We start from the raw sequence: 141,027 nt of genomic DNA, 5'->3' as shown, positions 1-141,027 counted from the left end.
GTTTAGGAGAGGGAATGTCAAATGAAAATGACTTGACTCTTTGATTTGGGCAAATCAAACATTGTCAGTTCATGTATGCCCTCAAACTTAAATGGACTTGAGTGTATTGTATTATATCTTTTCTTAATTATATGGTATTGGATTTGTGGCCATATCTAGGTAGATGTAAATTTAAATGAGCGGTCTCTCTCTCTCTCTCTCTCTCTCTCTCTCTCTCTCTCTCTGTGTGTGTAAATTTTAAAGAGTAAAAAGAGAGAAGCAACGCTTTGTAACAATTTCATCCTTGACTGAAGTTGTACTTTGAATACTTCACCTCCAATTAGTCATCTTTTCTTCTTCAAGTAAACAACGAGCTTTCTCTTCCTCCATGGACGGCAAACAACACAATGCTCTTCAACCATTTGATGAAGCATGGTTTGATGTAGCCAATTCATGTGGGAAGGAATTTGAACTTCCCAATATCTCTACTCCTATCAACCCACAATGGAGTGACAACGAAAACTTGGTTTTCCTGGAAGACCAACAGCCTGATATACTTGTAAACAATTATGAATTAGTGATGACCAGCTCCTCATGTTCTGGCAACGTAGTGGATTCTTTTCCACCTTTGAAAATGGTGCCTGCAATCACCAACTATGTTCCGACAGTCGATATGCAAAAAGGTATTTCTTTTGGTAACCATATGGTACACTTTCTCGAGGAAAAGCAACTTGTTTCTATGCCCACCCCTGCCATCAATTCCTCTCTGAGAAATCAAGAGTTTACTGTTAACTCTAAGCTCAGATAGTTCATCATATCTGGTGAACAATCCAACCCATGCTTCTAGATTCACTAATAATCCTTGATTTGGCTCAAATATCTACCCCCTACAATCTTTACTTCACCAAATGCAGGTCGGTGAGATTCAGATGGTTGCATCATCAATTATTATGTCTACTTTTCTAGCTCTGAGAGCTCGTATATTCTTTTGGATCAGGTAGCTATCCTCCTGTGAATGACGAGGAAATTAGATCTTTTATTACTGATTCACCAGCATTTCTCAGAAATGTCTCACTTGGTCGGTGGAATCAAGTGGCTTATGTTCTGGTTATGACTAACATATATCAGGGTAGTGATGGAGACATAAATCATTTTCCAAACCACCTTCAGAGTGTTAGGCATAGTACAGGAATTACCTCAAATGTGTACCAACCATGTAGGAAAATCAATTCATACTCCTGATAAGATAGTGAAAATGGATGTTTTCAATCACACAAGAGGTTAAGGGGGAGAACAAAGCCTCTCTACTATGCAATTCAGAATGGAGAACTGCCCACAATTCAGTCTCTCTATTCTTATTGGGGTGCTGTTGTATGTTAGCTTCTTTTATAATAAAAAATCTATTTTTCTTTGGTTTTTTGGTTTTCTGTTTTAGTTGGCAGTAGTTTAGGGAACACCTTGTCCCCTGTGTGGTAATTTTCTTTTCTATTTAATGAAAACCTTTTTTTATTTATTTATAAGAAGTCAATAACCAACGCAGTGAGCGGATTTTAATCTCATTTTGTTTTTTTATTTATAAGAAGTCAATAACCAATGCAGTGAGCGGATTTTAATCTCAGCAATCATTTTTCTTTTGTCTTTGGATTTATTTTAGAATGACATGATTTTAGTTCTGGACCTTAATGCTAAGTAACAATATTAAGACTGTGTCTCTGAAACTGCATACCATTGTCTGGGGAAGTAGTTTTTATTTTTACTCCAATTTGCATAAACAAATCATTGCATTTCCTTGAGATTCCATACATGTCTTATACTTTTTGAAGTTTTAAAACCATCTATAGTGTTTATGAGATTAGGTGACTGAAGTAACGCACTGATGTGGATTCATACATCTTTTTCAGAGAATTCACTCAATTGTGTATGTTTAAACACAAACATACGTCATCCATGTTGAAATATAAAGGTCGGAGCAAGCAGAAGCCAGCTTCCCAGTCTCAGATAGAAAGCTCAAATGCTCTTGAGAGAAGAGTGAATAGCCGGAAAAATGTTGAACCAGGTCACTAGCTTAGGTGAGTAGTGTTATTTAGCTCTCCCACTATTCTAGTGGTAAAGTTTTTTTCTTTATATCCAGAAAATGAGTAGACTTCTTTGACCTAAATGCTTGTTACCCCTATGTTATGTGCTCAGTGCCGTACTTGTGTTTTGTTGCATGTGGGATTACAAGTAACTAAAGCAGTGAGTTAGATTTGCCATGTAAATGTCAGCAATGACGGTATTATTCCTTTTAGTGTTGGAAAATGTTTCAAGTTTTTTATATATTATTCTTTTTTTAATCATCACTGGTCCTTAAACATTTAAAAGTTCTCATTTAGTCCTCAAATCCACCAATTTGGTCACATGACCACCTTTAAAAGGGTATTTACATCAAAGTATTCACCAGACCAAATAAAACTCATGTTTTTGGTCGACAAGGCCATCTGCTCTCCATTTAGTATTTCACATTTGGGTTCCATCAGAAAACCAGATGTTACCGTTTAATTCAGATCTTTTTTAGTGCAATTGGTCGGCCTAGGCCCAGATCAATGCATCGTAACTTTAAATTCTGGCCCAGCGAGGCCTGCCTGAAATCCATTTGAAATGCTTGGGTTCCCAAAAAAATGCACATCAAGCCACAAAATCAGATCAGAATTTCTTCTCTTGGAGCTGCTTCTAGGGTCGAGGGCAATTTCTTGTTCACTGGTCAGTATCTTTCTGTTTCTCCTTGCTTATTGCTTTACCGTGATGACTATGCTGCTATTTGACAGAGATTTGCATGAACCACACTGGGATGAACCATGTTTTGGCTGCTTACGATGTGGTGGGTTGGGGGGTGACTTTCTTGGATATGACCAAATACTATTTCTCTTTGTGTGTACCTGTGGAGGTTGCACAAAACAAAGATTATTTACTGCTGTAGAATGGGTTAATTGAGAAAAGTGGCATTTCCAATCAGTTGCTGGGTAAAACATGGTAAATGGAAACTCTCTGTACCAAATTTTGTATATTATTTATTTATTTATTATGCAACCTGAAAACCGTAATTATTTTCTTTATCAGGGAATGGAACAAAGTTAATTGGTATGTTATATTAGCATTTCAGGGTGTTGCATTAAGTGACAACTCTTATTTCCTGAGAGAATATTCTCTCCTTCACCAGCCCTCACATAATTAACCCCCAAGCCCTCTCTTTTTCATTCATATTTTTAGAAATTTTGACATTAGATTTTTCGGTGGTGGGACTGAACCTAGCTCCTTGTACTTTTTATCACATTAGTTGTTGTATTAAACCTAATTCCTAATTGAACATATTCTTTGTTTTGGGGACATTGAATACTGTTTCCTCATTTGCCCTTTTCAAGAGCTACTCAATCTTCATTTTGAAATAGATAGTTTTATGAATAATGTCCAGGTATGGTTCTGCTTGACGCTGAAGGGTACAACATAGAGGGTCCATAATAATCTACCAAATATTCAACTTTGGAAATTAATTCCTTTTGTTTTTCTTAAATGATCAAGGGACATAGAGGGCTTCAAAGAAGTTGTCCTCCCTCCAGGGCAAGGGGCACCATCGTTCCACAAGGTTGGTAAAGAGTAGATTTTCTCTTTTGTGGTATGCTTCTACTGTTAAAAATCTTCCTCCAGTTTTCAGTTTTAGTTAAATTCAATGTTATTTTTTCATTGGTGATATCGAGTTATGGCTTGTTTGATCTTCAAGACTTGAACCTTATTACCCATCACTTGTGGTTGAGCTCATATTTTCTAACTAACTCATGTATCCACCATGAAACATTAATTTTCACTTTTTAAATCTGTTCTGTTCTTTTGTATCAAATCTTGGAAATATATGTTCAGAATATAAAACCTGTGCATCCGTACAACTAACTGAAAATACTCATGTTTAATGAAAACTGAATTGAACATATACTAGTACATAAAGAATTTTAATGAACCAAAAGAAAAAAAAAATCCAGATGAGTAAGGGATGCATATTTTTATTTCTTATGAAACACAGAACACTAGAGGTTATATGGAATGCAAATGGGAAAATATGATAATTCCATGATAAGTTTTTTTCATTTTTTTTTTTTTTTGGTTACAAAGGGGGTCCAAGACCCAATAGTTCTATCATAAATTTGCAAAAATGAAGATATAAACTTCTCATGTAGTTCTTCCAGCTGGCTCTCTACCAAAAAGGTTGGAGTGATCTTAGCATTATTTGATAACACTCAAGCTACATAGACCAAAGAATATATTAGAACATAGCTGATGTAAATTTGAGTTTCATATGGATTACAAAAATGGGTTAGGGTCGTAGTAAGCATTACAAACGAGGATATGGCTAATCTTTACTTACTACTTGTGATTTTGTTGTCTCTGTTAAGTCCCACTTTGGCTTACTCTAAGCTAAATTTTAGTTTTATTATTTCCCATGGTACCTCTTTCTGTAATTAAATAAGAATTTCATCTTGGTGTGTTTGGATAGTATTTCAAGCATCTTCATATAATATGTGAATTGATTACATAATCTTAAAGGTTTCGGTCAAAAGGATCAAATATGTGTTTTCATTCTTTATGGCATTTATGCGGTAGGAGTTGAACAATTGCTTGTAATTAAAACTATTTGAAAGTCATCATATATTCATAATGTCTTTCTAGACAAAATAATCGCAGTTTAATGTAACCAAGATCTTTTGCTTCATTTTAATATTCAATGATTGGCTTACATAATTTATAAGCTTTCTTTTATTTTGGAGGATATAATCTTTCTATATCTTGCAATCATTTAGTGTAGACTGGAAATAGCCAGCAAACTTTCTGTTAAGTGAAGGGCTTTCGGTTGGGTTCTTCTTCTTACCCCAACTGGAAATCAATATTTTTAATTTATTTTCAATGTATTATTTAGTCATATTCTCACTGTGTCTGAGATATGGTTGGTTTCAAACATATATGGCAACTCTTTTTGCTAATTTTTTGTTTTGTTTGTCTTTTTTTGTTTTTTGTTTTTTGGTTTTTTGGTTTTTGTTCATCGTAAAGTGCCTCTCAAGTTTTCGCATGCTTTGTTTCCATCATTCTATTTATATTGTTCACTTGTCATGCCGCTTTTTTCCATTTATATTGTTGTCTTGTCTAGGTACACAATTTGGTTCTCCAGTACCCAAAGACTTCTGCCAAACTGCAAATTTGCCTTCGTTTGGTTTGCTTATTAGTTTTTTGCTTCAGTTTGGGTCTAAAGATTCTAGAACCAACCAATTAAATTCGATTCTTGGCTTAAGAGGTTGGGTACCCAACCCGACCTAACTCAAACAGAATTAGATATTTTATTAAGTAATTATACAGTTCGCTAAGTTATCTGTATTTTAGTTATTTATAAGATGCAAGTGTGACATGTTTTTTTTTTAGTTGTAAGATAAATAGTTGGCTTATTTTCCCTTGATTAAGACAATAGAAAAGAAAATTTAAAATAATTGTGGAACTCACTTGAGGCACCCATACGAATCCCATTTGGTTTAGTTTGTTGACAAGTTTATTGGCCTCTGATCTATGAAATGTTTATTGTATGATGGATTTATATGTCTGTATAGTCATATTACACTATATGTTGTTCCTTGAAGTTATAGATTTTGGTCATTGAAGTGAAACCTGAAGATAACTTAGACTTCTGTGTTTGAGAGAGAGAGAGAGAGAGAGAGATATATATATATATATATATATATATATACCTAGGAAAAAGAAAAGGGAAGGGTAAAATGAAATTTATAGTCATTGTATTTTCTCCAATTTTTCACCTTGGTCCGTGTAGTTCCAATATTTGCAATTAAGGGCCTCTGGTTTAATCAAGTTTGCAATCGACTCTAATTCGTTAAGTCTGTCAAACGAGTTGACCGAAAGATGACGTGTTTAGCAAAGTGTTTTCTGCCTGATCCAAATTGTCTATGTTATCCCTGCAAGTGCTAATGCATTGCTCTCGTTATCTTTTCATCCTTGACAAATTTAATGCATTGTTGTTGATTTCCATTTAAGTAAACTAATGTCTTTATTGCCAAAATTGAAACTACATGGAACAAAGTAGAAATCAAGAATACTATGAGAATTATGCATGTTATTTGGCCAAAAAGAAAAACCGGCAGTAACCGGCCATTACTGTCTCCAATGCATCTTTTACTTTGCCGTTTTTCATCAAAAATATTCTTCTGCTTAGTAACGTACATACTTTTGTCAAAGGTCCGCGACTTTGGTCGATACAGAATACTTTCCTAATTGACGTGTCAGAGTCTTATCTTTATAAGTCATAGCTAATTCATATTTGGTAATTGGGATTCTCTATTCATTAAAAGGCTATCTGGGCCTTGCCAAAATCTTTCTCATTTATTATTTTACCTATCCCAGTCCTCTCAACTGTGAACGAGTGCATTCAAGGCTAGAGATATTATGCATTTGTCAAGTTTTGTATGGTTCAGGATAGGGAATGTCAAATGAAAATGACTAGAGTCTTTGATTTGTCCAAATCAAGCATTGCTATTACAGGTACGCCCTTGAACTTACATGGACTGCGATGCATTGTATTGTACCTCTTCTTAATTATCGTATCTGGCATGCTTTGTGGCCATATCAAGTTAGATGTGAATTGTTAGAAGCGCTCTCTCTCTCTCTCTCTCTCTCTCTCTCTCTCTCTCTCGCTAAAGGTTAAAAGGATAGAAGTAAGGCTGTGTAAGATTTTATCCTTTATTCCAGTTCTTCTTCCGATACTTTACCTCCAATTCTCAAAGATAACCAAATAACTTTCTGTTCTTCTACGAGTGATCAGTGAGTTCTGTCTTCTCTATGGACGGCCAACAAGACAATGCTATTCAACCATTTGATGAAGCATGGTTTGATGTGGCTAATCCATGTGGGAAAGAATTTGAACTGCCAAATGCCTCTTCTCCTATCCACCCACGATGGAGTGACAAAAGCAACAACTTGGTTTTCTTGCAAGACCAACAGATTCATACTCCAGATATACTTGAAAATTCTTATGACCTGGAGACAATCCGACCTTGTGCTGGAAATCAAGTGGATTCTTGTCCAATCATGGAAATGGGGACTTCAATAGCCAACTTTGTTCCAATAGTCAATCCACAAGAAGGTACTTCCATAGGTAACCACAAGGTCCACTTTCCTAGATCAACTGGTGTACTTAAATCTGAATTTGAGGGTGCCTTTCCTGAGGTAAATCAACATGTTTATGCGCCCACCTCTGCTAGCTATTCTTGGAAGGGAGTAGATATTAATTTTCCTTTAAGAAATCAAGAGTCTCATGTTGTTAACTCTACCAATTCACCATCCATTAGTTCAACCAAGTCCTTGTGTTTGAAAAACAATCCAACCCATGCTCCCAGATTTCCTAATACATCTGGGTTTGGCCCAAGTGTCTACATCCCTCCTGGTAAACAATTAACTCACTTCTGTACTTCATCAAATGCATTTCGATTAAATTCAGATGATTACATCATCAAAGATCATGTCTGCTCGGGATTCCACTTTACTATCCTTGGTCTAATTTCTAGCTCTGGATCCTCATCTTCTTTAGGATCAAGTGGCTGTCGCCCTGTGAGAAACCAGGAAATCAGATCTTCTAGCTTCACTGATTCACCATCCTTACAAAATGGCTTGTCTGTTCGGTCGAATCAAGTGGCTTACAAATTTGGGGGTAGTGCAAATGGGGACATAAATCATGGTCTAAGCCACCTTCAGGCTGTTAGCCATGGTACAGGAATTACATCAAATGTGCCTGTCCCAGTGGAAAACCAAGTAGAAACATCAACCCGAGCTCCTCGGTCTAATTGTCACAGTTCAGAAAAGAACCAAACTTTTGGTCCTAGCTCATCCAAGAATGGCCGCTGTGATGTAAAATACACATGCAAGATCTGTAAGAGAGAATTCCCTAATTATAATTCCTTAGGAGGGCATATGAGTTTTCATGCAAAGATGAAAAAGGCGAAGAGAAAATTGGACAGCTAAAAAGATGCCTTGCATATACTCCTTTGGGTCAAGTAATGTATAAAGGGCCATGAAGATTAACATTCAGGAAAGTGACTCCTAAAATAAGGTGAAACAGGGGTTATTATTCCCCTCCAGAGAAGAATTTTAGAGGAACATTCTCCTTCTGTATGAGATTGTGAAAAATGGATGCTGTCAACCACACAAGAGATAAAGGGAAGAAATGTCCTCACCAAAGTATATTGTGGAGAGCCAAATCTCTCAACGATGCAAAATTTCAAAAGAAAGAATTGTCTTCGCCTAGGATTGAGCATAATGGAGGCCTGACAACATTTTATCCCTGCCAGCACAATCCTTCTATATGAATGTTGCGTTCAAGAGTGTTACTCTGCAGATCTTAATCTCAGTGGACATATTTTTCTTAGTTTTTTTTTTTTTTTTCTTGTCCTTAGATTTAATGTAGGACCTTGATGTGAAGTAACTTTAGCTCTTTCCTTAATTGAGCAATCATTTTTCGCTTTTCCCTTTTTGGTTTAAGTCCATCTCAATGTGGTTCGTGTGGATGTGAAGTTAAAAATCAAATTATTTGCAATTATTGAATGCTGGTTTTATTTACTATCCTTCGAAGATTTCAGATAATGTATGTATTCTTGACATTGATTGGTTTCAAAATTAAACCATCACCATGAAATCGTTCTAGATTCAGTTTCCAGTGCTTTGAACTTCATATCTGCATATATTATGAGAAAGTGCATACTTTGTTGTAGATTTGAGTTGAATTCATGGTAATCTCGACTACTTATGTAACGGCTTGATTGATTCAGGACCAAAGTAATAAACTATATAGCTGATATTGCTGTTGTTACTTTGTTACAATGTAATTCTGTACTGGTAGTAGGTGTGCATTCTGTTTAAAATTATGGATAATCTATCGTTATGTCACATTATGGAGCCCTGTTATTGACATAAAATGCATATTCCATGATAGTTGTAGTAGAATGTTGGTCATAAACTCATAATTAAGACAGGTTCTGTCATTGTATCTCTCTGGCAATTCATACATGTCTTATGTTTTCTAGTTTTAAAACTATTTATAGTGTTCACGAGATTATCTTTCGAGTGCTCTTATATTGTGGATTATGACATTTTTCTCAAAGAATTAATTAAATTCTGTGTGTGGTTCTGTGCAAACTTTAGGTCTCCAAAGATTCAGAAATAAAGATTGGTTCAAGCAGAAGCCATCTTCCCAGTAGTCATATAAAATGCTCAAAATGCTCACTGCTTACTGCTATTCCAGTTGTAAAGATTTTTCTTTTATGTCAGGAAAAGAAGTAGCCTTATTTTTTAACCACTCCTCTGTTACCATCTCTGTGTTTTGTTGTATGTGTTGTTTAAGCAATGGTGAGATACTTTTGTGAGCCACCATGTTTGAAATTGGTTTCCTTTTCTTCCCCTTAATGGACAAATAAGTATTTTACAAAAATTCAGAAGACATAATTTATTATATATATATATAAAATAAAAATGGGCTCAGATGAATATACAAGCAGGTGAACTAAGGCCCACTATGATCAGAAGGAAAACAAGGGATAATAAGAGTGATGAGATCAGACAGAGTCAGATAGCACTGGAAATAGAAGAAAATACCAGAACTTGCATGGCTCCCTCCCAGGTGTTGAACGGTGACCATAACAAGACAGAATGTTCACGAGAGACTTGAGGGATCTGTCCGCCCATGCTTACCCCGCACAGCATCATCACTCTAATAAACGTGATTCAACTTTGTAACCGATGACTGGTGTATCCATTCCATTTATAGCTCAATGCCGTCAACCCTCTGCTTTACCCTATAAAGAATTCTTGGGGAAGGATAGCATTCGACTACTCTACATATTAGTTGGCAATGGTTTAGTTTTTCACGGGGAATGGGAAATGAAATTTTTTTTTTTCTTGATACAATGTGACTAACTAGCTTAACCCACACGTCTGTAACTTCTTTTTCCATATTTGATAATACTGGGAAAGGAACTAGTAAAATGCATTTTATTCTATACCATGTTTGGTTTGTGCATGGAATGGAAACAAACTTTATTTAGTTTTATAATTAGACCCATAAATTAGAAATATGCATGCAAAAAAAAATGTAATGTGTCTGTATTTTTAATTGTTAATAAGGGCATATTGGTCATTAAAAAGTATAATTAATGTCTACCTTGGTTTTCCATGGGAAAGGAAAATGAAACCTGTTAAGCTCATAATTTCATATATATACATGCCCTATTTACTTACTCCTTTTATTTAGTTTCTTAGAATTCTAAGTCATTTGCCTCTCTTGTGTTTTGTAGGCCAATAGAGCAAGATAGCATAATTCATGCAATTCAAGCATGTTAAGGCCTCATTTGGATGAATGGAAGAAGAGCTTACAGACAAATCCATTTTTGGCTACACTCCTTTGTCAGTCGAGTTTCGTAGATCACACTGTAGGCCCATTTTCAGCAACCTACACAGCTCGGATGAGGCAACATCCTCCATGGAAGTTGTTCTAATGGGTGTCTATTATAACATATCCAAAATGCAGCCCCATTGGATAACTCTGGAGTTCGTCACCCATCAAACATAGAACCATGCTCAGGATGAAGTTTGTGTACGCTGCCAAATGAGTTAGCAATTTGTTTCGGCCTTAACTTCTTCCTCCGACCTTGGATTGGCCCAAATAACATGTGGTTGGAAAGCTGACATTCTGATCTTCAAGATGGAGGTCTCAAAGTCATCATTTGCTTAAGGGAATCCCAATTCATGAGCCCTTGAAGTTGCAGGTCATGCTGACCTAAGTATGAGCTAAGTGTGCTAGGTCATTATGACCTAAGCATGAGGTGTTATTGATTGTGGGGAAATTAGGTGAAGCAGATTCATTACTTTTAATCGGAGTGGAGTTTTACAGTAGCCAAAAGAAAGAAAAGAAGATGAAGTGGGAGCTGCAGCACTAAGTCTAAAGAGAAGAAGAATTGTTTTCAAATTCAATTGTGTGTTAGGTGAAGTGGGTGTAGTTGGTGAACTCAATTGTATAATCTGAAAAACCTAACCTCAGGCCTATAAATAGTGAGGTTCCCCAAGTCTTCAAACACATCTCTAGAGCTCCTCTCCCTTCTCCCTTCTCATTCTCTTCCTTCTCGTCATCTCCCTTCTTTTCTTCTCCCTTCTCTTTCTCAAACACTTTCTCCCCCTTCTCTTCTTCTAAATTCTTCAAACACCTCTCTTTCCTTCAAAAATTATCCATGTTCTCAAACACCTTTCCCTTCTCTCCTCAAATTCCCCAAGTTTTCAAACACCTTTCCCTTCTCTCTCTCAATTTCTTTAAGTTTTTCTTTAATGTTCTCAATTTTTGTACAAAACCCTTTTCTTTCTTAATTGTAATTTATTTTTCATTGTAATGTAAATTCTTTTCTTAAGTTTTCAAGTTTGATTAGGATTACAGATTCTGGTTCTTATTCATTATGCTTATAAGTTAATATGCTTGGTTGAATGATTGATCACCATTAAAACTTGTATGTTAGCTATCTTGGTTTGAATTAAGAGTAGACACCATGCTTTAATTTGAATTGAACTATGAATAGGAAGAGTATGTATGGACATTCGACAACAGAGATTAGATACATACTTGGTTGTTTAAAACATTCTTCTATGCTTAATGGATTTCTAATTCTTAATTTTAGGTTAGACAACATATGATCAAGTTAGGGAATTAGGAATATAAAGTTAGAACCATACACCATGGCTTAATCATACCTTAGCTAGAATTAATCCGTGAATCTAACTTGATCTTGGTAACTAATTTGCTTGATTTTGGTTTTTCTTACTTTCTTATTTTCTATTCTTTTCTTTCTTGTTTTCTGTTTTGTGTAGGGAAATTGAATTGGATCATTCAATCACCAATCCCTGTGGAATCGACTCGCACTTACATATGCTAAACTACCAATGGCTCGTGCACTTGCAAGTATCACAAGTTGAAGATGCAGCTGAATCTATTTTGGTGCAGCTAAACTCGATGCAACAAGTTTTTGTATTATGTTAAGCTCATAATTTCATACATATACATGCCCTATTTACTTACTCCTTTTACTTAGTTTCTTAGAATTCTGAGTCATTTGCATCTCTTTGTGTGTTTTGTAGTCCAATAGAGCAAGAGAGCATAATTCATGCAATTCAAGCTTGTTAAGCCCTCATTTGGATAGGTGAAAGAAGAGCTTAAAGACAAATCCATTTTTTTGCTGCACTCTTGTCAGTCCAGTTTCGTAGGTCACACTGCAAGCCCATTTTCAGCAACCTACACAGCTCGGATGAGGCAACATCTTTCATGGAATTTGTTCCAGTGGGTGTCTATTATAACATATCCAAATTCAGCCTCATTGGATAAATTTGGAGTTCGTCACCCATCAAACACAGAACCATGCTCACGATGAAGTTTATGTACGCTGCCAAATGAGTTAGCAATTTGTTTCGGCCTTAACTTCTTTCTCCGACCTTGGATTGGCCCAAATGACATATGGTTGGAAAGATAACATTCTGAACTGCAAGATGGAAGGCTCAAAGTTGTCATTTGCTTAAGGGAAGCCCAATTCGTGAGTCCTTGAAGTTGCAGGTCATGCTGACCTAAGGATGAGCTAAGTGTGCTTGATCATTCTGACCTAAGCATGAGGTGTTATTGATTGTGGGGAAGTTAGGTGAAGCCGATTCATTACTTATAATTGGAGTGGAGTTTTACAGCAGCCAAAAGAAAGAAAAGAAGATGAAGTGGGAGCTGCAGCACTAAGCCTAAAGAGAAGAGGAATTGTTTTCAAATTCAATTGTGTGTTAGGTGAAGTGGGTGTGGTTAGTGAACTCAATTATATAATTTGAAGAACCCAACCTCAGGCCTATAAATAGTGAGGTTCCCTAAGTCTTCAAACACACCCCAAGAAGGGGGGGGGGGGGGGAGCCCTCAAACACCTCTCTAGAGCTCATCTCCCTTCTCCCTTCTCATTCTCTTCCTTCTCCTCATCTCCCTTCTCTTCTTCTCCCTTCACTTTCTCAAGTTCACTATTTATAGGCCCGGAGTTAGATTTTTCATATTATACAATTGAGTTCATTAACCACACCCACTTCACCTAACACAATTGAATTTGAAAACAATTCCTCTTCTCTTTAGGCTTAGTGTTGCAGCTCCCATTTCATCTTCTTTCTTTCTTTTGGCTGCTGCAAAACTCCACTCCAATTATAAGTAATGAATATGCTTCACCTACCTTCCCCACAATCAATAACACCTCATGCTTAGGTCAGAATGACCAAGCACACTTAGCTCATCCTTAGGCCAGCATGACCTGCAACTTCAAGGGCTCACGAATTAGGCTTTCCTTAAGCAAATGACAACTTTGAGCCCTCCAACTTACAGTTCAGAATGTCATCTTTCCAACCACATGTCATTTGGGCCAATCCAAGGTCGGAGGAAGAAGTTAAGGCCGAAACAAATTGCTAACTCATTTGGCAGCGTACACAAACTTCATCCTGAGCATGGTTCTGTGTTTGATGGGTGACGAACTCCAGATTTATCCAATGAGGCTTAATTTTGGATATCTTATAATAGACACCCATTGAAACAAATTCCATGAAGGATATTGCCTCATTCGAGCTGTGTAGATTGCTGAAAATGGGCCTGAAGTGGGACCTACAAAACTGGACTGACAAGGGAGTGCAGCAAAAAATGGATTTGTCTTTAAGCTCTTCTTCCATTCATCCAAATGAGGCTTTAACAAGCTTGAATTGCATGAATTATGCTCTCTTGCTCTATTGGACTACAAAACACACAAAGAGAGATACAAATGACTCATAATTCTAAGAAACTAAGCAAAAGGAGTAAGTAAATAGGGCATGCATATGTATGAAATTTTGAGCTTAACGTAAACTTGTTGCATCGATTTAGCTGCACCAAAATGGATTCAGCTGCATCTTCAACTTGTGATACTCACAAGTGCACAAGCCATTGGTAGTTTAGCATATGTAAGTGCGTGGTCGATTCCACAGGGATTGGTGATTGAATGATCCAATTCAATTTCCCTACACAAAACAGAAAACAAGAAAGAAAAGAAAAGAAAATAAGAAAGAAAGAAAAACCAAACTCAAGAAAATTAGTTTCCATGATCAATTTAGATTCATGGATTGATTCTAGCTAAAGTATGATTAAGCCATGGTGTCTAGTTCTAACTTTGTATTCCTAATTCCATAATTTGATCATCTGTTGTCTAACCTAAAATTAAGCATTAGAAATCCATTAAGCATAGAAGAATGTTTTAAACAACCAAGTATGTATCTAATCTCTGTTGTCGAATGTCCATACATACTCTTCCTATTTATAGTTCAATTCGAATTAAAACATGGTGTCTACTCTTAATTCAAACCAAGATAGCTAACATACAAGTTTGAATGGTGATCAATCATTCAAACAAGCATATTAACTTATAAGCATAATGAATAAGAACCCGAATCCGTAATTGAAACTTGGAAACTAATCAAACTTGAAAACTTAATAAAAGAATTTACATTACAATGAAAAATAAATTACAACCAAGAAGCAAAAGGGTTTTGTACAACAATTGAACATTAAATAAAAGCTTAGAGAATTTGAGAGAGAGACAGAGAGAGAGAGAGAGAGAAGGGAAAGGTGTTTGAGAACTTGGATAATTTTAGGAGAGAAGGGAAAGGTGTTTGAGAATATGGAGAATTTTTGGAAGGGAAGACAGAGGTGTTTGAAGAATTTAGAAGAAGAGAAGGAGGAGAAAGTGTTTGAGAAAGAGAAAGGAGAAGAAGAGAAGGGAGAGGAGGAGAAGGAAGAGAATGAGAAGGGAGAAGGAGAGAAGCTCTAGAGAGGTGTTTGAGAGCTTCCCCCCTTGGGGTGTGTTTGAAGACTTGGGGAACCTCACTATTTATAGTCCTGGGGTTAGGTTTTTCAGATTATATAATTGAGTTCACTAACTACACCCACTTCACCTAACACACAATTGAATTTAAAATAATTCTTCTTCTCTTTAGGCTTAGTGTTGCAGCTCCCGCTTCATCTTCTTTTCTTTCCTTTGGCTGCTACAAAACTCCACTCTAATTATAAGTAATGAATCTGCTTTACCTAACTTCCCCACAATCAATAACACCTCATGTTTAGGTCAGAATGACCGAGCACACTTAGTTCATCCTTAGGTCAGCATGACCTGCAACTTCAAGGGCTCACAAATTGGGATTCCCTTAAGCAAATGACGACTTTGAACCTCCATCTTGAAGTTAAGAATGTCATATTTCCAATCATGGGCCAATCCAAGGCCGGAGGAAGAAGTTAAGGCCGAAATAAATTGCTAACTCATTTGGCAGCGTACACAAACTTCATCCTGAGCATGGTTCTGTATTTGATGGGTGACGAACTCCAGCTTTGTCCAATGGTTCTGTATTTTGGATATGTTATAATAGACACCCATTGAAACAACTTCCATGAAGGATGTTGCTTCATCCGAGGTGTGTAGGTTGTTGAAATAGGCCTGCATTATGACCTACGAAACTGGACTGACAAGGGAGTGCAGCCAAAAATGGATTCGTCTTTAAGCTCTTCTTCCATTCATCCAAATGAGGCCTTAACATGCTTGAATTGCATGAATTATGCTTTCTTACTCTATAAGCCTAAAAAACACACAAAGAAAGGCAAATGACTCAGAATTCTAAGAAACTAAGTAAAAGGAGTAAGTAAATAGGGCATGTATATGTATGAAATTATGAGCTTAACAAAACCCAACATGAATGGAGGGTTGCATTTCCCCATATTTTTGCAAGAGCCATGAAATCATTTCCCAAACGTGGACTCACCAAAGTCAACGGAGTCTAGTATAATGGGAAAGGGCCTTGACTTGCAGACCAGTAGTCTCAGGTTCAAACCATTATGACACCTTGATAATGTGTGAGAAACCTCATTTCCCCTTTTAGTTTACACTATCATTTGTATATAAATAAATAAAAACATGTACTTATCAAACATGGGAAAATAAATGATTTCCCATTCCCAATCCCCTTTTCCTGCCATCCAAATGAGTGGAAGTTTATGGTAAGGGTGTAATCGTAAGTCAAGCAAGTTTTTGTTTTTATTTTTTTTGCTAACATTGTCACATCAATAGGCTTGATTTTCCGACGGAATGGATCGGAATGAGGGGATTCCAATTCCCAAAATGATTTTTTTGAAAATATTCAGAAATTAGTTTATCCTTTAGGTTGTGTTTGGATGAGGGATTTTGAAGTGATGAGATTTTGAAGTAGGGGATTTCAAGATAAGAAGATTTTAAGGTGAGACACTTCAAAATGATTGGATTAATAAAGTTCTTTGTTTGGCTAATTATTTTATTGGTGGGATTTGATTGGGTAATTTCTTGTAAACATAAGATTTTTTATTTCCCCTTTTTCTTAGCTGTTCCTTCTTTTTTTATATACCTTTTTTTAGTTTTTTTTTTTTCTCATTCAAACACTACATATCATTTTACATAGAGTCATTTGAAATTTAAAAAGTATATAATTAATAATATATAATTGGAACTAAGCCTTTGCTTGAAATCCCTCCCATAATACCTCATCCAAACAGGGCATTATGGTGCGTTTGGATGAGGGAAATAAACTTGGAATTTTGACAAAAGTCAGAATTTCTAAATTGACATGAACCAATTCCCATGTTTGGATAAATAAAAAATAGAAATTTAGAAATTCCGCATGGGAAAAAACATGGAATTTGGATATCATAAATCCCAACTTTAAATCCTATCTAAAAGTCGTCATTTCTAAAATCCCAAGAGAAATTGAGTTTTTAAAAAAGATAGTTTTACAAATAAAGGTTAAATTTCGTGTTTTAAATCAGTCATCCAAACAAGAAACTTTACAAATTCTATAATATTAATTTCTGTCATTTATGAAATCCCTTGTACTTTGAAATTTCCTCATCCAAACGCACTGTTAAAGTACAACTTGTCTATATCTATCTGGTCATTAAATCATATTTAGTTCAACATGAAATTAGTCATTGCGCGTATTCCAACTTTGAAAGCCCAATATATTTCAGAATGTGGAATTTTTTGAAATCTTGAGATACATTCCAATTCCAATCCTTTTTTTTTTTTTTTTTGAAAACTTTCGGATGTTGGAATTGATTTAAACTTGCTAAAATTGGAAATTTTCGGATCGGAAGAGTTTGTAATCGGAATTTCCAATCCAACTTGCACCCCTCATGTATCATGGCGTACATTTATTGTGAGCTACCTTCAGTTTTCTTAAGGATTAGGGCCCCGCATTAACAAAAAAAAAAAAAAAAAAAACCATGTTTCGTAGATACTTTTTTTATTTTTAGTTTCTTTTAACAAAGTGAGGGTTTTTTTTTTTTTTTTTTTTTGCCAACGAAATTTAGCCTAGTGGAGAAGGGTCTTGACTAGTGGTCTCAAGTTAGAACCTACTATGACACCTTAATAGTGCATGTGAACAGCCCTCATCCCCCTTGTAATTTAGACTATTGACTGTATTAAAATAAAATAAAAAATCATGATATTTTCTGAAACTTCATGAGACCTAGGTTCGAATTGCGACTCAGACATGGGCCTAAACTCAAGTTCTACGACCTAAACATGGGACCTAAATGCAATAACCCAACATAGGATAAAGTAGAAGCCTAGTTTGAGAGAACCTAGTGTTTATTGAAGATAAAATCTTAGTGCCTTTTGATAACCATTTCAATTTTAATTTTTAGTTTTCAAGTTCCTTATTTTGTTCTAGAGTATAGAGGAAAAAAAAAAAGAGAATGGAAGTGAGAATGAGAATTGAGATTAGATTGAGAGGGAAGATTGGAGGGGAGGATTGGAGGAGTAACAAAAGTGAAAACAAAAACAGAAATCTAAAATTTATTTGAAATTGTTTTCACTTTCAAGTTTTTGTTTTCACCTTCATTTTCCTCTAAACTCTAGCACAAAAAATGAAAACAAATAATAAAAATTGAAATGGTTATCAAACGGACCTTTAGTTTTTGAATTTCTAGTTTTGAAGACATTAATATGTTGCCTCTTTTTATTTATCAACGTTCAAACCAGGCTATGATTCCAAGTTAGACAATATGAGGTAAATTTTCATATTGTACTCTTCTCCACAATGAAGGCAATTTATGGAGGTTACAAGAATGTTTTACAAGTAAGTCTTACTAGACAAGGAATCCTATTTACACCGTGAATAAAAAAGGAAACAAACTAAAAATAAAATCCCTAAAAATAAGTAACCTAAATTAATAAGGAACACGCAATACTCCCCCTCAAGTTGGAGCAAAGATGTCACGCATGCCGAACTTATCAAGCAACTTAAGAAAAACACTAGTATAGGCAGTTTTGATAAGAATACCTATCAACGGATCTTCTTATGTCATAAATGGAAAAACAATTATTCCAACATCCAATTTTTCTCTAATAAATTGTCGATCAATCTTCATATGCTTCGTACAATCATATTGCACAGGATTATGAGCAATCTCAGTAGTAGCCTAATATCACAATACAAAATCTTAGGTTTATCGGGTTCAAACCCAAGATCTCTCATCAATGTTTTCAACCAAAGCACTTCACATATCCGTTGTGACATGCCATGAAACTTGGCTTCCACACTTGACCTAGCCACACCACCTTTGTTTTTTTACTCCTCGTAGTAACAAGATAACAACCAACAAAGGTAAAATACCCAAAAGTAGAATGCATGCCAATAACTGAACCTGCCCAAAAGACATTTGTATACCCTTCCACATCCACATGACCATAGAATACTAAACCCTTGCAAGGAGTTACCTTCAAGTATCTCAAAATACGCATAAAAACAGTCATATGATCAAGACTTGGTGAATGTATAAATTGACTTACCACATTAATTGCATATGCTATATCAGGACGTGTATGAGCCAAATACATCAATTTCCCTACAAGCCTATGATAACACTCCTTATCAGCAGAAACTTGATTAGGATACAACCCATACTTATGATTCTGTTTACTAGGAGTGTCAATTGGTTTATAATCTAACATACCAATCTCTGCAAGAAAATCTAAAACATACTTTCTTTGGGATAGAAAAATACAATTTTTAGATCTAGCAACCTCAATCGCAAGATAGTACTTTAATTCACCCAATGATTTCATCTCAAATTCAGAAGTCAAATACTTTTGAAGGCACTGCATTTCTTCCTGATCATCTCAAGTTACTATCATATCATCAACATAAATAATTAAAGCTGCCAATTTTTTTCATAGATGTAGCAAACCTTCCAAACCATGCTCTCAAATACTGCTTCAAACCATATAAGGATTTTCACAGTTTGCATACGACACCCTCCTTGGAAGTCACATGAATACCAGGAGGAAGATTGTCACACTCCGATCAGGAAATAAAGAAAATTCCCGAATCATGGCGGGTGAATTGAATGAAATAAAATAAAAATAGTGAAAATTTGGTTAAAATACACAATCCAAATCATATCACATCATTACTTTATATATCTTGGTTATCCTTCACAAATTGTACTCAGCACGTGACCCCTATCGGCCTCATTGCCCTATGTCCCCGTCATTGAAGTTCTCATGTTCCATAATAGCATGTACATCACAAAAATTCCAATATATATTATATTGTGTGAAATATTGCACAAATTAGACATGTTTGACTTAAAAATAGAGAGAGATTTATAAATAAAAAAATCTATGATAATTTATTATTTTACATTTATCACAAAATAAAAACTTTTAGAACACATTACATAACTCACTCACTATGATAATGATAATTATAAAATCTTGTTCAATGCGTACTGCTAGAAATGGGTATTGCTATAAATTTCTATTTATTTTAACTTCAGATAAGTCCATTTCTGTGTTAATTGGCCGAGTCTGCTTTTGTTTGTCTAGCTGAAGTGAAGAGGCTTCCGGAGCCAAGAGTTTTCAGAAGGATAAAGCAAGACACGTGGCAACAACCCATTTGGCAAAACATTTCTGTCGATAAGGAAATGGATGATGCTATTGTTCTAAGAAGCACATTCTCATTTCACTTAGGACTTTAAACCAAGCCAGAATTCACTTCGCTTACATACTGCAAGTCAGATTGAGAGGCAAAAAACAAAAGCAAGAAAAAAGATAAACCAACCAAATTTGCACAGATGGCTTCCATGACCATGGCAGCCTCCTTCCTCACTGGCTCAGCCTCAACCATCACCAAACCTTCTACAGCTCGCAGGAGTCTCATTGTGGCCAAGGCCTCAAGTGCCCCAGAAGGAGAGAAGGGCAGCTTGGAAATGAAGAAGAGCAGCAGCAGCAGCAGCAGTGGGAGGAGGGATCTGATGTTTGCTGCTGCAGCTGCGGCCGCATGCTCCATAGCCAAGGCTGCCATGGCCGATGAGCCAAAGCGTGGGACAAAAGAAGCCAAGGAGAAGTATGCTCCTGTTTGTGTCACGATGCCTACTGCTCGTATCTGCCGCAACTGATGAGGGATCAGTTTTATGATCATTTGCTTTGATTCAGTCACTTATGGTGGTTGTAATGTAAAATTTGTAGAACTTGTATGTTCTTTGTATCTTTTCTTGGGACAATCTATTAATTAATCTGGCTTCTTCCTCTTCTTATTCTATAAATTCTTGAAAATTTCCACTGGGATTTAAGTTTTTCTTATGTTGCTATTGCCCAAGAGGACCTAACTCCACAAAACATAGCCCAATTTATGGGTGAATCATTCAAATCTCGTGTTACATGTGTAATTGCGACACCACGGGCTTTCCAATTTCACCCGTTAACAACTTTCATGTCTTAGCATTTTAGAACAAACACCAACTAAAATTGAATTTAAATGGACTCAAATTTTCCAAGTTTATTTTTTATCTACCTAGAATTTCTAAAGTTTAATCTTTATGAATCCAAAGAAAGAAATTACTAGGTCAATTTAAGGTGGAACTCTAGCATTATTGCAAAGAAAAGCCTGCTTTGATCAAAGGAAATTTATGGTCGAACTCGCATTTTTTTGTTACCTTCTTTAATTACTTGTTGAACGATACTCTATAAACATATATTTGAAAAGAAAGAAAAAAATGTCAATTTTTTCCTTCTTTTATTTATTTTCCAAATGATAAAGATGATTATTGATTGAAAATAGGAACACCATATATCTAAGACAGAAAGAAGCCAATCAGGAGCAAAAGATTCCCATACAAAAAAAACCAGTAAGTCGTGATAATTTCGATTTTTCCTTCATTGTAGATTCTTTCCTAGTTTCAAATAAGGAAGACAATTGTTTTCGATGATCACATCAAAACATGTATAGAAAGTCTTGCTATTTTCACTCTAATTCGTCTTTCTCTTATCCCTTTGACCTACATGCCTAAATTTCACTCCAAAGAAAGAAGAATAGTTACCCGTTTTCCATAATTTGATTGGGAAACATAGTTTTATTGTTTCCAATTATATCAAAAACACGTGCAGAAGAAAGCCTGCTTTAATTATTATTTTAAATTATTTTTATATATCCACAAATTATAAAATGAAAACATTCCACAATCCAACATTTTGTTGACTTAGAAGGCACCCCAAAAAAAAGAAAAAAAAAAAAAAGGGAAACCTTTGGATTCATGGGCAACCAAGCCGTAGCCATCCTATATATATACCTTGTTCTTCCCTTGGGGGTATTCGATCACAAGTTCACAACAACTCACAACTCAACTCTTCTTTCAGTGATTTAGTCGGATCAAAAAGACACGTACGTTTCATATCTAAAAACCAAACAATTCATGGGACGCAGGAAGATAGATATGGAGATGGAGGCCACCATCTCAAAGCGCCGCAAGGGTTCGTTTCGCGAAGCCACCGACCTTGACTCCTCCTCCTCGTCTGGTTTTAAGATGGCCGTTATCGTCTTTTCCCCAGCCAACAAGCCCTATGTATACGGTCACCCCTCTGCAGTCTCTGTCTTATATCGCTTTCTTGGCGAACAAGATGATGATGAAGATGACGACGATGACAACGATGACGAGGATGACGAGGATGACGATGACGATGAAGATGATGAAGATGATGAAGATGATGATGGTGTTGTTATTGATGAAGATTTAGAAGCCAATGAAGAGAAAGCAGTGCAAGATGGTATAGATAAGTACGGGTTGAATGAGCATGCGGGAGTGGATGAAGTAGATAAAAAAATAGCAACCCTAAAACATTTCATAAAGATACTGGATTTGAAGATAGATCATGAGATGAAGAGGAAAGACTCTTTGCACCAAGGATAATAATTCAGAGATTGCTTCTTCTAGTGAAGAAAGAGATCAATCTGATAATTAGGATCTGTTTAGGTTCTGAAAAGGCGACTACAAAACACTTTCAATAATTTTTTTTTGACGTTCTTCTAATAAAAGCACTTTTAGAAAAAGCGCTTATAAGCATTAGTGTGCATCCTATAAAAGTAGTCCAAAACTGGCCCTTAATGGTTGTATTCTGATTTTAATTTCCTTTTTTGTTGGATTTTGTTTAGGGTTTCGTCAAGCCTTTTGTTCTTTTCAAATAGAGATTATTTTTATTTTTATATTCTTTCTGGGTTCTTCTTCAAGCCTTTTAGATAATAATTGTATCTTATATTTTATCCTCGAATGAGAACTATTCATTTACATTGTTTGGGAAATCTAATCCCCTCAATACGTTTTTTAATTTGTCCATGCAATTGCAACTAGCTACTGATTTATATTATCAAGTTTTTTTTTGTTTTTGCTTTTATTCTCTCAAGTAATGGATATCTTAGCACACAAGTTCATCATGTGTTGAGTTGGTGACCAAATCCCTCCTTCCCATTGTACATGGGCCAAGGATGATTCTAGAAAGTATTGCATTTTAATTAATTAACATGTGCTAATGAAAGTTATATTGAAGAAAAGGTTGCAATAAGTGAGGGAAAACAAAAGTATAAATTCATTAATGAAGATAAAAAAATTATCCTTCAAATCCCAAAGTTCTCCTTGCGATTATTATTTATTCCGTCGTTTTTTTTTACTTTCACTCTTGGACCTATCACTCGTTCAAACTTTCTTGGACCGGCCACTCTCACACATATCTCAATTTTCATTCAGAACCAATGAGGTAAAAAAAAACTTAATTTTAGCTACATCCGAAGGAATGACTCCATTTTGAATTAATTTGTAGATGATTATTAATATTGCATATATGGGTTCTAGTGCCTAAATCGATAAAAGATTACTTAATTTGAGCTACATATGTTTTGTTAAAATTTTGTTTGAGGATTAATTTGCATACATATATGAATATTATTCTTCCTTTGAGAATCCATATATTTGTACTACGTAAGTTTTAGTGCGATTACCGAATCAGCATGATGATCTCCATATATACTGAAATAAATTTCTGTTCGAATATAATGTAGATATCTTTTTATGTTTCAAATTCTGTTTGGTTGATGATTTGGTTTGAGACTAGTGATTTGTAATTGTAGCAGGTTTTGTTATTAGATTATCCGTTTTAAGAGCAAGAGAAATTCTTCGGTGCACTCCTCGCTACATGATGTTAATGTGATCGGTAATGGAATTATCATGTGTTGAGGCTCAAAAAATCCACAGTTCGGCCTAAATATATTCAAGGCCCAATGTGATACCTTACCGAGAAGAAACCCAATTTGGGCACGCGAAAGTTCGTCATATGCACTTACACACATGTCATGCCAAGCAAATAAGCAACACGCCACTGTACAAACCTAAGTGGGCCCAAGCTACTCAAATGCTCGGGGCTTGCTTGAGTGGGTTATGGTATGGATGGTAATAAATCGACATGAGGCCCATTGATGGGCCGAGAAATGGAAGTCAAGGGACTCAAGCCCATTTTTTAGGCCCAAACATGTGGGTGAGCACAAAAGAGGAAAAAATAGCCCAATCAAAAATAGCCCAATCATAATAGCCTATTGACTCAACCAAAAGAGGTCTAAAGGTTCATTGAACAAACCTGCTGGGAGGTTCTAGTACATGAGGGAGCAAGTTTCAAGCAAAAACATTCAAGGAACCAAGGGATATTAACGCGCAAGCTGCTAGGAGGAGAAGCACCATTCGAACCAGCATGTACATCCATTTGCTTTCCTTCATCAAATCTAGCCATGGAAGGAGGAAGGAAAGAAGAAGAAAAATAGCTGAGAATGAGACGTCTCCCACTGAAACAGCTGCGGGAAAAGGGCCTTGAGCTCCCAAAAATCCCTGATTTTGTGCTAATAGGCAGAAGAAATTTCACCAAGATAGGAAAAGTCAAGGGAGGAGAGGAGAAAGGAAGGGAAAAGCTTGGCCAAATTGGGTAGAAACCATTAGGGTTTCTTGGGAAAGGATGATTTCCAGCGGCTACAAAATGAGGCATCTTCTACCCAACAAAACCAACCCACATCCAGATAGCAAGCTTCCTCTCTTGCCTACAAAACCCAGTAATTTCATGCACTATTCACCCTTCTTCTCTATTTTCCTCTTCTGACGGACCACTTTCAGAATCTCTGTCAAGCTGTCAGAAAGAACATTGTTCTTTTTTTCTCTCTTCTCAGCCAAATCATCTTGCAAACCTTTCCTTTCTTACCTTAACACTCCCTTTTTCCCCAAGAAAGCATAATTTTCTCTTCAGTGCTAATCTCATGTCGATTTTGCTTTCATGTCACAAGCCTCTCATGCCAAGCTAGAAAATTTATCTGTAAGCATTAAGAAATCATCTGTAAGTTGATGTTATTTTAGTTGGTGAAGGTAACCAAGATGCTTTTTAAGACTCTACTGCTCTTTCGAAACATTTTTGGGGCTTGATTTTCGAACTCAGACACAGGGGACAATTTCATCAATCTGCCATTTACGGTAGCCCAGCCCATTTACAGCTGCTGAAAGAAAAAGCCTCCACATCATGTAACACTCTAGTTAAGAACAATCATATAACTGTGATGAACAGCTTTACTTTTATGTATCAATCAATCAATGTTGATGAAATTTGTGGTATACGCACAACATGAACATGGCGCCCGGATACCAAAGAAGAAAATCAAAGGAGAAGACTGGACGCGTAACAAAAGGACCAAAGCTTCCTTTCGAGATGATCACTGAGATTTTGAGTTGGCTAACTGTAGACGCTTTGCTGAGAGTGAAGTCTGCCTCCAAGAAATGGTGTTCTTTGATTGAAGACCATCACCACATTGTGAAGCATATGAATCTGGCTAGTCCTCTGCCAAAAAAATGTAGATACAGAAGGTACCATGGCCAAATACCCCTTTCTTCACAATAAAAATATCTGGTGTATGTCCTGTGTTGCCGGCTTGTTTGTCGAGAAGCATCACTCTTCCTGTTTGCCGCATCACAAATCCGGCCATCAGCCATGCGCATGAATTTGCCCAATGCACATTTTGGGTGTGTGTAGAATGAAATGTGCTTTTGTTTCATTGACTGGTGAGGCCAAATTGGTATGTGCTTACATCCAAAATGATGACGTGGGATTTGAAGTTATGAGTATTGGACACGATGGGAAATGGGGAGCCTTGAAACACCCAATCCAAGGCTGCTTGAAGAAAAATGGCAAATGGGCAGCAAGAAGCCAGTTTTCCTAACTGATAAGGTTCATGACAGGGTTTGTTTTTGTTCTGAAATTATAACAGGTGGGCAAGCCTTGTGTCACAGGGGAATGAGACCAGACGAGAGGGTGCGACCTAAATTAAGAATGAGGATTGATTAGAGCAATTGCAATTTGCATATAATTTCAATACTTCGGTTTTTTATGACTACGAAACTACATTCTTTCTGTTCTTCCTCATATGATGTACATCATAAGATGTCAGAATTGTGCAAGGTCAGAGGCTACGGATTCGAGTACCATCAAATCAAATCCAGGAGGTGAGGAAACATAAAGCGCACGAAAGCTGCCACAAAAAGCACGCTCATCCAGAACCTAGAACATCTTCTAAGATATGATCCTCTTATGATGATCTAAATACCCAAAAACTACAATTTTATTAAGAAAATATAATGATAAAGGAACAGTACTTTTGCCGCAAATAGGATACACAATCCAAACTAATTATACAAACTCAGGGTTCAAGAAAAATCAAATGACGCAAAACCTTGATACAGAATAATACCAAATCCAGCATCCTATTTGTTCCTTCGGTTACCGAAAAGTAACAGCTTGGAGAGAGAATCTGGGACATTGTTCCTCATTTACCTTGGGCACTTTCCCCGGGAGCAACAACACTGCAAGTTCATAAGTTGATTCAGCTTTGCACACTCATTCGCTTTTCCCATTTTGCTGGGAACCAACAAAATTGCGAATGACTTCCATGGCTAACTGATGAGCAGTCTTATCCTGCAGCTTTGCAAGTTCATCCACCGCTTCATATGTCTCCTTATCAGCAAAAAGCTTCAAGTTGTAACGAGCTGGTGCCACCTCTGGACCTTCCCATTTGTCAACCAACTCCTGAAGTTTCTCAAATCCCTGATACAATATACCAATTAGGGTCACAACCATAGCTATCAGCCATTCCAATGACCGACAAAATTTCACATACCCATGTAAACTCCCCAAATTTGAGATTAAACCAACTTCTATATCTGGAACAGGCCTAAATATAACACAATAATCTTAGAATCTTATTTCACCACTTACCATGCGGTTTGTGTAGCCTCCGAAGGACTCTTTAGATTGTCGTTTACGTCTCCAATAATAAAACAAAGGTTCCAAAACTTTTTCCAGGTCTTGAACCTTGACCTTGTTCATGAAGCTTCTTGCTATTGAGGTTTGATTGGGTGTTCCTCCAAGCCAGATCTATTTTAATACAAGCAGAAAAACGAATAAAATATGAGTTGTTTTCACGACAATCTGCAGTTGAGCATGAGAAAAAGTGCACATCAACCAGCAATTGAAATACCTGATAGCTATTGGGACCATCACCAACTAGTCCAAGTTCAGCCATGTATGGCCTAGCACATCCATTAGGGCAGCCAGTCACCCTTATAACTACAGATTCATTGTATTTCAGACCAACCTGAAATTCAAAAGTTATACTTGTTACATGCATTCTGATTCCTTATCCACACATGATATTGATTTTCCACATTTTATTAGTTAAGTGTTTCGTGGAACATGCTTGTTATTATGGTAATACCTTCTCAAATACTGCTCGAACCCGCTTAAGAATGTCAGGTATACCCCGTTCAGCTTCAGTTATTGCCAGTGGGCACAGTGGGAAGGCTGGGCATGCCATCGCAGTTAGGTTGAGGGGGTCTACGAACCTAGGATGCTGCCACAATCGGAACTGGTCAGTAATATCCCCAATGATGAAAATTCATAACCTAAAAAACGTTTTTATCATAGACACAATCCAAACAGTTCAAGAAATTTAAGACCAAATAAGTTAAACAATAATTGTTTGCATAAGTCCTGACCACTATCTGAGTTTAAAAGATTCAAACTAACAAAAAGGAGGATATCCCTTGAGATCATGTGGAGCCCACATGATTTCCCCCACTAGATCCTACAAGAAAATAATTTGCAGCCTAGATTCCATATAGATTACTCCAAAAATCTGTAAAAACCATCTAATGCAGATAAATCATAGCACCATTTCCAGACAGACAGCATCTCAGTTGAATAAGATACTCTCTCCTACTAAGTTGAAAAGTTTCACTTGCCAGTGAAAGATATTTCACAGAATAGGAAGTGAGCATCTAGTAACCACAAGTTCATATTGATGTCTGATGATGAGGGAGTAAAAGAAAAACATTTTACCAGCAGACCGGCCTTTGCAAGTATTGTGGTGATGGGACGTTTCCATGCAGTGCGAATATCACACAATATGATGTTCTGGTTTGGTGTGAGCCTTATGCTCAAATTATACTTTTCTATAACCTCTCTCAAGGCCTTCTTCATAACTCCACCAATACGACCATTATCGACATGAAGCCCACAATAATAACTGCCATCACCCTACCAAAACAAATATAAATAGTCAGGACATACATCTGGGGAGAAGGGTACAGGAAGATTGAATGGAGCCAATAAACTAGGCATCAGTATAAATAGTATGATCTACTAGAGTTATAAATCAAATAGGCCATACATAACACTGAAGATATTGCAATTTCAAACCTTGGAGACAGAATAAAAAAACATCAAAAATTGTATGTCAAATTCACCACAACAAACCTGCTTGTTCCACCCCAAGTGACTTTTGAATTCCCACTCTGGCAACTCGCGGAATTGCTCAAATTTCTTTCCATAATATTGTTCAACTACACTTCTGAACTTTTCAATGCCCCACGAGCTGATCAAATATTTCATTCTACTATACTTTCGATCATCTCTTCTCCCATTTTCTCTTTGTGTAACAACTATAGCCTTAATTGCATATAGGATATCCTCTTTGGGGACATAACCCAGTGGTTCAGCCAAACGGGGAAAAGTGGTTTCCAACCTATGTGTTCTTCCCATACCACCACCAACCTGCAATGTAAATTATAAGAAACCATATTTGTGGAGAAAATGAGCTCAAACGTAAATGTTAGAGAAGGACTTCATCTTACATATATGTTGAACCCTTGAGGCTCCCCCTCATCATTAGTAACAACCACAACACCGATATCATTTGTGAGAATATCCACTGAGTTGTCTGTTGGCACTGTAACTGCAATTTTAAACTTCCTGGGTAAGAACTGAGTTCCATAAATGGGCTCGGGTGAATCAGTGAAGTTTGTTCCATGAGAATTATCATTGCGGGCCTTTGTTACTTCAGGAGGTTCTGCTGTCAAGAACTTCTCTCCATCCACCCATACGTCATAGTAAAAACCAGACTGAGGAGTCAGCAGTGCTGCAATATTCTCTGCAGTCTGCTGTGCGAAAAGGTAATCTTTTCTTTGTATTGGAGCAGGAGGAGCAAGAACATTTCTGTTAAGATCACCACAGGCGCCAAGGGTTGAACCCATGCTATTAATGATGCTACTCATTACAGTCTTAAGGTCCTTTTTCAGAACACCATGGAGCTGAAACGTTTGTCTTGTGGTCAAACGAAGGGTACCAATTCCAAACTGATCGGCAAGATCATCCATGGTCAAGTATAGTTGGTTTGACACTTTTCCACAAGGGTTCTTTGTACGAAGCATAAATGAGTAGGATCTTCCACCACGTTCATCTCGGTTGTATTGTTGATAGCTCCCATGGAACTTGATGAGTTGTGTAGCAGCCTCATTTATATTCGGGGCATCTGTCAAAATCTCCTCGTTAAGAGGGTATCTTATGTAATTGCTCTGTTCTTTGAATATTTCAACCTTACTTCGCTTCGTTTCAGTTGCAGTTTGAGGCTTTGCAGGCTGCAATACACAGAAACTATTCAAACAAGTGCTTTTCCTACCAAGAACTAACAATAGGTAATCTAACTAACATTCAGAATTTTCTGATTCATGAGGCCCTTTAGGAGCCTTAATATTCCAAAATTGCAGGTTTCCTAACCAAACCAAGTGACAAAATTCAATAAAGCACAATAGCCCTTGGCAACAAAAAAGTTCAGGTTTTTATGAGCTAATTCATTTGAAGAGGCAAATAATCCTTTAGAAAAAAAAAAAGAAAAAAAAAAAGAAAAAGAGAAACCAACTTCTTTCACGGTGACTGTGGCAGATATTAACAAAAGCAAATTGAAAGAACGCAGTCTAAACTCGTTTATCACAGCCCACGCTTTCCTTCACCATAATCCAAACAGAAGAAACCAACATAAATGAGAGCCAATCAGCAAAACAATTAAAACAAAGTGCTTATATTTTGTCTCAATCTCTTACCATAACACATAAAAGAAGGTTAATTTTATCATATTTCTTTTAATTTTTCATTTTCTCGCATTTTCTGAGCATCCAAACAGATCAATCTCTCCGAAACAAAACAGAGAATCAGACTGTAATTAAACGCACCGTGGCGACGGCGCGAATGAACGAAGAAGAAGCTGACGAGATCGGGGCGTGTCGGCTTCTTGTGAGACCAAGCGAGTTTGCTGACCTCAGCCCATGATACCTAGCAATCTGAGCCTTGGGCTCCCCCAGCACCGCCGAGTTCGCAGCTCGGAACGGCGTCGTCGTCGTCATACCAATTAAAACGACAGCGTTTTCACGAGGTTGAAGATAGAGAAGCAGCAGAAGAGAATTGCGTAAGTGGGATTGGGTGAGTGGTGAAGAGCGAGCGGGTGGAAGCAAAAAGAGAAGGAAGAGAGAAAAAAAACAGAGGCTTTTTCTTTTTTCTATTTTATTTTTTCATTTCGTCCGTTAAAGTTTTATAGTGTTTTATTTTTATGTTTTTTTAATTTTGTCGTACGCGCTGACGTTGCAATGTCACGTGCCTGCCGCGGGAACGTTTCTGTTTCGAAGGCTGTGCAGAACTGTTACGCGCTGAGGGCGAAGGAGTAGGGCGCGTGGAGTTAATCTGAGAAGCATATGGCGAAACCAAAGTTGGATACCAGTTGGATGGTACATTGGATCTGGACGGGATGTCGCTTTACCATTTTATCCATTTACCATGGTCAAATTGGGGCTGCTGGTTTTCTATAATAAAAAATAGCCGAAAAATAAATTAGACATAGAGAGTTGGATGCGTGTGGGGCTTTGTTGGATTTTCCTTTTTTGGTTCATAGATGAGAGCCGCAACTCGGCTTCAGGTTTTTTTTTTTTTTTTTTTTCCAGCTGTTACAACGGTCAATGGTCAATATTATTTAATAGAAGTATTTATGAATTTGATGGATCAGAACAACGAAAAAGGGAAATCAGAATAGCCTTCAACTGATGGAATCAGTTGACAATCGATACCAATGAAGCTTGACAGAGCAATAAAAGATAAAACAATGAGACCAGATCTTTGACTGAAAAAGTTGGGTTTTTGCGATCAGTTTGCTATTGAAAAGTTGTATGTCACCGGCCAAGATATTCGATTACTATTAAAGCCCAAGCCATAATTTGGCCCAGTATGACTTAAATCGAGGTCGTGTGAAAAAGGGGCCCGAATATAACCTTAACCAATAAGCCTTTTTGTTGTGTTAAAAAAAGACAGCATTAAAGTAAAAGCACAGTTAACGTAATTGCTCCATTTATAAGATTAGACCTCATCATTTGGTCAGGTTCATGGGCCGATGGGGCCAGCCCGACCCATTAAAAAAAGTCCGGTCCGGCCCTTTATAGGCTTTGAGATGGCCTGGCCCGTGTTGGGCTGGGCTAGGCTTGGACTTGAATGTCTAAAGCCCAGCCCGGCCTGCCCACAAAAGCCCAACCCGCTAGGGCCCGCATACATATATAATTATGTATAAATAAGAGTTTAGGTTTAGGATTATATCACTTAAATCACATCACATCACCAAATATAATCATGCTTTTCTTGAACACATCATCAAATATTTGCATATTTATTCATACCATCCTTTTTAAAAAAATATTTTTTTAAACGTATTACGGTCTAATTATGTAGTAATCTCAAAAATAATACTTGGTTTTATTATTTTTGTGGAAAATCTTATTAAGTTGTGTGACTTTATTAGGTGTTTTATAAATTTGGTTTAATGTGAAAATATTGGAATTAATTGAGTTTAATCTTAAATTTGGACTAAAATTTCATTATGATTAAGTTTATGATTTTTTTTTAATGAAGTAGACCCTTTTAGGCCCTGCCTGGCCCAAAGGACTTTCTCAAGTCCGACCCATGGGTCGAACTTGAGCTTTGAATTTTCTAAAAAAACTCGACCCAACCCGACCCGATATTTTCTCTCTTTTTTTAAAGCCCAACCCGACCCGACTCAAACTCATTAAATTTGGGTCTGACTAGCCCGACCCGACCCATTGACGAGCCCTATATAAGATGCAAGTTCTTATGTTGTAGAAAACTTGTTGGTACTTCAATGTACTATCCATATAATCAACCAATGAGTCATCTGCCCAACAATTTAACTATAAAGATTATTTTTACTAACCACTTTACACAAGAATGTAAAGATGTTTAGCACGTGAATAATAGTTTCATTATCACTTGATATAGCAATTAACAAATGGATAAAATCAATACCCCCATCTGTCCCATCTCTTTGCTGACTGAAATTACATACCATGATATAATTTCCATATTCTCATTCAACCAAAAAAGCATTAATATTCTCCAAAAGGTGGCTAGGAAAAGGCAAACTACATAAAACACGAATTTAAGCAATTAGAAAATTTATTATAGCTTCCAAGTTCTACGGGCACTCATATCCTGTGCTTTAAAACCATATATAGAAAAATAACTCTCCAAATATGGGGGTCGTACATTATTCCTTCACAATGTTCTCAAGCCATACAAACGAAATATCGCATAGACATAATAAAACTATGACAACTTTATTCCAACAAACATATCTTAGCAGCTTTTTTGATTCAGATCATTTGCATTACATGCCTTTTTGTAGTCTATCTTTGACTGGAAACAAAATCTCAATTGCATGTAAATGATATGCCCACTAACAAACAGATTCTCATTCTATATATATGAAGAGACTAGAGAGTTGAGTTGGGAGTTTGAAGAGACTAGAGAGTTGAGTTGTGAGTTTGAAAATACTAGAGTTGAGCTTTGAGTTGATTTCAAACATGAATCCGCTTATCATCGTAACTGCAATTCTAGATCAACCACGCTCTGCGTACTCCCAAGTAGATAGACTCCATATAATTTCTGATGTTCTAAATTTTGTGGACATCAATTATTGCATGAGTATATCGGCACAAAGTAGCTTGACTAATGAACATGGCCGACAAGTCATTGTGTACCTGCAGAGATACCTAGTGATGGACGAAGAACCATTGGCTATAGTTCCTTTGGGGATCGACTTAGTTGATGATTATCCACACTCAGCCTCAATGGTCTATATACCCTTGAACCACGACTCCTATATTGTCCAGCCACACCCCCACCTACAAAGACCCTCTAGTTTCGTTAGAGATGTTGACTACATGGTTCATTGGCAATACCATAATTCCAACCTTTGTGAACTTGCTGATGTTCTCAAGAATCTGTTTCGTAATCAAACACCAATAATACGAAAGCCGAAGTATTGCCATTGCAGGGTCATGTTTACAGACGAGTGTGATTGTCCTCGCCCTTCCGATTTGGTACGTAGTTAAAAAAATCTCTCTTTATGTATGTTCTTCTGTTTCTCTGTTTTTTCTATTGAAGTTGGGAATTAAAGAGAGATTTTTTTTTACTACGTATCAAATCGGAAGGACAAGAACAATCACACTCGCCTGTAAACATGGCCCTGCAATGGCAAAACTCCGGCTTTCGTACTATTGGTGTTTGACTACGAAACAGATTCTTGAGAACATCAGCAAGTTCACAAAGGTTGGAATTATGGTATTGCCAATGAACTATGTAGTCAACATCCCTAACGAAGCTAGAGGGTCTTTGTAGGTGAGGGTGTGGCTGGACAATGCAGAAGTCGTGGTTCAATGGTATACAGACCATTGAGGTTGAGTGTGGATAATCATCAACCAAGTCAATCCCCAAAGGAACTATAGCCAATGGTTCTTCGTCCACCACTAGGTATCCCTGCAAGTGCACAATGACTTGTCGGCCATATTTATTAGTCAAGCTACTTTGTGCCAATATACTCATGCAATAATTGATGCCCACAAAATTTAGAACATCAGAAATTATATGAAGTCTATCTACTTGGGAGTACGCAGAGCGTGGTTGATCTAGAATTGCAGTTACTGTGATAAGCAGATTCATGTTGAAGATACTTTAGCATAGCTGCATAGGGGAATCCTCAGCATCATCAAGTACTGCAGTGGAGGTTTTAGCATAGGGGATCCTAAACAAACAAAAGTTCTTTCTGTTATTAGAAGTTATTTTAGCACTTGGTACAACTAACTATTGAGTAAAATGTGTGTCAAAATGAAAAATAAAATAAAAGCATAAAGATGATTAACTTACAGAACTGACCCCATAAAGTTCAATTGAGGTTTTGCTGCTGATATGAGGAATATGGCTTGGATGAGGCTAAGGATGCTGCCAATTACCATTGCTGGTGACGCAGACGGGATGTACCTCTTTCGATGATTGGTTGTAACTATTTCAAAGCTTGCACCAACTGGTTTTGAGTTGTATGCATTCTGGTCAGTACCTGACAAAGAAAACAGAAGAAGAAAAAACTATCATATAAGAAGTTTTCATAAACCAGTAAAAGAATATCTTGTAATGAAGAGGAAAACTTGATGAAATCATATTCTATAAGTCTTTACAGAATGCATGCTCAGTATATTGTGTAAAAAAGATGTAGGCATTGTAACCGGAAAAAAAAAGGCATGGGGCATACCCCTTTTGGGGATCAACTGTTTAGTTTCACCATTGATTGATAAACCTGTTTCCAGGTAATCATTCTGGTTTGCCTTGGGACTCGCAGTTCCAATAGTATCTTCTTCAGCAACAAAAGAGGTTGTGACACTAAGAAGAGGTAATATTGCAATTCTTGATGCTTGATTGAACAAAGCGACAGAATATGGAGTAACCGAACCATTCTGTTCTCAGGATAAGTATTTTTCACAATAGAAAGCAACTAAAAACTACAATTTCTAGCATCAATAGGCAAGCAGATAAAGGAAAGTTAGCTAAGATGATCTAGCCTCAGTTCAAAAACCAATACATGGCAAGGTAGTATAAGGGGAAATCTCGAAGGGATGTCAAAAGTCCAGAAAGACCGTGAAAGTCTGAAATATGATATCATGATTCATAATCAGCATCAAAATAGAGCCTTCCAGTCATGTATGCTGAGATAAAATCTTTTTGGATTAAGGATAAAACTTTTTGAAGTTAATTGTCTCAAAACTGTGATTCTAACCTTGTCTGTGTCCACATCATGCATAATCGCATGGATGACTTCCTCACCACCTGCGTCAACATCATCATTTAAAGCATTTCGCAATTCTTCAATTTCTATGAAACCACTTTGGTTTTGATCAAAGAATGCGAAAGCTTTATGTAGGTGCTCATCATTCGCCATCCTTTTAAGGTGAACAGTAACTGCAACAAACTCTCCGTAGTTCAGAGCTCCATCACCATCAACATCAGCCTGTAGGAATCAGAAATCAATCAGTTGATCAGTTCAAGAAATCCTAAAACTCACTGGGATACTCAACCCCCAGCCAGAACTTCTTTACATTCTTATTTTTAGCTGAATCCTTGCAATGAATATTGCAGCTCAGGTTTTAGTTTGCTTCTTAAGATTTAACATGATGCAGAGTTAGGCATGTAATCATCCAACCCACAGTTAAAAGTAAGGACAAGTTAGCCAAGCACAAATTGATGCTTACAGCTTCCATTAGTATTTGAAGATCTGGATCAGGAATCTGCTGCCCAAGCTGTTGTACACCACTTCGAAGCTCTTCTATGGTTACTTTGCCCTTGTTGCCAGTGTCCATCATTTGAAATGCCTCTTTTATGCCAGCTACTTCCTCAACTGACAAATGCTCGGCTATAACCTATGTATAAAATATTCAAAAGTTCAGACATAGCATATAGGGCAACTTTCACACAAGATACAAGTAGCCAACATTTCTGTAACTATGGGACATCAATAACTTTATAATGAAAAGTAAACTAAAAAACATTACCCCAAGGGCTCTTTTCTTCAGCTTGTTCATTATGGAAAATTGTTTCAGCCTTGCTCTCACAGTCTCACCAAGTGGGACATTTGGGGCCTTCTTGGCATTTTGTATCCAAGTATGATCTACACAGAAAGAGTTGGTAAGAACTTGTCATATAAGGCTCTTTCAATTGTATAAGATATCATATTACTGTAATTACCAAGCACTTCCTGGGCAGTCAGCCGCCTTTTTGGATCAGGATCAAGCATTTTCTTTACCAGGTCCTTCGCATTATCAGAAACTCTTGGCCAAGGATCCCTCTTGAAATCAATGACAGATCGAATAATTGCTTGTGCTACCCCTTGTTCAGTTTCTACAGGAAAAAAGTTTTGAAACTATGAGAAGCAAATACTAATAATATGAGCAAGTACACCAGCAGGCACACTTTTGTTCAGGATGATCTCAATCAGAGATATTTGATAAGCAAAACATTCCAATGGGAGTATTATTTTCTACATCCCTTTTCCACTTTAACTCCTATACAAGTTGTAAAGAATCAAAATATAAATACTGGTAAAAGAGACAAACCTGCCCAGAAAGGTGGAACACCGCAAAGTAAAATATACAGGATAACTCCAGCACTCCAGATCGGCGCGAATGAGCGAAGAAGAAGCTGACGAGATCGGCGCGTGTCGGCTTCTGGTGAAACCAAGCGAGTTTGCTGACCTCAGCCCCTGATACCTAGCAATCTGAGCCTTGGGCTCCCCCAGCACCGCCGCGTTCGCAGCTCCGAACGGCGTCGTCGTCGTCATACCAATCAAAACGACAGCGTTTTCACGAGGTTGAAGAGAGAGAAGCAGCAGAAGAGAGTTGTCTGCGCAGAGATTCCAAAACCTAGATGCGTTTGTATTATGTAGTTTACAATAACTCATGTTGGAAAAAATCAGACAAAAATTCATTACTTTTTTTTTGTACCAAAAAGGAGGGAGATGGAGCATGGGACTTTAAAACGATTGTTTGATTGCATTATTGATATTTATATTTGTTTATTGGTTGTCCTTTGGCTTGGGCAGATATATAGCAGGAGGGAATCAACTTTGTGTAAGATTTTACACGTAAAAGGAATTGCAGGAAAAGTAGAGAAAAATAGGACGACTTGTCCTTTCTCATCTTTGTATAAAGAGTTCAAAATACAATTCCATGACTCTGACCTCACCTCATAATTCAATTTTTCTTGGTTTGTTTTTTTGGAAGAAAAGTAGTGGGAATTATTGTACAAATGGAAAAAGGGTTCACGTGAGAAATCTATGAGTAACAAGTTATAATTTCCAATTAGTGGTCTAATGGTATTAAACATTCTACAAGTATGTACATACTAGACCGCACGTGATCGTTGATATGATATGTTCAAAATCCCTAACTTTTTATCATCAATTAAATAGTGAACTTAAGTCTAGCAGAATTTGATGCAACTTTCTCCTAGGGAGAATTACACTAATTAAGGATCAAGCGAAGATTAGTATATAAAAAGCAAATGAAAAACAAAACCCATCTAAACTGAAGATAATCAGATAGAGTTGGCAAATCTAGGTATAAATAGTTAATATTTAGTGACAGACAAATGAGCCTTTTGTGCTTCAAAATTTTTACTAGTATAATAGCAATGAGTTGTAGTCCAGTGGGTTTGGGACTACTTTGGGTCCCCCCTCGAATTACAACAAGACAAGATTATTAAAAAAAATAAGAGAACAAAACAATTTTAAAAAAATAAATAAACAAGTAAAGCTTCATTAAATGAAATGAGCAGATTAAACTGCAAAGTGAGTTTTACCAAAAATGCTATTAGCCTTACAATGCATGGTGTTGTTTCCCTTGTTCAGCAAATTGGTACCTTGAGTTGTCACACTCTTGCTGCATTGGTTTAGAGCTATTGTGTTCTTATGAGGCGTATTGGCAACTGTCACCTTACTCATGTTTACAGAGAAATGAATTTTGTAGCTGATTATATGGCTAACTGGAGCTTTAACTTAGATTTGGGGGTTTGTTATTTGGATGAGGCTCCTGCCTGGGTTAGCTCTTTCTCGGTGGATGATTTATTAAACGTTGTTAGGCCTCACTTGATCTATATTAGTTAGTTGTCATTTCTTTTTGGGGTTTTGTCCCTCTATCTCATCAAAAAACCCAAAAAAAAAAAAAGACAATGAAGAGTTGATGGGCAACTATAGTTGGCAGGAGAAGTAGGGGAGAGGCAGCATTCACATCTTTGAGGAACTTTGATACCAAGTGCAAAGTCAAACACCCATTTCAAAATAAATTGGCAGCTGAGTTTTGCTCATCATGCTATAATTGCAATACATATATATAAAAACATGTTCCTCAGCCAGTCCTTAAAAATGTAAGCACACAAAACCAGACAGCATAAAGCTGCTATTTATGTTTTATAGTCGAGACAAATCAAACATTGATCTTTCTGTCTTAAAAATTCCACAAGTTTAATGGCCAAAATTAAAAATTCCAAGAGCACATTTAAGCAATTATAGACTTTAGACAATCCTTTTAGTGGAAAAGCCTTAATTCACATATTTACAACCACCTATTGAATTTGAGGTTGACAATAAGTTTCACCAACTTCCCACTACAACTAATTTTTCCTTTTTCCTGCAATTACCTCAAGAAAAGAAAAATCCTAATCATAGCTATTGAAAAAGACGCTAAGATCCTCACTATGATTCTCTCCACATTACAAGTTTTCTTAAGAAAAAAGGAAAAAGAATGGGGAAACAGAAAAGAAGAGAATTCATAAGCCCGCCAACAAAGAAAGGAAATTTTAACTTTTTAGACATAATTTAATTTCAAATAAATATTGGTTCAAAAAAGTAAAAAGTAAAAAAGAACAAAAGAATGTTGGTTCATCTACCCTCAGTGGCTAACTGTAAAGACCCTTCCCTCATCAACTTCAAGCTTATGCTGTTAAATCTTTCCCGTGAATATTGCCTGGATGCTTTTCTCCAATCTGTACCAGCCTTCATCATAGCAGCAAACTCCTCGTAACTTATGCGCCCATCCTACATGATGATACAAGCAAGTTGCAGTTCAAGTTATCAATGATGCATGCGCAACACCAACTTTAAAAACATAACAAAACGATATGGATACATACAGGCATAACTCGATAAAAACAATGATGCATGCAACATAACAAGAGTAATTGAAACGTAATCTTACAAACTGAAGACATTTTGCATAAGTCAACCCTTTTCATGAGGGTGATATTCAATCATTGATCAAAGAAAAACAAACAACAAAGCGGAATAAAAAAAAAGTGACAGAAGAAGAGGTGATCCTTCAGTTTGCATGACTGGCCTCATTTGTGTGTAATCAAAGGGAAAAAGTCTAGAGAAGGAACAGAATATGGAGTAACCGAACCATTCTGTTCTCAGGATAAGTATTTTTCACAATAGAAAGCAACTAAAAACTACAATTTCTAGCATCAATAGGCAAGCAGATAAAGGAAAGTTAGCTAAGATGATCTAGCCTCAGTTCAAAAACCAATACATGGCAAGGTATTATAAGGGGAAATCTCGAAGGGATGTCAAAAGTCCAGAAAGACCGTGAAAGTCTGAAATATGATATCATGATTCATAATTAGCATCAAAATAGAGCCTTCCAGTCATGTATGCTGAGATAAAATCTTTTTGGATTAAGGATAAAACTTTTTGAAGTTAATTGTCTCAAAACTGTGATTCTAACCTTGTCTGTGTCCACATCATGCATAATCGCATGGATGACTTCCTCACCACCTGCGTCAACATCATCATTTAAAGCATTTCGCAATTCTTCAATTTCTATGAAACCACTTTGGTTTTGATCGAAGAATGCGAAAGCTTTATGTAGGTGCTCATCATTGGCCATCCTTTTAAGGTGAACAGTAACTGCAACAAACTCTCCGTAGTTCAGAGCTCCATCACCATCAACATCAGCCTGTAGGAATCAGAAATCAATCAGTTGATCAGTTCAAGAAATCCTAAAACTCACTGGGATACTCAACCCCCAGCCAGAACTTCTTTACATTCCTATTTTTAGCTGAATCCTTGCAATGAATATTGCAGCTCAGGTTTTAGTTTGCTTCTTAAGATTTAACATGATGCAGAGTTAGGCATGTAATCATCCAACCCACAGTTAAAAGTAAGGACAAGTTGGCCAAGCACAAATTGATGCTTACAGCTTCCATTAGTATTTGAAGATCTGGATCAGGAATCTGCTGCCCAAGCTGTTGTACACCACTTCGAAGCTCTTCTATGGTTACTTTGCCCTTGTTGCCAGTGTCCATCATTTGAAATGCCTCTTTTATGCCAGCTACTTCCTCAACTGACAAATGCTCGGCTATAACCTATGTATAAAATATTCAAAAGTTCAGACATAGCATATAGGGCAACTTTCACACAAGATACAAGTAGCCAACATTTCTGTAACTATGGGACATCAATAACTTTATAATGAAAAGTAAACTAAAAAACATTACCCCAAGGGCTCTTTTCTTCAGCTTGTTCATTATGGAAAATTGTTTCAGCCTTGCTCTCACAGTCTCACCAAGTGGGACATTTGGGGCCTTCTTGGCATTTTGTATCCAAGGATGATCTACACAGAAAGAGTTGGTAAGAACTTGTAATATAAGGCTCTTTCAATTGTATAAGATATCATATTACTGTAATTACCAAGCACTTCCTGGGCAGTCAGCCGCCTTTTTGGATCAGGATCAAGCATTTTCTTTACCAGGTCCTTCGCATTATCAGAAACTCTTGGCCAAGGATCCCTCTTGAAATCAATGACAGATCGAATAATTGCTTGTGCTACCCCTTGTTCAGTTTCTACAGGAAAAAAGTTTTGAAACTATGAGAAGCAAATACTAATAATATAAGCAAGTACACCAGCAGGCACACTTTTGTTCAGGATGATCTCAATCAAAGATATTTGATAAGCAAAACATTCCAATGGGAGTATTATTTTCTACATCCCTTTCCACTTTAACTCCTATACAAGTTGTAAAGAATCAAAATATAAATACTGGTAAAAGAGACAAACCTGCCCAGAAAGGTGGAACACCACAAAGTAAAATATACAGGATAACTCCAGCACTCCAGATGTCAACCTCGGGTCCATAATTGCGCTTCAGAACCTCTGGAGCCATGTAATATGGACTTCCAACTATCTCATTAAATTCCTCATCTGCAGAATATAGCAACCTTTAACTACACTATCATACGCCACATATAGAGATGATATTAGATGCTAAAATATGAAGTTCAAGAATGGGGGAAAATTATTAAACAGGAAAAATGAAGCAGTACAATACCAGGTTTAAAGAACACAGATAATCCAAAATCAATTGCTTTCAAAGGGGCTGTTTCCTTCTTATTTGCAAATAGAAAGTTCTCTGGTTTGAGATCGCGATGCATTACTCCATGTTTATGACACATCTGCAATGTAAAATGCAAGTATATAAACCAGAGTATTTCACATTAACATCACAGAAGGCTGGACATCATCATCCCACAACAGAAAATCAATGAAGATCAATAGAAGTGTCAGCAGCAGATAATTAATTCAACATGCACAGAAACTAGTGATGTTATAGTAGAGACAAGTATATTCAGTGCACAGGAACTAGTTATATTCTAGTAATAACATGGTCCAGCATATTATATTATCCAAATGTCCAAATAACCGGCATATCACCTAAACGAAATATAAGCCAATGAAAACAAAATGTAGACACCAATATCGTTCACATAGTAAAGTTACTTTCAACATCAAAAACGAGAAACTCAAACCAATTAACAAAATACATAGCAGCACTGCTAAGTGCTTATAGAGAATATGAGGATGGAGGAAAACAATCAACTCACCAATTGTTTCTCAATTTACCATTTAAAGTTTACAGTATAAATGATAAGAAGAAGAAGCATCACAAACAAAACCAACATGTTATATAGCAACAACGTACTCTATCTCACATTTCCCTTAAACAAGAACATCATAATATAACACAAACCCTATGACACTTTTATAACAATTCTAATGTAGAACATAATTATAAAATTTCAGAACCATATCCAAATTTAAACCAAATTAACACCACACTAGTACAGCCAAATCTAACCTGAACAACTTCAACAATGGTCTTCATTACGCTTGCGGCGGCGCGTTCCGTGTAATGACCCCTAGCAACAATGCGGTCGAATAACTCGCCACCCTCACACAACTCCATGACAATGTGAACCGCTTCTTCATCCTCATAAGTGTCCTTCAATGTGACAATATTTGGGTGCGGAGGCAAATGCCTCATTATCTCAACCTCTCTCCGCACGTCTTCAATATCCACAGCGGTCCTCAGCTTCTTCTTCGATATCGATTTGCAGGCGAATTTTTCACCCGAGGAAGCCTCTGTGCAAAGATATGTGATTCCAAATTCACCTCGGCCGAGCTCGCGACCCAGATCGTAGTGCACCGAAATGTCCCGACCCGTCGGTTCTTTCAAGACCCATAGCTTGCCCTCACCATCTTTTCCATTAATGCCACCAAAATCTGTTGCGAAGGGATTGGGTTTCTTCTTGTTTTTCTTCTGCTTGTTCTGGCCAGGTGTGCCAAGAGTTACGCAGCAATTTCCCATGAATCAGAGCCTCAAATATTTCAGAATTTCCAGTATTTTCTTCAGATTTCAAGAGGACCCAATTGAGCAGAAAGGTCAATAAATCGAAATCTGTTCAGGAAATTAGAAAGAAATCAGACAATCATAATGACAAATCCAAAATGCGAGTCCCATATCATTTTTCAGCTCCATGGTTTTGTTTTGTCAGAAAGCAAATTTAGAAAGTGAGATTTTTTGTTTCTTCTGAATCTTAAATGCAGATACTTTGTAGAAACACACCACAAATCAGTGAATCTTAAGAAATCGAAAAGAAAAAAAACAGTTTACATAAAAGAAGACAAAAATGGAAGAGGTCCAAATTTCTATTCTTTTCAAAGGAAATGAAGGTAAGATCAAAATGTTGGAGAACAACAAAGCTCACCTCTGTTTTTTTTTTTTTTTAATAATGATTTTTGGGAATTCCAGGGAACTGAGAAGAGATTTTGCAGGATACCCAGATGAGATTTGGAGATGAAAGAGCTTAACCTAATTCTAGAAATGAATGATTTGGGGTTGAAGGTCAAGGATGTGAAAGGACAAATTGAAGGTGTGAATACGCCATGGATTTGCAGAGAGAGAGAGAGAGTCAAAGCTCTTTCACAGAGACTTTTGTTTCTCTCTCTAAATCCGTTCCTTCTCTTCTTTTTCTCTGTCTCTCTTTAAATCCAAACCTTTTTCTTTTGTTTGGGAGTCAACCATCAAAAGAAACAGAAAACAAACCTCCTCTTTCTCTTTCTCTTTCTCTTTTTCTTTTTTTCTTTTTCCTTTTTTTTTTTTTTCTCCCTTCCCAAAATATCCAGCTAACCTTACAAAGTTACAAGTCACAGATTTCCTCAAATATATATATTACTTCAAAACTGTTTTTTTTTTCCCTGGAAAAAGTGTTTTTATTTATTTATAAACTAATTCATTGCTAACTAATTGTAATTAGTGTAAACAAATTCATTGCTAACTAAATGATTGTTAGTTTATTTTTAGTTTTAACAGTTGGGTTTCACCCAAGAGTTCAACCGAAGTTGGTTGTGCTTTCTAAAAACAAGAAAACCACCATCTCTAAATATTTAGGAAAGCATGGTTGTATTGTCGACAGGGGAGATATGGATCATGTCTTAATCCAATCCTTCCCAAACCTACTCAACTTACTATAAAATGCCACGTGTCCAATAATAAATAATCCTAGGGCTACCAATAATTAATTTTTATAAAATCCACTCTCCCTATTATTGGTGTATAGTCTGTAAATCCATATGTCTTTGTTTTTTGGTGAAAAAAAATTATATGGTATTTGTTTATTAATTGCAATTGACAGTAGGGAATATATTCTTTGCAAAGATTTTCTAGTCGTTGGTCAGAGTGGTTGGGTTGGATTTTAGTGATGGCAATTTGGGTGGTAGGTTTGCCATGGTTGGGTTGGATTTTAGTGATGGCAATTTGGGTGGTAGGTTTGCCACGACTGGTATCTGGATGGAAAATACTTCTCTCTTTGCTATTTAAGTAGGAGCTCTTATATTCTCGTAAATAACAGTGTGATATGTGTGCAAAAAAATTACTTTTTATGATTATGATGAATTATAATAAGAACTTATAAAAAATGAGGTAAACAGTATCCTCTGAGGAATCAAATGTTTTAAAATCTCAAAGTTTTTCTTTCTTTTGTGGATGAAACAATGTGAAATGTGTCATATATTTCTTGGAGGTTTTTGAATTTCAGGATTCCTGTCCTATAGCTCACCCGATTTTAGAAAAAAGTGGATAGTAGGTAGAGGTAAAAGGTTTCCCATGGGCCAATCTCCAGAAGAAAAATTAGACCAATGCCACATGAACTATTGACTACATTGAAAGTTGCAATTTGCCATTGATAAATGAAATTAAACTAATCCAAGGGAATACTTGAGTCGTTCATGTTTTAAGATAATTTGTATAAGTTTTGGATACCCAAGGTGAAATGCCATTAGCTTCTTTTGAGTGGTGTGTGCATTTCCCACTTCACTTCCTAACTTTGACAAAAGAAAAACTATATAAAGCATATTCTAGATATTTTTCAGTTGTGACTGATGCACTCTTTTTAGTAAGATGGATATCAACGGCGTATGAGAGATGGATAAAGACCATGAGGTTGTCTGGGCCCATGTAGACAAATGTCCATGATCCGCTCAACTATTATATTAAAAAGGGTTTTTATCATAAATGGTCCCTGAGAATTGTCAAATTATCACATTTGGTCATTTATGTTTTTTTTTCTGACATTATTGGTCCATTATGTTATACCTCACACATCAATTTAGTCCCGTCGTTAGGTTCCATCAAAATTTTCCGTTAGATTGCTGACGTGGACTAAACAATGTTTTAAACATTTTGGGTTTTATCACAAATGATCCCTAAGGTTTGTGAAACTATCACATTTGGTCTTTTAAGTTTTTTTTCTGATATTATTGGTCCTTTAATATTTTTTTTATAAATAGTTTAACATTAAATCTTTTATAGAAAATTTAATTAAAAAAAGAGAAAATTTTCAAAACATAATTTGTTTTTTTTATTCAAATCCATTTGGCATGTTATTATTGGACATGTATACATGTCACGTCAAATCCGTTAGGTTCTGTTGGAATTTTATTAAATTTATGAAAATTTCAACAGAACCTAACAGATTTAACGTGACATGTATGTGGAGCCTATATGCCCAATAATAACATGGCAAGTGGATTTGAATTATGGCTCATCAATGGGCCTGGCCGGGCTTTAAAGAGGAGAGAGAAAATATTGGGCTGAGTTTTTTTAGAAAATTCAAAGCCCAAGCCCGACCCATGGGCCGGGCTTGAGAAAGCCCATTGGGTCAGGTCTGGGCATAAGGGCATTTAAGTCCACACAACTTAATTAGAAAGCCCATTGATGTGAAAAATCATAAACTTAATCATAAGGGCATTTTAGTCCAAATTTGAGATTAAACTCACTTAATTCCAATATTTTCACATCAAACCAAATTCATAAAACACCCAATAAAGTCACACAACTTAATAAGATTTTTCACAAAAATAATAAAATCAAGTATTATTTTTGAGGTTATTACATAATTAGACCGTAATACGTTTTAAGAAATAATTTTAAAAAATAATAAGTATCAAAAAAATATTTTTTTTTTAAAGAATTGTATGAATAAATATGCAAAGGTTTGGTGATGTGTTCAAGAAAAGCATGATTATATTTGGTGGTATGATTATGTTTTGTGATATGATTATATTTGGTGATATGATATGTTGTTCATCTTATTTATATATATAATTGTTGAATTAATAATTGACACAAATTAATGTGCTAATCATCTAAGTATAAACTAGGAATGAGTAAAGAAAAGTAAATGAAATAAAACAAATTATATATGTGATTTAAGTGAGATAATCCTAATCCTAAACTCTTATTTATACATAATTATATATGTATGCGGGCCTAACGGGCCTGGCTTTTGTGGGCAGGCAGGGCCTGGCTTTTTTGGCCTTAATAGGGCCTGGCCGGGCCGGGCTTAGACACCCAAGCCCAAGCCTAGCCCAGTCCAAGGCGGGCCGGGCCATCTCAAAGCCCATAATGTGCCGAGCCGGGCTTTTTTTTGATGGGCCAGGCGGGCCCCCATCGGTCCATGAGCCCGCGGGCCAAATGATGAGGCCTAATTTGAATAAAAAATTTTAAGTTTTGAAATTTTTCAATCCTTTTTATTAAAAAATTTAATTTTTTTTAAAGGGTTTTTTAACAAAACCTAACAGATTTGACGCAACATGTATGTCGGCCCGTCCCATTTAAACTCGTACTTTTAACGTTTTCGTGCCTTGCCGAGCTGGCCTATTTAATTTATCGGGTAGTGCTGTGCCAACCCATTTAGTAAAATCATTTATCCCGACTCTGCCCAAAGCCCATGTCCACATTGAAACGGGCCGGGCTCGTGCCGTGCCCGTGCTCATGCCATACTTGGGCCCAAGAACCAACCCATTTAATTTGTTTTTTTTTTTCACTTGTTTTTTTTTTCCACTAGATAATTCAAATTATAAACATTAAAAATATAATTAGAGGCAAAAAATGATGAACTATTTGAAAACATTAATCAATCAAACATCCAAACAATATGAAAAAGCGGAGAGCAAAAAGTGTCCAACTCCACAAAGTCCACTTCAACTTTTCATCTTTAAACAACTTATTATTTTATATGTGAAGAAATGTCTTGCTTTAATTATAAGATAAGCGTATATGTCATATGTACTGATTTGCTATCAAGTCCAATGTTGTTTAATTAATTTTTAGTTGATATGTTTAATTAATTAAGGATATATATATATATATATATATGACATTAGATGTCAAATTATTTTATTTTGATTTTTGAGAAAGAAAAAAATGTTAAGTGGGTTGGGCTTGGGCCGTGCTTGAAGGGAGCTTGGGCTCATGCCATGCTTAAAGCGGGCTCGGGCCATGGGCCGGCCCAGTCCATTGGACCTCATTTTTTGATCATGGCCCTGCCCAAGTTTTCGTGCCGTGCCGAGCACGGTTCATTAATATTCGTGCTTGTACCGTGTCGTGCCTCATTTAAACTGACTGGGCTCGTGCCATACTGGCCCGGCCAGTCCCGTTTGACACCGTGGAGCCTACATGTCCATTAATAACATGCTAAGTGGATTTGAAGAAAAAAAATGTATGTTTTGAAATTTTTCTCTCTTTTTCTTTAAATTTTTTTTAAAAGATTTAAATGTTAAACTATTTTTAGAAAAACATTTCTTCATTTAGATCCACTTGACATTTTCTCATTGGCTATGTGTGCACCACATATGTATCATGTCAACAATTCAACGAAATCTCATGGTGGGATCAAATTGATGTGTGAGGTGTAACATAAGGACCAATAATGTCAGGAAAAAAAATAAAGGACCAAAGGTGATAATTTTGTAAACTTCAGGAAACATTTGTGATAAAACCCAAAATATTTAAAACATTGTTTAATCCACATCAGCAATCTAAAGGAAAATTTTGACGGCGTCGGGACCAAATTGATGTGTGAGGTGTAACATAAGGGACCAACAATGTAAAAAAAAAAAAACATAAAGGACTAAAGGTGATAATTTGGAAAACCTCAGGGACCATTTGTGATAAAAAGCCTATTAGAAATATAACTTAATGAAAGCATAAAACGGAGAAAAACTTCTATATGAAATGGGGATAACACTATTTTGTTATTTCCGGCCAATAAATATGTGTGATAACACTCCACATAATATAGCATTATTAGCCGGCATAGCAAAATAGTGTTATCCCCGTTGCAACAAAGTTTTTCTCCATAAAACAACATTGTGGCATAGTTGATGATTGCATGAAGATTGGCCCATGCGATAATCTCTTAAACGCAGGAAAAAAACCCAAAACCCAAAACCCAAAACCGAAAAGAAAAAAGAAAATTCAGCAATCATGGCATAGTTGATTGCATGAAGATTTCAGAGGTCTAATTACCAACTTTTCATATTTATGTTTAGCAGAGATCTGCCTCTTTTTAAGAACCAAAACAACACAAAATCTGAAAAATAAAATGAGAAATAAAATAAGTTTGTTTTTTTTCTTTCTCAGAATTGTTTTTACATAAACTACATTTCAGTCAGAAAGTTGCCTTTACAAAACTCAAACCAGAACCTGTTTATTTGTTGAACATAAATTTCCTGCAGGGGCTCAAAACTGCTACTTTGGGATTTCTCTTTGAACAATTGTGGTTGGAGCTTGCTCTGGTCCATCTATGGATGGTTTTATAACAGTGTAAAACAACACATTATAGAAAATAGTGAAAGCAAAGACAGCAACAGCCGTGATTGTAAAGAAAGATCCTGAAAATTCCTGAACTTCTTCATCTTCTGTTTGATCTCTTGCAAAACTCACATCCGGTGCTGCAATTCAGTTGAAAACACTTCTCATCATAAGATCAACATCCCATTAATTGCCTTATGAAATTACAAATGCTACTTCATAGTTCCGCTGCAACTCTAAGTACTATACAATTCAATAACTGAATTGAGGGACTGAAGTGAAACCCGGGTATAAAATTCGGGATAATTGATGCAATTAACCCTAAACTATATTAGAAAAATACAGTCTTGACAAGATTAACTTAATTTGAACTGCAATCGAATAATAATCCGGTTTCGAGCAATAGAGTGCAAACGATTAGAAGGGTGGAAACAAATCATGGTCTAGAAAAGTTGATGCATAACTTGCTCTAGTTACATGCTAGGTGCATGACCAAATAAGGTCAATTTCACTAACATTGGGCATTCATCAAAGAAGCATAAGTTTTCTTTGGGTTTTCATTTTGTTATCTCTGGTTACATAGACAAAGCCATATGTAATTTAAATCACATTAGGATTGTTGGTACAAATGAAAGTAATTGAAAATTTCAAATATCAGCACATTAACTCATACATGAACAAAAGGCACGGTGCAGTAAAGAAATTGGGTTGGAGACAGACAGAGCAACATGATCATCAAACTCATAATATTGCTTACAAAGTGTTTGTGTTTGTGTGTGTGTGTGTGTGTGTGAGAGAGAGAGAGAGAGAGAGAGAGAGAGAGAGTACCCTTTTGCCTTGGAGGGCGGGCTTGTCTTTGGGAGCGAGATTGAAGTTGCTGGTCAAGATTTTTAAGAGCTTCTCTGGCCTTATCTGGGTCTACATCAAATTGCTGTGACTCCTTCTCCGCCGCATAAACAATACAAGAAGATGATGAAGAAGAAGAATTGTAATACGGGTTTGATTTCTTCTTCTTGAAAACACCATTCCCAGGCACTGGCAATTCAGAAATGTGTGTTTTAAGTTTGTTTGTGAGAGAAAATGGGTGCAGGGATAATGGTGGTTTATTGTGGAGTGAAAGAGCATACAGAGGAAGCATTTGAATGAGATAATAAAAGAACCCACAGCCACAGCCACAACTCACAGGAGGTTAACGATAAACCCACCCAACACAGGTTTGGCAGTGAGTGCGTTATTCATTCATTTATTTTCTCCTTGTTATAAAATAGATTGAATATGAAAGCATCACAGAAAAGTGAGTCATTTCGAATAGATTTATAGACCAAGTGTACCGACACATTTCCTTTATCAGTAGCAGTGAAAGTGAACTCAACCACACCAGTCAATGCACTGATACACCTAAGTCTACAGGCTCAACACTATTTCTTCACCCTTCCATCAATTTGTTGTTCAATTTCTGATTTTACCTCTGGGCTCCACTTACAACACTCCTCCTGTTTTTCTTTTTATATGAAAATTAATATAAGCCTATAATGACCAATTACAAGGATCAAGATCATAACTATAATAATAAATGAAACAAGAAATATAAATTGATTAAAAATAAAGTATTAAGTGCCCGTTTGGTATTGCTTATTTGGGGTAATAAGTGATTTTTTAAAAATTTTGAAAAGCCCAATCCGTTTGGTAAACTATGAGAAAATCACTTATTGTTAAAAATTGCTGTGAGAGAAAGCTATAAAGGAAAGCAGCTAATGAGGTGCTTTCATTTTCTGATTATGCAGGAATCAGTTTCGAAAAGGCGCTGGGTTTAATGATTATGCGGCAATCATTTTCTGATTATGCATAAAATCAATACGAACAACACTTTTAACAAAAATTTTACCAAACGCCAAACTGCTTTCTCTCACAGCTGATTTCTCTCACTGCAAATCTGACAGCGATTATTTTCACAGCACAGCAATGCCAAACTGGCCCTAACTCAACAACATAGAATCATCATATTAGGTAGGGCTCGTCAATGGGCCGGGTTGGGCTAGCCCGGCTCAAATTTAATGGGCTTGGGCAGAGCCGGGTCGGGCTTTAAAGAGAAGAGAGAAAATATCGGACCGGATTTTTTTAGAAAATTCAAAGCCCAAGCCCGACCCATAAGCCGAGCTTGAGAAAGCCCATAGGGGCGGGCCAGGCTATGCCCAACGGGCTGGGCATAAACAGGCCCTACTTCATTAAAAAAAAAATTCATAAACTTAATTATAATGGCATTTTAGTTCAAATTTGAGATTAAATTCACTTAATTCCAATATTTTCACATCAAACCAAATTCATAAAACACCCAATAAAGTCATACAACTTATAAGATTTTTTACAAAAATAATCCAAGTATTATTTTTGAGGTTATTACATAATTAGATCGTAATACGTTTTAAGAAATAATTTTAAAAAATAATAAGTATCAAAAAAATATTTTTTTAAAGGATAGTATGAATAAATATGCAAATATTTGGTGATGTGTTCAAGAAAAACATGATTATATCTGGTGGTACGATTATGTTTCGTGATATGATTATATTTGGTGATGTGATATATATATATATATATAAAATTATTGAATTAATAATTGACACAAATTAATATACTAATCATCCAATTATAAACTAGGAATAAGTAAATAAAAGTAAATGAAATGAAACAAATTATATATGTGATTTAAGTGATATAATCATAAACCTAAACTCTTATTTATACATAATTATATATGTATGCGGGCCTAACGGGCCGAGTTTTTGTGGGAGGGCTGGGCTGGACTTTCTTGGGCTTAATCGGGCGGGGCCTATGGGCCGGGCAGGGCTTCAGAAACCCAAGCCCAAGCCTAGCCCGATCCAAGACAGGCCGGGCCATCTCAAAGCCCATAATGGGCCGGGCTTTTTTCGATGGGTCGGGCAGGCCCCCATCGGCCCGTGAGCCTGCGGGCCAAATGATGAGGCCTAATATTAGGTTACATCGAATCCCTAGCAAAGAATTTAGTTACCAATAGCCATCTTAGAAACCAACAACATAAAATACAAAGTTTAAATTAAGATATAAAAACCCTTAGGTGAATCCACTGCATTTGAACTCCTCATGCAGCAAATCTTGAAGGCTATGAATAGCTAAGAAACTGAGTATATGAATTGGGTGATTTGAGATATTGAACAATATGCTAGAGTTCTCCCAAAAGCTTTGAAAATATATATTTATAGGCTACCCAAAAAGGATAAATAGGTTAGCCTGAGATAGGAGAGAAAAATAAAAATAAAATCCAATTAGAATAGGGAGTTTGTTTTCCTAGTTGAGTTAGACTTTGACTTTTGATGCACTTTTTTAACCAAACCAAACGCCAATTGATCTAGGCAATTATAGCTGATTTATAATTGACTTAACACAAGATTAGGTGCCTCCTAACCAATGTCTAAATTATTGATGGTATCAGAAATATCGGTACTCTAAAAACACGGAAATTTCGATATAACTATTGAGATATTATCGATATCAATAAAAATTGAATAAAAACCACGAAAATTGTAAGAAAAACCTGAAATTTTTTATTGAAACTTTAGAGAATGTTTATTCATTCAATTATCTATTAGTTTATCACAAAAAAATTAGAAGGAAATGCGTTGCATTATGGGTTAACTGATTTAAGTTGATTATATGGATTCAATTCAGAATTTTTAAACTCCATTCAAATTTGGATGTATTCAATCACGACTTTAAAAGACTTCATAAAGGTTTGGGTGTATTAAAAAACTCATTGATTTTAAAGGAAATACAAAAAGTGGTGGATTTCATTTGATAATAGACTAATTTTAGGCTTCCCCCACCCCTCTCTCTCCTAAGAGATTTTGATAGATATATTATTTTTATTCTCAATATATGATTTCACCACTTCTACTATCACCATAGCCGCCGCCACCACCACCACAGTCATCGTCGTCACCTCCACCACCACTGCCATCGCCGCACCACCGCCACCTCCACCACCACTCACCGCCGCCCCCACTATCAGCCCCACCATCACCCCCACCGTCACCACCACTACCACCATCACTGTCACCATCACTCCACCGTCACCACCTCCACCACCTTGACCCTACCTCCACCACCATTACCACCCTCACTATCAACCCCACTGTCACCACCACAACAACCACTGCCAACATTATCACCATCACTGCTAGCCCACTGCCACCGCCACTGTCACCCACACAATATCACCACCGCCACCGCCACCACCTCCACCACTACCACCACCTCCACCACCTCACGCCCATCACAACCATCACTATCACCCCCACCTCCTCCACCACCTCACTGCTGCTGTCGCCACCACCACCACTACCACCCCTACCTCCTCTACCACTTACTCCCCCACAAACCACCATCGCCATCGCCATTGCCATCACCAACACCGCCATCGCTATAAACTCCATTAAAATCAATAATAAAATTTTAACAAACTCAATTAAAATCTATACATGAATTCAGTCAAACTCAATTAAATTCAATTAAATATAATTAAACTCCATCAACTTTATAACTCTTTTAAAATCATTTAAAATCTAAATTGAATGCACCCTCCTTAGTACCACAGAGAGTTCTTATGAGGTTCAAATTGTTTATTTTTTTTGTTTTGGTGAGATGGGGCCAAGAATGCAAGAACCAAAATTTTCACTATCTTCATCATCTCTATATGTAAAGTAAGTGTACCGTGAAGAGTAGTCATCAAATGATAAACCCCTAAACTAGTTTTGCATGTAATTGTTCAAAACAAAACAATATAAATTACATATTTTAGCATATTATCACAAAACACGTAAGCAACATTGTGGTTAAGGCATTGGAGGAGTGAAATGACAAGGGTTTGAATCCCCTTTGTGTGTGTGCTCTATTTTTTTTTCTTTTCATTTTTTTCATTACATGTCTTCAATATTATAACGATATTACAGTGATATTTTGACAAAATATTGCTGAAGTGTCAGCGAAATTATCGATATCGATATTTATACGATATGTATGTTCTGAAATATCCGTGATCCGAAAAAACAATAATATCCTCGATATTTCGTCGATATTATTGATATTTTAGACTATGCTCCTAACTACCCAAGGATGTCCAAAAGCTTGCTTTCCAAGAGTGGTAACTTGTGATGCTCAGTTGTCAAAACTCGTGCATAATTCCATCACTGACCCACTAGTACTAAAACTAATGTAACTTTCTCCAGCAAACTCGAAATCACAAACCGTAAAATGATCCAAAAACTAGATTTCCAGAGCTTTCCAAATATATAAAGCATGTTATCTGGTTCTTCTTGAGCATATACATGTCAATCCATAAATTTGACCCATATGTACAGGTAGTTTCTTGAGTTCCAAGTTGCTAATTCCAAATTTCTGCCTTCTTTGCTTCTTCTTTTTTCATCATATTTTTCTCTTTTTAGCTCTAACTCAACCTTAGGGACGATTTCCTACAAAACTCACACTAAACACATTAAAACAACCAATTTCACAAAAGAAACTAATGCAAATAATAGGAATATGGTATAGAAAATAAGCACAAATATGAAGTTATTAAACACATCCAAGACAGTTTTGCATATGTATAAACTAATTGAAGCTATTCTATCGTTTTTAGAACTCCATAAAATAAGATTGAAGCCTAAATGCACACCAAAACCACCTATAGAATTTGCCGTATCTGGATATCCAACATAATCACCATATGAGAACGAACTCAACTCAAATGTGCCCCATTTATATTACAGACCATGATCATATGTAGCTTTTAAATACCACAAAGCCCCGCACCCCCCACCCCCTCATTCGGCTGCTGCAAGCAACACAGCAGCCAGCGACCTATTTTTCTTCAGCCAACACTCTCTCTCACTCGGCTGCTGCAAGCATCCCAACGGTCACCAACCCCCACAAAGCATCACCTAACTCCAAGCTTTTCCTTCATTCCAAGCTTTAAACACCACAGCCTTCAAACCTCAAGCTTTTTCTTCCATCCTCCTTCTCTTGAAACTCTTAAATCCCCATAGCCATAGACATACAACACCAAACTCAAACATATCCAACACCAAGCCAAGCACATGCACTCTCATTTGCTAAACTTGTGGGTCTTTAGCTCCCACACTCCAAACTCTTAGGCCAAGCTCACATAATCTCATATCAACATTAGCAAGTCATCTTCAACTCTTCGTCGAGCTGTCGGAAACATCAACACAAAACACGCAGCCGCTAGAAGAAGAACGAAGTACTCCCCCGGGACTTGCTTCTCCCTTGGGATACTTTAGGCCTAGTTCTCGCTAACTCAGACAAAGAGGCAATGAAGTCTTCATTCATTACTCTATGGCGATCCAAGAATCAATAAAGCCCGGCTGAGCCTTAGGACTAAAAAGACCCCAACAAAACCTTATAATTATTAGATAAGAAGTTTCTTCTTTTTCAGTTTATGGTAGGTTTAGTATTTCTTTATATCAAGTCATCCTTTTTTTTAATTTTTTTATTTATAAATATAAGTAATAGTCTAAACTATAAAGGGGAAGGGAGGGGGGCTTCTCTCTCATACACAAACACACACTCTATCAAAGTGCCATAAGGGTTCGAACCTAAAGCCATTGATTTACAAGTCAAGACCTTTTCCACTGACTAGACCATGTTGGCTTATATCAAGTCATCTTTAAGACTCATGGAACTTTTGCACATAGTAAAGAATAAAAATCTTTCAACCTACTCAAAGATACGCGAATGAAAACATAAAAGTGATATAATATTTTATGTTATTTATTGATTATAATAAAACAAAACTCATCATTAATAAATAATCTTAAATAAGTGGTTATCATAATCAACATGTCTAAAATCTTCAAAGTATATGTTAACTTCTTTAAGAAAGTAACCTTTCCAAAGCCACAAAGCCTTAGAAAAACAACCCCCAAGTATCCTCAAAGAATCAAAATTTAGTATAAAAACTGACCTAACCGAAATGCCAGAGTTCTTTACTTATGTGATAAAATGTGCATACATTGTTTATATATTTATAGCAACAACAAAAAAAAAAAAGAAGAGGAAAAGAATTAACTCTAGCAAAGATTGTTCTTTTTAAATGTAAAAAATACTATAATTTTAAGATTTATTTATAATATAATTGATCATAATTAGCATATTCACCACAAGTCCTTTTCTTTTCGGTAAATACCACAAGGTATCCCCACACTTGAAGGGTAAGATTAATCCCCACTCAGAATTTGGCTTGCCCATTGACTACAAAATACTTTTAACGAAATTCAAACCCCTACAATTACGGTACTAAATAACTCACCAGCTGAAGTTACGTCATTTGTTCCTAATCAATGCGTGATTTGGAAAGAAAGAATCTCTTTCATACATGCGTTTTGATGAGAATTTAATCCAATAAAGTGTTGTCTACATATCATTTCTTTATTAGTTTGTGAATTGTCTTTTCCATATTTCTCTTTCCTATCTACTGTAATGAATGCAATGCATCAAGGATCACACAAACCATAACTTAAAAATAAATTAAAAGAATAGAATTTAATTCAACAAGAAATCAAGGAGATGATGAGAAAGGTGGGGAGAGATTGAGGTGATGGAGTTGAAGATTGGGTGGTGCTTTCGAGAAGGCAGGGGCTACGTCAGGGATGGAGATGGAGGGTTGTCCCCTCAAATCCCTTTTTCTTTTAAAATATATTATATTTTTTTTTGAACATTCCTTTGTACATAGGTAACTTCCAACATTATATGCACGTCTATTATGTCACCAATTTTTGCTAACATTAAATGCTTGAAGATTGTGTTACCAAAGATATAATTCTTAGCCTAGTGGTAGTTTGTTAGAAGAAGTGTCAAATTAAATTCTTTTTTTTCTAAGATAAAATATTTAGATAAAATATTTAAACACAAACACCATAAACTTTTATTTTATTTTCCCTTTTTAGATTTTATTTAAAGACTTATAAAGAAAAGAAAAAGAAACAAAATGAAATCACATAATATAAGAAGAAGCCAAAAGCCAAAAAAAGAAAAAAAAAACAGAAGGAAAAAAAAAAGGAAAAACACAATTTGCCCAAAATGAAAGAGAAGAAAATTACAAATTACATTTTACATTAATTATTTCCACCAGTTTAAACGAAGCAGCGCAACCTAATGTAAAGACGTAAATGTAATTTTCTTTGTTTGTTTGTTTGTTTTTTCCTCTCTATACATTTCAGAACAAAACACAGAGAGAGGCAAAAAAAACAACAGAAAGGTATTGAAGAAATGAAGAAAGCGGGAGGGGCAGAGAAGAAAAGGGTGCGAAGGTCATCAGGCGCTATTCAGAACGGCGGCAGAGATTCCAACTCTGATACTCCTCCTAGGGTTTGTTCTCTTTCTCTGATTCTCTCTCATCCTTGATCTAGGGTTTCATCTATGTGAAAAACCCAATTGAATTTTGTATATATCTGGGTAATGCAAATTGCTGATTGATTTGTACTACTTGCAATAATGTGTAGTGAAAAGCACTGGCCTTTTTTGTTGCTCTGCTGGTTTGTTGAAAAGGGTAGGAGAGGAAACTAGTTGAAAGTTTTGAACGTAATGTGTTTAATTGTTTCAGAAATGCAAAATTGTAAATTAGCCTTATAGGGGCATATATTGGAACAATTATGACTACCCATTTGGGGAAATCGTCACTAGGGTTGGGTCTGCTTCAATGTTATCGAAGGTACTTCAGGGTGCAAGAATTGTCATGGAAAGTTGAATCATTTTGTTTTGTAGGGTAGAGCTTTTGAAATGTGTGCGATTTGGTCTGTCCTGATTTTGTGTTTTTGGCATATTTAGCGTAGTGGACAGGCAGGGTTTTCTAATTAGCAACATGGTTTAGCCTAGAAAAAGGAGAAAAAATAAAGTCTACTGGGCAAAGGAAAACAGAATGTAGTAGAGCGGAATAGGCTACTGCAAGATGGATCGCAAGATGGTCAATGATCACTTCCTGTTTCTTGCATGAACAATTGTTAGAATTATTTTACCTAGTGTTGCGTGAGCAATGGAGAGTAATCATAGATTAGAACCAAAAAAAGAAAAGAAATCATAGATGGGCTCTAATTCCAGGAAAGTTCTAAAAGAGAAACTCCGACCAAGTGCTTTCCTTTGATCACTCTCTACATCTTTACTATAAGTTAAAACAATTCGCAGAGGACATTCCTTTGTAATTAATATCTGAGTCTAGTGTGTTTGTATTTTCTACCCAAAGTGGAACTTTTTGAATGTAGGACTTTGAGCCATATCATTGGAGGGAATTGTAAGTGGAGGATTTCAAATTTTGGCATTAGGATTTCTTATTTATCTTTCAGATACTGTAATTTACTCTAAGCTACGATAGAATTGAATTCCTTCAACAGAATAACTTTGTGTTTCTATTATGTTCTTTTGGCCGAACATGCAAAATATTTGACCTAGATTGTCATAGCAAAACATCTAGTCTTCTAGATATCATGCAAAATTGAGTTTCTAGGGTGAAAGAGCCTGAGACTAATTCAAAAACAAATCCGTACATAGCTCACATAATGAGATATTTTGCATTGCAGACTTAGATGGTGTCCTACATGGTGATACTGGCAACGAATTTTAATTTGTTAGTGTGGATGAGTGCTTATGATGCCTTCATCTGTATCACTTGATTATCTCAATCTTAGATAATTATTATTTAGTGGTGGCCATGTTTTGTTTTCTTTTGAATATATATTTTTGGCTTGATGCTTGTTTTTGTCCAATAATGTTTTGGATTTTTTTCTTTCAAGGAAGATATGTTTTGGCCAATTGGTTTGCATTCTTATAGCCTGCTTGTATTTTCCTTGTTTTTCTGTTTGCCATTTGACTTTCTTTCAGAAACAAGCTATCCAGAAGGATGTGTTCCAGTTGTTTGCAGAGAAGGTGAGAGACCATAAGGATTTGGTGTCTAGGTGGGCTGTTCTACAGGAGACACGCGTGGAATATTTCAGGGGGAAGGATTTTGTAAGATTTTTGAGGAATCATCCTGAACTCAAAGATATTCTAGAATCGGATAGAAATCTAGAAGCTGAAGATATTGCCGATGTTTTACTGAGAAAGAATCTTCTAGTTCGCTGTGATCGTGTGGTGAAAACTCTTCGTCCTGGAAAGAAAAAGTTGTCTACATGGCCTGCACATCTGGAGATCTTTCCAGTAAGTTGACCTCTTAATTGCTTTTGAACTAGTAACTTGCTGCCCTTGCAATTAGCAGGCTCTGCCTTCTAGTTTCTCCTTTTCATGTTTGTGACTGACTCCTACTTTTATATTTGATGTTCCGTATATTCTACAATCATGACATTGGACAAGGCTTATATTTGGTGAAAACAGTTTGTATAGTATACTTTAGATTGGACAAGGCTTTCTTTTTGTTTGTTTGGGACCGGTTAAGGTGAATAAATGGGGTTTTTCTGTTTCAGTATATCTGCTTTGTCCATGTGCTCATAGTCTTCATGATCATGCTTAGACTATGTACATTTACTTTATACTTGTATTCATGTGGTGATAATGTTGTGTCCTTTTTACTTCCACCTTAGATATCTATGTTTTTGTTTTATATTGTTTATGTTATATTCATAATTTCTTGAAATGAGATTTTATCTTTTTCACTTTGTATGCATGTGTGAACTAGAATTGTTTTTGTGCTTCTTTGTAAAACTCTGAAACTATGAAGGTGAAATAACTTAATGGTGCCATCCAAAGTGTATGAAACTTATCCTTTGAGTAAGTTTATTAATATTTTAATCCTCTCTTTCTGTGTGCTATGCCTTCTCTTCATGTATTCTTTTAAGCACCACACACCAAATTTAGTAATTCCTTGACTGTCTTTTGCAGGACCAAGTATTTTCTGAGAATGATGCCTTCTTTGCATGGACTTTTGTTAAACGGCGGCCTCTCTGGCAGACGCTTCTCTCATTTTTCTGGCCGGTGGTGACATTGGCAATTTGCTTGTTTCCTGTATATCCCCATCGGTGCAAGCTACTAATACTCTACTCATGTCTCGGGGTCCTGCTACTGTTTCTTTCTCTACTTGTTTGTAAGTTCTGAACTTCCGGGCATGTCTTCGTTGTGAACCGTGAAATTTTTTCATTTAAAAATCTTATTATTTAAAGATGATGTGGATACTAGAGTGAAAAAAAAAAAATAGGTTTATACCTTTCACCCCTTTTTAAAAAGCTGCACTATTTTATCACACTTACTCCTTTGTTATAGCAAAAATTCTGCTCACTAGTCATGTTTTGGACATCCAAATTGGCATTTATATTGGTTAGAGGTTGTTTAACTTATTTAGAAAAGTCAGGCTGTATTAGAGTTAGTGACATGCTTGTACAACTATTCCTGTAGGTTTAATAGGATATGTAGATGTAGTTACGTTTAGTACTTTCTTGCTGAATACTATTTTGTCAATGCATTCAGTTCCTTATTCTTGTGAGAAAATGACTACACCATCATTTAAAGAGTGTCGCTTCTTTAATTCAAGGTAGGCATGAATTTCTGGAATTTTCCTTTTCATTAAATTCTGAATCTAGTAGATTATCCGGGGCACATGGAAAATACTCTTACTTTGTTAGCATTGCTAGAAATATAGCTAGTTATTTTTGAAGGCCCAGGTACTAGCCCAAGGCCAGCAGAGTTCCTTAAGATCAGGGTTGTAACTAAATAGGACATACCACCACCTCTGCATTATGGATTACGCTGTTTGTTGTCCTTTTTACCTTTTGTTTTATGAGGATCAAATTATTGTACGAGGGACTATCTTCTTTTTTTCATTTTTTTTTTTCACCCTCCTCTGTGAAAGATAAGTCAATGCTACTTTTCAATGATCGGCAGAAACTTTTATTTCAGGTTGTCAGCAAGATGCACAGTTGCTAGTTAGCTTGTATTGTTTTTAGGATTCCTTGGCTACCAATGTTTTTTTTCCATTTCTCCATTGCCAAGTATTAGTAAATAATTTGCAGCCTTTTGCTTTCTACAGTCTTATGACACTTACTGTTGAAGAATCTTGCATCTTACAGTTTTCGATGTTCTGTACTGAAAGCTGTCAGACTTGAACTTTTATAAGCTAACAATTTCTTTTATTTGATGTTAGTGTCTAAAGTCAATGTCAATTTACCTTTAAGACTCTGGTGAGTTCTAATTTAAAAGGAATTGGGATAGGGTGGGGATGCCATAGATCCTAGGTTCAAATCTTATTCTTTGTTTAAGTATGGTTGCACACATATTATGAGAGTCCCATAACTACTGCTTACGTTCACAGTTACAGTTATATTTATTATCCGGATTTGCCATCATCTTGGCCTAAAATACTTCAAAATTTCTGTCTTGCAGACTTGCATATCTTTGTATTGATTATCATCTTTCTAGTATTCATTATATGTGCATCTAGAAACCTCAACAATTTTTATTTAGATTTTTGAGTTGACTTCCAGCTTCAGTTGGCTTTTTCTGTGATCTTGTAGTTCCTTTATTTTGTATTAAATCTCAAGATTCCAGAGTTATTTGTGCAAATAATTATTCTTGTAATGCTCCGTTCCCTGTCATATTCAACATAAACATTTATTTATTTATTTATTTTTTGGTTTCATTTTCTTAATTTCCAGTGAGGGGTGCAATATTTGGAGCTCTATACATTATTTTGGGGAAACGAGTTTGGTTTTTCCCCAACATTCTCGCCGAGGAAGCTACTTTGAGAGAATTGTTCCGTTTCTGGCCCCAGAAAGATGAGGAGGAGCGACCAAAGTGGACGACACGAGTTTTCTATGCGGCAGTTGGAGTGCTGGTCATATTGCTACTGAGGCATCATGCTCCTGATGAAGCTGCTAGAGCCAGGTGAGTTCTACTTCTACAAAATATACCATAATGGCACTTGACAGCCTGAGGCTGATCTTCTGGCATGCTATACTACGAGGTTAAAGTCACGTTATTTCTTGGAGGGACAAATTGTGGCTGGCTAAGCATGATGAGATTTTGAAAATTTCAGATCTAGAATAATTTGAATACCTTTTCCCTTTATTTTTGATCTTTTGTTGGGATCCTTAATGCGGATCCTTTGCTTTACGATTGCAACACAATGCTCTGCCTGATTACTTGCCAAACCAGTTCTTTGCTTTTTGGCCTTGCCAAACGTACTAATAATAAACTCTATATTCTTGCAGGTATCAGAAACGTGTATCGAACATAATTGATGATGTTCTTGAGTGGTCTCCAAGATTGGCGCTTTCTGGGATGATGGAGAATCTGCAACCAGTAGTTAATGCGACTGAGGCAAGCAATGCAACTGAGGAAGGTGTGACACCACCTGATGGCATGGGTGCAGAAACTATCAGAGAGCAGGATGAGGCAGAAGTTAGTGAAAATCTAGAGAACACTGATGAAAACCTAGACAATAGTGAGGAAAACCTAGACAATAGCGGTGAACAAAAACATGATATATGATTATAACTTACGCAATACCTAAAGAACACATCGCATTCTCTTTACCCTTTGCCTTTAAATTCGAGTGTAAAACAATGTATCAGACAATAAAGCAGTTAGTTACAAAATTGTGCTCTTTTTGTCGGATTTATAAAGGTCCATTAAGAATCTCTGTGAGAAAAATTTATAAAGTTTAGTAGTTGACTCCTTTGCAGATTGCAAAGCATGTGTACACTGGTACTATTGAGATAGAAAACTAAGAGTATTATTTTTCTATTTCCAAAACTTTTCTTACATTTTTCTTATAATAAATTCAAAATAATCTGAGTTGGTTGAAAAGTCTAAAATTATAAAAATGATTCTATGAAATAGGTCTTGTTTTTTATATATTCCGAGTTTCTTATTTTTTATATATTGCGTGTACACCAGCTGCTTGATGTACCTTTCGTTATATGCAATTTAGCCTACCATTATAACAGGGTAGCCAATCATGACTCGATTTTAATACTAATCTAAAATCGGATCTGATTACATTTGAACTTCGCTGAAGTCTGCACATGCCTCAAGCATGCAGGAGAATAATCCACAATGAAAACAAAAGAAACTCCAATTTGTCGCCAACCGCACAACTCAAATTCAAGGTGACAAACACAATACACACGATGGTTTATACATTAAACTAGAGTACTATCCGTTTAAATTTCAGGTTTCCATATGTACTTCAAATTACTGAAAACTACTCTGTACATCAGGCAAAAATAGGAAGGATGTAATGAACTGAAGCATCAAAGGACTTCACAGAATCCAAATGGCCCATTCATATCACTCTCCTTCCATTCATCTATGCCACAAGCACAAGAACAAAGCCAAGAATGAATTGCCGCCCGGCAAACACATTGCCAAAGATATAACCAGGGGACTGACCCTTTTTCTGTTATAAGGGTCCAATCCTCCATCTTGGCATCCACCTCCCAGAGGTTCACTGGATGGCAAGACGCCTCTGTGAGGCCTGATTCGAAGAAATACTTCCCCGTTGCTGGCCTGTACAATCTCCTTCTTCCCCTCTCTTGCCCGAGTATGAAGGATACATCGAAGCCTGCAAGCCACCATGAGTCTGGAAGCAGCCACTGCCATTTGCATAATTGTGACCTGGGTACGCGTCATGTACTTGGGATCCTCTTCCTTCTTGCTGACTATTGGAGGAATTCCATGTTTCGGCAGAATCTGAGGGAAAGGGTTCTGAACCTGATGAACTGCCAGATTGTGACGAGTGGGCTGGACCAGAGCCTGTGCCCTTTTCTTGGCCAGTGCTGTTTGATTTATCACCATTAGTTTTCTTTGCAAAACGTCCTCCAGTACCTCTCGCCCTTCTCATAGCATGTTGATGTCGTGATTCATGAAGATATGGCTGTAGAAAATGAGAATTAATAAGTTACCAAAGTCAGCTAGGCTCACAGATACATTCATACTTAATATAAATACCAACACTAACAATTTGAGTTGGAATTCGTTAACTGAAGTATCATCACACCCACACACACACATATATATATATATATATACATATATGTATATATTATATACAACTCATCTCCCCAAAAAAACCAAATCTACAACTGTTTATCCTCTGCCTCTTACAACAAACATCCTATGGCTATTGTAAACAGTAATCTCACAAGAAGCCGATTAGACAAACACGGTTACTAAAATGTTACCAAATATCAATAACACAATCGTTGAACTACTTCATAGTAAACTCAATTGTAATCAACACTAAAATGTATATTTATCCATGTTACGTGATTATAAAATCAATTATAATCAACACTAAGGGATAAAATTTGTGCATGCAAATCTTTGATTGGTAAGAGAGAGAGTAGAAAGTCAAATAAGTTCATGGAAGCAATAGAGACTAGAAAGTGCGCAAGTCAAATAAGTTGTTCCTGATATGGAGGGTATATCAAAGCCCAAAAACTCATATGTACACCAACTTTGTAAGTTTCCATGATATGCTCACAAGTGAGCACATCACAATATTGGAACCCACTTCTTAAGCACGTCGCAGTGTGTAAGCCGACAATTTTCAAAGCTCATTGCACAAGATCAGAAGTCTTCAATTAAATTGTGATTATGTCAAAGTCAATACTTCCTATTAGCCAGAGAGAACAGACTCTATGAATGTCTTATTAAAAGTGAGGTACACAGTCTGAAGAGGTGGGATTAGAAGTAGAAATATAGGCGTGTGAGCACAACGACTCATACATATATCATATTCACATCACATATATGAAATAAAACATGTATATTATAGCGTTAAAGGCTTTGTGTCTGCAAGTTAAATTTCTACCTTCCTGACTTTAATTAGCTTCCTTTCAAGTTCCGCTTTTGCACGTGCCTGTCTTCGCCTTAGAATCCCTTGGTATTGTTTTGCATTCACATACACAGGCTCCTGTGTCATCTCAAGAGGCAATGGCATTCTAGCATGTGGCATTCCAAGAAAAGGAGGATAGCCCTAACCAATTGAAACAGATGTTCAGCATTACGTACATATCAAGATATTTGCTACTGTTCACCTTCCAAATCCACCCCAGAATAAGTTCATATCATACCAAAGAAACACAACTTGAAAGGGCTGAAAATTATAACTAATCTTTTTTTATCACCAGCACCACCGTGATGTACGACAACATAAGGTGATCTTTTGATGTATGACTACACAAGGTGATCTTTTGCCCAGGACTGTGGCAGGCTTTATTTCAGTGGTCAAAAAAGTTCAGGAAAAAAAACAGATTTAGGCCTGCTGTAATCTTAGACAAATTGGAGAGATACAGAAATAAAAGGGAAAGTGCAGATGGAGATATCAAGGCACCAAGCCTTTCAACAACACTTCATTTCTTTTATCCAAAATCTGATTTGCTTTAGAATTGCAGTCTTCAAACATTAATCCCATAGACTCCAAGAAATACCCAGACTTGTAATAGATACTAGAAACTCAAGAAATAGTAGGAGACCGTAAGCAAACTTAGACATTCAGTATTTCCAAGACCCAAACTAAGCCGATTCTTAATAACAGACGTCACTAACTCTTCAATTGACCTTTAAACCTAGTAATTTTATAGTTTTACCAATTCAACTCTTGTATGATGGATATTTCTCTTTAGATAAAAAGGTTTTAAAATTGGATTTCTGCCAACAGGCTTTGGGCTTTCAAAGAAGATCGATATCTTGGCAAGTTGTTGCTAGTGCTTCACTCCCACCATATTATCATCATTATCATTTTCCTATAAAGTAAGATGTAAAAACATGCAACATATAGACAATGTGGGATTTGGTTTATAAGGATAATGGAATACCAAACCGTAGAAGTAGTAATAAGTAAATACTAGCTACAAAGATAAATTAAGAAAAACCACTAGTATCCTATCAGTAATATTTTAAACTTAAAGCTTCAAATTCAAACCCCGAAAGACCATTACACTATGAGAAGACTGTACCAAAACTTAGATTTCAGCTACTAATAACAGAATACAGCAACTTCAAAGGAAAAATTATCCTTTCCTCATTTACCCAATCAGACCAAATAATTTCCCCATCCAAAATTTTAACTGGATAGGATCATAGGTGACCTAAGTTACAAGTCCCGATAAACCTCAACTACCCATCCCCCTTTCACTACCATCACAAATATGATATAACATCGTTGATATTTTTGTTTTGATAAGAAACAATAAAGGGAATTTAAATACTCCTACCAACAACCACCTTGAAGTTGTTTAGAGATATAAAATAGAAATATAATTATTGTTTAGAGAGTGGATAAGGGAAGTATGATATCTGCATAAACTCTAAAATTGCATCACTGCGCAAAAGATAATATCATACAAATCCAACATTGCATGTAGAGTTCTATTACACTCAAGGATATTACTGTTTAACATACCAAAGGCTGATGTCCATAAGCCGCCATCATTCCCGCATAATAAGGATCCTGATAAGGATTTGAAGCACAAGCCTACAAAACAAATGCGGGAAAGGTAGGAATCTTACATTCCAAAATCAAGCAGGTATGAGTGCCCACTTTTAAATTAAAAATTACAGAACCTTGTTCAATATTTAACGAACTATCAACGGAGTTGCAGCATGCAGGGGGCAATAAATCTTGGAACAAAGTAAAATGAACTTACAATAGAGTGACCAACAAGCTCAAGCTGTGGCGGTTGCGCAAGGCAATCATCACGAACTGTAGGTACAGTAGATCCAACATGCGGCACATTTTGGCGCTCTTGCCCATCATTGCCAGCTGAAGTTGAAATAAAATATTAAAACGTGAAACCAACAAAGAGGTGAAAAAACATTTATACCAAATCACCAGATATTGTAGGAATTGTCACCTGATCTTGGAGACGTAATCTGTGACTCTTTGGTGGCATCATCATCATCATCTTCATTAGGCTCATCATTGGACAATGATCGATCGTCATTGGACTCCGAACCACCATTTGGGCATTCTAACGAAGATGAGTTGGATGCATTCCTCCCTGTAACGGCTGGGGAGATGGGGTTATAGCCAACACCCCGCCACCACGGTTCTGAATAAACACTGTTTGGTGGGATGGTATGATGATCAGCATGAAGTCGATTTTCAGTTTCAGACTTTGACTGCATGCCTCAAATATCTTTCGATAGACACCAACACTAAGTTCTATATACAAGAGAAAACAAAAAAACAAAAATCCAAGTCAGTGATTAAAATATGAGAGTTCCTCTTAATGTATAAGAAACATGCAGCCACAGAAAAGACCACAATGGACGGAAATTAAAAATAAAGTTACCAAACATTTATACCAAAATCTCCTCTTTCCCCCTCTTGAGAGCACAATCAAACTCTGACCCGAGAAACAGTCAAATTCCACAAAACCGAAAGATACCCAAAACACAATTCCATGCCATAACCACATAGACAGAGAGAACCAAATCATAATCCCTAAAAAATCAATACATTCCACACAAAAAACCCCCAATTCTTGAAACCCTAGAAATCAACCACACAAATAAATTCAAATTTTATAATCGAAAAGTCAAAATTCGAATTTTTTAAAATCAAACAAAATCTTAGAGGGACTTACTTGCCGAGAGAAAAAGCCAATCACAAATAAAAACCCTAGATTTTGGGCCTCGGAATCTCACAATTTCTCTGCAATTCCATATAATCTCACAGTATATAACTGTACTAGAAGAGCTCCCCTATTTAAATTCCACATCCAAGGTTATGATTTCATCACCCACCTCGGGACCCACTTAATTGCTCTAGAAATTTTATTTTGGGACACGTAGACACTACTGAACCGCGAACTTGTTAGACCGGTTTTTTGGTACGCTAGAGTTTTCTCAAGGAGAGGAGAGCTGGAGAGTGTGAGAACCGGTTCCCGGTTGTAAAAGTGACGGTATGGAATGGGTTGGGGCCCACCAGGGGTGAGGTTATCACAGAAAATCTTACCAGAAAAACATAAACAAATGAAAAATATTAGACGGCCCACGTGACCCGTACCCGAAGGGCAAAGACGGGGGAACGCGTGGCGTAATGGTGGGGACCACAGCGCTGGTACAACGCCAGCAGCGTTAGCCACGTGTCCTTTAAAATTTGACGTTTTCTGGGAAGAGTATGAAGGCAACCAGGGAGCTGTTCTGGCTTACCCGTGGGTGAGGATTGTGAGTTCCACAGCCAATGAACAATTAAGCTTTGGCATGAGTCATCACTTCAACCAGAAAAAAAGGTAAATGGAATTTCGAATGGGCCAGGTTAGGTCCATCTTTGGCCCAGACCGTAATTAGTCAAAATTCAATTTGTGGGTCCAAATCCATTTGGACTCAATGGATCATTGGGTCGAATACGTCCGAAAACTAACCTAGTATGATTTTTGAGGTTGGGCCCAAAACGGGCTTGGGCTAAAATTGCTGGCTCAAGTCTATAAATAAGGTTGTTTTGGTCTTCTTCTTTTTTGTCGATTTTTTGTTTGGGTCTATTAGTGAGCTTTTTGATGTTTTTAATTAGGGTTCAAAATGTATTCACAATTGCAAAATAATGTAGTGAAACCAGAATTTGCATGCATTACATTATGAAGATGAATATTGGATGGTTATTAAATTAACAAAAGAAAAACAAAATGAAATTAGGAACCCCAAATTTAAATAAATAAATAAATAATTGCATGGGGTCCGGGGCCCCGACTATTCCAAAGCAACGAATTTAAACCCTAATTTAAACAGTACGTCATTTAACTTAATAGTCCAAGTTAAAAAGTTAATTAACTGGTTAGTGGTATTTCTCTTTTTACTTTGTTAGAAATACTCCAAGTTTAAATCACCCTTTTTCTCATTAAAGAAAACGAAAACTGAAAATTTTACAACAATACGTTATTAACTTCATGAACAAATTGTGTAAGATAAAACCAGGCTCGTGCTCCTAAACTAAGTGGTGACATGATCTATGTGATGTGAGGCAAGCTAATAATACAAAGGTTGCAAATCATTGAAGTTTCATGAGCAGCTGTTACGGTCAAGTATAAAGTTGGAGTGCTAAATTTTATGTTGCTTTGGTCTAAAGGTCCAGAGCAATCTTAGGTTACTTTGTGTTGCTTTGATCTCTTTTCTAAATAAATTCTAGTTGGGGGCAAGCATCGGCCCCCTCCCCGTGCTTTGCTCTTTATTACATGGCCTAAGCAAAGTTAAGACAAAAGATTGATGGCACAAATTTTAGCAAATGATCTTTATAAGGATATATTTTGGTTCATTTCTGTATTTTGTTTAGTATTTTTATGTCATAATTTACAGGTTTATGATGTTCGGCATGTGTTTTATAAAACGAATATGGTCGCTGGTGCTCTCGCTAATTTGAGTCATCATCAACAAAATCTTTGTATTTGGTTCATAATATTCCAAATGTGATCAATGACACACCTAGGAATTTTTCCACGGAGATGCAATTTTTAAAGACTAAAATCTCAAAAAAGAAGAAGATAGACAACTAAAAAACAACCCGCGTTTAACAAATCAATATTAAATTACTAATTAAATAAAAAATAAAAAAAATAATTAATTGTACGTCGCGCAGCTGCCTCCTCCTCGAGTTTGCTATTGATCTTACTAATACAGAGATAGCTAAAAAAAAAATATTATTAAAAACAATGAATAAACAAAATTGGTGTTTGCTCAAGAAGAAAAAAAATATGCATCTGACTTACTTTGGATTGGGTACTCAAGAAAGAAAAAAAAAATGCAGGATTCTTGTGATGCACGCACACTTTGATAAAATTAGGTGATGTTAAATTGGACTTTAATAAAGAGAATTCTCAATCCCACTTAAATAAAGAACTGTGCAAGCCCAAGCCTTATTAAAGGCCAATTAAATAAAGAGAACTCTCAATCCCACTTAAATAAAGAATTATAGAGGCCCTACTAAAAGCCCACGAAATGGTAGGTTTCCTGGTTTTTTTTATTTTTTTTATTTTTATAAAGTCTAGTCCAAAACGACGTCGTTTTGGCCATGAATTTTTTTTATTTTAATTTAAAGCCAATGGTAAGCAAAACGCGCAGAAAGACAAGTTCTCTTAGGCATTTAGTCGAACACCTACACTGCAACTCCATGGCTGAGCAGAGGTACAATATGCAACACCTTTAATGATTTTTCCGGCAAAAGAAGTTAAACTACACCTCCTTATACCTTAATAGGTCTGCCACTGAATATAATGACTATGTGAGACTGTTATTTGATTAAAGGAATCTAATTCCTCAGGGATTCTCTTTGTCATTTTTCTTTTGTACTTAAAAAAAGAAAAGAGAAGGGGACTATAATGTCCATAAACTTAATAGTTATTGGCAAACAAAAATATATTACCTAGGAATTAACAAAAGCAACGTTAAAAATAATATATATAAAAACATTGTAAAAAGGCAACCTTAATTACTTCCCGACCATTAGAGTGTAACTGTGTAAGTACTCTTCTCAGATTTCTATAATTATCAACAAAGTGCTTGAATAAGCGTCGGCCCGCCCTCCATATGCTTTGCTTAGGACAAGGTTAGACAAAAGATGGCACAAATTTTAGCAGAGTCTTTTGGGTACATTTCAATTGTGCATATTCTTTAATTTGCACCATGCTTTTTATTTTTTATGGCATGCATGGGTTTGGGCACCAAGTTTCATTTTCTCACTCTCTTTTCGTAACAGTATCAATCAAAAAAGTAGAATTAGAGAGAGTCAAATAAGATTTTCATTATATGTTCTCTGAATATATGAGAATGAGAATGGAAAAGATTCAGTTTTGCAAAAAAACAAATATTCACCCGAAAATTATCCTATACTCTTTTTATGTAAAGGATTCAAAGAGTGCATGATGACTTTTTTCGAGTGCCTAAAAACTGAACTCATGATGACTTTTTTGCGTTCTAAACTGTTTAATCTTGTAGAATTGTGTTGGAGCGCTCGATAAAACTTATATTAGAGTACATATGTCACAAGCTAACAAGCCTATGCAATTCGTATATGTATCATCCTCAAGAGTGTGTATTAGCATCAACCACTGCAAACTGTTGTATTATGAAGAAAATATCCTACAGTCAAATCCTTCCCTGCAAATAAAAGTTAGAATTTTATAGGAAGCTCCCATTCTTAAACCTAGCTATTGGTAGACATAACCTATGTGAAGAAAGCTAATAATACAAAGTTTGCAGTACAAATGATTGAAATTTCATGAGCTGTTGCAGTTAAGTAAAGTTGAGTGCTAAATTTCATGTTGCTTTGGTCTAAAGGTCCAAAGTAATCTAGGTTACTTTGTATTGCTTTGATCTCTTTTCCAAATCCATATTGGCCCCCTCTCCATGCTTTGCTTTGTACAAGGCCCAAGCAAAGTTAAACCAAAGATCGGTTGCACAAAATTTATTAGAAAATCTTTTTTGTCGGGATATATTCTAATTAATTTGTGCAATGGTTCCTACATCAATCGAGAAAATTAGTAGTAAACAAAAAATGATTTTGTTTTTAATATATTAGATTACTATGTTGTTATGCATTTTAATATATTATATGACAACATATATAGTATATATTTGTCTGTACCTTGTAATTTTTCTTGCTCAGTATGTATTTGTCTATCCTGTATTGCAATTGTGACCTTCTATTGCTCAATTTTTAATTTTATTTTATTCTATATATATATATATATAGATGTTCATACTTGTTTCAATTTAAATTTAATCAAATATATATGTGTTTTTTCATTATCAAAAGATTTTCAAAAGAATCAAAGCTTGAGTTAGTGGATGAATGATTTTTTGGTTGCATATATTGAGAAATAGTACAGATGACAAAACTATCATACAACGATTTCAAAATACGAAATTCGTCGAGAACAATTATAATTGTAATGAGTATGCGGTATGATTTTTAGTATATATTGGAATCAACAAAAGCAAACATTAGTTCCCCACCATTACAATATAAACTCTTTTGAGATTCTTATAATTATCAACAAAGGGTTTAAACAAGAATCGGGCCGACCTCTAAATGCTTTGCTTTGTACAAGTTTAGACAAAAGATGGCACAAATTTTAGCACATGGTCTTTATACCATTTTGATTTGTGCATATTCTTTTCTTTGCACCATGCTTTACAACCTGCATGGGGTTGCATTTGCACCATGATTCATTTTCTTATTCTCTTTCAGGACATCCAGTTAACATTATTATTATTATTGGCATTTTATTTGATTTAATTTAATATATAATTTCCCCCATTAAGAAATTGGTTGATGCTTGAAGCCCAGGAAGGGGTATTCTTTATAAACCTCGGCCCACCAACTGGCAGATTCTGTCCGCCCCATAAAAACATAATGGGTTTATTTTTAGCCTTTTAATATGCATCCCTTTTAAGTTAACCAAAGCATAGGATCCTCTTTAATTGGATTCCCTTAATCCATATACTTTCACAAACAAGTCCAAACAAGAATATAAAAAAATTTGCATGGTTTTTACTGGTCATGCATTTTTTACTATCCATTCGTTTTTTCCTGTTTGTTTACAATAGTATCTGCACAGTAATAACGTGTCTACACGACGATAAAACCTAAATTTATTTAATATATATACCAATCTCCTACCCACAACTCTCTCTATTTACATTTTTTTTTTACATTGGAATGAATAAAAACATTAACTTGTTCAAACTGTAACTCATTTCCCTTCCCTCATTTTGGGGTGCAAGTAAATGAACCAAGCGAACAATAACATGCTAAAACTCAGCTTGAATAAAGCTCATAGAGTTGTTCTCAAAAGCTCATAAAGTTGTGCTCAAGCTCAGCTTGAATGAGATTTTTCAAGTTCGAGCTCGAGCTTATGGTTAGCAAAAAAAAGAGAATAATTGGAAAATAGCATTCCAATATTATTATAGTAGTAAATTGTACAATTTCAATCTAGAACTCTTGTAGGTAATAATTTGGAGCCTATTTGGAGAGAAAATTCTAAAATTAGCCACTTGTCATTTTCTAATTGGTTCTTAGAGTGTTATATTAAAATTTTGCAATTTAGAGCCTATTTGGAGAGAAAAATCCAAAACTCTCCTTTCCTGACTTTGGCCAAAAAAAAAATATATATATATACTGTCACAAATAGAGACAAACACTGGTGGAACCATTAAGGGTCCAGTAAAGGCACTTGCCTTCACTCAATCATGTTCTTTACCAAATAAGGTGCCAAATTTTCATGAAATTTTGTGTTGGATGGGGGCAAGTTGTTTGATAAAATTCCTCAAAGAAAATTAGGGTAAGGGGGCATAATTTCCTCCTCTGCCTATGTTATTCTTATTGTTCTTTAGACACTCTCTTCTCATTCTTCTCATTGTGTCGTATAATAGATGAATTAGGTAGAAAATATAGAATTTGTGTTATCTAATTTGTGCATGATATGTCTATATGACAAGTGTTTTTTTATTCAACATTTAAAAGTTGATCGATTTTCTACTATTAGTAGTCGTGTTTTCTTACTTCTGAAAAGAAAATTCCTGAATCAAATTGAGACAATATCTGTAAATTATCTAATTTGTAATGACAACTGCATGAGAGTGGACCCAGCTATATTAACGGAGGAAATGAAACTAGCAGGCAAGTAAGGAGTTGAAGGAAGAATATTATTTACTGTTACCTGTATAACTAGTTTGACCCAAAAGTTAAAGAAGTAGTTTTATCTCCCTTGTGAAAGAAGAAGTGGGGCAACCTCGGATTCTAGAAAAAGTTGGCCAAAGTTAATAATTTAACATTTTACTTTTTATAATGAAGAAAACTAAAGTCAGTGTTTGATATACGCATCATTGGATTTGAAAGAGAACCTGGGGAGAGAGAGAGAGAGAGAGAGAGAGAGACAAACACACACATCAATCCAAATGCAATTTCTGTATAAAAATAAGTAATTAAATTAAAATAATGAAGGGGGGCCATATAATCCATCTTTTTGGTTCCTCATTCCAAGGTCTTCCTGCCTCCTCCCTCCCACTCCCTTTCTCCTTACCTCTGTCAAAATCCACACGTACGACTTTATTCCATTTTTCACTTTTAAGAGAGTAAAAAAGAAAAAATTAATCAATTTTCCACCCTACATCACTGTCTCTGTCTCCCCTCTCTACAAATTATATACCCACACGTATAGCATTGTTTGGTTCTCGGATTAACTTGAATCTTATTTGTCAGCTTCGAATCTGCTGTAAACTGTAAAAGATTATTGTTTTAACTGGGTTAATTAAGCTTCATCTTATTTAGTTAAGTCAGAGCTTTCATGATTTCAACCATAAAACAATATTGTGTCCTTCTTGTAGAGTGAATGGTCTGAACTTAGATTAAGGTTAGGGCTTACACCTAATCTCTTGGTTGAGATACCTTTTGGAGATGGCCTGCACACTTCGAACAGTTATCAAAATAGGAGCAAATTGGAATTTGTCCCAATTGAACCCCTTCCGATGGTTAAGTCAGAAGCAGTTTAGAGGTGGAGAGAAGGATGTCGGGTTTTTAAGATGAGAATACTTATTACCTTTGTCATGATGTATGGGAAGGGTATTTATAGGAGGAGAAGGAGAGATAAAGATATTTAAGGAGGAGATATTTATCCTCATTCTCCCTGGTTGGATTGGACTGCATTAGATGATTTCTTATGATCATCATGCTGTATGACAAAGATTAAGTGGCAGAGCGACACTTGGCTTTGGATGTGTGGTACATTAATTGATCCCTTTCCATTACCAGGCTGTATACCAGGGATTAAATGGTAATGCGACACCTGGCTTTGGATGTGAGGTACATTAATTGATCCCTCTTCATTGCTAGGCTGTCCACCAGACTGAGGGAGTGACTGACTCGACAGGGGTCTGATCTTGCCTCCAGAATGTCAATGTGCCTCTGGTTACACGAGGTATCCTAGTGGTCGGATTGGTATTCGCATGCTCGATCACTGATTCATACTCTCCCATCAGGTTCGACTAGGAGACCCTTGATCGATACCTGGGGTAGTACCTGTGTTTGGGTCGATATATCGGGGGCCCAGTCTCTTATGGCCACTTGGTGTTCTCTGATAAGCTCGGCTTACAGTGATGGTATGAACCATTAACAAATATGTTTGAGATGTACATGAAAATATAGGAAGTAGTGTATAAAAGATATTGTGTTATGTTGTTAGACGAGTTGTATATGACTATACATGTAGGGGAATTCGAACTGGAGTGCAAGGGCACAAGTACACTGCTCTAATCAATTGGTCCAATGTTATCCACATGCGCACTTTATAACTTGGATGCAAGAACACCTTAATTAACTAACCTAACCCGAGATGATTTAGGGTTAATATTTGACTTATCACAATACATTTATGGATTAGTGTCAACTTCTAAAAATTATTATAGGGATAATTCAACTGCCCATTTCCCCATTTGTCTTCTCTTTCTCCTTTCTCTAATCCCTTATTAAAAAAAGCTAAAATGTTATAATATAAAAAATCCATAATACATATTTATAAGGCTGTGTAGCAAATACATAATACGTGCATGTACACAACAAAGGAAATGGCCATGCTAGATAAATATTTAAAGATGCACACATGCAGGTATGATCATGCCCAACAAAGAAGGGACCACAGTTGTGTGTGAAAGAAAGGAAAAATAAAAAGGTTCTCTTAAGTGAGTACTTCATTTAAGAGAAGCGACTTCTAAAAAAAGCAAAATTTTCCTTCACATTCAATTCCTTCTGAATTAAATAGTCCTTGAAAATCCCACAGATTGATTGAGGTATATGTCCAAAGCTATATATGCTTTGGCCACTTATGTAACTTTTAAGTCATTACATGAAGATATTGCACTCCTACTAGGACACATGGAGCACTAGTCAAAATATATTACTTTTGGCATAAAAGGCTCATTTTGGCTTTGATCACTATCATACGGATTCTTATTCCAAAACTTATTAGCTTTATAATCTAACCATTAATAATCCGAAGATCAAAAGTGAATTTAGTGTAAAGATACTCGCTTAATTTTCTAGGACGTTGCCTGGTTTTTAGATCTGTTTCATTCTTCATTATCAATAAAATACTATCGCCTTTATGTCAAAAAAATAATAATTGTGACCGCTTTATTTGGGAGATATCAAAATTTTTTTAAAAAAAAGAAAAAGAAAAAAAGAAGAGGGATTAATGGGCAAGACTTATCATGAATGTACAGATAAAATGCTCTATTGTAGAAATGAAGAAGTAAAAAGAGTCATAGTTGAGATTTATTTGGTACTTTGGTCTAGGTTTGAGATTGTTATCATTTCCTACAAAAGAATCTATAATAATTGGACGACGTCGCTTCATTTATAGCTAAGGAGAATTATGGAAAGAAAAAAAAGGTTGGAGAATATGATTTTGGAAGTACTTACGATAATCGATCATAGTCTATGCATCATTACATTCAAAATCCCAGCATGTTATAGTACGGTACCCAAAAGAATAATTTCATGTAAAATTCGGAAAAAAAAGGTTAATCGATGTATCATTCAATGGTTCCCAAATTATAGAAATAGAAAAGGAAGAGAAACAATTTTTAATGATGTAAATTTTATATATATTGATGCAGATATATATGTGTAATAGTAATGTGAGACCGTCTCCAATAAGTATTTAAGGATTGATTACATATTTCTAATCTCGGCCTTTGAATTATATCTAAGAGACTATCAACAAATTTAATGAATGCAATCTAACAACTAAGATTAGAAGTATGTAACCAACATAAAATATTTATTGGAGAATCTCTCTAGAGTTATGGTTGAAAGTTTAGGTGTTTTTTTTCTTCTGGGATTGAGTTAAGGGATAATGAAAATAAAAATTATAGACATTTAACTAGATTAGTAAAAAGAATTGAAGTCCCAATATCATCCTCCTAAAATCAAGATTTTGAAAACAAAACAATACTTGTTTGACGTATATATTTTCTGCCTAGTAAGAGTTGATTTGATAACTATTTCATTTCAGTTTTTTGTGTTGATTTCTTTTGCTAGAATTATGGGTAAAGTGTATAGGGGAGAAATGATGAAAGAAGAAAGATGGCGGGAGGGAGGATGAACAAATGAAGGAGAAATGTATGAAACAAAAACTTGAAACTAAAAATAACTTAGGGCCCGTTTGATAATCATTTCAATTTTAGTTTATAGTTTTCATTTTTTATGGTAAAGTGTAGAGGAAAATGAGAGTGAGAATGGAAGTGATGATGAGATTGAGACAGAGAATGGGAGGGAAGAGTAACAAAAGTGAAAACAAAAACTTGAAAGTGAAAACAATTTCAAATAGATTTTAGTTTTTAGTTTTTGTTTTCACTTTTGTTACTCCTTCTTCCCTCCCTCCCCTCTCAATCCCATCTTCACTCTCATTCTCACTTCCATTCTCCCTCTTTTCCCTCTATACTCTAGCACAAAAAATGAAAACTAAAAACTAAAAACTAAAATTGAAATGGTTATCAAATAGGGTTGTTTGTTTTTAGTTTTCATTTTGTATACTCTTTCATATACATTTCTTCCAAACTCTCCTATCATTCTCCATTCATTATTTCTCACAAAAATGAAATAATTACTAAATATGGCCGTACATTTTTTTTTTTTTTAAATTTTATATAAGATGTCTGAATGTTATTATTATGTGGAGGACCTTGAGTGTTGGCAATAATATGGAAGAGAAGTACACCAAAGATAATAATAACAATTTGGAAGAGAATAAACCCTTCCCTGTTAGTGTCCAAATGGAGTTACAATCTTATCACAAAGGATAAAGTAAGAAAGTAAATATGAAAAAAAATAATGAGAAATTTCTTGAGATTCTGTAATGTGAACCCGCACGAGTCTCTTCATTGGATTCTCTGTTTGATGCCGGGCTCAGCTGCGACACCCACATCATCTGACAACATGATCTCTCACCCTTGAAAATACATTATAAAACTAATTCATATTAATTAATTTATAATCCCATACATACACACCCACTGTCCCTTCTGTGTTCCTAAGAGGCCATTATGAAAAGAAATAAATAAATAAATAAATAAATTAATTAATTAAGTCTAAGCTCAGCCCAAAAGTGATATTGGAAGGCATGCATTTTGTGGAGGTCTTTTACAGAAAAGACTGAAGACGAGGACACTAATTTTCAACATCAGAATGGTGGACCCTTCAGTTTACAATTCTAGCCGTTAATATAGACTAAATAATTTTATTAGACAACAAATAGTGGCACCATATATGATTAGATATGGTGGGGTTCACTAATTGAATTTAAATTAATTAATACTCCAAAATTAGCCTGTGTAGGAATCCAATATTCAAAGACGTACGTCATGATGCAACATTGCTGATACAATTTGCCCCAAATTAATTCCATTTCCAAAATTCTCATATATCAACTAGTTATAATGGCGTGCAAAAAGGACTCGTAATTCAGATGATTAAGAATATTTATTATGTATTTGAGGTCTTAAGTTCGGTTTCTATCTTTTTTAATATGGCTTGTATAAAAAAAACTAGTTAATAGGTGCAAAAAAAAAAAGAAAAAAGAAAATGTATAATTTGCCACATAAACTTTCAATCTTCAATAAATTGAAAAGAGGAGTTTACACACAAAAGAAGTCTCTATGCTTCTCCTTTAAGTTGACTTAACAAACCAAAGCCTTGAGATGATTGGTTGCAAGCTAAAACCACACTCAAACCTCAAACCCACCCATTACATTTTGCACTCACCAACTCCAAATGGTCAGCTTACATTTAAAAAAAAAAAAAGGAAAAAAAGAAGAAGCAAAAAGGCTAAAATTTAATTAGTTGGACAGCCCCAGCTAATTTAATTACTGATTAGTATAACCCTAGAAAATTGAAAACCCAACTTAGATAGTTGGCAAAGGAAAGGAAAGGAAAGCAAAGCAAACCCAATAATTGCTTTCTTAAACAACCCAACTCAAAATAATCTCATCCCACACTGTCTTCTTTTCAGATGATATGAAGAAAACTTGCTAACCTAAAAGTAATATATATTGATAAAAGATTAAGCATCTCTTAAACTGATGAAATTATTATTTTTATACTTCTTCATCATGAAACTCATGGTTTTAAACTGAAATACCGCCATTTGCAAAGTAGAAGAAGAGCTCCAAGTCCGGGGGAGCAAAGAAAGCGATGGGAGATCTCCGAAACAAGCAGTTTGAAATCACTCTTTGCTTCTTGGGTGCCGGTGGACATGTCACAATCTCCGGTATCCGAAATCTCTGACCTTTTGGTGTGGAGCAAGCGCTTGTAGAGACATCATCAGGACCCTCCACATCATCTGCGCAGCCTTCGATCTTCGGAGGATCATCGCAGACCACGGAGGAGGAATTCGAAGGCGAATTCGAAGGAGTAATTTGTTGCTTACCCTTTTGGTGGACGGGCTTCTTCTTGAAATTGGTTCTTCTTGCCTTTGTTGTTGTTTTTGTCTTCGCTCTTGTTCTTGCAGATGGAGCCATGGATGGATATAAGGCAGGCTCTGTTAGGAGTTGTTTAAAGAGAAACAAAGTTGAATTGGGGAAGAGTTTGAAGCTGGCCAAGAAGGAAGAAAGAAGAAAATGAAACTAACCTATATTGGATGCTTTTAAAAGCAAGTAAATTTGACTGAAAAAGTGGCAAAAAGCTAAAATGATCAAACACCCCTTTGGAAACAAAGCCTTTTCAACCAAAGCTTACAACAACTGCAAGAAACCCCACTGCTCAGGGAGATTGGAAATGAGATAATTCTATCTCCCAAAAGAAAAAAAGGAAATAAACCCAGAAATACTAAGAAGAGACCAACACTAAACCAGCAATAAACATGCTTTTCCCTAATTTTCCATGGCAGCCAATAGAAGAAGTAATTAACAGAACTAGAATGCTCTAATAAAAACAGTAAAACCCCACAAAAACCTTGGTATGGTGGTGACCCACGAAGATGTTTGATGAAGCGCAGAAGAAAAACCCTACTTTTGAAGGAAAAGGAGTTGTATTTAATGGGAGCAAGAAAACATTGGAGTGAATAAGCTTGGAGAGAGAAAACCCAGTTGGTTAAGACTTGAAAAGCCCTAATTAAAACCCTAGAGAGAGAGAGAGAGACAGAAAGACAGAGAGAGAGAGAGAGAGAGAGAGAGAGCTGGAATGGAGAAGATGAGAAGAGCGGGATCTAATACTTATTATGTCGCCCCGTAGGGCTTAGTTTATATTGATTGAGGTAATTCGGGCAGCCCCGAATCAATGCCCAAGAAAACAGAGAGGCGGAGGGAGAAAATTAAGAGAGAGAGAGAGAGAGAGAGAGAGAGAGAGGAGCCCGCTGCCCGTAATTAAAAGAAGAGCGATTTAAAAGTGATTAATACCTTCTTTTTTCCATTTTATAAATGAATATTTGAATTTATCAGAAAAAGACAATTATATACAAATTTAAAACCAAGTAGTTTCAAATATAAGCACAATTAGCATTAAAAAAAACTAGTGCAAAGTGGTGCAAATTATATAAACGAAACTATCCGACTAAATAGTATAAATAATGATCTGGAGTGCTCCTCTGTTGTAGTGAGTCATTTGATTTTTAATGATTTGTGTAGGATTTCTACACCCAAATCTTTTGTTAGTTAGTTAGTTTTTTTTTAAATCAAAGATAAAATTCATCAGATAAAATTCAACGTAATCAAATCAAAGACATCTAAAGTACAAATTTCAAGAGAATTTTTCTTAGTTAACATTTGTGTCGATGAAATGAACCCCATTTTACTAGTAAAAAAGAGAGAGTTACAACTAAACCTTCGGTGCAAGAACTAATACAGATTATTGTTTGTGCAAATAATCTCACAGGAGAATATTCGCTTCTAGAACTAATACAGGTTATTGTGAACCGGGCGGCCGGAGTCTTGTGTGGTGGCCGGAGCCGTGTGGAGAAAATATGGAGAGTGGAGAGGGAGAAAGAGATTTTTGTATTTTTCTCGAGTATTAGGAGTAGGTTTATATGTAGATTTAGATGTACCTTGAATGATGAATGATGTCGTGTATTTATAGGAGCCTCGGGGCTAGGGTTTCGTAGGGATCGAGTCGAACTTGATAATATCCGAATTAATGATATTATCTCTTAAGAAGATAATATATAAATTAAATGATATTATCTTCTCTTTATTAGGATAATATTTGAATTAATGATATTATCTCTTTAAATAAAGATAATATCATATTAATTAAGATATTTATTTTAATTAATTAATTAGCCAGATAAATAATTTAATTAATTAATTTAAGAAATAATCTTCTTTTCCATGTAGCGTGTCCTGATTGGAGACGAAAATATATGGTCCCACAATTATAAAATCACATCTTATTAATGGTTTGGGCAAGTTTATCGAAATATATCTGAGATCTCTAGTTAATAAAATAATATTTGCATTGCTCCCCTCCCGCTAAGCTATTAAAAAAAAGAAGAAGTAAAATATCTGAGAGGTATATAAAACGAAGAAAATATATTTAATCTTGTTTGCCTCCTAGGGATTACATAGACCAAGAATAATATGGGCAATGCAAGATAGCCACCTGCCCGAGAGGAACAGTTAATAGTTAAGATTCTATTTGATTACATGCAGTACAAAATTAATAATTATTTTATTGTCATAGTTATCTAAGTTTGATAAAAGAGAGCAAATGAGTTGGGAAAAGATATTCACTCACTGTTTTTGTCTGCAAGCCAAAATTATTATTTTGAAATACATTCATGCATGGTTGGTGCCCCTCTCGTTTTTTCCCCCATCTTTTATGAGAATTTTGTAAAGGCAATGTCAGTGCCTCTCAGGGTATCCTAAATACAGGAATTGTATATTTGTACACGTGTCCCAGGGTACTTGGACAGAGTCATGGCATACAAGAAAATTGTTTGGGATTGGTTTGGTTTGTGAATAATGAACATGGGTCAATCTAGTTTCATGTTCATGTTACTATTTGAATATATTAATAAGCTCTTTGGACGTTAACTTCCCATGGTTTTGTTTTGACACCATACTTCTAGTGAGGATGTCTTGTAGGTTTGTCTATCTAAGATAAGTTATATATGTACATATGTTTTAAAAACTATCAATTCAAATAGTTATTGAGGTAGCACGTTATGTTTTTGGATTGTCTGATTTGAGGTTAGATATAGTGTGATTCAAATTGATAGCTTGATAATCTAGTTTGATAGTTTGGCGAGACATGCATAGTTGTTTAGTAAGAAAATATTTTGCAAGTTCAATGATTTCACAATGAATTGAGAAGGTTGATATCATTCTAACTTACCATCATTGGTTGGATTGGATGATTTCATTGTACTTGTAGCTCAAGTGATTAACAATATTTATCCATATCAGTGAGGCTGTGTGTCCCAATTCCCCAATACCGTTTGTGAACTTGTAATTGAAGATAGATCTAGCTATTTATGGCATGAGAGATAGAGAGAGGGGTTGACTTTGGTTATAACTATTGAGCAAGCTTGGAAAAGCTGCTAAACATGCTATTATTTCCACAAAACGAGCATTCCAAAGTAAAATCTCATGTCAACTAATTCCACTGTCTGCTCAAAATGAAATAGATTTCAGCAAAGAGAGCCAACCTCAGCGTAATTCTGGCCGGTTGCACATGAATGCCGTACACAAACTTAAAGGAAGTGAAAGCAATAATAGGGATGGATGGAAGTCACCATTCTCTTGAGGTTCTCAATGGGATTTTATAACTAGCAGCATTTTAACTTGTAGTTTTTCAATACCATATGACAACTCCAACACAACAATTTCAGCAACAACATAGACAGGAAAATACTTCCCTCCCCTATAAGTAGGAACTCATTCATTCCTGCTAATGACAGTTTGACACATGTGTAGAAGTTTTTTTTTTTCTGTGTTTTTGATGAATTATTTTTGCACAAGTGTCAAACCGAGGTTTGCAAGGAGGAAGGAGTCCAACAGTATCCTAGATTATATTACTCTACTCCTACCAATAGCCATAGTCAATACTGCAAATGTATTATAATAATTATTATCATTTAACATACACTGACAAGAAAAACAGGTTCACAAGGCAACTCTTTTACTCTGAAGTTTAGTCTTCAGTCTCCTACCATATGATCTAAAGATTTGTCTTCGGTTTTCGGCCACGGTACAGCAATATGATAGTTGGTTTAAAACTCCAGAAGGGAAAAGGGGTGGAGAGAGACAAGTTTGCATGAAATCTGTAAATTACTGAAGCAACACTGTACAAGAAGAAAAACACAAGTATTTGATATCATTGTCTGGAAAACCATAAGCAAACCCTTTTTTGTCTACATAAATAAGGAAGCAGAACAAAATAGGCATCCATATTCAACCCATCTATGCCTAAAACATCAATAGTCAGATACATGAGAAACAGTTCTTAGCCAACCAAACTTAAAGTCTGAAAGATAAAAAGAACTCGACCTTAAATGTCATCAATTTCAGGGACCTATGTATGTGTCGAGCGATATAAAGTTAAGGCAACAGAGAACCTTAATTAACGGACAAAACTAGTATGCAAAACTTCTCCCAAACCAACAACTAGAAAATCTAACTGAATTTCTGCAAGCAAAATTCCAAACAGTGAAATAAAAGATTATAACAAGTACATAATGGCAAATGATAACAAAGATCTATAAGGATCACCGTCCTCTTGAAACTGCTTCATCCAACTCCTCGTGCGATGAGGGGAACAACTCTATATATCGACTTCCAAGTGTCATCCTATCCTTAGCCATAGCTGCCTTGGAATCTTCTGCACTTGCAAACTCTACAAACCCTTCCCCAGTTGGCCTGCCTTCTGAATTCATTGTAAAATGAACTGAGCTCTCTGACAACACAAAGTCCTTAAAAAAATCCATTATGTCATCCTTGCCAGCAGAAAATGGCAATCCCCTCAACCGCAATACCCCTGTATGTTCTGCTGAGTCCTTCCCTTCATCATAAGATTTGGCCCTTGGAACATTTCTGCGAGGGGAACTGCCACGAGCATCAGAAACTTCATTTGCTATTGCCTTGTAATATTCCTGCCTCTTACTTCTGAACACCTCAACATATCTCCTGCCCATATTCTGCCTATTCCTTGAAAGGGCAAAATCAACCTGAAGAGGATACCCCAAAACACAAAAGGCTTCCCCAGTGAACTTGCTATTCTTGTGGACAAAAAGAACATCAACAATGTCAAGCCCATGGAGAAACTCAGCAACATCAGCTTCTGTGCAATCAAATGGTAGACCACGAAGTTTGACAACAGGGAACGGTGGAGGTTGTCCAGCATATGCATAAGGAGTTGGATTGTACATATAACTTGAGCCAGGGGAGGTCCCATAGAATGAAGATCCCGGGTCACCTAGCCGCTGACGCTTTGCACCCATGTCACGGCCATCACCACCATCACCGAATTTACTTTAGTTCCCAGTGACGCCGAAAGCAACAGAAAAGAGAAGCAAACTCATCAATACTCTTATCATAACTAATTACTCAGCTACATTAATAAGCATTCCAATTAAGCCCAGCAGCCAATTATGATTGAAACAAACATGAATCTTGGTGGAGTAAGAAGAAAATGGACAATACATGTCTCCTACTAGCTTGGTAGTTTTTGCAGGAATAGCATTTCTCATCCAGTTTGCATTAAGTCACAATTTATATATTGCAATACACATGAGTTACAACCTGTGACCTAAAACAAAACCTAGAAGAATAATAGCTGCACTAAAATGGAATTCAAGATTAGGAATTCATGAGGTACTGTTTATAATACTCAGCAATATATATTTCTAAGCTACAATTTCCTAACAATTACATTTGCAATCAGGTTATTCAATACGTAATGTAATGGTGCAATCAGAATACACAACTATGATGATGAACACCTATGTCAAAGTATGTACTGAGTTCAGGTACTTGATGAGTAGAAAAAAAGAGGTTTACATACCTAAGCTGTTCAACATGGAAGACAATGACAATAATAACCAGAACCAAGGTTGTAAGTCCAAGATAGCAATCATAAATCCAGATAAAGGCGGATTTCAATGTCCAGGTTTCTAGTCCAAAGTTCACTCTTGAAATTAGTTATTAAGTAAAATTTCAACTTGCATCAATTTGGATGTAGCATACAACTCTGGAATTGAATTAATCAAAAGACACGCTTTCGGTTGGTTGAATTTGTAACTAGAAAGGCTAATACAGCACCCAATAATCTTGCTAGTTCTTTTTATGTTCTTTGTGTGGATGTAGGAGAATTAAGTCCCCAGGTTGATTTTGTCTTTGTTTTCCTTCCTACATCTCTGTTGTTTAGCACCCAAAAAAAACTGTGCCTTCTCACACACGATTTTATAAAAGTCTAGATTTAATCAACGTCATTCCTATCAAATTTTCATGTGATGTGTATTGTAGCTTGTCTCATAGTATCCACAATATTATGCTCCGCCTTCGCAAATTCCAGAGTCCATGAAACATCCCATATAACTACGTACTACAGCGCAGATTAACAAGCAGCCCTTGTGCACTAACTCCTTTCCTGATGTGGAATACTTGCAATGAATCATAAAGAAACCAGCATACCCATAATGCACCAGGACAAATTGTAAATGAATGAATATCCATTTTTATTACGGCGGTATCTAACCTTAAAAAATTATAGGATACTTCTTCTCAGCGTTGCCAAGAATATAGGCAAGCAAATTATTTTTTTCAACGAGGAACTTAAGAGGGAAGATTTGATTCATAAATAAAGGGACTAATCTTAAGTACAAATGGTTTAACAGGAAACACCACCACAAATCGAGCCCAACTCGAAGTTAGTGAGTTTTTTTTTTTTTTTGGTCAATGAAGTTAGTGCGTTAGGGTTGACCATTACTTGACATGAACTCATAATGGCATGACCATCAAACAAAAATAAACAGGTCAGGTTAGTGTCATTCACAAATAATCTCGACTCGAGAAAACTGTTTGATTAATATCATAGGAAGACAAGACTAAACTCTTCCATTTCTTAATATGTATTAAGACTTATAATATTTTTTTTTAATGGTTTTTCTAATATCCGGATGAAGTGGTTTTTTATTTTATAAGGAACGTATGAGTAGTAAGTTTGGTTAGAAATAAGAAAAACCTTGTTTTAACTTTTTAATTCATAATATATATGGACCAACCCAAACACGACACCACTAATAAACAAGTTAGGTTAGCATCAAACCATTCCACTGTTTAACAAAGAGTTCGGATTAGGGTTGACTAATATTGGCAATAACATAAATGAGAGGACATGAACACTATCCACTAACATTACTTGGCAATGAAATGAGAATTGAGCCAACCACAACACGAGTAATGTCACGTCATCTGACAGAGTAATAAATCAAGTTGGATTAGAGTTCTTGCTAGTATTCAATATGAATTAGATTGCAATCCTAACATGAAACCCCTACGACTTGAATGCTACTCTAGGCGTGATTAGGTCCAGAGTTTGAAGCATTCCCTTTGGGGTTGAGGTACTAGCTTTTAAACCTCAAGGAGCAGGGAAACACCTTGGGTGTAAACATTATGAAATAAAGAAAAACGGTTTCTTTTGTGCAAAGAACAAAATTATATGGTTAATTCTTGGGAAAATAGAACAATTACATTTTGTCAACAAATCACTGGGACACTCGTAAGTATATTTTTATTATCCATATCAATAATACTAGGTACTCTTTACCTGGTTTTAGCTACTGGAACCCCATATAAAATAATAAAATAATTGGGAAATTTTGATTAGCAACGTTCTCTGAAGACATTAATGAGGTCAAACATTTTATTCAGGTTTCAAATAAGATTTTCGAAATTGTTTTAGTTTCTAGTTTCTAGTTTCGATGAACTTTTTCCTTTAACAGCTTGTCTAATTTGAAACAAGGGAATTAATCAGTTCCTCTAAAATTTTAAGCATTGCCCAATCTTCCTCAGACCCATAAAGAACATAGAAAAGAAAATCCCAGTCCTATCATTATTACCTAGTGAAACATATAAAACCGCGACTATATAATTACGAACGAATTACTGAAAACTAGTTTATTGGTCTGAATAAGGGTTCTATAATCATAAATAACTAGCTATGCTCCCTAAATTTGTTAAATTCTCATCGTAGTTAACAACATAAAGCCAAAGAAAACAAACACAGAACATATGAATAAAGAATTAAGGAACTTAATCCTAATCATATCAATTTAAGCTGTTCAAACTTCAACTAAGGCCTATGTCAACCCCTTTTTGTTCAAATCAAATCTAATCCAAACAACCCATAAGTTTTCAACAAAAAAGAAAAAAGTCAAATTTAAATTCTGGGCATTGTCCGATTCATACCACTCGAGAATTAAGCAACAAAAACAAAAACAAAAAAAAACAAAAAACAAAAATCATAAAGATTAATTGATAAAGCCCATCGATTGAAACCAGTCGAGAAAGAGGACAACTATATATGAAAGAAATAACCTAAACATGATGAAAAGAACAAGAGAAATCGCAAAGACGATTCTTTTTAATAATAATAGAAGAAGTAGAAGAGAGAAAGAGCAAGAAATTGGAGAAAAGGAAAGTGTGTTACCCTCTGTAGAACATGTTCGTAGAATTATCGTCGTCGTCTTACCCACTTGATGTTTCTGTCTCTTAGCCACTTCCGACTTTCCTTTCGAATTAAAAGAGAAACGAGAGCCCAGGGCCGAGAGAGCGTCTAAGAAGCATGAAAACCCAAAAAACAAAAAAAGAACAAAAAGCCTTGATGAATGAATATTTTCTTCTTTTTGGTTTTTTTTATTTTTTATTTATGAACAGAACAACAATTTCACATGGCCAAAAAACAAACAGAACAAAGAGAAGTAGCGTTAAATATAAATCGCTTTTTATTACTATTATTATCATTATCATCACTGTATTTATTAATTTCTTACATTTATTAAAACATAAAAAATTAAAAATTATGTGAAGAACATGTTAAAATTCGCAATATAATACTAATACATGTGTTGAGGCCCAAAAATCCAAGGGGATAAGCCCAGATTAATTTTTGACCCAACACAGATAATTGAATGCAAATGGAGACCGATCGGGACAAAAGAGAATTTGTAGGACGCACAAATACAAGCCACAGGCCACGTGTCATGCTAAGCAAGCACACGCAAAAGGGTCAAGAGCATATCGGCTTCACAAGATCATCCGGGGTTACTTGGCCCAATTATAGCCTATCACGGCATGATGAAAACTCAAAACGCAAGCATGTTAAATAAACGCCATGCAAAGGACCACTATAATGATACACCAAGCCGTGCCACAAGCTTAAGTAGGCCCAAGCCACAAAATTACCCGGGGCTTGCTGAGAAGGTTGTGGTATGGAAGGGAACAAACAATCACAGTGCCCATTGAGAGTTCAAGGAATGAAAGTTTTAAGTTACTTGGGAGCATTAAAACTCAAGCCCATTTCTCAGGCCCAAGTACATGAGTTAGCATGAGAGAAGGAGAAAAATGGTCCAGAGCCTTGGGAGGGCATCTTGTAATCCACTATAACACTTAGACAAACCCACACTAGTAAAATGCCCAAAATAAGCAAGCTATTTCCGGCAGCTTGACAAAAACCCATTAGATGCTGGAGATAATACGTTAATAACCCAACACTGTATGCATAGACCTAGCCCAACGCCTTATGAAAATCAAGCATCGTGCTTCATCTTTGTCAAAGCTTCAAAACGGTCAATGAGAAGCCATAGCAAGGACCAAAGGAAATCTATGAGTGAAAGAATAGTACCCACTGGACAAAAGACTATATCCATTTTCTTTTCCTCTGTTAGCTCCATTTTGAAAACCAAGAGGGAAAGCAAGTGGCGCCTCACCCTCATGGGGAAGTCCAGCTGCGTCAAACCCTTGGAATCACAAAAGGCTCATTACCCATGCGCCTTGGATAGGAAAATTTCACCAAGTAGGATTGAATGGGAAGAAGCAAAGAAAAGGGGAAGAAGAAAGCTAGATAAAATTAGGGTTCTTCGTGCCTATAAAAGGGAGCCTCCTCTACCCAGCAAAATCACCATCCAGAGCTAACCAAGCTTTGTCAAGCAACTGGGAATTTACTCAAGCCACCCAATCTTCTTCTCTTGCTGTTTTCTTTTTTCCCTAGGATAGAAATCCTCCTAGTTTTCTTTTGCACCATTTTGATTTTTGTATTCTGCAAGAAACTCATGCTCTCTCTCTCTCTCTCTCTCTCTCTCTCTCTCTCTCTCTCTCTCTCTCTCTCTCTCTCTCTCTCAAATTGCTAAACTTGTGAAAGCTTAGCTCCCATGCCACAAGCTCTTCAAGCCAAGCCATTCATTAATTCGGTTGTGTTTATTTGGCTATTAGTGAAATGGACCTGAACGTAGTTTTCTAAAGTTTTATCAAACTTTTAAAAACTCGTTTGGGAGCCTGGTTCTTGAACTCAGGCGTTGGGGGAATCCTACTCGTTTACTTCTCGCAGCAATCCAAGCCCATTCGTCAGGCTGCTGGAACAAAAAGACCCCTACAACATGATAAAATAAATTAGATTAATTAGAAAAGTAGTTGATCCGATGTGTATTCATTAGCTCCCCAATTAATGACTCTCTCGATTCACGACTTCTCCCGTTCCATGTAAAGTATTTTTCTTTTTCTTTTGTTACAATCTTTATTATTATTATTAGCTGCCTTATACAAAAACCTATGTGATTAAAGGCGCAAGTAGCATACTTTGAGCATCTACAATAGTGCTCCCTATTTTTTAGTTAAAATTTGGCTAAAAACACTCAAAAGTTATTTTAGGAACTCTCTATGAAATTTGAACTCCAATCATACTCTCTAGTTTAAGGATTCATAAATACTATAGTTATTTTTTATATTTCAATATGATTGGCACATCTCTATAAAAAATAGTTAGCATTAATTAAAAGTTTAAACTATGCATGATAAAACAAAACAACATTAAATTATAAAGAGCCACTATGAGTCCTTTCTCTCTCCTCAAATTTAAGAACTCCTAGAGGTCCTCCATATTTTAAGAGGTGAATACGGAACATGGTTGAAATTGTATTTTTCTAATTCCTCTCTAAATTTATCTATGGAGGTGGTTTAAAGAGTCCATTGTAGATGCTCTTACACAAAAACCTACCACTCATTCTTAAGGGGAATTGTATATAATTTATAACTGTATTGCTGACTGAGCCAGATATCATATGAAATCAAACACATTTATCAGCTCACAGCTTTGAACCAAAATAGGTTAAAAAAACCATTATGGCTGCACTAGAATGGTTATTACTATTCATGAGCCATCCAAAGATCATGGGCGCTTGGCAAGAGTTTAATTTTGACAACATAAATTTTAAACTGTCAATGTCATAGCATTTCATGCCTGCACACTACTCTTTAGACTTTATGTAGCAACCTGTCAGGGAGCCCTCTACTCAACACAGGCTTAATCTGAACCGTCAAGGTTCAGCACAAGTTTACATAAGAAAAGCCTAAAAATGTTCCTCTTAGGAGAGAGCTATAGACCATTCCACATTGGATACTGTCAAGTCTCATAGCTTCCTTATGAGGAGAAACATCCTCTGATCAAGTTCAAAGTTCTTGAATTGAGAGGCTTCCCCCTTCAGCATCATCAAAAGGCCACCAAATGAAGCATTTACCTCCCTGAACCCAAAGACAAGAAAATTAGAAGAGAACAATAAAAAAGACCTTCTCAGTTAACATGACATAAAGTTTTACTTAAACCCCAATAATTTGTCTTTCTGAATGAAAAGCAATCAGAACAAATGACTGTCATATGATTGGCATCATTATCCTCCACAATATATTGCAGAAATAATAAGGATCTGAGTCATAGTTGTACGGGATATGATGCCTTTTTAGTGGACTTCATCAAATTCATGTCAGCTTATACCAATTCAGAAGAGCAACCACTTTCAGGATACCTACATTTGATATTTTCTTCGTCTTTTTTCACAAACATACAAACAAATAGCACACTTGTAGATCCTAATAATTTGTTTTTAATTACTTACGCTTTGGGATCACGTTTAGAACCTTCTGAAATTTTGAAAAGCTTCCCTTGCATGACGTATTCATATTCATCGGCCAATGTCTTGCGATTGCCCTGCAAAAAGGGTACCTTTATTAGTTAGGCGTAATATGGCTCAATAATTTGGTAAACAACCAAACAGAAACTGCTACAGCTAAGCTACGTCAAGAAAACATGGAACACATAATCATCCTCAGAATCATCTTCTCAAGGTGTTGTCAATTTTTCATTATCAAAGATGGCTTTTTCATATATTGACCTATAAGCTATAATATCTGCATTCAGATACATGATCAAATACAGGTAGAAACTATCACCAACTTGATGTGACAGAGCCCAGTCATGGTATTGGATTGTTTTTCCATTTAAGAAAAATTTTATTTGAAGGCAAGAAGAATAGAAACCTAAAAGCAAAAAAAAAAATTCTAAAAAAGAAGGTGTTCACATAAATAACAAAACTCAAGATGTGGCCCCAATCTGCAACTTTGAAAATACTAATGCGCAATCACCCGTTGTTCCTTTCCAATCAAAAAGAACACATGGCACACAAAGAGGTAGGCCTCCAAAGTCCAAACTACATCATCCTTCTTATAACAAAATGGCATGCCACACTGAAAGGAGCTCAAACAATGTCCAAGGATATACACGAAATGCCAAATAAAGAGAATGCAAGTTCCCATAAGTTAAATCCACCTACACAAGAGTGTAATAGATTTTGGTCAACCAAGTCTGCCACTTGCAATGTAACAGCCCTCACCGTAAATTTTCCCCTAAAATCAAGTTATTCACTCATTGCAGTTTCTCTACGGTGCCATCCATCCAAAAAACAGTATTTATGAGGAACTTAGAACACTAGATCTTTTATTAACGAAAATAGATTCTGCTCCCACTAAACCCCAATAAAAAGATCTAATAGAAAAAGACATCTACGAAGACGGCAGCTTCTCCAGCATAATATAAATAAATAAAAAAGCACCCCACCCCCTTACTTTCACCCAATAAATTACCCTGCATAAAAGTATTCCACCCTACAACCTCATAACCATCCACTTTCTAATGACCCAGATCCAACTCAAAGAAGAGAGCTTCCTTATATCAACAACCAAGCTAATCAAAACAAAGAATGAATCTCAAAGAAGAGTGTCACCACACCATAATTTGTCAAAAATCTCAATCTCAAGCCATCCCACACTCCTATTGTCCTTTCACATACCAAACCTACATGACATTCTCACTGGCCTCCTAAATCAACCACATAATTTGTGTTCCATCATGACATATAGAAACTGCTAGAGAACCCAAAATAACAATTATTTTTTATTTTAAGAATAAACCCCTAAATAGACAGAGAATGGAGGTCCAGAAAATATTGTTTCATGAAAATCCCACTTCTGCCATTTGTGCTAAAAACCCTGATAATAACTCTCAAGCTAATAACCCAACTTGTGAATTCTTTTCAACTATACACTCCATCCACTAGGTACATGCTTTCATAACACACTTTCCCAGTATAGATACAGTACAAACAAGCAGGGAATTACCCCATAAGCAACATTAAAAAAAAAAAATTAAGAAAAGGAATAATTAGAAGTCTACCTGAGTGAAATAGCCAGTATCAGGTGTTCCATCCAAATTGATTGTGGAAGTTAGAGCCATTGAGAATTTCTCACCTTCCCTCATGGGATATACCTCTGAATTCACATCTAGGTGCATGAACATCTCGCAAGTCTCACTCTTTGCTTCGATTCGAGTAACTACCAAGTACCAAAAAATTAACGAAACAAGAGAAAAAAAATCATCTTGAAATTTTTTGTATAAGAATGTTCAAACTTGCAATACCTTTATCAAACTTTTTGCCATCTGGGTTCAGTCGCAGAATCTGAAATATATCCTCGAACAGACGATCAACCATCCTTGCGTCTCTCACCACTGACTGTTGTTTCACCAGAAAACGACGGCGTTTTCCACCTGTGGGATCGAGTCCTGGAGACGATGGCTGGGTAAGAGAGAGAGAGAGGATGAGAGGAAAGGTGTGATGCGGTGCGTTTCTAATGCGGGGCTAATATCTTCCCCCTTGGATCTATTGAACGGTCAGGATCTGCCTAGAAATGGCATCGCCAGTTTATTAATGAAAAAAACAAATTTTCCTTTTTTAAATATATTTTTTTACCCTTTTTAATAAAGAAAAATAAGAAAATTTGCCCTCCTTGTGTGAACCATTGTCGGCTACTGAGACACGGATTCAGAATGGTTGGCTTGACCAATTTGGTTCCCACCTTGCCGTCTCTTTGTTTGTGGTCTCCCCGTTTGATTCACCACAAAAAAGAAGGAAAGGGAAAAAAACGTTCAATGAAACCGACGCTGGTTTTAAAATTTTGAAAATTACTGACCATCTTCAAGTCTAACCCGAGGATCCTAAACTCAAATTTACGAACTCGACAACCCATGAGCTTAAATGAGTACTATTTACGGACTCGACAACCCATGAGCTTAAATGAGCACTATTATCATAATTTGAAGTAGGGCTCGTTAATAGGTCGGGCAGAGTCAGGCCCAAATTTAATGAGCTTGGGTCGGGCCGGGTCGGACTTTAAAGAGGAGAAAGATAATATCGGGCTGAGTTTTTTTAGAAAATTCAAAGCTCAAGCCCGACTCATGAGCCGTGCTTGAGAAAGCCCATCGAGCCGGCCCCGGCTAAGCCCAATGGGCTGGGCCTAAACTGGCCGTACTTCATTAAAAAAAATCATAAACTTAATCATAAAGGTATTTTAGTCCAAATTTGAGATTAAACTCACTTAATTCTAATATTTTCACTTCAAACCAAATTCATAAAACACCCAATAAAGTCACAAAACTTATAAGATTTTCCACAAAAATAATAAAACCGAGGTTATTACATAATTAGATCGTAATACATTTTAAGAAATAATTTTAAAAAATAATACGTATCAAAAAAATAATTTTTTAAGATGGTATGAATAAATGTGCAAATATTTGGTGATGTGTTCAAGAAAAGCATGATTATATTTTGTGGTACGATTATGTTTAGTGATATGATTATATTTGGTGATGTGATATGTTGTTCATCTTATATATATGATTAGTGTGTTAATCATCCAATTATAAACTAGGAATGAGTAAAGAAAAGTAAATGAAATGAAACAAATTATATATGTGATTTAAGTGATATAATCCTAAACCTAAACTCTTATTTATACATAATTATATATATATATATATATATATATATGCGGGCCTAACGGGCCGGGCTTTTGTGGGCAGGTCGGGCCGAGCTTCAGACACCCAAGCCCAAGCCTAGCCTGGCCCAAGGAAGGCCGTGCCATCTCAAAGCCCATAACGGGCCGAGTCGGGCTTTTTTTAGATGGGCTGGGTAGGCCCCCATCGGCCCATGAGCCCGCGGGCCAAATGACGAGGCCTAATTTGAAGTATCACAATTATTAGTGGAAAAAAAAAAGTATCACAATTATTAAATTCACAGTATCAAGTTTTGAAGAAAATACAAAACATAAAATGGATTTGAGGAAACCTTAAGTCTTTACCGATTCAAAAATATAGTGTCATGTAATCAAATAAAAGCATCATCCATAGCTAATCATCATGAGACGTTTCTTTTACTATAGACTCGTGTTGTCAACCAAAAATCTAACTGAAGAACTATTGATAGCCTATACTATCATTATAGTCCGAGCCCCTCGAAAGACAACTCGCATACCGATCCGACCGGTGTGACCAACAAAGAACTGCTCAAAGAGAATGTAACTGATCATAATGAGACTGTTGATCGGGTGTTCACAGACTGACCCGACCACTATGTGTCTTACAGATGCATTAAATGAAAAAGCTTGGCTGAGCACGAAGGTTGGTTAAATGCACATCTCACCCTCAAATAGGTGTCGCCATATCCATTAGTCCCCGAATGAACAGACAAGTGATGGGAATAGATCATTTAATTCATCTCCCATCCTTGGTTACTTGTCACTTCACCACATGACCTCTGTCCAGCTATATGGTGACCAGAGGCAGAACATTCAATGCAACTTAGACCAGGGGAACAAGAGATAAATATCTTGATCCCCTTCTCCCTATAAATACCCTTCACCTACACCAGGACAATCCATTCTCTCTCAAACAAAAGATAGATTCTGACTTAACCTTCGGATAGGGTTAGGCTGGAATCAACTCTAGTCCGCCCTAGTTCTGATATCGTTTAAAGTGTGCAGATCTTTCTTCGGAGCTTACTCAAACCCGAAGGCCCAGCACAGGCCCAAACCCAAATAGGGCCCAGGTTATCTATACAAGAAGGATACACGGTTAACAAGAACATTTATGGTTTTATTGCATGTTTACTTACCAGCAATGAGTATGGGAAGTATGAGAGTGATTCTAACACCTAACTTCTCTCACGTTTACTAAAACATGTGAATCCAACCTTAAATATGTAATCACACACCCTCAATCAGAAATTAGATCGACTATGGAGTTGTTGACCTAATTCCCATTCATGTTCCGCCCCGTGTAGGGACTAGAGTGGTCCTAGGCCCCCTCAATCTTTATATCCCTTGTATTTATATATTATATATGACATATAATATTATAATATATTAGATTATTTTTGGGATATTTACTCTAAAATAAATAATATATTAGGTTCTTTTTGTCCACAAATTAACCATAAAACTTCTTAATCACTCTTCTACTTTCTCTTAATAGTGTAGATGATGAGATTAAAATATGAAACTAAAGACAATTATGATTGTAATGAATGGATAAATTATTAATCAATATGAATGATATTATGAAGTGGGCTAAACCGAGTAGTTAGTATCGTATTAACTTATTTAATCAGTTAGTGCTTGAGCGCTCCTATTCAAATTATTTTTTTGGATGAGGAAATTTAAAAGTACAAAGGATTTCATAAATGACGGAAATTAATGTTCTAGAATTTGTAAAGTTTCTTGTTTGGGTGACGAATTTAAAACACATAATTTAACATTTATTTGTAAAGTTATCTTTTTTAAAAACTCAATCTCTCTTAGGATTTTAGAAATGACAACTTTTAAATAGAATTTAAAGTTGAGATTTATGATCTCCAAGTTCCATATTTTTTCCCACGCAGAATTTCTAAATTTATATGTTTTTTTATCCAAACACGGGAATTTAAAAATTATGAGTTTTGTCAAAATCCCAAGTTTATTTCCCTCATCCAAACACACCATTAAAGTTTTGTGAAAGGCCCCCTCTAATGTGAAGTCTTGGCTCCGCTACTGAAACCTGATATCACTAATCTACATGCAAATGCTCTTACCATTAAGTTATGCACTCGCGTGCTAGTTGTTCCATTCTTGTTAAGTAAACTTGCCATTTTTATTTATTTATTTTTTTGGGCCCGTTTGGTTCACGGAATAAATTTGAGGAGAAATCATTTCTCATGTCATTTTTCAAAGAGAAAGGAAATCATTTCTCATATACCAAGCAACCATTTTTCATGCATAAACTTATCAAACATGAAAAAATAATTAATTTCCTATTACCAAACTTTCTTTCCCATAAACCAATCGGGGCGTTTATGTTGAAAACATGCCATTAATCTGTGGTCAATATAAACAGATACTCTTTTGGAATACAAACCAGACAATTTCTCCCACCACGTGGCTGGAAGCCCACCAATTTGGAGAAACCGTCCAAGTAGGTAGATATTAGAGAATTGAATATTCAGAAAAGTGAAAAACAGAAGAAGCTAAAGTTTGATTTGAATCCCAAAGCGTCTTGTGTGGAGTATTTTGGACCTCAGATTTTTGTCTGGTTGATGTTCACACACCTTCAAAATCTCCGAGATTCTCTCACAAATTACTTGCACTAAAACACCTTCTTTGCTCAGACCAAAAATACAAATATAAAAACACCTTCTTTGTTCACCAGGCTCCATTTCTTATAGTTCTTGAATCTTTGACTGTAATTGCGGATCTCCAAATTTATTGGAGATCCATTAGCAGATTTTTGCATTACTTCGTGCGTATCTCTTACTTCCCTGAATTCCGGCTAAAAAGTTTGGATTTTGAGAATAATTCTGATCTGTGTTTATCATAAAAAAAAAAGAAAAAAAAGAAGGTGGTTTGAGCTTGAGCTTTTGAGAGAGGATGGTAGGGGCTTTGTCTGTGGTGGGTTCGTCAGTCGTGGACTCGCATACTTCTCCATGCTTGTGTTTGGATGCACTGCCTACAACTGCTATGAATCTCAAGAGTGGAGGAGAAGTGGTTTTGCAAAGGAATTCAATGGCCAAGAAGCGTTTGGTGAAACCGGGTTCCTTGGAATTGAGCAGTTCATTTATTGATTCTGGGCATGACATGCGGCTTTCAATGAAAGCTCTTCCGGGTATTATTGTCAATAAGAGTATGAGGAAAAGAAAGAATAAGGGTTTCGTGATTGTTAATGAACTTGGCGGGCAATATGAAGACAGTTTTGAGGATGTTAAGGCGGTGAGAAACTTATCCCCTGTTGAATTTTTGGATGAAGTTTATATGAGAAATTTAATAGGATTTTTGTTGCATATGTTCATCTCTCTTACTTAGATAACATGATGTATTTTTTGCTGTTTTGGTGTGTTGAGGACCCTTAGTTGAATATTGCATCCCTTTGTTTATATAGTTGAAAAAAGAAGAGGATAATATTTTCTCATCCATTATAACCCAAAACTTGTTTGCTGCATGACTCTGGATATTTTATATTGAGCATAGTGATTACACACAATAGTTTTGCAATTGGTGAATGAGTCAGTCATTAACTTAGATATTCAATACGAGTTGTGTTTTCCTCAGTATCTAATTATAATTGTGAGAGTGAATATCTCGTCTTTTTAAAGCAATTAGCACATGAACTTTGTGCATCCCAAGCCCTTTATTCAATATCAGCTGTTTATGTTAAATCTATGCACTATAAATTAATTTTATTGTAAGAAATTCAGTATTGATGTAATGACTTTCTAATATTGAAACAGTTGTAACATGAACTTATCAATTAGATGCACTGTTCCTAGTTCTTCAGATCTTGAATTACATCATTTTCTGAATTTTGTGTATATGATGCCATTTGCAGTTTGTTTATACAAACTGTGTAGGGATAATCTAAATCATGCAATCCTGTTATCTTTTGTACGCTCCCATATGCTTGCTCTTTTATATACATGAACACGGATGCTGATCCATGTACAAACTAGTATCTTATTGTAAATTAGCTACTGTAATTTCTCTGCCTGCAGCAAATGCTCAACTATTTTACGTACAAGGCTGTGAGGACTGTTATGAGCCAGCTTTATGAGATGAACCCAACACAATATAGGTGGTTTTATGAGTAAGTGAGATCATCAGACCATTTTTCATAAAATGAATTTAACATCATATTTTATGAACTTTGTTGTTATTAGTATTGCTATTATCATTGTTATTATTCATGCAGTGTTGTTGTTTGTTACAAACGGATGACATGTGTCTGTGTCTTGTGAATGATATAGGCTTAGATGAATCTTGAGCCTTTCAGATCAAAATGAGCTTGTGGGTCAGCTAGGATAGGGAGGCTTTTCCATATTCTGAACATTCAGAGAGTCTATTTATTCACCCAGAGACAACAGTCAGATTTAGCGACCCAGGATGGTCTTGGCAATTTAAGTTGGATCAGCTTACTAATGCAATAATTTGGAAAATACATCCAGAGGCTTTCTCTTAATAAGAAAATTTAAGCCCCATTCAGTTCGAACTTCTTGATACGAACATTGCCTTTCATCCTTTTGTTCTGATATCAGTTGAAGTTAAATTATAGGGTTTAAGTACATCTTATTAATATTTACATACTATTAGCAGCACTGTCCTGGAGTACCCAAGTTTCATCTCCAGCATTTATTAGAAAGCACCTATGTCTCAGTTCATCACTTTAAGAACTGTTTTATCTAATCCTGCTTCCTTTTCCATTTGGATAGCTTTGTTGCAACACACAAGCCTGGAGATGGGAAGCGATTCATCCGTACCCTCGGGAAGGTAGTCTTTGAAATCTTGTATTCTTTGGTTGCTTAGAACTCATGCAAGAAAATACATGTTGTTTTGTTTGTTTTTTTTGTTTTATTTAAGACTATAGTTATGTTGGACATTAAAAGCAAAGGTTCCACCGAATCATACCTTGTGATAAAAATTGTTGACGAACATTGAGATATTATTCTAACGAGCGCTGATGCTTTAAATATGCTATTTTAGCTACATATACATATGAATGACAGAAATACAACCCTTGCTTATTGACAGGAGAGGCATGAACTTGCTGAGAGAGTAATGGTCACACGACTTCACCTCTATGGTAAATGGGTCAAGGTAAGCAATTCCAAAATTTATCGCAAGCACTTTTCGTCAACATTCAGAGCACATATCTCATGGAAAGTCTTGGACATTGTAAGAACGTTATATAATTTTTTTCTTTTGGTGATGAATTTTGATGTAGAAATGCAATCATGCTGAAATATATCAACAAATCTCTGATCAGAACTTGGAGTTGATGCGTGAACGGCTTATCGAGACTGTGATATGGCCCTCTGATGACAACACGGAGAAGATTGGCTGAGATAGATTGTAGCTTTCATCAAATGGTTGAGTCTTCTTACCGTGTTGTTCCTAGACTAGATAGTTTTCTCTTTACATACCAGATTGGTTCCAGTCTGTCATTTATATTATTTGCCACCAACTAATAAGTTGCTGAAAATTGTCTACTGTACATTGTATATAAAATGCCATCCGCCATGTTACATTAGATTCCGAGTGTAAAAGGCTAATATTCTGCCTATATATGAATGTGATGAAAACTATAATGGTGTCCTGCTAGTTCAATGTGGTTTACAGGATGCATGGATCTGAATCTCAAAGTCCTTGAGGCTGCTGGTTTTATATGAACGAATCAATAACATGATGAATCATGCTCGGAAATAGACTTCTTGGAGTTTTGAGAGTGATTTTGTCCCATCAAATAAGAAATCTGGATAACCCACTAGCACAAATCATAGGCCCAAAAATAACCCCTAACCCAACAAAAAGAAAAAAGAAAAAAACCCTTGAGATTAAATCCCTCAATTTTCTTCTATGTATTTGTTAAATCTTTGTTCATCAAGACTTCAACTAATGAGGAATTGTCCCTTGAAATTCATTACCTTCTAACTGAAAGAGATGAAAGGCCAATGACCACTTCAGATATTTTTACTCAAAAAGCTGAGTATCAGAATTTGACACAAAGCAAACTCACCAAACGTCAACTATTTGTGCATCACTTAACAGAAAAGCAAACCCACTACGCCAAGTCCCTTCATTTCAACTCTGATAAAGGGTCATGGAATTCCAACGCAAGATGAATTTGGTGCTCGCACGTTCTTTTTTTTTTCAGTCACTTAGATGAGCGGGAGTGAATTTAGTGCTCTCATTTCATCACTTTCAATCACTTAGGTGAGCGGGACTGTCGATTTTAAAACTAATGGTTGACATGGGAGAACAGATGATTCCTTGAGTTGGGCAGCACCATGGACGGAAATGGAACACTTAGTAGCACATAAGAAAACTAATTTCATGAATTTTTAGCATTTCAGATTCTTGTCATGTTATCAATATTCAACTAAGATCACGGATTAGGTTAAATTACATCTGAATGTAAGACAAGATATTATCTTGCATCCTTAAGTACTCCTACACGCAAAAATGCATAATTGCTAGTAAACTAGTAAATCAATTATATTCTCATAAGTTTCACCCAAAAACAATCCATACCTTTAAATCTCAACTGTTGTAGCAATGTATCATCTGTTCATATATGAGCTCATCTAAAACCTCATATATTTCTAACTAAGATACTGCAGTATAGGTCCAGTGCAGTCAAGAATATCTAGGTTTTCTTTTTCCCTAACAAGAAAATTTGGGTATCATAATGTATCAGGTAATTTAGATATTTGTTCCCCAGGGCTTTCTAAATTTTGAAGCCACAGAATTGAGCTTCGTTCCAAACACAAGTAGCCCTACCTCAATCACGGTAGCATCAGAGCATCCTTGCCGGGATACCTCATCACAGAGCTCCCACAAGGCCATCAATGCAACAACATGCCATGATATACTGGTCACTTTATACATTTGGAAGTAAAAGATTGCCGCTGTATACAGCATGTTTACAAATCTGACAAATGATGCAACAGTATTGTACACACAATGCGATGTGAGTCAGATGGTACACTAAGTTACATAACTACATCGATCATATGATACATGGTAGTAAAGGGGTTTAAAAAGACAGAAGGAAAAAAAATACAAAAGGCTGAACAGAGTATTTTTTAAGGTAACCTGGTTAGGAGTACCCACAAAATAGAAAGCTTCCACACTGCTGACTGGAGAGAAAATAAAATAAAAATGAAAGCATTGTGCTACACCTGCAAAGGAAAAATAACAAATGTAAACATAAACTTGGCTAATTAGAAAATCAATTCATATCTTCATAAGCTTTTCCAACGCCCCACTCGGGGAAAAGAGAAAAGAAAAAAGAAAAAAAACAACCTACTTCAAAAGATATTAGCATCTCATAACAAGTAGTGGCAGCCATTATTCTCAGACGATAGAAGTTATTAGAGAATAATGGTAGGGTTATGTATAAGTGCAAAATTATTTTAACAAGGTGCATGCAATTACTATAAGTAAAACTATTAGTTTCACTAAATTTCCTTCAATACAACCCTTCGTACTTTAAATGAAACCCTAATATATCGCCACTATTCCATTATAATTACCATACAAGACACAACTTGGCATCAAATAAAATAGGAATAGTTTTGTATTAAAACAAGAAAGACATATCTCATTTTGAGAGAAGCTTACCATGTGGTTGTAAGCCATAATTGAAAGGCTGAACATTCAATGAGGTCAAAACTAGTACAACTTCATCATTACTCCTTTTCGGCGTAGGAAAATCATGTTGAGCAATCACCGAAGGTTGTAAATTGCCCAAGTGCTGTTCTTACTCGAAGCTGTGGCATCAAATGAAACGGATAAGATTTAGCAGATTATCATAAACAATGAACAAATAACAAATTTGAGATATAAGATAGCAACCTTCACGTCTGGGCAAGGATCATTGACCATGCTCTTTATTTGAGAAACTATGCCAGCACTGTGCAGTTTTACAAGCCGGCTAAATGAACCAGGACATGATGGAAAAGTAAGATTCACAATGGCCCACACTGCAGCTGTACGTAACTGGCTTTCATTACTCTGCAAAAACTTGAGAATAAAAGATTGTGTCCCGTTGTCTTCTTGTGGGATGAGTTGATGCATAACTGCTTCCTTGTGAAATTCAGTCCCACTTGCAACATTACTGAGCACATACATTCCCTATATGAAAAAGATTTTGAAACCCTACTATAAAGTAAAAGATTTATAATAGAAACAAGAAGATCAACTATTACAACCGCTCACCCACTCCTTTCTTCTTCATATTTAAACCCAATCTTAGGGGAAGTTATATTCATTCTTAAGCTCAAAATATTCTATTCATTCTTAAGCTCAATAAAATTCTATTCATTCTAAGCTAAAAAAATTCTATTCATTCTTAAGCTCTAAATGGGGCTATTTAATAAACTTCTTACCCAGAAATTGAAGGCTTAAAGATAAACAAATTTTTTTTTAGGACTTAAAGATAAATAAAACAAAAGTAGGGGTTTATTGCTAAAAAGTGTTGCCTTTTGGGGCCTACTGCTAAAATCCCTTTACTTTATCGTGAGAAAGTAAACACTTTGGTAATGTAGATATTCCATCTGAATAAAGTATAAAACCTTTCACCTAACTATAATCCATATTAAAGATGGAGATGATGTCAATTTAGCTAAAGCATCTGGTTGCATTCTAATCCATGAAAAGCAACTAATTGGCCCACCATTAATTGCTACAAAACTTTCGCCCAATTATAACCCATGATGTCAGCTTAGTTAACATATATTATAAACAAACTTGCAATCAGGAATGAAATATCAGAATAAAGAACTGATATGACTGCATGTCACCAAAAGGTCCCTATTAAATTGCTATTTTCTGACACCATTCTATAGAAAGACTTCTAACCTGTATCCAAATTTCATCTGTTGAAGCATTCTGCAACTGCCTCCGAACAGCATCTAATATCATACCATCTTCAGTAAACACAAGCTCAACAGACTTTATACATCCATCAACTAGATTGCGAATAAGTGCCAGAGCCTGCTCCTGGACAAAAGGTTCAGGGTCTGCAGGTGCAAATACATTTAAGCAATGGTTTATGTTCATAACTAGACCATTAACATAGCAAGAAACTTTTTAAAAGAAAAACTTTGAACTGCCACCAATAAACCATCACATTACCACAGATGACACTTGCTAATGATGAAGCTGTGAACTCCATGAAGATCCCTTCTTTACACACATTGTCTGCAAGGAACATCATGTTCCTCAAAGCCCATAAAGCATTTAACCTCACAGTTGAATCCATTGATTTTGATAACTGAACAAGCTGTTTCACACCTCCACACTGTACAAATAACGATCTACGCATAGTAAAATCAACTGCTATGTTGCCAATAACACTGATAGCTGCCACCTGAAAACAGAGCATTGAAGCAAAATTTGCTATAAATTATCATTTTTATTCGGGTAAATGACAAGGTAAAGTATTTGACTCTGTTGGATAAGCACAATTTATTATAGGGAATGGAAATGCTAATCTAAACTTTAATTGTATGTATTATGTTAAATAATTTGCAATGAAATTATATGTTTTTACTGAATGAGTAATACTGGTTGAGATAGGAATTGACTATTTGAAAATATGGATTGCTGTCAGTAACCCAGGGCCTTTAATGACAAAAGGCTACTGAAGACAAACAAATGACAGCCGAATTCAGTCTGGAAAACCTGATCTGTAAGTGTTTTACTCTTGAATGGTAAACTTGATCTTTTAGTTGAATGCATTAATGGATTCTTCACATCAATGTGCTCATCCATAATGTTGTTTGACCCTCTCAATATATAATGTCTAGGCTTGAGGCTCCAAATAATACACAAAGGCAAACTCAAATCTCCTAGCCTCAAGTCCAACTGATTGGGATGAAGGGCACAAGAAGCCAGATCTTTCTGTCTTTAACTATAGTTTAGATCATGATTAGTATCCCTCAGGGCTGTTATGATATTGAAGGTTGTTTTCTGTCTTCAAAACCATAATCCATCTACTCTTCAAAACACTAAAATCCATAAAGTAACTAGCTCTCCCTTCTCCAGAAACTGTTGAAATCATCCTTATCGATCACAGACAAACCCTTAGGCCCTAACCCGAACTCTAACTTTTCTCCCTTCTAATATCTTACAACCATAAGTTTTTAACCCATTTGACCTGAAGATAGCTTTCCTAAAATCCCCTAAACAAGACCTCCCTTGTCATGTGTCAACTGGTGTCGCCTACTTGTAAACTTTTTCACCATTCAACCCAATCTGAGTCCATAGTCTCCACAACTTTGATGGCTATGTGCTTCAATACTTCCAGCCATGTGTGCGCCTTTTCACCTAGGAATAAAATCACTCTTTACTACCAAATTATTAGGACGGAAAAGAACGCAGAACTTGGTAATTATTTTAAATATTTATTTCACCAATACTAGTACACCAAATTTGTTCATTTGTAGTTCTTTGGCATCAGCCACCATTAAACATATCCTTGGTGTGAGCAACAATCAACTCGACTTCTCTTCTTTTATCTTTCCCTCTTTTTCATAAGTATCAAGTAGAGCACTAAAAACAGAATTGATTATACAGAGAAATTGTAATGTAATTTTAGCAACCATTTTGCATTCATGCAACTGGGTTCTATATTTCATTCATGTAATATGCTTGGGAATAATGTGAGACCAGACTCTAAGGTTGACAGCTGACAGAAAAACATGATCATTAGTGATAAGCAAGCATATACCTGGACAGAAGTAGAAGGGTCATCTAATAGCCGAACCAAGGGAGGGGCAATCATTTCATTCAAAAAATTCCCTGCACACAAATTCTGAATGACAATTTCTTAGAAACATATATGCATGTAATATAATTCTGAATAACAATTTCTTAGAAACATACATGCATGGAATATAATTCTAAATATCATTAAGCAAGTACACATTGCAAACCTTGATTGACCGAGATACACATCTCAAGCACATGCAAGCTGCAGTACGTACGTCAGAACTATCATGAGTTAGCGCATCAGATACCAAGTTCAACGCCTATATTCAGGAAAATATCAGAAGTTACAAACCAGTTGGAATTTGCATAAAGAAAAATGTTTTATGCAAGCATTACCCCATAACTCAGCAAATTTACCCAATTAATCATAAGTTGCAACACTTCTCAGCAAAATAAGACATGATACTCAATAATGTCTCACAATTTGCATGTAGAAAAAATGTAAACTTGAGCAGCCATGCAAAAGTTTAGTTAATCATTTTAACAGTGGATCAAAATAAACAAAGTTTCCAATCCCTAACAATTTGAATAAAAAACTTAAAATGTTCGCCTGCTAAGATCAACGCCTAAGAACTACAGAGTACGTAACCCACACTACTTAGTATTAAAATGTTCTCAAACCGAAAAAAAAATGAAGGTACAGCTAAGACATAAGCCATCAACCAGACAAGCAGGGAAATGAGGACTGCAGGGCCCTAGTCGTGATGTTTTTCTCACAGAATGACTTAAACTGTTATTAGGGAAAATAAACATGCAAAACTAAATGAATAGAAAAAGAAACATTGTTGGTAAAACAGCCCTAATCACAACCAAAACCATGAACGGAGAATAAACATTCAAAACTAGATGAATAGAACAAAGAATATTATTGATAAAACAGTAATAATCACTCCCTGGCACAAGTTAACGTATTCTAAGACGCAACAAACCTGCAATGACAGGAATCTAGACCTGCAGCTCTCCAACTTTGAGCAAAGATCAGCCAGTGCCAGCAATATTCCTTGGAAACGTTTGGGATGTAACTGACTTTTTTGCAAGTGGTTGTAAAGTTTATCAATAGCATTTGCCTCAAATGCTAGTTTCTGTAGATCTGGTTTTTCTGAAATTAAACTAGAAAATGCAAAGGGAGCTTCATCTCCAACTTGACCAGGATCATCATGAAGTTCAAGTAAGAGATGCACCAACTTGGTTTTGATGCCTATATCTTGTAAATAGCAAGCAGAAGTGTTCCTTATAACAATCAAGCACATAGAGGCCAATAATCTTGTACGGGGATACCTATCCTTTGTCAATCCAATTACAGAACTCAGAGCTCTTCCACTTTCAGATCCCACAAACTCCGAAACAGCTTCAACATTGTTCTTCATAACTGTGGCTAGAGACTCTAAACTATTATCTCTCTGACTTAGAGAACCTTTAAGAAGGCTAATTAGCTTCTTTACAACCCCAGCATGACACAGTGCCTTCTGCTCTGCAGTACTCTCACAAGAATGTATGATAATACTTGCACCAAGTCCAGTAACATTCTCATTCTCACTATTCAATAATGAAAGAAGAAATTCCATGTTTTTTTCTTGAAGGAAATCACACTTTGGAGCTAGTTTCGACTGATAAATCATTCTTAAGGAACGTGCACCAGCATCCACAACCTACAGCACAAATAAAACCATTGAAATGGCATTTAAATGAGCAGGGAGAGAAAAAAGGTATTCATGGATGCAGGACATGTTAGAAACAAGGGTCGATTCTGCAATTAACCCAACAAAGAACCAGTAGAAGTGACGCATTAACTAACTGAAAAAGAATAGATGAACATGTCAAAAAAGTATCTTCCATATTATTTAAAAAATTGTAAAGAAAGGGAGGACAAGAGATTTCCTTCACCTTTATCCACCCCCATGACTCCACCCCACTAGATATTAAAAAATGTGATATAGGGGAAGTACAGAGAGAAAGTCAAATATTGGAATGTCTAGAGGTGTGTCAGTCTAGTTGTTCTATCTTTTCTAACATGTAGATTTATACACTATATTACATGTGTAGGCATTCATTTAGAGCAAAAGACAGAGCTGGCACCTTGACATGGATAAGCTATAATTCTGGATGGTGGAATTCCACAATTCTCTCTACAACCAATGTTTTGATCCAACTTCAAATCAAACTGCCAAATCAGGAGAATTATTTATATCATCAGGGTATATATGGGATCCTTCATATGGGAGTCACTCCTACAATTCCAATGATTTACAATTATGGGTTCTTTTTCTTACTAATCACAGACAAACATAATCCCATACCCATTCATTTAGATAATTAACACTATCTATATAATAATTTCTTTGATTTTTATAAATGAATAAACAAATAGTGGTTGTTCTGCAATAGAAAACAAAAACAAAACAAAAAAAAATTCTTTTTATTCACAAAAGTCATTCAAAGCTCTGTGATTGTGTTTTCAAAGTTTTCTTAATCAAAATAAAGGTCCTTGAGTGGCATTTTCCTGCAATCATCTGTAAAAGAAATGGAATATAACAAGTTTTGATAATAGTGGTTGACAAAGCACAGGTTGGTGAAATTTGCCTATTGTACCGTAGGCTCTAGGGCTGCAAATAGAGGTTTCAAGGCTTGTAGTTGCTGGGGAAGGGTATAGTAGAATGAATTAGGGATTAAAATACTAGAATTTAGAGGGTAATAGGGGCTATACTTCAAGATGACGGGTTGCTCAGATTCTGGGCAACAGGTAATTCTGGGATTTTTCAGGTTGCTTTCAAGAGGTATTTTGAGGGCTAAAGGTAGTAGGGAACATATCTTGTTTTACATTTCTAACTGTGCAAAACCAGGATTAAAATTGGGGTAGAAAGGTAAGAAAAGAAAGAAGCTGGGTGCTATTCTGGCAGAGTAAAGAGGGAGTATTACAGGTCAAGCATGCCATAAATCAATAAGTAACCCATCAATCCATAATAAGTATCCGATACATATTGAATCCACTCACATTATAGCACGTGTGAAAGAATTATGATGGGTTTAGGGTTTATACATCAATGACTATACACGTGTTATGATATGGGTGGATTCAATACACCAAGTGGATATGTGGTATATTGGATACACACAATAAATTTCTTCATAATCCATCATTAGAAGCCTGAATTCTTTGAGGACATATTTATGGACTTTGGACAACCATTTCCTATTAGGAGTAGAACTTTGCCAAATCTGGAAATTAGCAAATAGGCCCTCATTCCCATGTTCGATCACTCTTCCCCGGTTGGAGAAAGCTTTCTCTCAAGTTTTGAAAGGTGTCAACAAAGAAATTCTAGGCTTCTTGTTTTGCATAGTTGGTTCGTGCTATGGAAAAGTGAAATAAGACTATAGCAAAAAAACCAGTGTCAGATACATTTTATAAAAGTTTGTCAAAACTTTCCCTGTGAATAGATAACAAACTTTTTATTTATTGCAAACCCTTTACCATGTCACGTGAACTATGTGAGTATTCCCAACACATCTTATCTTTCCTCTAATGGACTTTATTTCGATAATTGAATAATGCCTGGGCAAAATTTAGAATGTCAAAATAACTATTATACCAATAAAATATTCAAATATATACTTGTTGTTTTGAGGGGTAGCTAAGGAAACCTAAGAGCGGACTCCATATAGGAATTTTGGCTTAGTAAGCATCGATATTCGTTTATAAACTATACAGTCTGAACTATCTTACCAAATATAAATATGTATGTACAGTACATACTTTTAGTGTACACATTGCATGTACTTGTCTATGCATATATCTCTCTGTTATTCTTGGCAAACTTTAAACCTATAGCCAAATCTCAATCCCACCCCAGCTCTTATCGCTTGATCAAAGGTCTAAGGGACCATGTAAATTAATGATCAAATAAAAAATAAAAAAACAGATTCAACTACCTCATTAAAGCTTATAAGCATAAAAGTTGTTATAAATTTCTTTTAAACTTTGCAAATCAAAGCATCTTAAGACCCTAATCAGATCCTAAGAAACAATCCATAGATTCAAACTGGAATCCTAAATAACATAACCTTTGCACAGCCCCAGAACCAATAGGCATAACCTGGGCGCATTTAACACAGCCAAAGCATGTGGAATCGATCTTTGTTATATACGACTTAACTGTGACACCAAATAAAAATGGCAAGCCTTTGATTGAAAAGTGAACTCGAGGCACAATCCATCATATTGAAAACAATTCACCCTAAGCCAAAAACCTTCGCTGGCTCCATAGCTTATAAATGACTGTTAATATAGTGTGAAGATAAAGGCAGTTAGTTTAACTTTAATCACAATCCTAGTTTTCATAAATCAAGAACTTCCATTCTTCATACCTGAATTTCTCCTAATTTACAAATTAGAAACTTAAGCCAGGGAAACTGACATTGAGGTCAAAATACACCTAGAGAAAGCAAATGGAAATTGAAATTTCATCTACTAGTAACAGAAACGCATCAATTCACCCATCTGCGATGAGTAATTCACATCACATTTTTAAAACCCGAAGCAAAAAAGTAACAAATTTTCTCGGCAACCAAACATTACAAACACATTAAGCTACCCAATCAAATGTTCTCACCCAGCTAAAAACAGTAGAGAGCCAGCCAACATGCATATGCATAAAATTCAATTCATTTTTGCAAAACAATAAAATGAGAAATCAAATGAATTATATACATACCTTGTCATCAGGATGCGATACAAGCAAGAAGAGGTTAGGAAACACACCGGCGTCGAGAACAGCTTGGACTCCGGCATCGAAGCCGCAAGCGAAGCTTCCTAGGGCAGCGGCGGACTGAACAAGGAGATTGGAGTCGTGACGGGCCTGAGCCTGGGCTTGGGCTTGGGCTTGGACTTGGGCTTGGGCTTTGGACTCGAGGATGGCGGCGACGGGTGGTACCAAACCGAGTTTGATGAAGGAGAGCTTCTTGGTCCGGTTGCCGATGATGCGGTTCTTGAGCTCCCTCAGAGCCTTGAGCTGGACTTCGAATTCGGATGAGGTCAGCCGGGTCAGAAGGTCCGAGTGGGCCCCACTGGCTGTGGTTGTGGTAGAAGAAGCCGAGGCCGAGGCCGAGGCCGAGACCGAGACCGAGGCTGAGGCTGAGGAGGGCATCGTCGTCTTGCTGAAGAAGACGATTCCGGTGTCATGCAATGGCCACCAAAGCTCCGCGGAAGAGCGAGCTAGAGAGAGAAAAATGGGTGACTTTGGGGAGAAAACTAGAGAGAGAAAATTAGAAACTGTCTCCTCAGGTGAACATTTGTGTATATTTTCAGACAAAAGAAGGAATTTTTTTATTTTTTTATTTTTTTTTATAGACTCATTTTTGAATGATTGTGTTGGCTTGCAGCCAATGTATTATTAGAAAAATTAGATTAAATTCACACACTGACTCTTTTATTTTTATTTTTATTTTTTTATGAAAACTGCGAGCGATGCCATTTGATTTGGTTTGGTTATTATTAACTGATTTTCATATTTCGATAATTGAAAAATTCGAAACTGAAAAATACTTAAGAAAAAAAATAAAATGCCAAAATCAACCGACTGCCGACTTATTTTTATGTATACATGTTTATATATTTGTCATACCTCAATATCATTTATTCCTTACTAGTTGTCGATGTCCAAAATAGAGTACACTTAAAGTGAGCTTGTCCTCAGTCGCTCGCTACCGTCCTTGGACATGTGGAAGAGAGATCTGGAAGAGAGATAAGATCGGTAAGAACTTTGGTACCAATGTTATGTGATACTGGTTGAAGGCACCTCGATACTTAAGTTAGTACCAATGAAGAATAGAAAGGTAATTTAACATAATAATGGCACACGTTCTAATTTACTAGTGCCTAGTGCCATGGGGCGAGACTTATGGACAAAAGAGGTGAGAACTCTTTTGTGGTTCCTTCGATGTGGGATTCCTAGCATGGCATTATATGTGATTGAGGTGAGGCGTTATGCTTTGGATTAGAATTAAGACTCACATTGCATACTGAAAAACCAACTAAATCAACGAAAAAAATAATGTCACTAGGTCGACAGAGCAAGAAAACTTATCGACCCTAGTCGGTTTTATGGACCGACCAACCCTAGTTAGTTTTGAAAACTCATGCCTGACGGTTTATCGAACCAATTGACATATATATAAATAATTAATTTAATATATATTAATTATATTTGTACTAATTATAGCCCTTAGATTAATCTAATGGCTAGGATTTTAGGATTGGGATTAATCCTAACTGTCAGATTATCTCACTCAACCTCATCTCTCTCACTCTCAAATAAGACTCTCACTCCATTATTTCAAAAAAAAAAAAAAAAACCACTGTCTCTTCCTCTCCTCTGAATCCCCTCGCCTAAATTGCCATATATGTCGTCGTTAAGCAATCTGACCTCTTTGTAGAGCTGACAATGAGTCTTGTCATGTCAAAGACTGAATTCAAAATAAAGATGAGGAGAACGATTTAGGCTAAGGGTTTTCATTTGGGTGGGTTGAAATCCATTACCCTAGGGTGCACGGTGGAATAAAATAGAATATGACAATATATGCATGCCACATATTTATTATTATTAATAAAAATTAAATAGTAAATGTGTCATGTATGTCATTTTGCGGGTTGGTGGGTTGACCCTAAACCCACAAATTTATCAGACGTCTCATGGCGGGTTGACCCAAATTTGATGTGTAATTTTAATCGTGTGGGTTGATCTGCTAATTTTCCTTCCGAGGTTTGAGTTGTATCGAAAATTGCCACCCCTAGTCTCAATCTTACCTTTCTACGGTCTCAATCTCACCTATCTCTATCTCAATTATCATTGCAATCTCTGTCATCATCTCAGTCTCAAACTCTATATCATCTCTCTCGTCCATTCAGAGGTTCTAAGTCTCTCTGCTCTCTCTCTCTCTCTCTCTCTCTCTAAATCGGGTAGCATGCTCCTCACCAGACAAATTGTTTAGCTCTTTACTGTGAAACCTAATTTCCGAAATTAAAGTTTTGAATTTGGAACTATGTAAGGTTTCTATTTGGGTTTGTGATCCAATTGAAATGAGGTTTCAATTATGCATGTCGATTTTAGGGTTTAATCAAGGGTTTTCACTATAGGGTTTCGGTTCTAGGGTTTGAAATTGGGGATAACAATTAGGGGATTAGGGGGTTTAATTAAGAATTTCAAATTTTTTTTAAAAAAATTAAAGGCAGTAGTATTTATTGAGTAAGGAATGTAACAAGTACAAAAATCGGGCTAAGTCATTGGGATTATGCGAGTGTCTCTACACCAATGGGCTCGAACGTCGGGCTAACAAGTAGCCGTACCCGCTCAACCGTAAGCAGGAGTAGGGGCCTTGCCTCCGGTAGAGTGCCCCCCCGTCCCCCTCAAACCATGTCAGGAAAAACTCCTAGTTACAATCCTCAAATAACAAATCAATAATAAAATCAGGTGGTTCCTCAAACTAAGTGAGATCTGCGCCAATATTCCTGCCAAACCTGGCCAAGCGGTCAACCACCGTGTTCGCAGTACAACGGATGTGTGTAGTAACTTCTCCAGTGATCGGAGCCAGCAAGCTTTTGGTGTCTTCCACTATAGGGCCGATCACAGAACGATCTGTAGTGGTAGTCCTTAAAGCAGTGACGATATGGAGAGAATAGCTCTTAATGACATAATTAGTGAAACCCCTTTCCACCGCCATGACTGCACCTTCACGAGAAGCAATTGCCTCGACCTATATCACCGAATAGATATCAATTACATGTAATGCCTTCCCTGCCACAAAAGCACCTTCAGGGTCCCGTGCCACAACTCTTATACCGCCTTCAAACGTATCAGCTACCAGGAGCCATCGACGTTGATCTTTACCCAGCCGGGTTGTGGTTTGGTCCACTTTGGTGCTACCGCATGTGGTTTAGGACCGCCACCTTGTCGGACCTGGACGCTCGAAAAAGCCGATAAGCGAGCAGCAGCATTATAGCTCACAATGTCCGGGGAGAACTTCTGGCTGTTCCACAAGTTCTCATTCCTTGCATGCCAGATGGCCTAGCCTGTGTAAAGGAAAAAGCCGAAGACAGCTTCAGGGAGGTGTTCAGCATAGTACAAAAACCAGTCATGCAAATCTCGCGTCCGAGGTTGTATACCTATTTTGCCCAGCGAGGAGCTAGTCCACACTCCATGAGCAAAGGAACAATCCTGTAGAAGGTGGAAGGTGGTTTCCAGTTCAGCTCTGCAAAAGACACAGGAGTTGGAAAGAGCAGCCTTGGTAGGGAGTATGTCTCGGCAGACTTTCCACTAGAATAACTTAATTTTTCCTTACACCCTAGCCTTCCAAAGTGCAGTCCACCCAGCTATGAAGCCGTTACCAGAGGAGGTAGAGGCAGCGGCACATATACCATGTAAGAACCCAAAACAAAATATCAAAAAGAAAGAAAATATCTTTAAAAGGTAAGGAAAATATCTTTTAGCGAAATGACCAAATTGCCCTCGCATATTTTAATAGGGGAAAATTTGACTTTTTAATCAGGAAAGAATTTGGGAATTTCGCCTACGCCATTGCGTAGAGCGCGGCGAAAGGAGTTCGTAGACACGGAGTAGACCCGAATCGGAGCCGTAACGAAGAAGATATGGTCTAAAAACCGCGAGGGGCAAAATGGTAATTTGGTCAAAAAGTCAGCTTTTTATAGCTCTCTCTCTCTCTTCTCCCCCGTCAGCTCCTTCTCTCTCCTCCCGCAGCAACCCTCCCGCGACCTTCCTCCCTTCATGACGTCGCACCGGCCGCCTCGCTTGGAGCTGATCTCCGAGACTGGTGCCAAACGAACCAGCACACGACGGCCGACATTTCCCGACCCACCTCCGCCGCTGCCGTGGTCAGAATTGGCCGGAATCTGCCATGGAAGCCGACGGTTCGTCCGAATGCCACCCGAACTTCCAGTTCGAATATCTCCCTCATTTCTTCACCAAATCTTTCGAGTGAGGCACCAGGAGCCCGACAAGATTTTAAAAGGAGACCTCTGAGGGATCGAAGTAGCTCGGACCATCTGTGAGTGGACCTTCTTTCATAAATCAGATTTTATGAATGAATTGATGTGCTTTTATATGAATTGATGTGCTTTTATATAAAATAGATTTTATAAATAATTTTATCTACATGAGTTTTATAAATAAGTTTATTTGAGTAAGTTTTAATACGATTTTGAATATGAGCAGTACAGTAATAATGCTATAAGTCGGTGCTGCTTATTTACCAGTTACAGAAACAGAGTTTGAGTTTTGAATCAGTTAGGACCGCAGCACGACTTGAGTTTTACAGTTATTATTCAGATATTTCTTTTTAAAAGGACATTATTTTAAAACCACCTCGTACCCGTTTTTCTTTATGGTGATTACCCAGAGTCGGACCGATGTCTACGGACATCCAGTCTGATTATAGTTCAGTCAGTGCACTTGACTTGCCTCACGAGTTTCGGGGACGCTCGGACCGTGAGTGCCAGGATTTGCGGCTCGGCAGACTTGGTGTCCCGAGACCTGCCAGGATTGCGGCTCGGCTGACTTTATGTCCCCGAGACCTGCCAGGATTGCGGATCAGGCCGACTACGGTCCCCTGCATCCTGCCAGAGCGACTCGAGCTGACTTGGTGTCATCGAGGAATCTGCCGGCGGGACAGGCTGATCATAGTCCCCTGATTTCGCCAGTTTGCGGCTCGGGTAAGTCTGTGTGACGCCCGAGACCTGCCAGGGAATTGACGGAAATGACAGGGGTACATACTGGTGGTATTTTCAAAGGATTCTGAGTTTCTTTATTAAATGTTGATTTTCAGCTATTATAAATCAGTTTTTCTGATTTTTCGGACATAGATCCCTTTATATTTATTCAGTTATGAAAGGTCTGAGTACAGAGTTTTTATACGCGTTTGATTTCAGTACTTTTATGAAAGCTTTGAATTCAGTGGTTTTTGTATGAAACTTTCGAGCTTGAATATGACTGATATAGAATGCCTTGAATTGACTATGCGTGATGTAGAAAGTAAGTATTCAGTTTTATTTAGTTAAATTTTTTTTTTTTACAATGGGGGATATTATGTTTATGAGAATTGCTTTGAAGAACATTATTTTTGGTCCACTCACATTTTTCAAACTGTTTTTCGCCCCCAGGCCATAGAGGTACGCGGGATCCACCACCGGGCCAGTAATAGCTTCCGCACCACCAAGTAAGGTAGCGATGTAGAAAATCCTTTAAACCCTGAGAACTTGAGAAGATGCTCTGATATCCTGTTGAACATAAGAAACTGGAGTTGTGACCTGTTTGCTGGCGTAGTCTGGTTGTTGGTAGGATTTTGAGATTGTTTACAGGTGAAATTTTGGGACTGGTCAAAATACAGGGGAGACTCTGCCGAATTTTCGGCAGAAGTCTAAGGGAAATTTAAAGAGAAATTGAAGTAAGAGGGCAAAAAGGTCATTTGTGCCCGACATTCGCCAGGTGTCGGACACGCACAGGACTTGGCTCGAATTTCAAAGTGGAAATTGGGTTGGGTCCTGTCATACCATGTTCAGCAAAGGCCAACTTATATGCACTTTTAACAGAAAAAGACCCTCTCTTATCAAGGTGCCATATTAGAGTGTCAGCGGTTCTACGAAGACTCAGTGGGATAGAATGGATCGCCTCTAAGTCGGGGGGGAGGGGGGGGAGAAGAATCGTAGCAAGGAGGGGTAGATCCCAAGTTCGTGTGTCCTCTCGAATAAGCTCGTGGACCTATGATAGCATACATCCGGTGGGCTTAGATGTTGTAACTAGGAATGTGGTAGGCCGCGGCACCCACGTGTCTTTCCAAATATCAATGCCTTCGCCACTACCAACCTGCCATCTAGAGCCCTGCAAAAGAACTTGTCTAGCAATACAAATACTTTTCCATGCATAAGAGCCAGTGGCTTTAACTGGTGCATCAAAAAAAGAATAATTTGGGAAATACTTAGCTTTCAATATCTTCGAAATGAGAGAATCTGGATAATGGTTGATTGATTTGATCTTATTGTTTTGTGGTTTTTCATTTTTGGAAAGGATTGTTTCTAGAGCTTGGGATTAATCTATTGGAGCTTGTGTTGGTGGATTTGTAGAGGTATAAAATTATGAAATTTGGGGTCATTTAAGTTTTATTTTGATTTAAGTTATGTTAAGAAATTTAGAGCTTGTGTTGATTTATTTGAGTTCTATTTAGGTTTTAAAATTTGTTTTGAGTTGAATGTTTAGTTTTGAATGAATTGAATGTTTAGTTTTGAATGAATTGAATGTTAATGTTATGTTTTGAATTAAATGTTTCCTGTTTTGGATTGAATTGAATTAAAACCCGTATGAACAAATTTGCTTAGGGTTTGAATTTGAATATGTTTGGGAATTGAATTGAAAACCCTATGAACAATATGCTTGAGTTGAATTTAAGTTGAGGTTGAAATTTAATAATGTGTTTCAAATTGAATTTTAATTATTAGGGTTGTTTTTTAGTTGACATTAATAATATGTTTGTTGTCCTGTTTTTGAATTAGGGTTGTTTGGGCAATTAAGTTGTTATTTGAGTAAAACAAAGTTGGGTTTAGTGAGAGCTTCCATACCCCTGGTGGTATTTCATCGTCCTCACACATCCATCTTTGCCTATACGTTTTCACAACCGAAGTTCACATCCCAATTTTCCTTTTCTCCAATCCGTAATTCCTTGTTTTAATCTTAAGATCCCACAATCCAGTTGTTCTAATTTCCCCAGTTTCACCTTCCCTAGCCGAACCCTCTTGATTTTTCTTTTTTCTTTTTAATTTCTACATCCCTATATCTCATTTCCCTCTCTTCTCTCACAATCTCCACCCTTTGTTTCCCCATAAACTACCCTTGTTTTTTTTTTTTTTACTTCGTTACCACCTTCCGAAAACCCCAATTTTTATTTATTCATTTTATTTTTCTTCCCACTAGCATTCATTCCCCCTTTCCCAACCACCTATCTGTTGACGTGAGTCTCCTAATTAATCAAGGAGATTTATTTCCTTGATTAATTAAGGGATTTACTTTCCTATTCTATATAGTTGACAAATCATTGTATAATTAAGAGGATACTATTCTAATTGATTACTGTATCTATTTCCTTGTAAAGCACTCATGTAAACTCCTATATATACCTTTTTATGGAGAAGAATAAAACCTAACCCAAAGTATTCAAACTATATTCATATTTTAGCATGATATCAGAGCAATCGATCATAGGTTGTCTCTAAATCCTTATCTCAAATTTCTCATGTTCAAATCCAAAACCCTAAATCAAATTCCTCATATTTTTCCCCAAATCCAAATCCCTCAACTCTAAAGTCCTCAAATCCTCTTATCAAAATCCCTAAACACATACCCTCAAATCTTATACACATACTTCTCAAATCCAATTCCTACATCAAATTCCTCAAATCAAATTCCTCCAACCACAATTCCTCACATTCTCATATCACATCTTACTTCCGCTGTGATGTCAGGAACTCCTATGATTCTCCCCCTTATTGCAGACTCACAGAAGCATGCGGTCAATCCTGCTGACCCTGCTACTCGGACTCATGCTTATATCGCCACCACCAAAGGTTCTACCTTTCATACATCCTCTCAAAAATCCCCATGGATTATCAACTCGAGTGCTACGGATCATATGACATTTTATCCTGGCTAACTTATTAGTCTCAAATCATCCACTCCGTCGGTGGTGTCTAATGCTAATGGTACCCCCTCCCCTGTGGTTGGGGAGGGCTCTCTGTCTCTCTTGACTTCCCTACATCTGGATTCTGTATTACTTGTTCCATCTTTAGACCATAACTTGCTATCTGTTGCATAACTTACTACTACTTGGGGGTGTACTGTAACATTTTGGTCGAATCATTGTGTTTTTTAGGACATCCTCTTAGGAAAGACAATTGGTTATGGTACTCGGCGGGGCAAACTCTACTACTTGGACTGGGCACCGGATAGTGCGGTCAAGGTTGGTCAAGCTTTCACAACCAGTGGATCTCGTTCTGAGGAGAAGAGAGAAAAAATTTGGTTATGGCATAAACGTCTTGGGCATGCCTCGTTCGGTTATCTTAAGAAGTTGTTTCCATCATTATTTTCCAGTCTTGATGTTTCCAGCTTCCAGTGTGATACATGTGAATTGGCTAAGAGCCATCATGTCCCGTTCTCATTAAGTTCAAATAAGAGTTTGGTTTCGTTTTCTCTTATTCATTCTGATGTTTGGGGACCTGCTAAAATTGCCACTCCGGCAGAGGCGCAATGGTTTGTCACGTTTATAGATGATTGCACACGCATGACTTGGGTTTTCCTTCTCAAAACTAAAGGGGAAGTTAGTTCCAGGTTTCAACACTTTTATCAAATGGTGGAGACTCAGTTTCATGCCAGAATTCAGGTTCTTCGTTCTGACAATGGCGGAGAATTTCTTAACCATGATCTTAACCAGTTCTTACAAGATCATGACATCATACATCAACGCTCATGCCCTTACACTCCCCAACATAATGGGGTGGCTGAAAGAAAGAACAGACACTTATTGGAAGAAGTTTATGCCTCTCTCTTTGGTGCTAATATGCCAAGATCATTTTGGGGCGAAGCCGTCGTCTCTGCAGCATACCTTATCAATCAGATTCCCTATAGTATCCTAAATTTCCAAACACCACTTCAAACACTTCACCACCATATCCAAACACCTCCCACCCCAAACCTGGAACCCCGAATTTTCGGCTGTGTTGTATTTGTCCACTTACATGATCATCAACGAAGGAAATTGGATCCCCGAGTCGAAAAGTGTGTTTTCATTAGCTATGCACCTCATCAGAAAAGATACCGGTGTTATCATCCTCCTAGTCAGAAAGTCTTTACCTCCATAGATGTTGTGTTTCAAGAACATGACTTATATTTTTCAACAGCCCATGAGGAGAATTGAGAATCCACGACTGCTCCAATTCTCGATTTTGTTCCCCAGGACGTCACTATACATCAAAATGACCGGTTGCCAATGGAAAGCAACCGGTCGCACCCCTTAGTTCTTCAACTACAAAGAACCTGCTTCAAAAGGACCGGTCACCAGCAGACAGCGACTAGTCGCTAGAGGAAAACTTTCAGCTGTCTCCACACTGTCAAAATCAGGATGAGGAAATTGAACTGGTTTATAAGATTTTGACCGCTTAAGCTCCAATACCGCACCAATCACCTGCTAAGGAAGTTATTCAAGTAACATCTTTTTCTGAAACTGATAACACTAATGAAATATCCCATGATGATTTGATTTCAGAAGGCATAGAGCCTACATATCAGCTTCCAGAAAAGAAGAACCGTGGCAAACCTCGAGTACAATATGAAGCAGATCTTAAAGTCAAAGGGAAATACCCATCAATAATTATATATCTCTCAGCAGATTATCAGAGTCACATGTGCACTATGTGAAGTAGTTGGCTGACATATCTATCCCCAATAGTGTAACTGAAGCACTAGAAGACCCAAAATGGAAAGAAGCTATGAATGAAGAAATGCAAGCTCTCCAAAAGAATGTCACATGGGAACTTGTGCCCTTATCTCATGGAAAGAAGACAGTAGTATGCATGTGGATTTATACTGTGAAACTCAAAGCAGATGGATCCGTTGAAAGATATAAAGTTAGATTGGTGGCGAATGGGTACACACAGATATATGCGATAGACTACGAGGAGACCTTTGCCCTAGTAGCCAAGATTAACACTATTAAAGTCCTATAGTCTCTAACAGTAAATCTCAATTGGCCACTACATCAGTTTGATGTCAAGAATGCATTCTTACATGGAGACTTGGAAGAAAAAGTATATATGAACTTACCCCCAAGATGTAATTCAGCTTCTGACAAGAAAAAAAGCTCAGAAAGTCATTATATGGGTTAAAGCAATCTCCTAGGGCATGATTTGGTAGATTTACTAAATCTATGAAGAATTTTGGATATACACAGAGTAATTGAGATTACACTATGTTCTTGAAGCGTGATGAAGGAAAACTTACTATATTGATTGTTTATGTAGATGACATAATCGTAACTGGAAACGACGCAGAAGAGCAACTGAAGTTGCAAAAGTATTTGTCTCAGGAATTTGAGATGAAGGATTCAGGTGATTTGAAGTACTTTCTTGGAATCGAAGTAGCAAGGTCAAAAACTGGTATATTTTTGTCTCAAAGGAAGTATGTAATGGTTCTACTCTCTGAAACAGGAATGCTTGGATGTAAGCCTGCTAACACACCTATTGAGATGAATCACAAGTTGTGTGAAGACATGGACCAAGAACCAACCAATAAGGAACAGTATCAACTCCTTGTTGGAAGGTTGATATACCTGGCACATACAAGACCAAATATTGCATATGCTGTGAGTGTGGTTAGTCAGTTTATGCATTCGTCCAGTATCAGATAGATTAGTTGGAGTCATAACCTGGATCTGGGTTTGTATCTGCTTGATGAGGCTCCTAATTGGCTTGGCTCTGTGTTGGTGGATGACCTGTTGGGGTTGTCTAAACTTCGTATGATTTGTGTTGTTTATTTTCTTTGGTTGTTGGGGATTCTTACCCCTCCCTTGTTCACCAAAAAAGAAAAAGAAAAAAAAGGAAAAGGTAAAAGCAAATGCAAATTCTGTGTTTTGCAATAAATCTTTAGCCCTATAAGATAGCTTGTATAACAAGTAAAATAAAAACGATAGTTACTCAACTGTCGTGGTATGGTATTTCAGACGACGATTTTATATAACCTTGCATCGTAGTATGAAATTTCACACGACGGTAATTAATCACTGTCGTGGTGTGATATTTCACATGATTGTAAGTGAAAAAAATTTGTTGTCTATTTAGAAGAAGACATATAAAAGCAAATGCAAATCCAAAGAAAAACAATTAGTATTACCTTCGCATCTTCTTGGGGTTTAAGAGGATCAACCTTGGCATCTTGATGTTGTACAATTGGGGATTGAAAAATTGTATCACCCGAGCAACTTGCTTTGTCAGACCCATTGGATTTTTGGGACTTAGAACTTGATCGCATATTAGAAATGGGGTACTTGGTGGTTTTAGCAAGTTGGGATCATTATTTGGAATTAGTTGACATATTTGTTTGATCCAATACTCTGCTTAACTTCTAGCTATTGCTTGGTTCTCATGTCGTTCTTCATAGTCTCTTCTTTGAGGACCTCTCTTACATTTTCCTTAAGTTGATCTCCAAACTTTAATCTCGGTTATCTGTGTAAATTGAAGAATTGACTTGGGCAAACCCCAACTCCAATACCTCTAACTCGACCTCCATGCTTGGGTGTTGCCAATGCCATAGTCAACACATCATTACTTTTCGATATGTTAGCGTGCCTTCAAAGATTTGTTTTCTCAATTCATCTTAACATTAAGACACATTAAAGTCAATAAAAGCAACAAGTTAGTTACTTCCACATGCAAGTCTAAGAAAAACAAGTAGTCTTTAACAGAGATTGGAATTTAGGCTTACAATTAACTTAGCTTTCTCTGCGATCTTCGGATCCGGGATGTTACCATGTTTGTCTTCTCTAGCTTTCCTCCATAACAGAGATTGATCTATTTCTTCCCTGTGCATGCTTTCCTCCAATTAGTCCTCCAAACTAATGTATCCTTTTCGAGACAACCGATGATTGTACTGGCATTTCTCCCTCTTTTCTGATTGTTCATTATGCAGTACCTACATCAGAAAAATGACATGGTTAATAAATGGATTACATATCATTTGAATTTTTAATAAGATAGGAATGAAGAGACTACCTCAAATTCTTTGGATAACCTCGAAGCTACAAAGGCATCCCAATCTAGTTTCTCTATGAATGGATATAGTTTAGGGGTTCTTTTAACCTTTCCTTATTATCTTTGAATGGAAGAATATGCTGTCTGGTTACTGTAGACTTGAATTCCTTCAATTTCTTTGCAGCTGATGATAACACCATCTTCTTGCCCCCTTGCCTTACCACGTATGCCATATACATATAGCAAGAGGTCTAAATACATTAAATCTCAAACATAGGACAAAAAATAATGGAAAATGACAATTGAATGCTTCTATACCTCAACAACTTCCCAAATATGCTCTTTTGTATCCTTGGGCACTTTATTCCATTTCAAATCGATAAGAGAGACGCTTGTGAGTGCTAACACCCCAATGTATTGTTGGAAATTTGAAAAGGTTTTAAAAATTTAACCGTTTTTATTAATTTAATTATTTTGATTTTTTTATTTTATTTATTGTGGGGGTTATACATATTTAATTTTCATGTATTATTTCTATATTGAATGCTTTAATTTTATGGTTTAATGTGGTGAAGGTTACATGTTCTTACATGTTCTTGGGTGCCTATAAAAAGTCATTCCTCCTTCACATTTGAACAACTACAATACACCATCAGAATATCACATACCACAATCACCACCACAAACTAATTCTCTCATTTTTCTACTTATATATCTATATATATATATATATTCATTACTTTATATTATTATTTTGGCAATGGTTCTGGGGCTTGGATACCTATATCTGTCTATGAACATGCTCATAAAGGATCTTGAGTTTGTGTAAAAGGGGTCGTATCTTGGAGTCTTGTAGACCATCAGTACTTGCACGTAGGGAGGTTACAAACGCTTTAGGATAGCTTCTTTGACATGCTTCACTGTACTAAACTCACCTTCTTACTTATAATTTATTTTGCTTTTACTTACCTATTAATTTGTTTTTCTTCAATTTCATTGTACTTTAAATGATTTCCAATTTGTTTATATGTTATTTATAATATAAATGTTTTCTATTTGGCTTTACGGAAAGAGAAAAAATATATTTTTTATAACATGTATGATTACATCTCACCAGCTCTTGCCAAGTGGTCCCCCTCTTTTATTGTACTCAACCACTGGTTTTATTTTTGAATTTTACTCTTCACAACTCAGGTCATTGTGTTTATACCACAATTTGAGTTTCCAGAATCTTCATATGTAGTTGTACTAGTTGCTTATTTCTTATTAGAGGAATCAATTCTTATGGGACTTGTGTAGCTTCTTTACAACCGACTTGTCATTCTTACTTTGAGTTTTTGAAACCATGATTATAAAGGAATGAAAGAATATAACCCGCACAATGACAACAAGTTAAAATATTTCAAGCTTTTTAAATAATGAAACATGGCGGTTTTTGAAAACTACCATCGTAGTATTCTATTTCACACGACCCTTGTTAAGAACAAGGTCGTAGTATGAATTTTCACCCGACTATAGTTACTTACTATCGTAGTGTTCTATTTCAGATGACGGTAATATGAAACAACTGTCGTCTTATGGACTTAGAACAAAATACACAGATAAACAGAGAAAAAAAAAATGAAGAAAACATATAATTAAGGTTAGAGGATAAAAGAAAATGAAAAAATATATAATTATCACTACCAAAATTCTACTTGGAACAAAGATACAAAGATAAAAGAAAATGCAAAGAGTTAGAAAAATTGAAATAGACCTCTGCAAGTTTGTATATGGCGTCATGTTCTTCGTCTTTTCAAACACTGTCCTACTTGCCTCTTTCTTGGTTTGTACAATTTGAATATATATTATTCAAAGTTAGAAATACTGATATATTTAGAAAAAAGAAGAACAAATATAGATTTAGATAAAAAGAGTGATATGTGCAGAAAAAAGAAGAACAAATATAGATTTATAGAGAGAGAGAGAGAGAGAGAGAGAGAGAGAGAGAAATGGTAACATCATAGGCAAAGTTTTCGTCAAATAAATGGTCACGGCGCCCTTTTGAGGTAAAGATGAGGACAAATCTGAAAAGGAGGAGATTCAAAGAGTTGAGAGAAAACTGATAAGAGAGTGTGATAGTTTCTCGGGTTGAGAGTGAAAACTGAAAATTTTAGGTCAAGGCAAAATCTCTAAGAGTCAGCACGTTCATAAGAAGACGGTGGTAAAAAGGGACCGCCATAGTATAAGACTTAACACGGTAGTTACTGTGTAATAAGCATTGTGGTTTAGTACAATATAACATAAAAGGTACAACGAGTTAACCCTGGCAGTCATTATGTGATTACAGTCGTGGTTAGGTACTATTTCGCACGATGATCATACCTAATTACCGTCGTGGGTGAGTACTATTTCACACGACATTAATTATACAATTACAGTTGTGGTTAGTACTCTTTCAGACGACTGTAAATATGGACTTATGGTAGTGGTTGAAGACTACTTCACCCAACGGTAATTATAAAATCACCACTGTGGTTGAGTACTATTTCACTTGACGGTTATTATAAAATTACAGGCGTGGTTAATACTCTTTAACACGATAGAAAATATGGAATTACTGTCGTGGTGAATTTCTACTTCACACGATGGTGATGTATGTTTACCGTCGTCGTATATGAATTAAAATGTCTGCTTTTATGAATTATTTGACGTGTAATTTACCATAATATGTCAATTTTCTTTAAAGGTTTTTTTGTTTTATACGACGGTAAGTATGGTCGTCGTTTGGCAGCTTCATAACAAACAACATATGCTTGCAATCTGTTCCCAACTCAGTGGATCGAGCCTCCACCACAACATGCGCATATTACTAAGATTGTGGTTCGATCCTCTTTCAGATTGAATGAGTACGGACCTTGCCTTGCTAAGGTCTCCCGAAGGGTCAAGAACCCTGGAAGGATCTACTATGTTGAACCTATGATGATTATTTCCTTTTTATTCAAATTTAAATCCCTAATCTGTAAATCTAAATTACTTGTTTAAGATATGATAATATTAAGAACTTAACCCTAAACTTGGGAGATAAATATTTTTTGAGCATGGTAGGAAATCTGAAATGGTCGAGGGCGATTCCACTTTAACCAGCAACATTTTGTTTAGCGTGTTTTAATAAGACGACGCTTCTTAAATGTCAAGCGTTGCGTTTTCAAAATAAACCTGCATACCACAATTTTAGGAGTGTTTAAGTTGCTAACTCACGGCGGGTTTGTAAAAACGTCGTCTTTCTAAACACCATGGCTGCTGCCGTTTTTGTACCGTCATTTAGCTATTTTGTAGTAGTGATTCTAATTTTTATTGTTTTTGCTTCCAAAACTATATTTTCAAAACCAAATAAAAAACGTGTGAAAACCCATATGTATACAAGCTTTTCATTGCTTCAATGTATATGCATGGCTGTATATATATGTGTGTGTGTGGAAGTCTAGGTGAACAGTACGAAATCAACAAGATAAAAAGTGGCTTACTAGAGAGAAAGATGGGCATGAGCAGGAGCAAGGTTCCCACGATGGACCCAACCAATGGCAGATCCACCATGGGGTCAATGGGGTCAGATGACCCCATGGCAGACTTGGAAATGGCTTGGAGGTCCTTGGTTTCTCTTGGCAGCCATAGGAGACGACCCCATGGAGAAGAAGATGCAACCTGCTAGGGAGAAGAAATAGGGAGGAAGAAGAAAGAGAGAGAGAGGGAGGAAGTGGGGAAGAAGATGCAAGCTGCTAGGGAGAAGAAATAGGGAGGAAGAAGAAAGAGAGAGAGAGAGGGGGAGGAAGAAAAAAACGAGAAGAAAAGAGAGAGGGGTAGGAAGAAGCCGACACAAATTTTAATAAAAATAGATATTTTGTTAGGGTTTTTTAAATATTTTTTAATTCTGTTGGGTACACCTATAAATATTAAAAGTATACATCAATAATATAAAGATATCATATGCCACAGTGGTCTGTGAATTGAAAAGGACTTTAAGGTCAATGGTTCAACACCCATTGTGTTCCCCTTTTTTTGTAATATTCAAGGTATTTTGTTATTTGGGTTACATAATACATATATGAGCTTGATTTATTGAATAATGTTTTTATTAATTGGAATAAGTTTGGTGTGTTGTTTTTTATTTTTGCATTGTTTCATCTTAAAAAGAAAATCAGAACTTTAACACTATGACCCTATGGAGTGACAATCCTGGATTCGCCACTAGACCCCACCAAAAGCACAACACTATTTTTCTCAAGAGGTTTCTCTTCTTTGTCTTCTATCTTTGTGACAATTTTCTTCATGGGGTACCGCTGCACGATCTTCCATTTCTAGCTAATGAATAGAGGAGATGCAGGGGCACATATATTAAGGAAGGAATTACTTTTTAGAAGAAGTTGGTGTGTAATATAAAGAAGAAGTCTAGAGAAATTTAAATTGAGGTTAGTCATAAAGTTCCATCACATCTTCCAATAAGTGCATTAAAATAAAATAACAATAGGAAGTAAAGGATGGCTTGTGAAGGCGGGTAAGCGAAATTAGCCACTAACCACATCACTTTGGGATCAGTTTGCTATGGAGATGTTTGGTGACTTGGGGGTTCAGCTCTCTGTTGGACCGAATTAATTGTATACTCTTGTTTTATAGACTTTTAGACAAGCCAATTGATCAATTTAGTCAAACTTAAATGAGAGACAGAAAATTCAAGGGTAAGTAGCAACTTATTTTTCCCTCTACCATTCACAAATGATGTGGCAAGAGGAAAAAAATGGGGTAATGTGGGAGCAAAATAAATTCGTCACATATCTGCCACATCACGGGATTGGATTAAGACGCAACCGACATGAGTTCGGATGCACATTAATTAAACACGGGTTCGGATAAGCATTAACTCAACACGGGTTCGGATGCACATTAACTAAACACTGGTTCGGATAAGCATTAACCCAATGCGGGTTCAGATGTGCATTAACCCAATGCGTGTTCGGAGGTGCATTAACCCAATGCGTGTTTGGAGGTGCATTAAGTCAATGGTGGTTCGGATGTGCACCATCCAACACAAGTTCGGATGTGCACCATCTAACACAAGTTCGGATCTGCACCACTCAACATGGGTTCAGGTGTGCACTACTCCATATGGGCTCATACAAGAACAACCCGATGTGGATTCATGGGTATATTCAAACATTTATACTCCTATATCCGCATATGGTTGATCCCACATAACTCTCAGTGACTTAAAATGACGAAAATGGGCATAGAACGTGGAAACTGAAGCTTGCATCCCAAGGCTGTCACCAAGTATAAAGATGAAGTTTCGCAACCAAAAGAAGATATGCGATTTCGAATTAACTTGTACACTCAAATACATACAAAAACTAACTTGAGTGTCGGAGTACCGTTTGCAAGTACCCTACCCTCTCTTATAAGATTTCAAAATAGCGTTGCTTAGAGATTTCGTTAATTCATCATGTGCTTGGAGTAAAGCCGAGAACTTGTGGAAGATAGTCTTATTGTAAGAATATTTGCTCCAACACCTCTTGTTCTCCAATTTTTGAGAATTTCAATCTTGATTCTTTCGAGACTTTGGTGCATTGGTTGGAGCAAAAGAGGCAGAGAAGATGATGATTATGATAATAGAGGGGATGATGGATAAGGGTGTATTATTGGATGATATAATTAGGAGGCTATTGAAAGGCAAATGAGGTACGATGTGGTGGCTGGGATGAGGGTGGGCTTGTGACTTATGGTGGGGATGAAGAATTGAGGCTAGGGTTGGGTTGGTGGGAGCAGCTGGCTGTTGGTAGGGTTCTAGATTAGGTTTTCTTTTTTTCTTTATATAATTATAATAAGTAATTTTTTTAAGGAAATTCATTTTTTTTTAGTTTTAATTAATTTTTTATGCCACGTCAATATAAAAAATGGGATTTATATGGTTTAACACCTCTCTTGACGGAATTAGTAACGGAGGGTGTATTTTGAGAAGTTCCGTGAAGTTTGTGTACTGGTCAAACGGGTCAATAAACATTGGATATGAGTTTGTAATGACCCTCATAATTTGAAAAAGGGGGGGAGGGTAGGGTGGTTTACTGTAGTTAATCATTTTTTTTTCATGTGCAAAGTTTACAAAATAAGAGGCATTTCTTTTAAGTGGTTTCAGTAGTGAGGGTGTAATTTTGTTCATGTATATCTCTTTGATGCAATGTGAGTCTTTGGTTTTTTCGCCCTATGAAGTTATTTGATTCTTTAAACAAGGAATTTAATGATTGTATGCTTGGGTTCAAAGGGCATGCTAGCTAATAATGAGGAATAGAAAACACCCAAATAATTACAATTTTGGCCACAAATCGGCCCAATTCGGTGTTGCTGAACTTTTTTGACACTAACTGCTTTGTTAGTCCTAATGATCTACGGTTAACCGACTCTTGTCGGGTCGGGAGCAGTCCCAAATATGGGAATATGGCCAAATGTCGGTTGGTTTCTGCTTGTCTAAAAAAATTGTCGGTTCATGAACCAAGTCCAACCCTAACTAGAATGCTCCTTTAGTAGCACGACATGTGCTTGGGTACCGGTTGTGTGGTAGTGAGACACTTACCTTTAGTATTAAAATGGTTTTTGTTCGAGTCATAGTATCACTAACTAAAGTATAAGGGTAGCAAACTAACTCTACTAGACACACAATTGTCTAAATATATTGCACAATGGCATATATATAACATATAAAATAGATACACGTGACGAAATTTCTGGGGCCCTGTGTATTGGCACTAGTTACACACCCTTGAAGGCAATCATGTCTATGAAATAAAATGTTTTTGGAATCTCGTCAAACTTTAAGTTTTGTTTTAAAAAATAATGTTCATTAAAAAAAAAAATTAACATAACATAAACATTCATTAACACAAAATAGGTTAATAACAAATATAGCGTTTCGTGTATAGAAGAAGCTCTGATTGTGAACACATAACAAGTGAGTAAAAACCGCTCAGCCATCGTGTCTGTCTCCAAATCCACTCATATTGTAATAATTGCATCAACTCTCTATGAGTTGGGTGTTTGTTTGTAGTAGTCTCTACTTGTAGTTTCTACTTGTGAGAGTTTAAAATTTGTAGTTGTATTAGTAGTTTTAGGCATTGCGATTCATGTCTGGCTTGTTCAGGGTTGCGACTTTTATGCCGAAATTTCTTTGTTCTCATGTGTGTGTTTAATGTTGCCATGTGTCTCTATGTATCTAGATTAACCCTACGTGTTTATTATGCTTTCTATCTTTATGTTAACCCTTTGTCGCAATTTGTATTGGCCCTTGTGGCTTATGGTGTAGGTACCTAATTTATAAATATAATATTTTTTTTAAAGCTCATATTTTGAGAAAGGTACCCTAAATATTCCTCAGCAGGGCTCCATCCACCATTTTAGAGCCTAAATAACTCTTTACATGTTCAGACGAAAGTGAATACAAAATTTCAACTAGGAGTGTGTGTCGGTTTGAAACCAATACAATTCAGCCAATTCACATCCAATTCAATATAGATTGGATTGTGATTTTTCCAATCCAATTGAATCCGATACCATTGATATTGGATTGGATGATCGGTTTTGGTAATGAAAAAAGACAATAATGAAACATGAAACATTTGACATTAGTTTTAATATAATCAAACATATTAATAGATGTAAAATGTAAAATAGAGATGAAATGCTAGAGAAAATTATTTTGATTCTATAATATATTAAACATAACTTCATCAAGTGACTTAAAATGTTTATAAAATTTTCAATTACAAATACTTACTCGAGCAAAATAAACATGAAATTAACTAGACTGGATTGAATTATCACAAATAAATCCGTCATCTAATCCAATCATGTCGGTTTTTAAAATTAACAATCCAATCTAATCTGCCAAATCATCAAAATCGATTAAAATTGAATTGGATCGGTCATTTTGAGCGAATTGAATTGGAATGTTGCACACCCTTCCCCCAAAAAAACAAAAAAGAAAGAAGAAAAGCGAATACAAAAAGGCTCCCGCTCCTCCTACAATCCGAATGAAGAAATCGAGAAAAAGGCCCAAAACCCATCAAATCCAACATTTAGGAGGGTCCACCGCTTTATCCGGTTACCAAACCTCATTCCCTCTCACCTACTCTGCTTCACCGTCTACCCCCTCAGCCAGTCACCTCTACTCCCAACCCACCCCGAAAATTTCAACCCCCAACTCCTCCATGCCATCGCATATATTCGACCCAAACTCACTCTCTTTCCATTTCACCTTCATTTGAAAACTCCGTTTCTCTCTCTCTCTCTCTCTCTCTCTCTCTCTGCGCCATGGGAACAGAGCTTCTCTGCTCGCAAGCTTCTTCTCTTTGTCTTCGCCGGGCACTTGAGGCGTTGCCAGCACTAGTTTTCGTTCTCTGCTTTTACTTCGCCTTTTGCTAAATGCGGTTCGTACAGTTCCTTGGGTGTGCACTCTGTAAGTCCATCTTCGTTTCTCTCTATTTATTTATTTATTTTTAGATTAGATGGCAAATTATAGTGTTTATTGAGTGGTTGATATGTACATTTCGGAACTTGATCACCGGGGCTGGTTTTGTATGTTGGCGATTTCAATTTTGGTTACACTGTGCTTGGCATGCGTTCGGTTTCCGTTTGGTTACTGAGAAAGTGTGGGAAAATACAGAAGGTTCCAAATTCGAATTTTCGTTGTTTAACTGACTGAAACTAATATGAAGGCGAAAAAAAGACAAAAAGAAAGCAAAAAAACCCATTTTCATATAATTGAACATTCAAACTTACTAAGCAGAGCACACCATAGGCTTGCTATCTTATTTTTTTATAACTTTATTTTTTTATTTTTTATTTATAGAACTTTCATGTGCTCCACTTTGATTGTTTTGATTACACGTTCTGAAAATTAGAGTAAAAAGAAAAAATGTATGTTGGTTTGATTTTGGACTTGTGTGTAAGCTGGCTTGAAATGGTAACTTTTGGGTTTATTAAGCAATTTTATTGTTACTATAATATTCCTGTCATAGCGAGATTCTCTAGCGATTTTGTGTCCAAACCCGTAATTGTCTCGGAATTCCAAGTGAAGCACATTATAATTTCAGCTAATTTTCCTTTCCATATTTGTAAATAATTCTCAAGGAATTTCTTGTTCTTCCTTAACCGTTCTGGTCTTCTGGGAAGTGTTTTCAAGTCTCTTTTGTTACTGATTTCTACCTCTTTCTCGAGGAATTATTGTATGGTACTGGAATATGGACCAAAGTATGTTCTTTTCTCTTTTGCAGAGGGATCTTTTGAAGAACAATTATCAGATTACAATTCCAAATTGTTTTCATATGTGTTATTCTTGTGAGAAGTATATGGTTCTCTATTTTCTTTGGTATTATGGTATATGATTCTCTTTGGATATGGTGTCTCTTTCAGGTAAATTTTTTGATTAATTGAAGCATGTGTGGTGTCCTGGAGCAGTTAAGTCCTGAGTCTCCAGTTCCATTATCTTCTCAGGAAACTGAGTCTGTGAATAAACCCATGGCTAATCCGATCAAAGTACTTGAAACTGAACATTCTTCCTGCAGTTTGCTAGAGCTTGCGGCCGATAATGATGTTGAGGGCTTTAAGCAATCTATTAGTGAGGCTTCTATTGTTAATGAAATTGGACTCTGGTATGGTCGCGACAGGGCTTCGAGACGAATGGTTCTTGAGCATAGGACCCCATTAATGGTTGCTTCTAAATATGGTAGTGTTGATGTTGTGAAACTGATTCTTTCTCTTTCAGAGGCAGATGTAAATTGCTCTCCCTGTGGAGATAAGAGCACTGCCCTTCACTGTGCTGCTTCTGGTGGGTCTGAAAATGCTGTTGACACTGTCAAGGTTCTTCTGCTGGCTGGTGCAGATCCCAATGCTATTGATGCCAATGGATGCTGCCCTTTTGATGTTATTGTTTCTCCTCTGAATTGTTCCAATCTGAAGGTTGTGCTTCAAGAGCTCTTACAATATGATGGCTCAGCCTGTCAGCTGGATCTCCATGTTTCAAATGTTTGCTGTAGATCTAGTTCACCATCTCTGTCATCGTCTCCGAAAAATGCTTCCTTGCCATCATCCATCCCTGATTCAACATGTAATTCTGATGATATTCATGTTTCTTCAGCACCTGAGAAGAAAGAATACCCCTTCGATCCTGCGCTTCCCAACATCAAGAATAGTATTTATTCTACGGATGAGTTTCGGATGTTTTCATTCAAGATCCGGCCTTGTTCACGAGCCTATTCACATGATTGGACTGAATGCCCTTTTGTGCATCCTGGAGAGAATGCAAGGAGAAGGGACCCGAGGAAGTTCCACTATAGCTGTATGCCATGCCTGGATTATCGAAAAGGAACATGTAAGCGTGGAGATTTATGTGAATATGCTCATGGGGTTTTTGAGTGCTGGCTACATCCAGCACAATATAAGACTCGACTCTGCAAAGATGGCATGAGTTGCTTGCGCCAGGTTTGCTTCTTTGCCCACAAACCTGAGGAAATGCGACCGGTGTATGTTTCTACTGGATCTGCCATGCCATCTCCTCATTCAGCCACCTCTGCTGCTGCTTTCATGGACAAGGCTGCAGCCTTGAACCTCCTACCTGGCTCCCCCAAAGCAGTGCAGGCTATGCTACCTTCTCCCTTTTCTCCACCCATATCTCCTGGTAATGGTATTTCTGACTCTTGCATGGCATGGCCTCAGAAAAATATCCCCAGTTTGCATCTCCCGGAGAGCAATCTTCGAGCAAGCCGTTTGAGATCTTCTCTTAATGCAAAAGATTTTCCTACTGAAGAGGTTAACCTGTTGCATAATTTTGAACTGCAACAACAGCAGCCCCTTCATGATGTGTCTTCCTTCTCACAGTCATACATCAATATATCCTCTCTGAGTCGTCCCCTCCATCCAGAAACCTTGACACCTTCAAATCTAAATGAGCTTTTCTCTGCCCAGGTCTCATCCCCTCGATTGACTGACCATCTTGTGAATTCATACACTTTCTCCCCGTCAAATAAACCAGCAGTTCGCAATCAACTCCAGCAGCAACAAACAATTTTATCTCCTATCAGAACAAATGCATTTTCCCCAAGGACCTTTGAGCAGAATCTCTTGCAAGCTCCATTTGATTTTTCCTCACCGAGGATGATGTCACATAAAAACATAGAGCCTCTATCTCCAATAGGCTCTAGGGTTTCTGCTCTTGCTCAGCATGAGAAGCAGAAGCTGCAACAGCTTTACAGCTTCAGCGCACGTGATGTTGGATCTAACCTCCATCATGAACTTGGATCTAATGGTGCTGTTGGCTCCCCTGTACCTTCTTTGACCAAATGGGAGTCTGCCAATGGGAAACTAGATTGGTCTGTTCAAACAGATGAACTGGGCCATCTAACCAAATTCCGTTCTGGTGAACATAATGTGGAAGAGCCTGATGTTTCATGGGTTCAATCTCTGGTGAAGGAATCACCATATGACATAAAGGAAGTAGCATCTGCTCCAGAATCAGGCACACTGCTGTCCATTGATTGTTCTAATTGAATACCTCCCAGTGAAAATAATGATCATTCAGTTCCCAAAGCTTGGATTCAGCAGTTGCAGGTACATCAACTTGTTGCATAGTGAAAATGAAACCATTTATACTGAGATCTAGTTACAACAGAATTATATGTTCTTTTAGTTGGTGGCTAAAGTGGCAGTTTAGAAGGTGACAGTAACAAACAATAGAAGGAAAGGACTGGACAAAGCCAAAAGAAAAGTATCATCATCATATACCCCATTTTTTAAATTTATTAATTTTACAGAAGTCAAGAAGAGATGAAAATTCCCATTTGGGTTACGCGAAGACCATCCCAGGTTATGGAACTTCTCTCCCAAGTCTATCATAATTTAATTATTTCATTTCCCCTGTAAATTATTTGTTCATTAAATATGTTACATGCTTCATCAAGGCGAAGCAAAAACTGCAGAAGCATTTGCCCTACCAGTATGTTTTTCCGAATAATTATTGGGAACTTTTTTCCTTTTTCCAATCTCAGATACATCTGTAATACTGTAAAACAGAATTGAGGAAGAAATGTATTCCTTTTTTTTCCCCCGTGTTTTATCAATGCTTTGAGATGGTCCGTGTAGAACTAGAACATGTTCTGTCAAGAAAGAGAAAGGTGGCACTGCAGATGTGCCCCATATCTGAATGAATTATTGTAGAGGCAGATGCTGAGAGAGTCTGGGACACTTGGTTCCCTTGATGTAAAATACATTTTCTTATCGTCTAAATTATTGCTCCAATATCCCAATTATTTATCATCCTTGATTGTCTCTGCATTTGCTTTTCCTCTCCTTTTGTTTGTTTCCTTATCTATGTTTCATGAAAACATGAGAATCCATGGTAAGGTGGATCCCAATTGTATGGTGGGTGCAGCACTTTTGATTCGAGAGGTGGAAACTTCTTTTTATATGGATTCTTTCTTTCACTTTTCATTGAGATTAGCAGACGTGGGATTTGGCATTTTTTTATATAATTTTCTTTTCCTGTTGATAATTAGATGTGATGTGGGACCATTTCCTTGTACTGGTCTAGAATCACTCTAAAGATTTATTAATTTTTTTTTTAAAAAAAACAGCTCCCCCTTTCTCTGCAAATCCCTTTTCTATTATTCCAAGGTTTATATGCATCCAATCCAATCCCAGACACCGAACATGAAGTGTCTTTACTTCAAATGCCTGTTGAATCCCCACATTAAAATGACGCAAAAATAGTTCCATTTGAATTGCATAGGCCTTCACTTTCTATTTGACTATTTAGGCACTTATTAGGTTGCAATTGTATGAAAAAAAATATATACAGAGAATATGTTATCCTTTCTTGAAAATACTCTCCTAAGCTTTGTAGTAAAACAAAATGCATTGCAGAGAATTTCATTAAAGATTCCCCAGATATTATAAGTAATGGGCAAATTTTCTCCTTGTATGATTGCTCTTCATGTAACAAGGTAATCTGAGATTTCTTGGAACATCTCAAGGTAAAAATTTTCAAGCAATCAAGGCGAAATCATGCAACAATGGAAGCAAAGAAACTCTTGAACTTCCAATTGAGTAAACCAGCATCCATTTACGCCCGTAGGAATTCCCAAGGTCCTGTTCCTGTCCCTATCCTGAAATTCCATAGCAAAATGGTCCGTTTGGGCAAGGGAAAATTGTGTGTGTGTGAGCATGCTTGTATGTACTAAATTTTGTAAAACATACCTCCAAAATCCGGCAAATGCTCGAAGACTCATATAGATGGTCAAAGCAACCCAGATTCCAATGAATCCATTGGTAGAGGAGAGAATAAACAAAACAAAGATGCTGACAATAGCCACCATAACCTGGAGAGAATGATGTTCATCAAGTTAACCTGTGTACAAAGTAGTTTTTTTTTTTTTTTTACCGTTGTACAAAGTAATTGAATGTAGTCTTTTTCCTTTAGGCTCCACAGCAAAGAAGAGGAGAGTTTTCAAATTAGGAGACATTTAGCGTACAAAACAACCCAAAGTTGGTGACATAATGCAAATTTTAAGTTTTTTTTTTAAAAAAACAAAACAAAACAAAAGCATTATATGAGTTAAAAAGAAATGAGTTCACATTATTAATTGTATTGCAAGAAAGGGACTAAAGACTTGCCATGGAAAAGGCTGAATATGCAAAATCAGATGCTCCAAAGTTGACACCATCAAAAACAAAGGCCAAGGCATTGATGGGTTGAGTAGCTGCAACAAACTGATATGAATTGGAAGACAGTTAGTTCAAAATGTCATTTGGGATTGAAGAATTGTAAACTGAAATATTGTGTTGTTTTTTGGAGAGAGGGGCTCACCGGAATGCCTATGCTAATAAGATGTAGGACATCGACATCTTTTGTAAATAGCCTTGCCCCATACTGCAACCCTACTCCAAGTATGACTGCGAGCATCAACCCCAAAACCAATCCCAACTGCGGTTTAAATGTATTTATGAATTTTCAGAGAAACCAACATCACATGGAACACATATTTGACACTTCAGAAATATTAGTAAACACCTGTAACACTCGTGACGCCGTGGCCGTTGCCTTGTCGTGGTCTTTTTTTGCAAATGCACTAGCAAGTATTGCCTGAAAGTGGGAAGGGATTATAACCAATTCAGTCCATAGAAAAGAAACGGAAACACTGAAATAAATGTCATACACATACACAAAATAGGGGCTGTTAAAATAAGTTCTTTTATTGATTTAAAAACCATTCACTGCAGCAAGATTTGAGCTTAGGAAAGTTCAATTCAGTTTCCCAAAAAATTTAAGAAGAATTTAATTGCTGATCAAACAATGTGCTTCTGTGATTTTCATCTTCTTGGTCTTTGTCTTAAAGTACAGGGAAGAAATTATCTCAAAACTAATTTGGTGTACCATTGCAGTAGTTTCATTTATTAAAGTAATGTTTTCCAACCTGTCCAGCAACAGCCAATCCATCAGCTAGAAGGGAAGTTGCCAACCAAACCTGCAAGCAGACCTGAAATGCGGCCATGGGTGTCGGTCCCTGCCGCGCAGCCAATGATGCAGCCAGAGTTACACAGAATGTGACAGCAATGACCCTCATTAATAAAAGAAAACCTGAAGTGAAGAAAGGACTAATGGGGTATCAACTAATTCATGCTACTCTCTCTCAACATGTACTGAAATTTATTCATATATAAATATAAATTAGAAAGAACTTGCTATTTCGATCATGTTAGTAAATATTTCAGTGGATGTTATTCAAATTTCCTATGCTATATTCTCAGCATTTTAAAGTTATGCTTCCGACGTTTTCTGCTCACTAAAACCAAGGCCTAAGGAGTATAGCTCCTCAGAACAAAAGCAAAGTTTTAGATTGTATAAAACATGCATGAAAGTGTCACCACTGCCTATTAAAGAATTAAATCCTCACCATTTTTAAGAAACCGACCAAATTGGAGATGTTTGATACTTGGGGGTAATAGATCAACTTGAGCCATTAATCTCGACAAGAGTATGACACATATTAAGTACCTATAATGAACATATCAATGATAAGAGGCACGCTGGTACACAGAGTGCAGAATTCTAGAAAAACCCACAAGAGGACCAAAAACACATGGAGATGAGTTCGATAAAACTTACTGAGATATAACATGAGAAATAGCTGCACCATTGACACCCAGACGGAAAACAAACATAAATATTGGATCTAAAATTATATTTGTAACATCTCCTGCCACTAGATTAAAACAGACAATTGATTAGAACACGATCAAGACTATATTTATTTGAAAAAGATGGCATCAAATCTAAGGTGCAGCTTCATTAAGGTATACCGGTTGCATATAAAGGAGTTTTTGTATCCTTGAACCCACGGAAGACCCCTTGCATAGCCAGTGAAAGAAGAACTGCAGGAGCACCAAGCGACCTCAGGATCAAGTACTGCTGTGCAGGTTTTAGCATAGGGGAATCCTAAACAAATAATAGTTCTTTCTGTTCTTAGAAGTTATAGTAGTATTTCAGCGCTTGCTACAACAAACTCTTAAGTAAAATGTATGTCAAAATGAAAAATAAAATAAAATAAAATAAAAGCATAAAGATGATTAACTTACAGAACTGACCCCCATAAAGTTCAATAGAGGTTTTGCTGCTGATATGAGGAATATGGCTTGGATGAGGCCAAGGATGCTGCCAATAACCATTGCTGATGACGCTGACGGGATGTACCTCTTTTGATGATTGGTTGTAACTATTTCAAAGCTTGCACCAACTGGTTTTGAGTTGTATGCATTCTGATCAGTACCTGACAAAGAAAACGGAAGAAGAAAAAACTATCATGTAAGAAGTTTTCATAAACCAGTAAAAGAATATCTTGTAATGAAGAGGAAAACTTGATGAAATCATATTCTATAAGTCTTTACAGAATGCATGCTGACTTTATTGTGGAAAAAAGATGTAGCATTGTAACCGGAAAAAAAAAAAAAAAAAAAAAAGGCATGACGCATACCCCTTTCTGGTATCAACTGTCTAGTTTCACCATTGATTGATGAACCTGTTTCCAGGTAATCATTCTGGTTTTCCTCGGGACTCGCTGTTCCAATAGTATCTTCTTCAGCAACAAAAGAGGTTGTGACACTAACAAGAGGGAATATTGCAATTCTTGATGCTTGATTGAACAAAGCGATAGAAACTCCTACAGCAGCAAGCTCCACTGGACCTTTAAACATTAAGACAACTTGGATATTAAATTTCCACAACTGTAAATTTTAACAAAGATACAAGGTTCAGCCACAAAATTTCATTTCAGATTGAAGACTAATATTTAGCATTTGGTAATTGGTCAACTTTTGAAGGATAGGGTTAAGAGAGACATCTCTGTTAACCATTAGGCTATTAGTGGACTGTGAATGTGGATATGTTTACACATTGGCCTCTCATGTAGACAGTATATTTCATTTTATCCCCATCCTTGTCATTTAAAGAAAGAAATTTGATTTTTTCAATCAAATTTGTTTTTGTTACCCAAAGCAAAAACAAAAAGTACTTGTTTCAGATGGAAGAACATATGCACAGTTCAAAATGAAAAGAATAAGAAGCAAAGTACCTATTTGACCAATGAATGCTGTGTCAACTAGAGAAGCAATTGGATCGGCTGTCAAAGCCAGTGCTGCAGGCAATGCAATCGACGCTATTTCTAAGCCAAGTTTGTCCAAATTAAAAACAAACCTGTCCATAGAAAAGACAATCCAAGCATTGGTTTTACACATCTATTCAAATCCAAGCATTGGTTGTCCAAATTGCGATAAAAAAATATTTTGAATAATGACTCTTGCAGGCAAAGACCACATAAATTCTGAACTGGTCTAGCTTGAATAATAAGGTTAGATTAGCCGATGGATGAGAGTAAAAGCTTCGTTGCTTATCGAAAATATATGCCATTGCTTGTCTGCTAAATTCAACAGAACCTTTTAACTATCAAACCAAACTAATCAGGAAAAAGAAACGAAAAGGCATAAAATAATCGAAATGATACCTGCAATCCTTGAATAAAATGTAGATAGGAGTTTTGCTTTTGTTCCCATTGGAATATGAATCATCTTCTTCAGCCATCAGTTAGATAGCTGATTTAAAGAATCGGGTTTTAACTGGGGCGGTTACTGAACTAGTTGTTTATAGACAAAGAATCCACAAATTGTGCTGCAGTCCCTGCAGATTATATGTAGTGTTAACTCATAATTCTGTTGCTTGCAGACCCGAAGCATTCAATTTCAAAAACAAGATAACCATTTTCCAGAAGTGCCCAAAAATGATGAAATACAGAAGCAATTCAAACACTATCAAGTATCCTTGCAGAGAATTAATAAAATTAGTTGACTACACATATCAAAGAGTTGACCACCAAATAAAGAATTGGGTTCAACAGTTGATATCCTAACTGAGAAACTTATAAAAGCTTTAGAAATTCAAATATCCACCATCAGAAGAAATCCTGGAGACAAAGAAGTACGTTTCACTTCAGCATCAAGGCCAGTGAAATTCCTACCTTTGAACCATACTTTCCAACTCATAGACTTGTAACAGTTTCAAAAGTACTTTCAAAACCAAACACTCAAAAGCAAAATCACTTAATTTCTCAGTCTAGAAGAAAAATTAAACACATGCAAAAAATTTAAAAAAAACTTGGGCTTGAAAACTAAAAGAACTCATAAACATTTCAGCTTTTTGGCAAAGCTCAAAACCAATCAAGAAAAGACCCTCACCTTTCACTGGCGTGATCTTTATATCTTGCTAGCGTACACTCAAAATGGAATTTGGGTTTGAAACTTCAACTTCTGCTTTGGAAACTCCAACACCTATAATCCAAGAATAGCTTCATGTCCAAAGTCCATGAGAAAAAAAGGTTTTTCTCCCTTGATTTGACAACAGAAAAAGCACCAACCACAACCTATGACTAGTTTTGCTGTGTGACAGAAAGAAGCTGTCAGACGCAGCTTGTTGCAACTTGTAACATTAATTGTTCCAAAAATTTATATTCTAATTTTCACAAAGTATTTTTTTTATTTATATATTCAACTTCAAGGCTCCAAAAGCACAAAAAATTCTTGCATAAAACTTTATCAAGAGGAGGCCACGTGTAATGTATTATGGTTGGTCCTCCATCCCATGTAGAAAGACGCTTTGTGGTGCCCCAGGAAGAAGATGCCAAGAAAGGGAGGAAAACTTAGTAGTGCTATCTCTGTATGGAACAGATAGCAAAATAATGCTAAAAGGCTTTCTTCAATAAAGGCAGTTACATGTGTCAGCAGTAGCAGATTCCCAGAAAAAGAAACGCATATTTGCATCACTGTCATGGACAGGAATTGCATGCTTACGGCTATATGCCTAGTGTCCACTTTCATGCACAAGTGACAATTGGAGCCCAAACCAATAATAGGAAGCAAAAAAACCTCACCGATTTACAGTGAAAAAAATAAGTTTTTCTTTTTATAATTTATTTTTTCAGTTTGATTTTTTAATAAAATGTTCATCTGGGTTACTTCACCACTAAAATTACAGCACAGCACAGCAGATTTTATTGGCACAAAATAGCCAAAATAGGTTCTTTTAAAAGATAAAGCTAGTGGTAGATACAAAAGTTGGTTGGCCATTGTCACACTATAATTTTTTCATTTTTAATTCATAATTTTATTTGCTTTAAAAAAAAAAAGTATCACTAAATTAAAATTAGTTGGTGCATAAAATATCCTCTCCCACATTAAGAGTTCGAGATTAAGTATAAAAGTTAGTTGACAACCAACTTACTTCAATACGTGATATTTCTCTTTTTAATATTAAAAAAATATCTGAAATTCAAATATTCCCTCTCCCATTTTTTTTTTTAAAAAAAAGTGACTTAAAACGACATAATTTGTATGAAAGAAAGAATCCTTATACATGAAAAGATTAGGGGTGGGCATTGGGACCAGAAAACCGGAACACCGAACCGAACCGGTGAAAAAAAAAGGGAAAAAAATCGATTCATCAAAAAAGTCAACAAACCGGACCAAAACCAAACCGAATCGATTTCGGTTTTACACGGCACCACACCAGACCGGACACGTCATATATATATATATTTATTTATTTATTTTTCCAAAATTTTAAAATCTAATGCCATATTTTAAATTTTATAATCACTATTTTTCCAAGTTCAACTTCAAAAAATTTCTAAATGTATGAATTGGATTATTTGTTAATTTTTAAGCCAAAATAATAAGTTATTTATTATAATTTTTTTAAAATAAATAAATGAAAAATTAATAATCCGGTTCAAAACCGGAACCGATCAGAATCGAACCGGCCAGTTTTTGAAATTTTTTTACCTAAACCGGACCGGTTAAATAGTATCGATTTCGGTTCTAGTTTGAGGTGAGAACCGGACCGCGCCTACCCCTAGAAAAGATCATATTTTATTGTTGCACATATTGCATATGCCAGCTGCTTTTAAATAAAATTTTGAAATTGGATGGTTAAATAAAGAAGCATTTATAATAAAAATAGTCAATCAAAAGTTAATTACCTCAAAAAGAAAGAAAACGTTTGTAGGCAACTTATGTCTTCCTATGGATATTGGCCTAGTGGAGTCTCCTGGACGCCTTTTTTTAATGTGTTCTTGGAGCATTCATAGGCTTGACATTCGGCGAATTCTCTTATGCATGATCCCCGTGTTCAGGTTAAGTGGCTAGGCTAGTTTTGTTATTGTTGCGTGGTGTTTTCTTCGTTCTCCCCTGAACTAATCTTTGATTCTTCGTCTGTCTCAAGAACTATGTTTTCATAGGAGGTTTCTTTGTCAGTGTTGAGATGATACGACGTGCTTGGGGCTTTTT

The 141,027-nt window shown here is 36.3% G+C and overlaps 17 protein-coding genes and 1 long non-coding RNA gene across 26 annotated transcripts in view; 8 read left to right on the top strand and 10 right to left on the bottom strand.

Moving 5' to 3' along the window:
• Positions 1–11,092, top strand: part of LOC117626505 — a 13,160-nt gene extending 2,068 nt beyond the window's left edge. The window contains exons 3-6 of one of the 4 annotated variants that reach the window (XR_004585581.1): positions 1,881–2,048; positions 2,784–2,988; positions 3,535–3,598; positions 9,196–10,321. This is a non-coding gene — a long non-coding RNA (uncharacterized LOC117626505). Of the gene's footprint in view, positions 1–1,880; positions 2,049–2,783; positions 3,599–9,195; positions 10,322–10,343 lie in introns of those variants that run through there. The other 3 variants (XR_004585583.1, XR_004585582.1, XR_004585580.1) reach the window with 3 other exon arrangements.
• On the top strand, positions 5,755–8,613 carry LOC117626504. The gene has a single exon (XM_034358222.1). The coding sequence runs from the start codon at positions 6,841–6,843 to the stop codon at positions 8,017–8,019; it is 1,179 nt and encodes a 392-aa protein (XP_034214113.1). The 5' UTR covers positions 5,755–6,840; the 3' UTR covers positions 8,020–8,613.
• An 8,853-nt stretch (positions 11,093–19,945) lies between the features above and the next one.
• LOC117624751 (photosystem II 5 kDa protein, chloroplastic) lies at positions 19,946–20,692 on the top strand. The gene has a single exon (XM_034356183.1). It carries the CDS (start codon positions 20,222–20,224, stop codon positions 20,543–20,545), a length of 324 nt encoding a protein of 107 aa, XP_034212074.1. The 5' UTR covers positions 19,946–20,221; the 3' UTR covers positions 20,546–20,692.
• Positions 20,693–21,859: 1,167 nt separating this feature from the next.
• Positions 21,860–22,333, top strand: LOC117625530 (ATP-dependent DNA helicase CHL1-like). The gene has a single exon (XM_034357074.1). The coding sequence runs from the start codon at positions 21,860–21,862 to the stop codon at positions 22,331–22,333; it is 474 nt and encodes a 157-aa protein (XP_034212965.1).
• Positions 22,334–26,034: 3,701 nt separating this feature from the next.
• LOC117626611 (sulfite reductase [ferredoxin], chloroplastic) lies at positions 26,035–30,330 on the bottom strand. Its single transcript, XM_034358378.1, has 8 exons — positions 30,005–30,330; positions 28,631–29,413; positions 28,254–28,550; positions 27,837–28,034; positions 27,214–27,348; positions 26,977–27,093; positions 26,715–26,873; positions 26,035–26,543 (listed from the first exon to the last, which is right to left on the bottom strand). The coding sequence occupies exons 1-8, from the start codon at positions 30,173–30,175 to the stop codon at positions 26,337–26,339; spliced, it is 2,067 nt and encodes a 688-aa protein (XP_034214269.1). The 5' UTR covers positions 30,176–30,330; the 3' UTR covers positions 26,035–26,336.
• Positions 30,331–32,321: 1,991 nt separating this feature from the next.
• LOC117625529 (calcium-dependent protein kinase 8-like) lies at positions 32,322–37,653 on the bottom strand. Its single transcript, XM_034357073.1, has 9 exons — positions 37,572–37,653; positions 36,269–36,406; positions 35,901–36,053; positions 35,708–35,823; positions 35,408–35,575; positions 34,936–35,166; positions 34,414–34,572; positions 34,032–34,221; positions 32,322–33,909 (listed from the first exon to the last, which is right to left on the bottom strand). Exons 1-7 carry the CDS (start codon positions 37,651–37,653, stop codon positions 34,426–34,428), a joined length of 1,035 nt encoding a protein of 344 aa, XP_034212964.1. The 3' UTR covers positions 32,322–33,909; positions 34,032–34,221; positions 34,414–34,425.
• An 831-nt stretch (positions 37,654–38,484) lies between these two features.
• On the bottom strand, positions 38,485–43,086 carry LOC117624241 (calcium-dependent protein kinase 8-like). 2 transcript variants are annotated; one of them, XM_034355388.1, is made up of 9 exons: positions 42,751–43,086; positions 41,841–42,440; positions 41,034–41,157; positions 40,763–40,906; positions 40,396–40,548; positions 40,203–40,318; positions 39,903–40,070; positions 39,431–39,661; positions 38,485–38,745 (listed from the first exon to the last, which is right to left on the bottom strand). In XM_034355388.1, exons 2-9 carry the CDS (start codon positions 42,348–42,350, stop codon positions 38,590–38,592), a joined length of 1,602 nt encoding a protein of 533 aa, XP_034211279.1. In that variant the 5' UTR covers positions 42,351–42,440; positions 42,751–43,086; the 3' UTR covers positions 38,485–38,589. The 2 variants fall into 2 exon arrangements, with proteins under 2 accessions (XP_034211279.1, XP_034211280.1); XM_034355389.1 differs by having other exon boundaries at positions 42,855–43,022.
• Positions 43,087–47,929: 4,843 nt separating this feature from the next.
• Positions 47,930–49,399, bottom strand: LOC117626018. Its single transcript, XM_034357641.1, has 2 exons — positions 48,966–49,399; positions 47,930–48,277 (listed from the first exon to the last, which is right to left on the bottom strand). The coding sequence occupies exons 1-2, from the start codon at positions 49,273–49,275 to the stop codon at positions 48,075–48,077; spliced, it is 513 nt and encodes a 170-aa protein (XP_034213532.1). The 5' UTR covers positions 49,276–49,399; the 3' UTR covers positions 47,930–48,074.
• Positions 49,400–56,389: 6,990 nt separating this feature from the next.
• Positions 56,390–61,857, top strand: LOC117623836. The gene is made up of 5 exons (XM_034354836.1): positions 56,390–56,555; positions 58,062–58,376; positions 59,055–59,256; positions 60,821–61,049; positions 61,376–61,857. Exons 1-5 carry the CDS (start codon positions 56,457–56,459, stop codon positions 61,653–61,655), a joined length of 1,125 nt encoding a protein of 374 aa, XP_034210727.1. The 5' UTR covers positions 56,390–56,456; the 3' UTR covers positions 61,656–61,857.
• A 368-nt stretch (positions 61,858–62,225) lies between these two features.
• Positions 62,226–66,894, bottom strand: LOC117623837 (nuclear transcription factor Y subunit A-1). 2 transcript variants are annotated; one of them, XM_034354837.1, is made up of 6 exons: positions 66,761–66,894; positions 66,026–66,336; positions 65,819–65,934; positions 65,575–65,646; positions 63,982–64,146; positions 62,226–63,042 (listed from the first exon to the last, which is right to left on the bottom strand). In XM_034354837.1, the coding sequence occupies exons 2-6, from the start codon at positions 66,297–66,299 to the stop codon at positions 62,614–62,616; spliced, it is 1,056 nt and encodes a 351-aa protein (XP_034210728.1). In that variant the 5' UTR covers positions 66,300–66,336; positions 66,761–66,894; the 3' UTR covers positions 62,226–62,613. The 2 variants fall into 2 exon arrangements, with proteins under 2 accessions (XP_034210728.1, XP_034210729.1); XM_034354838.1 differs by lacking the exon at positions 66,761–66,894 and adding an exon at positions 66,480–66,648 and having other exon boundaries at positions 62,614–63,042.
• Positions 66,895–77,753: 10,859 nt separating this feature from the next.
• LOC117625762 (cyclin-dependent protein kinase inhibitor SMR13-like) lies at positions 77,754–79,378 on the bottom strand. Its single transcript, XM_034357309.1, has one exon. It carries the CDS (start codon positions 78,678–78,680, stop codon positions 78,288–78,290), a length of 393 nt encoding a protein of 130 aa, XP_034213200.1. The 5' UTR covers positions 78,681–79,378; the 3' UTR covers positions 77,754–78,287.
• A 3,110-nt stretch (positions 79,379–82,488) lies between these two features.
• Positions 82,489–86,978, bottom strand: LOC117626058 (heterogeneous nuclear ribonucleoprotein F). The gene is made up of 2 exons (XM_034357699.1): positions 86,803–86,978; positions 82,489–83,624 (listed from the first exon to the last, which is right to left on the bottom strand). The coding sequence occupies exons 1-2, from the start codon at positions 86,814–86,816 to the stop codon at positions 82,862–82,864; spliced, it is 777 nt and encodes a 258-aa protein (XP_034213590.1). The 5' UTR covers positions 86,817–86,978; the 3' UTR covers positions 82,489–82,861.
• A 2,495-nt stretch (positions 86,979–89,473) lies between these two features.
• LOC117626528 (DNA-directed RNA polymerases II and V subunit 8A-like) lies at positions 89,474–92,351 on the bottom strand. Its single transcript, XM_034358257.1, has 4 exons — positions 92,116–92,351; positions 91,873–92,030; positions 90,260–90,351; positions 89,474–89,888 (listed from the first exon to the last, which is right to left on the bottom strand). Exons 1-4 carry the CDS (start codon positions 92,186–92,188, stop codon positions 89,777–89,779), a joined length of 435 nt encoding a protein of 144 aa, XP_034214148.1. The 5' UTR covers positions 92,189–92,351; the 3' UTR covers positions 89,474–89,776.
• Positions 92,352–96,018: 3,667 nt separating this feature from the next.
• LOC117623827 (chaperonin-like RbcX protein 2, chloroplastic) lies at positions 96,019–99,161 on the top strand. The gene is made up of 5 exons (XM_034354822.1): positions 96,019–96,773; positions 97,553–97,644; positions 98,267–98,324; positions 98,586–98,651; positions 98,779–99,161. The coding sequence occupies exons 1-5, from the start codon at positions 96,435–96,437 to the stop codon at positions 98,896–98,898; spliced, it is 675 nt and encodes a 224-aa protein (XP_034210713.1). The 5' UTR covers positions 96,019–96,434; the 3' UTR covers positions 98,899–99,161.
• Positions 99,162–100,082: 921 nt separating this feature from the next.
• Positions 100,083–109,650, bottom strand: LOC117623826 (uncharacterized protein C26H5.04). Its single transcript, XM_034354821.1, has 9 exons — positions 109,040–109,650; positions 105,260–105,979; positions 104,495–104,590; positions 104,290–104,373; positions 102,693–102,927; positions 102,417–102,577; positions 101,412–101,690; positions 101,178–101,326; positions 100,083–100,735 (listed from the first exon to the last, which is right to left on the bottom strand). The coding sequence occupies exons 1-8, from the start codon at positions 109,469–109,471 to the stop codon at positions 101,270–101,272; spliced, it is 2,064 nt and encodes a 687-aa protein (XP_034210712.1). The 5' UTR covers positions 109,472–109,650; the 3' UTR covers positions 100,083–100,735; positions 101,178–101,269.
• Positions 109,651–119,345: 9,695 nt separating this feature from the next.
• Positions 119,346–119,783, top strand: LOC117625528 (uncharacterized mitochondrial protein AtMg00810-like). Its single transcript, XM_034357072.1, has one exon. It carries the CDS (start codon positions 119,346–119,348, stop codon positions 119,781–119,783), a length of 438 nt encoding a protein of 145 aa, XP_034212963.1.
• Positions 119,784–129,431: 9,648 nt separating this feature from the next.
• On the top strand, positions 129,432–133,448 carry LOC117626734 (zinc finger CCCH domain-containing protein 56-like). Its single transcript, XM_034358551.1, has 2 exons — positions 129,432–129,601; positions 130,558–133,448. Exon 2 carries the CDS (start codon positions 130,582–130,584, stop codon positions 132,688–132,690), a length of 2,109 nt encoding a protein of 702 aa, XP_034214442.1. The 5' UTR covers positions 129,432–129,601; positions 130,558–130,581; the 3' UTR covers positions 132,691–133,448.
• A 446-nt stretch (positions 133,449–133,894) lies between these two features.
• Positions 133,895–139,245, bottom strand: LOC117625961 (protein DETOXIFICATION 42). Of its 4 annotated transcripts, XM_034357568.1 has the most exons (14): positions 138,922–139,245; positions 138,195–138,367; positions 137,766–137,887; positions 137,169–137,378; positions 136,774–136,964; positions 136,498–136,633; positions 136,304–136,400; positions 136,092–136,192; positions 135,612–135,775; positions 135,209–135,280; positions 135,005–135,121; positions 134,812–134,907; positions 134,395–134,516; positions 133,895–134,303 (listed from the first exon to the last, which is right to left on the bottom strand). In XM_034357568.1, exons 2-14 carry the CDS (start codon positions 138,269–138,271, stop codon positions 134,261–134,263), a joined length of 1,548 nt encoding a protein of 515 aa, XP_034213459.1. In that variant the 5' UTR covers positions 138,272–138,367; positions 138,922–139,245; the 3' UTR covers positions 133,895–134,260. The 4 variants fall into 4 exon arrangements, with proteins under 4 accessions (XP_034213459.1, XP_034213456.1, XP_034213457.1 ...); XM_034357565.1 differs by having other exon boundaries at positions 133,895–134,516; positions 138,922–139,190; XM_034357566.1 differs by lacking the exon at positions 138,922–139,245 and adding an exon at positions 138,705–138,876 and having other exon boundaries at positions 133,895–134,516.
• Between the last annotated feature and the right edge of the window lie 1,782 nt (positions 139,246–141,027).

Source organism: Prunus dulcis, chromosome 4 (genome assembly GCF_902201215.1).
Source record: "Prunus dulcis chromosome 4, ALMONDv2, whole genome shotgun sequence".
In the NCBI taxonomy this organism is placed as follows: domain Eukaryota; kingdom Viridiplantae; phylum Streptophyta; class Magnoliopsida; order Rosales; family Rosaceae; genus Prunus; species Prunus dulcis.
Note: the sequence above shows the minus strand (reverse complement) of the source record. Positions and strands in the feature narration are given on the sequence as shown.

Excerpts from the sequence above, each read along its gene's own strand:
- LOC117626504 (XM_034358222.1), top strand. The coding sequence starts at position 6,841 with ATGGACGGCCAACAAGACAATGCTATTCAACCATTTGATGAAGCATGG.
- LOC117626528 (XM_034358257.1), bottom strand. The coding sequence starts at position 92,188 with ATGGTTGATCGTCTGTTCGAGGATATATTTCAGATTCTGCGACTGAAC. Across the intron at positions 92,031-92,115 it reads TGGCAAAAAGTTTGATAAAG|TTACTCGAATCGAAGCAAAG; the intron begins GTATTGCAAGTT and ends GGTACTTGGTAG. Across the intron at positions 89,889-90,259 it reads TCTAAACGTGATCCCAAAGC|GGAGGTAAATGCTTCATTTG; the intron begins GTAAGTAATTAA and ends CTTTGGGTTCAG.
- LOC117626018 (XM_034357641.1), bottom strand. The coding sequence starts at position 49,275 with ATGCTTCCTCTGTATGCTCTTTCACTCCACAATAAACCACCATTATCC. Across the intron at positions 48,278-48,965 it reads CCGCCCTCCAAGGCAAAAGG|CACCGGATGTGAGTTTTGCA; the intron begins GTACTCTCTCTC and ends ACTGAATTGCAG.
- LOC117623837 (XM_034354837.1), bottom strand. The coding sequence starts at position 66,299 with ATGCAGTCAAAGTCTGAAACTGAAAATCGACTTCATGCTGATCATCAT. Across the intron at positions 65,647-65,818 it reads AGCTTGTTGGTCACTCTATT|GCTTGTGCTTCAAATCCTTA; the intron begins GTAAGTTCATTT and ends TTTGTTTTGTAG. Across the intron at positions 64,147-65,574 it reads CTTATGGACATCAGCCTTTG|GGCTATCCTCCTTTTCTTGG; the intron begins GTATGTTAAACA and ends TCAATTGGTTAG.
- LOC117626611 (XM_034358378.1), bottom strand. The coding sequence starts at position 30,175 with ATGACGACGACGACGCCGTTCCGAGCTGCGAACTCGGCGGTGCTGGGG. Across the intron at positions 28,035-28,253 it reads ACTTGGGGTGGAACAAGCAG|GGTGATGGCAGTTATTATTG; the intron begins GTTTGTTGTGGT and ends TTGTTTTGGTAG. Across the intron at positions 26,874-26,976 it reads ATGGTCCCAATAGCTATCAG|ATCTGGCTTGGAGGAACACC; the intron begins GTATTTCAATTG and ends GTATTAAAATAG.
- LOC117624241 (XM_034355388.1), bottom strand. The coding sequence starts at position 42,350 with ATGGGAAATTGCTGCGTAACTCTTGGCACACCTGGCCAGAACAAGCAG. Across the intron at positions 40,319-40,395 it reads GACTGCCCAGGAAGTGCTTG|ATCATCCTTGGATACAAAAT; the intron begins GTAATTACAGTA and ends CTTTCTGTGTAG. Across the intron at positions 39,662-39,902 it reads TTCAAATACTAATGGAAGCT|GCTGATGTTGATGGTGATGG; the intron begins GTAAGCATCAAT and ends TGATTCCTACAG.
- LOC117625961 (XM_034357565.1), bottom strand. The coding sequence starts at position 138,271 with ATGGCTGAAGAAGATGATTCATATTCCAATGGGAACAAAAGCAAAACT. Across the intron at positions 135,281-135,611 it reads GATTGGCTGTTGCTGGACAG|GCAATACTTGCTAGTGCATT; the intron begins GTTGGAAAACAT and ends TCCCACTTTCAG. Across the intron at positions 134,908-135,004 it reads TTATTAGCATAGGCATTCCG|TTTGTTGCAGCTACTCAACC; the intron begins GTGAGCCCCTCT and ends AATTCATATCAG.
- LOC117625530 (XM_034357074.1), top strand. The coding sequence starts at position 21,860 with ATGGAGATGGAGGCCACCATCTCAAAGCGCCGCAAGGGTTCGTTTCGC.
- LOC117623836 (XM_034354836.1), top strand. The coding sequence starts at position 56,457 with ATGAAGAAAGCGGGAGGGGCAGAGAAGAAAAGGGTGCGAAGGTCATCA. Across the intron at positions 58,377-59,054 it reads CACATCTGGAGATCTTTCCA|GACCAAGTATTTTCTGAGAA; the intron begins GTAAGTTGACCT and ends TGTCTTTTGCAG. Across the intron at positions 61,050-61,375 it reads GATGAAGCTGCTAGAGCCAG|GTATCAGAAACGTGTATCGA; the intron begins GTGAGTTCTACT and ends ATATTCTTGCAG.
- LOC117625762 (XM_034357309.1), bottom strand. The coding sequence starts at position 78,680 with ATGGCTCCATCTGCAAGAACAAGAGCGAAGACAAAAACAACAACAAAG.
- LOC117625528 (XM_034357072.1), top strand. The coding sequence starts at position 119,346 with ATGTTCTTGAAGCGTGATGAAGGAAAACTTACTATATTGATTGTTTAT.
- LOC117624751 (XM_034356183.1), top strand. The coding sequence starts at position 20,222 with ATGGCTTCCATGACCATGGCAGCCTCCTTCCTCACTGGCTCAGCCTCA.
- LOC117623827 (XM_034354822.1), top strand. The coding sequence starts at position 96,435 with ATGGTAGGGGCTTTGTCTGTGGTGGGTTCGTCAGTCGTGGACTCGCAT. Across the intron at positions 96,774-97,552 it reads GTTTTGAGGATGTTAAGGCG|CAAATGCTCAACTATTTTAC; the intron begins GTGAGAAACTTA and ends CTCTGCCTGCAG. Across the intron at positions 98,652-98,778 it reads TCTATGGTAAATGGGTCAAG|AAATGCAATCATGCTGAAAT; the intron begins GTAAGCAATTCC and ends ATTTTGATGTAG.
- LOC117623826 (XM_034354821.1), bottom strand. The coding sequence starts at position 109,471 with ATGCCCTCCTCAGCCTCAGCCTCGGTCTCGGTCTCGGCCTCGGCCTCG. Across the intron at positions 104,374-104,494 it reads GTGTATCTCGGTCAATCAAG|AATTTGTGTGCAGGGAATTT; the intron begins GTTTGCAATGTG and ends ATTGTCATTCAG. Across the intron at positions 101,327-101,411 it reads ATCCTTGCCCAGACGTGAAG|CTTCGAGTAAGAACAGCACT; the intron begins GTTGCTATCTTA and ends TTGATGCCACAG.
- LOC117625529 (XM_034357073.1), bottom strand. The coding sequence starts at position 37,653 with ATGAGTAAGGTGACAGTTGCCAATACGCCTCATAAGAACACAATAGCT. Across the intron at positions 36,407-37,571 it reads CAAGAGTGTGACAACTCAAG|GTCAGCAAACTCGCTTGGTT; the intron begins GTACCAATTTGC and ends TCAGGGGCTGAG. Across the intron at positions 34,573-34,935 it reads ATGATGTGGACACAGACAAG|CATCAAGAATTGCAATATTA; the intron begins GTTAGAATCACA and ends TGTTCAATCAAG.
- LOC117626734 (XM_034358551.1), top strand. The coding sequence starts at position 130,582 with ATGTGTGGTGTCCTGGAGCAGTTAAGTCCTGAGTCTCCAGTTCCATTA.